The sequence below is a fragment of the Elgaria multicarinata genome, chromosome 20 (genome assembly GCF_023053635.1).
Source record: "Elgaria multicarinata webbii isolate HBS135686 ecotype San Diego chromosome 20, rElgMul1.1.pri, whole genome shotgun sequence".
In the NCBI taxonomy this organism is placed as follows: domain Eukaryota; kingdom Metazoa; phylum Chordata; class Lepidosauria; order Squamata; family Anguidae; genus Elgaria; species Elgaria multicarinata.
In genome coordinates, this window is record NC_086190.1 from 20093670 (window position 1) to 20215115 (window position 121446).

At 60.1% G+C, this 121446-nt stretch overlaps 8 protein-coding genes across 12 annotated transcripts; 3 read left to right on the top strand and 5 right to left on the bottom strand.

The window, feature by feature from the left end:
• Positions 1–2463: 2463 nt before the first annotated feature.
• On the bottom strand, positions 2464–6730 carry CPLANE2 (ciliogenesis and planar polarity effector complex subunit 2). The gene is made up of 6 exons (XM_063145114.1): positions 6668–6730; positions 6089–6220; positions 5333–5485; positions 4513–4637; positions 4174–4310; positions 2464–3248 (listed from the first exon to the last, which is right to left on the bottom strand). The coding sequence occupies exons 2-6, from the start codon at positions 6192–6194 to the stop codon at positions 2981–2983; spliced, it is 789 nt and encodes a 262-aa protein (XP_063001184.1). The 5' UTR covers positions 6195–6220; positions 6668–6730; the 3' UTR covers positions 2464–2980.
• A 3620-nt stretch (positions 6731–10350) lies between these two features.
• Positions 10351–23064, bottom strand: FBXO42 (F-box protein 42). 2 transcript variants are annotated; one of them, XM_063145209.1, is made up of 10 exons: positions 22852–23063; positions 19382–19702; positions 17834–17950; positions 16997–17131; positions 13346–13499; positions 13157–13267; positions 12960–13056; positions 12325–12381; positions 11893–12012; positions 10351–11645 (listed from the first exon to the last, which is right to left on the bottom strand). In XM_063145209.1, the coding sequence occupies exons 2-10, from the start codon at positions 19680–19682 to the stop codon at positions 10512–10514; spliced, it is 2226 nt and encodes a 741-aa protein (XP_063001279.1). In that variant the 5' UTR covers positions 19683–19702; positions 22852–23063; the 3' UTR covers positions 10351–10511. The 2 variants fall into 2 exon arrangements, with proteins under 2 accessions (XP_063001279.1, XP_063001280.1); XM_063145210.1 differs by lacking the exon at positions 16997–17131 and having other exon boundaries at positions 22852–23064.
• A 722-nt stretch (positions 23065–23786) lies between these two features.
• On the top strand, positions 23787–31046 carry SZRD1 (SUZ RNA binding domain containing 1). 2 transcript variants are annotated; one of them, XM_063145160.1, is made up of 4 exons: positions 23787–24002; positions 26963–27012; positions 27541–27792; positions 28377–31046. In XM_063145160.1, the coding sequence occupies exons 1-4, from the start codon at positions 23952–23954 to the stop codon at positions 28477–28479; spliced, it is 456 nt and encodes a 151-aa protein (XP_063001230.1). In that variant the 5' UTR covers positions 23787–23951; the 3' UTR covers positions 28480–31046. The 2 variants fall into 2 exon arrangements, with proteins under 2 accessions (XP_063001230.1, XP_063001229.1); XM_063145159.1 differs by having other exon boundaries at positions 23793–24002; positions 27538–27792.
• A 911-nt stretch (positions 31047–31957) lies between these two features.
• NECAP2 (NECAP endocytosis associated 2) lies at positions 31958–40063 on the top strand. 2 transcript variants are annotated; one of them, XR_010026356.1, is made up of 9 exons: positions 31958–32395; positions 34164–34264; positions 34788–34892; positions 35465–35546; positions 36227–36335; positions 37104–37272; positions 37625–37712; positions 37983–39277; positions 40046–40063. XR_010026356.1 is itself a non-coding variant. In XM_063145350.1 (8 exons), exons 1-8 carry the CDS (start codon positions 32301–32303, stop codon positions 38029–38031), a joined length of 798 nt encoding a protein of 265 aa, XP_063001420.1. In that variant the 5' UTR covers positions 31958–32300; the 3' UTR covers positions 38032–39377. The 2 variants fall into 2 exon arrangements, 1 of the variants encoding a protein (XP_063001420.1); XM_063145350.1 differs by lacking the exon at positions 40046–40063 and having other exon boundaries at positions 37983–39377.
• Positions 40064–41549: 1486 nt separating this feature from the next.
• CROCC (ciliary rootlet coiled-coil, rootletin) lies at positions 41550–77461 on the top strand. The gene is made up of 40 exons (XM_063145349.1): positions 41550–41620; positions 43688–43829; positions 45277–45428; positions 46357–46468; positions 49098–49201; positions 50301–50381; positions 51238–51429; positions 52386–52469; positions 53749–53846; positions 56544–56709; positions 57034–57140; positions 57765–57992; positions 58113–58209; positions 58355–58459; positions 58588–58821; positions 59306–59505; positions 59997–60179; positions 60688–60832; positions 61782–61928; positions 62334–62564; positions 63076–63269; positions 64649–64776; positions 65460–65629; positions 65781–65960; positions 66918–67052; positions 67658–67801; positions 68056–68294; positions 68721–68880; positions 69460–69627; positions 70250–70637; positions 70781–70974; positions 71089–71209; positions 71717–71880; positions 72937–73152; positions 73353–73577; positions 73716–73865; positions 74364–74564; positions 74777–74908; positions 76235–76414; positions 76527–77461. Exons 1-40 carry the CDS (start codon positions 41573–41575, stop codon positions 76611–76613), a joined length of 6432 nt encoding a protein of 2143 aa, XP_063001419.1. The 5' UTR covers positions 41550–41572; the 3' UTR covers positions 76614–77461.
• Positions 77462–78196: 735 nt separating this feature from the next.
• On the bottom strand, positions 78197–82290 carry MFAP2 (microfibril associated protein 2). The gene is made up of 8 exons (XM_063145156.1): positions 82223–82290; positions 81521–81595; positions 81245–81277; positions 81064–81156; positions 80472–80510; positions 79445–79532; positions 78809–78882; positions 78197–78442 (listed from the first exon to the last, which is right to left on the bottom strand). Exons 1-8 carry the CDS (start codon positions 82257–82259, stop codon positions 78339–78341), a joined length of 543 nt encoding a protein of 180 aa, XP_063001226.1. The 5' UTR covers positions 82260–82290; the 3' UTR covers positions 78197–78338.
• A 5283-nt stretch (positions 82291–87573) lies between these two features.
• ATP13A2 (ATPase cation transporting 13A2) lies at positions 87574–107398 on the bottom strand. 2 transcript variants are annotated; one of them, XM_063145429.1, is made up of 29 exons: positions 107262–107398; positions 105538–105611; positions 104575–104742; positions 103695–103753; positions 103215–103317; positions 102568–102647; positions 102165–102242; positions 101609–101678; positions 100966–101100; positions 100552–100618; positions 99895–100026; positions 99473–99640; positions 98573–98683; positions 97801–97847; positions 97129–97317; positions 96837–97043; positions 95981–96097; positions 95530–95686; positions 95144–95264; positions 94906–95030; positions 94147–94301; positions 93564–93674; positions 92608–92687; positions 91786–91938; positions 90836–90932; positions 89878–90101; positions 89521–89672; positions 88964–89136; positions 87574–88779 (listed from the first exon to the last, which is right to left on the bottom strand). In XM_063145429.1, exons 1-29 carry the CDS (start codon positions 107269–107271, stop codon positions 88609–88611), a joined length of 3534 nt encoding a protein of 1177 aa, XP_063001499.1. In that variant the 5' UTR covers positions 107272–107398; the 3' UTR covers positions 87574–88608. The 2 variants fall into 2 exon arrangements, with proteins under 2 accessions (XP_063001499.1, XP_063001500.1); XM_063145430.1 differs by lacking the exon at positions 98573–98683.
• Positions 107399–109405: 2007 nt separating this feature from the next.
• On the bottom strand, positions 109406–113936 carry SDHB (succinate dehydrogenase complex iron sulfur subunit B). Its single transcript, XM_063145426.1, has 8 exons — positions 113805–113936; positions 112778–112917; positions 112472–112557; positions 111552–111688; positions 110900–111016; positions 110499–110600; positions 109947–110069; positions 109406–109652 (listed from the first exon to the last, which is right to left on the bottom strand). Exons 1-8 carry the CDS (start codon positions 113904–113906, stop codon positions 109575–109577), a joined length of 885 nt encoding a protein of 294 aa, XP_063001496.1. The 5' UTR covers positions 113907–113936; the 3' UTR covers positions 109406–109574.
• Positions 113937–121446: the final 7510 nt, after the last annotated feature.

Genomic DNA, 121446 nt, shown 5'->3' on the forward strand with positions numbered 1-121446 from the left:
TTACACAAAGGAAGCAAAAATGTTCACGGGGTGGGGAACAGCGATCACCCTCACCAGGGGTGTGAATTTGGCAGACAGGAAGGGCAAGCAAGGGCACTTTGGTGGGGCTCAGATAGGCGAGGGGGCTTCCATACAATGCTATGGAGTCAGCAACCGCTTCGTTCATGGAGTTATCTGTGGGGGCCCAGCAGTGCTCCCAGCTTCCCTTTTGTCTTTATTCTTACTTCGGAAAATCCCTGAAGGAGTAAAAGTCCAACGTTTCATTGCTGGTTTCTGGTGCTGTAAGCAAGCGGTGATCTTGGAATTGTTGTAGATCACAAGCTGAATATGAGCCAACAGTGCGATATGGCTGCAAGAAAGGCAAATGCTATTTTGGGCTGCATTAATAGAAGTATAGCTTCCAAATCACGTGAGGTACTGGTTCCTCTCTATTCGGCCCTGGTTAGGCCTCATCTAGAGTATTGCGTCCAGTTCTGGGCTCCACAATTCAAGAGGGACGCAGACAAGCTGGAGCGTGTTCAGAAGAGGGCAACGAGGATGATCAGAGGTCTAGAAACAAAGCCCTATGAAGAGAGACTGAAAGAACTGGGCATGTTTAGCCTGGAGAAGAGAAGATTGAGGGGAGACATGATAGCACTCTTCAAATACTTAAAAGGTTGTCACACAGAGGAGGGCCAGGATCTCTTCTCGATTCTCCCAGAGTGCAGGACACGGAATAACGGGCTCAAGTTAAAGGAAGCCAGATTCCGGCTGGACATCAGGAAAAACGTCCTGACTGTTAGAGCAGTGCGACAGTGGAATCAGCTACCTAGGGAGGTTGTGGGCTCTCCCACACTAGAGGCATTCAAGAGGCAGCTGGACAACCATCTGTCAGGGATGCTTTAGGGTGGATTCCTGCATTGAGCAGGGGGTTGGACTCGATGGCCTTGTAGGCCCCTTCCAACTCTGCTATTCTATGATTCTATGATCCCCTGCGCTGTCACCATTTTATTTTTTTGGTCTCTAAGAAAGGTGTGTGTGGGGGTTTCTATAAAGAGGAGTTTGCTCTTCATTTCCCATGAACCCTCCTACACTTTGGAAGCACCTCTTGCCCTTAGCTCAGGGCTCCTTCACCCCCTGCCCGCCAGACTGCAGGGGAGTGGGCCTGGGCTCCTGTCCCGGGCATGGCCCACACGAGGCGGAGCGGAGCTCTCCGGAGCCTCACAGCAGACTCTGGTCCCAGAAGCCTCCTTCCTTCCGGCATCCTCACGTCTGCGCAAAGAAGGCCCCCCTCCCCCCCCCCCCCGGCTCATGAAATATTAACCCTGGCTCTGGGCACGAGCGGCAGAGAAAGGCGCGCGATCGAAGGCAGCAAAGCCGGGATCCCTTCCAGGTCCATTTGGGGTGCATCAGAGCTGCAGAGATCCCAAGGAACCCCATGGGAGATGCCAGAGGCAATGGCTGGAATAGAGCCATGGGCTGGGATACGGGCCAGCAGCGCAGTTGGGATGCCCGTGGGCCAAGGAAGAGACCCCCCCCACCAAGCTGGAATGCCTCAACCCTGAGGGTGGGGGTCCAATTGCTCTGCCCCCTCCACAAGAACATGCGTGTGGAAGGGGACACGCCTGTTATGGCAGTCAGACCTTTGCAGCAGGAAAGGCAGGTGAGCCCAGCACAACTGCAATTGCCCTGCAGCTCCCTTGGAGAGGGAGGGGACTTCGTACAAGGGAGGCCGAAGGCCACAGATGCCCCTGCAATTCGGGGGCGATGGGCAGCTACAGTTCCCCCCACTGCGTAAAAGGGGAACAAGAGTGACCCACTAGCAGGACTGTTGTGGAGGCAAAGCAAACCCAGAGGGCCAAACCATTGCAAGGGGTGGGGGACACATTCAGAGCAGAGAGGGATGCAGCCACCCCATTATGCCTGCAAGGGCCGGCCGGCCCCTAACGACCGGCCCCTTCAGGCTCTCCTTGCAAACGCAGCAGCAAGTCCATGGAGGGAGGGCAGATATTCATGGGGTGCGGCTTTTTGAGCAGCCTGTCCTGCCCCTTCCACTCGCTCGGAGCCTGGGGTCACACTCTGGATCCAAATTCAGACTGAGAGGAACCAGCCTGCAAATGTCCCACATGTGACGTGCTGAAGGGAGGACAGCGAGCGGTGGCAGTGCAGAAGCGACTCGGGGAAGCGTCCCGTGACAAAGTGTCCCACGGCAGGCACAGCAGCTGCCGCCCGGCCTACGCCTGCTTAGGGCCATCTGCCGCCTGCGGTCCGGGAGGGACCATGGGAGCGGAAAAGCCTGAGCTCCAGCCGGACGGCGTCTTCCCCTCTCCCGAGCGTTTCCTTACGTTTCAGGCCTTGGAGCAGGAAGGGAGCCCTGGCCTAGGAGCAACGTGAAGGCGAGGGTTGCTGGAAGCAGAAGGGGCCTTGCCGTGCCATTACTGATGGGGCCTGTGTGCATCGACGCAAGCGACGCCTCAGCTCGAAGTTCAAGGCCTTTATTAAAGCGGCTGGTGTGGGACACAGAGGCGCACGGGACACGTACGGAGACAACGCGAGGGTGGTACAAACCACCCTCTTGCGGTGGGCACGATCCGCCCACACGTCCTCCAGGCAGGGCGTCATCCTCGCTTGGGCGCACTTTTAACTTGTGGCCAGAGGGTGCTTTTCTCACACCCTCTGTCAAACCAAGCTCCAATTCTAATCCACACAACAGCAAGAATTCTAGACAAGGCAACCCCAGATCAATTCATGCAAATGCAAGGGACGTGGTGGGTTTCGTGGGCGTGAGGCGAGGCTCTCCCCTTCCACTCAAACGGCCCCTCAACCTCAACCCAGTTTGGCCCTCGCTGGGCTTTTGACCATGGCAACACTGGCTTCGGCCTAGCGGCCTCTGTGCACAAGCATCATGGCGAAAGCTTCGATTTCAAGGCCTCCGGTGCCAGCCAAGGGCTCCTCCGAAAACAGGACACTGCTGGGGTGTGGGCATGCGTGTGCCATCCTTTCAGCAGGGGGCCGGCTCTTCCGGGGGCCCAGCAATCCCCGGCGGAGGGACGAGCCCGGCCACCACCTGATCCTGCCGCCAGAGATGCTCTGCCAGCCCGTTCAGGAGGTGGGCGATGTCGGACAGTCCAGCACGGCCATCCAGGCTCTGTCCATCGCTCATCCGTGGCGCATTGACACTCTTCGCCCGCAGAACGGGCAAGCTCCAGGCGTGGCGGAAAGCCGCCACGTCGTGCTCCGTCACATCTGTGTGGGCAAACTGGTCAAACCTGGAGGGGACTGGTCAAGGAGCCTGGAGGCAAAGAGGAGCCCAGCCCGTCCCTTTCCCCCTCTGGCGCCTTCTTCCAGAGCCGCTGCCCACTGCTGCCCCGAGGGCCAAATGACCCTGTGCCCACCATTGCTGGACGGGCAGCCGAGTTACGCCCATTGCTGGACACTACAGGCTACTCCATCTGTTGCAGCTCTAAGGTGCCACAAAATTCTTTATTGGCGTTGCTTATTATTGTAAATAAAAACATGGGTGGGGGAGTAGTAAATTAAAACGAAAGCCTTCTTTTGCCATAGATCAGGGCCAAAGTACACATGACAAACATGTTTATTTTTTTAAGCCTGTTTAAACCGGCCATTTCTAATTTGAAGAAATAGCAGCCAGAGAGCCCCAATCCAGCTCTTGTTCCTCATGCAGAATAATCAAAGCAGTTCAGGATGATCGCTGAGGGGAGTGGGGGACAAGATCCCCCCCCCCCAAAGAGCACATTCAAAAATAACCACAAGGCACCCATGTTTTTGCCACTTTCAAAAGTCTAAAAAGCATCCCAAAAGTGCTTTGCCTGCTTTCAAACGGGCTTTTATTACTTCTTTTCTGGTGGAATTTGTTTACGTGGAACCTCTGATAAATATGTTATTACTCTGCTGTGCCTGGTCAGTTTTTTAGGATGCTCTTGTTATTTTGACTGCTGCTTGTTGTGTTTTTAAGTTCATTGCAAATTATATTTTTGTCTGTAAGCTTCACCGAGTTCCATTTTATCATGGAAAGGCAAGGGTGAAACTAGTGAAACAAAGAAATTAATAGATCCAAGGGCCACTGGGCATGTGCAGAATATAATCTCCTCCTGATGGGAAGCACCTTAAAAAACCTGTTTTGTGAGTTCTGGTGGGAAGAGCATTCACACACGCAGGAGGCCAAAAGGATACTTGGTGCCAATCACCATTCTGACGGCGTTCTTGGCTCCGTCCGTGACGCGAGAGATTAGATTCGGCAGGCCCTCGAAGGACGCGCGGTCCGTGAAGGAGAACAGGAGGAGGAAGCCATCCACTTTCTCCGTGCAGGCCTGCAGGGAGGACGAATGAGAAGGATCCCTGAACGGAAAGCCGCCTCGCTTTGAAATGGAAAATCGTTCCAGAGCGCCCGGCTGGCCTGTCCGCTGCTCCCCACCGGATGCTGCTCTGAACACTGGAAGACTCCAGGCCCAGCCCTCTGCAGGCTGCCCCCCGCCCCCCCCCCCCCCCCGGGGCCCTCCGCACTGCGCTGACCGGCAGAATGTGATCAAACTTCTTGAGGACGGCTTCTCCGCAGTCCCAGAAGGAGAACTTGAAGAAGAGGGCCCTGCCACTCTCTCGAAGCCTCGCTGGCCAATACACAGTTGTCGTCTGGATCCCTAGAACAGAATGCTTTCGGCTAGAACGGAATCACGGGCACCTTGGCTTCCAGCATCAGAAACGTTATGCCTGCAGTCCTCATGATTCCAGAGATAGACTGGCCATCGTGAAGTTCAACAGGGAGCGGTTGATGCATTGGTCTCAACAGGCATGAGACCCAACGGAGATAAAATGCCAATCCCCCTCATGCGACTTAAACTAGTGCAAGACAACGCAACTTCCAAGACATGGCAGGACTGCCTTACTTTACTGATTATAGGTCAGCTGCTCCAGGAGCCGTTTTGGCCAGAGAGCAGGAGAAAAGGGCTTTAAATAAAGGGATAAACTTCCTGAATTTCACAGAACGCTTCATCAGGCAACATGTCTGTTGAAGAGTGCAGTGAAACCCCAAAGTTTGCATGTCACCGCCCAATTAAATATATCACTTTACCACATGTATTTCAGAATTCAGGGAAGATTTCTTTGGCCTCCTTGCCAATCTGCTGCCCCTCTTCCACTCTAGTCACTCACTCACACACCCTCAATCCCATCCTACTGCCACAAGACCCTTTCCGAAAGGAAATGACACATTGTCCTGTCCAAGGTCAACAGGCAGGCAGTGCCCCCCCCCCGCCCCGCAGACACACATTCCCTTTGAAAGGGGTTGCAGAGGTCTTCAGAGGCAGCGGCACACGCACACACATGTGGGAGTCACCTGTTGTCTCGTGATGCACCCACGGCACCTCCAGTCCCGCCAGCTTGGCCACCAGGGCCGTCTTCCCCACGCCGCTCTTCCCCGACACGAAGATCTTGTAGCTCACCACGTCGGCTGCCGCTTGCGGGGGCAGCACCGGCCTCTCAACCAGCCCTGCCAAGGACCCACAAGCCCCGCGAGTGAGCGGCCGGCTACCCTCCGGACACAGCAGCCTGCACCATCGGGGCTTGGCTCAAAAGCGTCACGGGAAAACCCAGCTTCCGTGCCAGGGCTCAGCTCACAAAATATGTGAAATGATATAAGAAGGATGTGCCTCTGAGCACATGCAAAGGGCCTTTCTCCTTGTTAATACCGGCTCAACACATGTAGAAAACCCACTGAGAACCCAGAGTTCTCTCCTTTTCGGAATTAATGGGGCAATTCCCACCCTTCTGGATTCTCAGCTCTTTCATTCAGTTTTTACTCTAAATGTTTGTTTCCTATGATAGTAAGCAGCCTTGAGCGCCATATTCTTGGTGGGATGGCAAGAACACGAATAGATAAACGTCTGGGCTAGTTCGTTCACGCCTGGGCCGAACAACTACTTGGAGTGCTTCCCCTCCCCCGGAGTCAGTGCACCGGGAGTCCTGCTGGGCAGACCCAGCACCCGGCTGGGTGGTGGGCCAGCCAGCGGGGGAGTCCCAGGCCTCTTCAGCCCACACCTCTGCCCCCTCCTTTAATGTGGGGCTGGGAGCGGTCTCGGTCTCTCTCTCTCACCGAAGGATTTGCGCTTGTTCCGCCGCAGGAGAGTGGCGAAGTGCTCCTTGCCCTCCTGGGTCTTGTGCCAGTCCGAGACGACCACGGTTCCGGGGGCCACGATCATGGCTGCGTGCCTTGCTGCTGCTGCTGCTACAAAGGGAGGCAAAGCATGTGAGGAGTGTCTGGAGGCTGGAGGGGGAGAGGCTGAAGGGACCAGAAGCCCACCCCGCCTCGCCTCGCCTCGCCACCCCACCCCACCCCGGGCAAAAGGGAGAGAAGGGCAGCACTAGAGAAGGCCACGCCGGCGGGGCTGAGCAAAGGGGCCCAGGAATGAGGCTCCTTGTAAATGGGACAAGTAAAAAGAAACGGGACGAGGCGCCAGTTTGTTCCCAGTCAGCGGAGAAGGCGGCCGAGAGAAGCTCAATGTGCTTGTGGGGGACCCGATCTTCCCAGGCGGTAGAGACGCTGGGGATCGCATGGGAGAGCACTCTGCACATGCTCAGAGGCGCCCTCTCCGGGAAGGGGGGGAGGGTGGCGGTGCCTGCGCTTCCAGATCCCTCCCTCCCGCTAGCCATCTGCCCCGTAACTCCTTCGGACCTTGCAACTCCGCGAGGCCCCGACTCAAGCGGCAGGTCGACTCCCAGCTGGCGCCGCCCGGGCAAACACTTCCGCCCTGCTTGCGTCTGGCGTCAGTACGTAAGCGCACCCTCTGGTTGGTGCCTGCCTGCCTGCCTGCCTGCGCCCACCAACCCTTCCCCACAGAGCTATGAATGGGACGAGGGGCGCGTCCCTCTCGACTATCTGTTTAGGTCTCGCGCTTCCGCCAGGGGGCGGCATAGAGATCGATGGGGCGGGGCTGCCGTGGGGCCCCTCTGGAGGTCTCCCCCCCCCCCATTCCTGGGGGAAGGAGGACCTGGCAGGTGCCAGAAGTTCTTCAGCTGGAGGCTGCAGTCTGGGACTACCCCGCAAGGCTGTTGTTGGGGGGACCTCATTGCCCCAGCAGGGCCATGGCGCTGAAGAACATGCACAGAATGCCTTTCCTTCATGGCAGGAAGCAGCATTTTCTGTTAAAAAGAAAGGTACTCGATGTGAGGGCAGCTTGCCACTGAGCATGTGCAGAGTGTGAACATGGTGCGTGCCCTGGCATGACCAGAGGGCTTAGGCCCAGAGCTTTCCCCAGCGGAGGCCAAGGCCCCCTCCTGGGGCTACGTGGGATGAAGGGGACCAGGTTTTGGGAAGCTGCTGTCCCCAGCCTAGGCCGGCAGCTCTAGGCCGGCAGCTCCATCCTACGCCCGGTGCCAGAGGCCAATTTCGCACCCATCACTCTGTCGAATGCGATAACATTGACGATGCTTTGGAGCAGGTGCAACATGTGTTAGATTGTAGGGCCTTGGGGGCAGGGACCTGCCTTCTCACGCTTTGTAAAGGGCCCTGCACAGCTATGAGGGGCGCCTCATAGCTACGGAAGGGCAGAGGTCTGCCCTGCCTTGCCCTGCGCCTGTGACGAGTCGAAGCGGCCTCCAGGCGAACCTGTAGAAAGGAAAGTTTGTCAACCGGAAGACAACTGGGGTTCCAGACCCACCCCAAAGACCAATGCAGGCTCTCGTCATCTATTTATTTTTCCACTAATAAAAGGAGGCTGCGGAATTGGCCTGGCCTGGCCATCCTTTTATGTACGCACACACAGAGACGCGCACACCAGAACAGCAAACAGATCCATTTTGCATTTCTTTTTATTTGTTAAATTGCTAAAAATTCATCAGGTAGTGGGATTAACATTAACAACCCAAAAAGGGGGGTGGGGAGAGAAGGAAATTCACACAGACCTCTTTTCATGTTTTTGTTTTTAAATATCAAGGACACTCACTTTTCCATTCCTATACTTGGATGAGTCTAAAATGATGGGTGGGCTGGGATCCATCTTGGACACACCTGAGTCATGTTTTTGGGGAGGGGGGGAGACACCTCACTCACAGCGCCGGCACACACAGGGCTTGTGCGTCATGATATGGATCCGGCTTAGCGCATGGGGGGGGGGAAGTGAGCTGGGTGTTTCTGCAAGAAGAGAAACATGGCTCCGTGGGGCTGAGGAGGAGCAGGAGGGGTCTGTGAGGGGGAGAGGGGTGTCAAATGTGCAACCGACACAGACCATGCCTTCTGCAAACACAAATGGATGGGCAGAGGGGAGGGGGTGGACATCTGTCTGTCTCCCGCCTCCCTCCACCCATCCTGCAGGTAGAGAGATCACAAATGAAGTCATGGCAGCGCAAAAAACAGCTAGCATGCGCAGAAGTCACAAACACTGAACAGAAGGGGCTTTACTTTGCTGGCGTGTTGCTGGGAAGGACATCCTGTGAACCTGCTCGTGGGGTGGGCGGCCTTGGACTCCAAGCTACACTCTGTATGACCGTCCACCGTGCACATATCGGGTGCATGGGGGTGGGCTGCATGGACGCAGGCCCTGCGTCCATGCAGGGTTGGACTCGCCAGAAACGGCCGCTCTACTCCTTACTTCCAGGACATTAAAACATAAATAAAAAAGTTTCCTCTCTGGAACATTCCCCCATGGAAGGGGGAGAGGCATTTCAGGAAGGAAGAGGGCTCGCTGCATGGATAGGGGGAAATGATGCCAGTCTGTTTTGGGATTGCAGGGGAAGGAAGAGCCAAATGCCTGGAAGGCATTCTCGGATTATTGCAGGGACTTCTTGGGAAGCCTCAAAATGCTGCTGGAATTGGTGGCAGCAATTCAGAAAGCTCCATGTATGTCCAACACCGAGGAAGGTTTTGGCAGGAGCTCCTGAGGTTGGGGTGGGACAGCCCCCCTTTTTGCTAAGAGACAATAAGGCTTGGCAGGATTTGAACAGACTGCTGCAGTGGGAAAAACAGGCCTCAGGGAGGCAGTTTCAGAGTCTGTGGGAGCCCTGGAGATGCCGGGGCCGCTGCATGCAGAACAGAGGCTCCAGAACTGAACTTGGGGTCTGCAGCACGCTTGGCGTGAAGAATGGGTGTAAAGGCGCAGGAGAAGCCACTTCTGGGTGTCACAGGCCACTGGGTGTGCCTAGAGGCCATTCTCATGCAGGGCTCAGGGAGGGAGCCAGACAGCTGATTTGCAAAGGGCTCCCCTTCACACACAACAGCAGCAACCCAGCCAGACTCTCAAGGAAGTCGGCAACCGGCCGCACACAAGTCCCCTTCTTCCTCCTGCTCTTCAGTAGCCTGTAGGGTTTTTGTCCCTCCCCCCCATCTTTTCTCGGGTTGCCTAAAGTGGCTGCTAGCAGCCCTGCGGGGCTCCGGGACCCTGGTATAAGGGGCTGCCAAGAACTCTGCCCCACAAGCTCTAAGGCCTGTGCCCATCCAGTCCCTGCTGCCAAACCCTTGCACGCAGAGGTGGCAGGTGACTGAGGGGTGGGGACATGCACAGGAGACCTGTGGTGACAGTCGTTCCCCCCCCCCCCAGAAGAGATCAATGAGACAATGGGGGGGAGGCAGGGGCTGGGGGAGCCAACGCAGCTGTTAGGTGCGGCATCAGGGCAGCGGAGCTGCGCAGTTCCCAACAGCCAGGCCTTTGCTTATAAGACAACCCTTGAGAACCAATTCTGAAGCAAAGGCATTTTCAGAGCATAATGAGCACAGGAGAAAAACGAGGCCCTGAGGAATGGGGTGCATGTGCGGAGCCTCGAACCCTTAGGGAATTCACCCAAGACTGGCTTGCTAAGCAACTGCCCCTCCTCCCCCCAGCCACCCTGTTTGGAGGACCAGCCCTGGCCCCAAGGAGTCCCGGGGCACCAAAGGAGGCGTTCCCTGTGGCAGATGTTTTCGTGGGCCAGAGTCCACTTTGCCAGGGCCGACCTGGGTCTGGCACACAAGAGCATCTGCACAGGACGAGTCCCATCCTGAAGGCACCACAAGAGCTGCAGATGGATTCACAGAGCCCCTCCAGCACCACCGTGGAATTTGTCACTAGGAAAGGTCCCTGTCGCTGGTGGGGCAGGACGATGGCACCCCCCCCACCTCCTTGAACGGGGGAATGGAAGAGGGCAATGCACCCCAATGAGGGCGGTTGTGCGCCCCCGGCAACCTTCCGCTTGCTGGCGATCGATGCCACAGACAGCCCTCCACAGACCACCAAGGAGGTGGGCATGAGGCCGTTCAGCAGCCGGCGCTGCCGCCGCCGCCGCCGGTCTCGTGGGTCAGCTCCCCCTCTGGAAAGGGAGCTGGAGCTCCAAGGGCTGCGGTCATGCAGGGAACGGGAGGGAGGGAGGGAGGGAGGGACGCAGCAGTGGCGTTTGTTTAGATCTTTTTATTGGTGGGTGGGTGGAACCCCAAATTCACAGCCTGCTTGACAGAGCGCTACGGAAGGGTCTGGAGGGTTTGAGGGGAGCTCAGAGGCTGGCGGGGCAGGGGGGCAGGAAGGGGGTGGGGGCTGCTGCCGTCGCCTGGATTATCTCTTGGCTCGCACAAAGTACAAGGCATTTGTTTTGGGGTAGTACTTGACGTTTTGCTTCTTGTCCATCAGGCCGCCGAAAATGATCACCTCGCCCCGGCCTTGTACCACGGTGTGCAGGCTGGTCTCGGGCGGCCCCACCACGGCCCCGCTGCTGAAGAGCTTCCACTGCACCCGCCCGCGCTCCTTGAGGCCCTTCACGTCCAGCACGTACATCTGCATGGGCTTGCAGTTCAGGCTCTGGTACAAGGGCTTGCCCACGTTCAGCGACTGGGGCGGGTGGTGGCCCAGCCGCCGGGCGATGGGCGGTAAGGCGTGCCCATCCCCTTGGGCGGAGCCGGGCCGAGGGGCGCCAGGGGGCGCCACAGCGGCCTCACTGGCGGCGGCGGCGGCTCCACTCTGGCCGCCCGGGGAGCCTGGCGAGGAGCCCAAGGGGGGGCTGAGCGCCGCGTGGGGCGCCTTGGAGGAGAGGGCTTTCACCGCCTCCAGGCTGCGCCGCAGGGCTCCGGGGGAGACGGCCCCTGCCAGGGAGCTGGTCACGCGGGGCGGGCTGTGGGCGCCGTTCGTCTGCTCCGGAGGGTTCCTGGGGCCGACCGTCCTGCCCTCCGCCCCCTCCGGCTGGCAAAGGGGGGGCGGGGGCTTGGGCTCCCAGGTAAGGTCCACAGGTGCCAGCCGCAGGTCCTTCTGCTCGGGAAGGGAGCCCCGCCGCGGGGCCAGAGAGAGGCCGGTCTTTAGGTCGCAGCCTTCGGTGGCGGAGGAAGGCGTGCTGGGAGAGAAGGCCTGGAGCGGACTGTCCAGGGAGGTTCCGCCCGGGGCCGGGGCGCCTGGAGAGAAGCCCCCGCTGCCGCCGTTCAGCACCGGAGAAGTGTCCTCGTGGGCCGGGGAGAGGCTGCCCTCCCGGGAGCCGCAAGGCGTCTGGCGCTGGGCCCGGGGCCGGAGGGTGCCCCAGCGGCCGTTGACGCAGGGCGCTTCGTCCGCGCTCCGGACCGGGGAGTGGGAGCGGTATTCCCGCGTCTCGGGCACCAGGGCGGGCGGCGTGGCACTGATGGGTGACGGGCGAGAGTTCAAGCTGGGGCTGAGGGGCGCCCGCCCGCTGGGGGCTTGGCTGAAGACCACCACGCACTGGCCCACCTGCAGGCGGAGAGAGAGACACACCGTCACCGCTGCGGCACCGCCTGGGCCGGGAAGCAGAGCTCCAGGGCCGCCACGAAGGGCCGGAGGCTGTGTGAGGAGACGGCACCTCCCCCCGCCCCCCAGCTATAAGGCTCGGCCCTCAGGGGACCAGCGCTAGCCTCATGCTTGTGCAACCCAAAGCCCCCCCCCCCCCCCCCGGCACAAGCAAGGTTTCCATGCTGGAAGTTTTGCCACAGCCCCTCACCCTGCAGGCCGGATGGCACCAGAGCTCGGGGGCTCCCTGGTCTTCGTTCTCCACCTTCAGGGGTTGCCACGTCCAGGGGGGCTCGGAATTCATGTGCAGCAGCCAGGCGTCCTTGAAGAGCTGCAAGGGGCACGGGGAGTCAGAGGGCCCATGGTGAGCGGCTGACGGGGGGGTGGGGGGGCGCGAAGGGCAGGAAACCCCCCCACGGTGGGAGGCTAGCGCATCTTTTGCCACTCTAGCTCACTGTACTTCATGGTTTCATTCTTGGGAGAGAAACCAGTGGGCTAGAGCGCCCCTGACTCAGGGCAGGAGGGGAAAGGACTTCTCCCCATGGTGATGGCAGGCCCCACATGGACTAGAGCCTTGAAAGGGAAGCAGGACCTTAGAGGGAGGAGAGGGGGCTTTGCAGTAGCCCCTGCTCTGCTGACTCACCGCGTTCGGCCCCCCGCAGCCCCCGAGGATCAGAATGGTCTCGTCGTCTATGACAATCTGGAGGGCAAGGAGAGAAACAGGCAATGTAGCAGGAGGAGCCCAGAGCCTGGCCAGCGTCTGCAGCCACGCAGGTCCAGGGCCACGTCCTCTGCCACCAGAAGGGCACGAGGAAGCACCCAGGCTCAGCTCCCAGTGCCTCCAGCTAGAAGCAGTGGGAAGACGGGCCAGAGCAGACGAGCCAAGGCCCGGAGTCTGCGAAAGGGGCTGCGTTGAACCCCCAAGCGCCCGGCTCCCTTGGATCCCCCGGCTCCATGCGGACTCCGAGGCCACGGAGGGGGGATGGGCGGCCCCCTCGGCAAACTGCTCCGCCCCCCAGGCCCCTTGAGCGATCCAAGGCCCTTCCTGTCTGTCTGTCTGTCTGTGCACACGCTTTTGCGGAAGGCCACGGGGGCTCAGTCCTGGACAGGAGAGCCAACGGAGCCCCGTCTCGGCATCTGGCCGCTTCTGCTCATCAGAGGCGGCCCCCGGGGCCCCCTGTGAGCCCAGCCGGGGCTTTAGCAAGGAGCCGGAGGGATCTCTCAGGGGGAAACAGCAGCGGCAGCACCCCTCTGGGTCTTGGCGGAGGAGGGGGGTACCTGTGACTGGCCCCCTCGTGGATGAGGGCTGGGACCAGAGATGCTTGGCTTGGACCAGGCCCAGTGCTCCAGATCCAGCACCCAGACGTCGTTGCTCCTGCAAGGAAGAAGCAGCAGCACACAAAGAGCCTCAGAAGGGGAGGGAGGAGAAGGCCCGCGCGTGCGCCCGTGCGTGTGCGAGCAGAGAGCAGACTTACATTTGCCGAGAGCCAAGGGAGCCCCCAAAGACAATCATCTTGTCCCGGATCACGCAGGAGGAGTGGCCGGCCATGGGAGGGGGGCCGTGGGTCGTCACCACACAGTTCCACCTGAGGGAGGGAGGAGAGGGTGGGTCGAGGCCGGAGGGAGGCTGGCGGCCCGGGCCGAAGCGCAGCCGGCGCTCTTACCAGTTTTTGGAGGGCGAGTAAGTGTGGATCTCGTCAAAGAACCGCTCCGGCTGGTGCAGGGGATATGGGCTGGGCCGCGTCCAGCCCCCGAACAGCACGAGCAAGTCCTTGTAGACGACCAGCGTGGCTCCTGCCTTTGGCGAAGGGTAAGAGCCTGCAGGGGTGGGGAGAGAGCGGCCAAAGGGAGGTTAGAAAGCCAGGCTCTGGCCGCGTGGGGACTGCAGCAGCCCCCCCCCCACCTCACTGGCTTCCTGGCTTGCCATAACCAGGGTTTTTCCTGGTCGGGCAACCACAGTCCAACTGGAGCTGGGCTCTCCCCGTTTGGAGGCGGGCAAGGGTTGCTTCCAGCAGAGGCAGGCACCGCAGCTGAGCCTCTGAGCATGTGAGAGAGGCAGGAGCGGCCGAGGGAGCCTTGGCCCTCTCTCCTGGTACACGGCTGGGAAGAACCTGGGGTCCCAGTGCCTGAGAAGGCCCAGCGCTCGCTCACGAGCGTTCATAAACCACTGCTGACATCTGCAGATTTCAAAGTGTTGTACACGCAGCTACCAGCCCACGCCTCCTTCTCAAGGCATTCAGCACCACGGAGCTCCGACCTTTGGCTCGCCAGCAGCCGAGAGGAGGAAACACACAAGCCCCCACCGTGGTGGAGCGAGGTGGTGGTGGGAAGACTATTTCAGCCCCCTCCACCCCCCAACCTGCAGCAAGGGAGCAAAGGCAGCGGTGCCCAGAGCGCGGGAGGGGAGGTGTGGCAGAGCGCCTCGGGCAATTGAGCTACAGACCCTTTCGCAGGACCCCTCCGGGCCAGGCTGACACGACCTGGAGGATCCCAGGGCAAAACTGGCCCTTGGCTGCTCTGCATCCCAGGCTCACAGGCCGGGCAAAAATAGGTAGCTAAAGTTAGAGCCCCGGAGGCAGCTCCAAAGCCCCCCCTCCAGCGATATGGAGCCGGGCAGTCCCAGGAGGGGCTCACGGAATTCCACAGGAAGCCAAAGAGGCGCAGCGGCCTGGGATGGAAATAGCCCGCTGGGCAGAGATGCCTCTGTCAAGGGCCGGAGGAGAGTATGTGTATGTAAGGGGCAGGCAGAACGTCTGGCAGCGGGGGGAGGGGCAGGAAGAGTGTCCGGGGGCCAAGACTGCCTGTGGAACGGGGGCTCTGCCCTGCCTGAAACAGCATCCCCTCCCCTGGGACACGCCAGCCCCTCTCCACGGCCACTGCCGTCCCTTCCGGCAACGTGGAGCCCTGCGAGCACGAGCCCTGTGGCCGCCTCTGTCTTTTCGCCCCCTGACGGGTGTGTGTGACGGGCTCCTCTTCTTGGGCCCCCAGAAGGAAGAGCCCTTGCCTTGCTTGTGTGTGCAAGAAGCGTGGCAGCGCCCCCTCGGAGGGCCGTGGACCCAACCCCCATTTTCCCCTGGTGCGCGTGTGTGTGTGTGTGTGTGCATGGTGTGGGGAGGATGGGCTGCAAGCTCCTCAGACAAATTAATTATTGCTTTTATTCAGCAGCGAGGCAGCCGTTTAAAGGGGAAGCATGAAAAAGCCCATAATTTCCTGTCGGGCTGACTGACAGGTGTTTTGGAATCCGGGAGAAGCACCTGCAGGCGCCTGGCAATTAGGGTGACACAGGCGGAGGGCGACTTCCCCTTCCTGACCCCAAATCGACTCCCTTGTCGGTGCAGAGGAGGAGAGACGGCAGCTCGGTTGCGCCCGGAAACTGACGCGCCGCCCTCTGTCCACGGCACTGTGGGAGCGTTGCCACTCAAACACAGTGACTGGGTGGGAGGAACATGCCTCCGCCCCCCCGGGCATTTGCTGTGCTTGGCGTGCCAATGCCTGGGGTGGGGGGGACTGCAGGCCAGCTCCCCACAAGTCAGGGCCAACGAAGCGACAGCCGTCGCAGGGACCGGACTGCCGCCCGCTTCAGCCTGGCTTTGGACATGCAACCGTTCTGGCACATGCTGCTCTGCAGAAGAGCTCTGCCGAACTCAAAAGCTTGCCTCAACACACTGTACAAGAGCCGTGCCCAGCCGAGCGCTCTCCAGGTGAAGCGGACTCCTAGCTGGCGCCCAACCCACCTGGAGGCGCCAGGCTGGGGATGGTGGCTGTACGAGGCGAGGTCTACTGGAAGCACCTTCCTGCGCAACCCTCCCAGGTCTCTCTGGGCACAACGCTGCGGCCGCAGCCGCTCTCTCCGGGGAAGGGTCACCGCAAAACACGTTCCGCTGTATTTTTGGGCGCGGATCCAGCGGTGGCTGCTTCAGCTGCCCCATCGACTTGCAAGGGAACGCCGGGGAACCCACGGAGGCCATGCGCTGGCCGGATCGCGCTCCCTACCCGGAGGTTGCAGCTGCAGCCAGACCTGGAGCAGGTGCTTCCAACAGCTGGCAGGACTATTTCCCCTGGGACAACAGAACCTCTCCCCGCCCCCTCTGGACTTGCTCTCCTAAAAACAGGCACCCGGCAGAGGGTGAGTCGGCCGGGCCGTGGAAGAGACGGGCGTCAACTGCGGGGGCCGAAGAACAGCACTGGCAGCTTCTTGAGTAGCACAGAAAAAGAGAAGGATCCCAAGCAGCGTTTGCAAAACGCACGCGGAGAGGAGGTCGTGGCACACGCTGGTGGGCAGAGGCAGGGAGAAGGGGGCCTCTGATGGCCCCCACTCAGGGCGAGGGGGCGCCACTTCATCGCCCCAAAGCCTGGGCCCGTAGGACAGAGGCTTCCCGCGAGCTTTCTTTTCTGCAGCAACGTTGAAAAGGACCGGACCCGGGATTTGAATGACAAAAGCCATTCATGGTTTCTCCCAAAGGGCCCAGCCCGGCTGTGGGGATCGAGTCCCGCCCGCTCCTCGGTTCTAGAGGCGAACCTGGCGATGGCGAGAGCGGACCCGGTTCCCCCACTCCGCTCTCTGGCCGCTGGGGGGACCCGCAGAGACACGTCCTGGCGGCTCCTTCAAATACCTGAACTGGGAACACCCAAAATGACAGGGAGCGCTGGGCCCTGGGACGTGGCTGGCCCTGCAGCAAAAGCAGGCGGGCGGGCGCTGCCGACCTCAAGGGGTTGGCCCCATACCACCGCCCCACAGAGCCGTGCGCTGCTGCTGCTGCTGCTGCTCCTCCTGCTCTGTGGGGAAGGCAAGAGCTGCCTCACCCACAGGAAGCTATTGGGGCGCCTGCACCCCACCAGCCCCTGCGCAAGGCGTTTCTCGGAGGGAGAAGAGGCTCGCAGGGGAAGCAGGAGACCGAGAGAGATGGCAGAGAGGAGCCAGGCGGGAGCTGCTCTAAGCCTACATTGTCTCCCACAGCAGCACCCACGGTCACATACACACATCTGCGTTCAAAAAAGATCAGTATACATAATCGGACAGCACACAAAATGCAAAACTAGGTGTAAGATAGAAAGCATTGAGCGGGATCGCTTTGCGCCCCACACCCAGCCTGTGCTCCGTGACCCCACCCTGTCTTGCTAAAGAGCGGGGGTGTGTGCGGGGGGGGGTCTCCGAGGCCAGAGCAGGCCAAGCGCCCCCTCGCCCAGCGGACTCGGCACGCAGAAGCCCCAGGCGCCAGTCAGGGCGGCCCCCTGCCCCGGGCCACGATCTCCCCCCCTCCCTCCGCCCCAGCTCTGCCTCGCCCAAGCACAGGTTCGCCGCGCCCCCCCCTCACCTGAAGCCAAGGGCCGGATCCACTCCTTGCTGTTCAGGTCGAGCCTCCAGAGGTCGTTGAAAGCTGCGTTGCAACTGCTCTGCGTGCAGCCCCCAAAGACGTACATGGACTGGTTGGAGTCGTAGTAACACGCGCCTGGAGAGGAGCAAGTAAGAGGCGAACACAGGCTCAGCGCCTCGGCGGCAGCCCGGTCTCCAATGAGAACCAGAGACCACCCCGAGAGGAACCAGGACTGCACCCCCCTCCACCCAAAGCCACACACACCCGGCCCGTGAAGACCCACAGAAATGGCAGAGCCCCCCACCCCGCTGGCAAGGCACGACTTGCCTACAGTTTGCTATTCTTCCATGGTGGACTACCACTGAACAGGGAGGATCTACACAGCCACCAGGGCTACGAGCCATCGACAGTCCCCTCCTCTGTACCTGTTTGCTGACAGCCTGCAGGGAGCTGCTGAAGTCCCTTTTACCCCAGGGAGCCAACGGCAGCGAGAAAACTTCCCCCGGAGGCGGACCGCGTTGCTTTACTTGGCATTTCCCAGCCGCCCTCCCGGCCTAAAGCTGGTGCCACTTCCTCCTCCTTTGAAGACGATGTGGTTTTATAGGCCCAATGGTCCAGGTGGGGAATTCTACCCGCTCCGGCTCTCATGCAAGCCACCCAGGGGACTGAAGCAGGCGCTTTGCAAGACGAGAAGCCTCCACGCTTCACGGCGCCCTTGCCATTGACGGACAGGCGGGCCGAGGGGAGCTCCCAGCACCTCCAGCTCTAGCCTCCTGGGAAGACGAGCACCGGGCCCTCCTCCCCCAGACGCAGAGCCAACTCCCACCAGGTACTTACTGTGCGAAAAGCGCTGGGTGATGGGGGTGCCTGGGTAGGGATACGTGCGGCTCTCCCACTGAACGTTCCCTTCTTGGACGGCCTTGATGAAGCCGTGGTAGCACTGGTGAGCCACGCCTGGGGGCGGAGGGGGAGCAGACGGCATTATGGGAGGAGGAAACCGGCCCGGGGGAACAGAGCTGTGCTAGGCTGCGGCGGCAGCGGGGGGGACTCCAACCCAGCGTTGCCCAGGGAGCTGGGGGAACTTTCCAGGCGCCACCCACTGCCCACCTTCGCCTGTTTCTTTCAGGAGAGAGCAGCGCAACCAAGCGAGCAAAACCCAGGGCCCTGCGATTGGAAGCGGAGAGCAGCCGCTGGCAGCTCCAGGGAGGCGTCTGCCCTTGGGCGAGCCTCTTCTGCACCCAGGGGGCGTCGTAGGATGGCCCAAAGCACGGCCCCGGGCAGGAAGCGTCCGTGGTGGGGCTGAGGCCAGGGCAGCGGGAGAACAAGGAAGCGGAGGGCGGTGAACCCAGCCTACCCCGCCCCACATCCGGCCACGCGAGGCCCTCCCCCTGCCAGTCGAAGGGTGGCCAAAGGCCAACAGCGAAGCATGTGTGGCAGCCACGAGGACCGTGGTAGGCGCCGGGGCCTGGGGGCCCCCTCCCCATGCATATTGGCCGGTGTGTGTGATGGCAAAGGTCTTGGAGAGCTGAGAAGGGGCAAAGTCCCTGGGATGGGGGTGGAGCAGCTGGACGACACTGGGTGAGATGCGGCAGGAGGCATCAGCAGAAGCACGGCCTACACTGAGCAGCAAAGTGCTGGGAATCAGGTGAGGGGATCTTAAGTTGTATTTTAGGAATGCTTTGAGGCCCTGAGCATTGAAAAGCAGGAGAAACAAGCTTCCTGGGAGTCCGGAGTCCTAGTTTCTCAGGGGTAAATCCATTCTCTCTCTCTCTCTCTCTCACACACACACACACTCACCCCTCCTCATGCAGGAGGTCTCCTTACTGGTAGCCCTCTCAAGGCAGCCCCCACCCTTCAGCCAGAACACTACTTGGCTAGGGGAGACGTTAGATTTCGGGGCCTGAAAAGCACCCGGTGGTTTCTGCTCTTTTCATTACCGAACCACAATTAACAAGTTGAACAACACAACTGGCTTTGTAGTCCAGGGGACGTGAAAGAGAGGGAAAACATCTGGTCCGAAGGAACGCCACCTCCTGCCCCAGAGGCCAAGGCGACGCCCGTGAAGCCAGGCGGTCTCTGTCCGTCCATCCCCAATTTGGCACAGGGGAGGGTGGGGTGTGTGTGATGCCCACGGCAGGCCCCTCCCTTCTCACCACCCTCATCCTGACCAAACAAGGTTCGGCTTCTGGCATTTCTCCAGGCAAAAGCAAATCTCTCTCTCTCCACCTCCTTATGGGCTACAAACGCAAGAGACTCTCGGGACAGCGACTTCTGCCACAGGAAACACCGCGGCTTCCCAGAACAAGGAATGCCCAAGGCCGGTGTGTCCCCGTGTCCCACCCCCCACCCCCAGCACTGGCTTCCTAGCAGCAGGAAGCCCCATACCTTTGATGAGTCGATACCACTGCTTGCAGACGAGGGCAGCCGTCTTGTGCTCCTGATATGGCGAGAGGAAGGACAGGATGTACTCCAGCACCTCCTCCGGCAGCTCCTGCATGGAACGCTGGTGCTCGGCTGCCCCTGCTGCTGCTGATGCTGCCGCTTCCTCCTCCTCCTCCTCTCCCTCCTCCATGTGGGGCCTGGCTCGCGGCCTCTCGTCCTGCTCCATGGTGCCCCCTTCTGCCACGGCGTCCTCGGGGTCCACGGCCATGAAGCTGTCATCGTCGCTGTCAGAGCAGTTCGCCATGGCAGTTCGCCACTTCACCACTGCAGGAGGGAGAGCGGGGGTGGGGGGAAGGGGTTGTGGGTCAGGCCATTCCTGCAGGGAGCACCAGAGACGGCCCAGGGCCCAGCCCTTCGCCTGCCCACTCCTGTCACTCGGCCTCCCCAAGAGAGGTGTGGGACAAGGGGAGAGGAGACACGCCTCCCCACCCCAGGACTTTGCTCGGAAGGGACACCCCACACACACACCTGGGGCCCTTCCGAGAGACTGCGCAGTAACAGCAGCTCCATTGACACCCCTCCTCCAGTGTGCACATCCGGGTGAAGCCGCCTTCCGTTGGAGGAAGGAAGTTCCCCCTAAGGCTGCCTTGGCTTTGACCTCCAGCCCCACGACCTTTAGGGGCGTCTGGCCTGCAATGGGGCAACGGAGACGCTCCCAGCGGCCCCAACAGAATACCGGCAGCCTCCGTCCCTCCCCCAGAGAGCGCCGGATGGACCCCTTTCCTGATGCAGCCGGCTCAGAAGGACAGGGGGAGCCCAGTGGCAGCAGCCCCCACAGCAAGCAGAGACTTCTTTTATATTGCAGTCCTGCACCACCAAGAGCAGATGCTCTCCGTGCCTGAGTCCTGAACGATGGGGAAAGTGAGGTGGGTGGGTGGGGGACTAAACTGGAAATTACAAAGTGGCCATTTGGGCTTACTGGCCAAAATCTCCCGGCCTGGAGCCTCCCCTAACCTTTGAGACCAGGTGCTTCCAGGACTGTCCTTTGGGGGGGGGGCTGGAGGGAGGGGGGTCACAGTCATGGAAGCCAGCTGCCCCCCTTCCCCTAGTCCCATGGGGAAGGCAGTATGCCCCAGGTGCCAGGAAGACAGTGAGGACCAGAAGATGTGGCCAATGACAGGTAGGGCAGGGAGCCCCACAGTGGCCCACCCCAAACCCTAGCGGCAACCCATGCTCAAAAAGGGGTCAGGGTGTTGGTGGGTGGGGGGCGCCAGGGAGCACGACGTCAGGCCAGGCAGGCCAAGGGGCCACTCTGTCCTATGCACCACTGGGGTGCGGGGTCCTTGATAGAAGCTTCTTGTAGGGCTGCGCAGGACCCTTGGCCCAAGTGGTGCTGAGGAGGAGGAGGGGCCAGTTTAGGAGCACCTCCGCGCTCCGCCTCCCCAGGCAGCCCCCTCTTCCTCCAGACAAACGAGGCCCCCCCCGGGGGCGGAGCCTGGTGCTTGCTAATCGCACCCTCTGCCTTTGCTCCAAGTGACTTCTAACATTAACCTTAGTAATCCACCCAGAGAGCTTCAGCTATGGGGCAGTATATAAATGTAAATAAAAAGGGGACCCCCAACTTCCCCCAGATTCTGCTCATTTCCACCTGCTTCTGGAACGGCTTCAAAGGCCGCAGCGGATGCCTGGATCACACAAAGGCAGAAGGAGGCCCTCCAAGCACGGTTTTAAAGTGGGGGGGGGGGAAGGCAGAGAAAAATTCATGGGGGAGGGGAGAGGAGGAGACGTCCACCCGTGGCCATTGATCCCAAAGTAGCTCAGTGGAAACTTTATACTCAGAAACAGCCCAGTTCCGGAGGTGGGAAGGAGGAGGCCACCGAAGAGCAGCGCTCGCCCCTCCTGCCGTGGCCCCCGTCCGTGGCCTTCCCGGAGGCCCCCGTGGGAAGTGGGATGCCTTGCTAGATGGGCCTGGGCCTGATCCGGCACAGCTCCTCCGATGCCCACAAATGCATGGCACACCCACAGGACAGGGGAAAGGGGCAGCCGGATCAAGAGGCAACGGTGGCAGCGCTGGGACCTAAACCTCAGGATGCAACTTCAGGATTTCCAAGTTGGAACAAGCAGCTTCCGTTCCCAAACTAAGGAGGGTCGGTCGGTTTGCAATTGTTCTTTCATTTAAGAAAACCCACTGAGAAGATCCTCCCAGCCAAGTAACAACTGAACCCACAAAGGCCCCACTAAATCAACGGCCGCTCCGAAGACGCCACTCCCGAAAAGGCAAAGTCACCGGCTCACACGGGGAGAAGTTTGCGCCTAGCAAACGGGGAGGCTCAGGTGGGGGGTGCAGTCCGGACAGACACAGCCGCTGGCAAGAAAGAGCGCACCGGGCGCAGGCGGTTGTGCCACATCGCATCAGCGCAAAGAGACCCACGGAGGCAAAACAAGGGTTCCTGGCGCCACTGAGGTTAGCGGGCTGGGAGATTTGGCAGGGGAGGAGGAGGAGGAGAGTCCGCGTCCCCTTTGCCAAGGGAGGCTCAGTGGCATCGGATCAGGAAACACCAACTCTCCCAAGCGGTGGGAGGGACCCCGCCAAACAACCCCTGGGGTGGGGTGGGGGGGAAGAAGGATAAGCGGGGGGGGGGATCTCCCCCTTCCACGCCCCCCTCCATTGCTTTAGGGAGACCAACTCCTTTGCTCCTCCTCCTCCTCCTCGCCAACTGCGCAGCCAGCTCAGCCCCCCCCCCCGTCTCCCCTCCTTGGGGTGAAGCTCCCAGGAACTTCTCCCAAGGGTGGGGGGGGCACGGCTATGTCCTGCCCCCAAAGTACAGCCTGACCCAAGGGAGCCATCGCCAGACTCCCGGTCACAGGACAGGATTCCACCCCATGACAGAGCAAAGGAACCACAGACCCCAAAGGCCAGAGCTCCTTCCCCCCACCCCCAGGCCGGCCGCCCCTCCCTCTTCCTTCTGGGGAGAAGAGAGCCGGGCTCAGGACTTAGTCCAGCCCCCATTCTCAAGTCCACCCCCCCCCCCGAGGCAGGAGAAGCCCAGCAGCCACGACAGTGAAAGCGACACCCTCCTCCCCGCCCCCCCCCCGCGAAACAAGCACTTAACCATCCCCTGGGATGGCTGGGGGGGAGGGGAAGGTTTCACCCCTGAGACCCCCACCCTCCCCCCACGGCCAGGCAGCTCCCCCTCCCCCTTGGGGAGTAAAAGAGCCCCCTCTTCCTCTTCCCCTCCCAGCCCCCCACCCACCTGGGGGTGCTGGGGCTCCCGTCTTCAGGTGTGGGGCGGATGAGACGCCCCCCGCCCTATTCCCTCCCCCGCGCCAAAGGCCTGCGGGACGGGGCTGCCCTCCCTCTGCCCCAAGCAGCCGCGCAGGTGGCCACCAGCCCTTCCTCATTCCGCCCCCCCCCCCCAGTGCCCAGGTGCGGGGAAGGGTCCGTCCGTCCCTCCCCTCCTCCTCCTCCTCACCTGGGCTCTCTTCCTCCTCCCCCTCCCCGCCGCCGCCGCCGCCGCCGCTTCCTCCTCAGAGACCTTCCTGCCGCCTGGGCGGGCGCCCAGAGGAGCCCAAGCCGCCTCCGCGCGGAGCCTGAGCCCTCCCGGCCACCGTCCCGGCCGCCATCTTGCCGCCGCCGCTGCTCCCACCGTCCCGGCCGGGAGGAGCAGGAAGGGGGGGTGTTGAACAGGGGAGAGAAGGGAGCGTCGCGAACGCGCAGGCGCGGGCACCGTCACGTGACCACGGGAGGAGCTGGCCGCGGAGGAGACAGGTCGGCAGGGTCACGTGGGTAGGCGTAACGGCGCCGGCGCGACCGCCATCTTGGGAAGGGCGGCGGCACGCCTCGGTAAGGGTGGCGCACGCGGGCGCCATCTTGGGAAGGGATTGTGACGCCATGTTGCGGCGCGGGAGCGCTCGGCTTGGCCAGACCTGCGCCTGCGGAGCCGCCCCTCATGGCTCACGACCCCGGAAGTGGCGCTCCAGGGGCTCAGGCCCAGGACAGCGTCCCCAACAGCGGGCGGCAGCCGCAGGAGGCGCCAGTGGTGGTGATTGCTGTGCCCCGCTTTCCCCCGGCAGAACACCGGGAGCTGCTTCCTGCCCGGCACCTTGACCGCTTGGGGGGCTCGTGGAGGGCTTCTCACCACGCCTCTTCCACCCCATAGTAGTATCCCGAAATACGCATGCGCCAAAACCCAGCCACAAGAACGAGAGTAAGACCCGCGCATGTGCTTTAGCCACGCGCGCCGGTGCCGAAAGAGAGCCGTACTCAGGCGGAGCCGAGATGGGAGGAGAGACGGGGGAGCACGCATGCGCGTTAGCGGCCCGTGCCTTCCGCCTTGGAAGAGTCTCGGCGCTCGCGCATGCGCAGGAGAAGACCTCGGCTTCGGTCGAAGGAGCCGGAGCCGCCAGGAACGCGCATGTGCCGAGAGAAGCCCGGGAAGGCGCATCGCCTCGGGCGCGCATGCGCGCGTTGAAGCGAGCAACAGCGGCGCTTGGCAGCCGCCGCCGCCGCCGCCAGAATTGGGAGCGCCGCGCGCATGCGCGGTAAGCGGGCTGGCGGCGGAGGGGCATTACAATGGAAGAGGAGGAGGTCGCCGAGAGCTGGGAGGAGGCGGCCGACAGCGGGGTGAGCCCGGGGGGCGGCCGTCTCGCGGGGCGCGGGCGGGCGGCGCGGGCCCTCATGGCTGGCGGTGAGGCGCCGCGGGCTCCGCCCGGGCGGCTAGGCCTCTTAAAGGGGCCGCCGCCCCATTCCCCACTCCCCCTCCCTCCCCGGCCACGTGCTCCCCGGGGCAGGGCCCCCGTCCTCCCCACTCCCCTTTGGGCGGTGGGGCAGGCGAGGAAGCCCACCCGCCCCCTGGGCAGGGAAGGCCGGCCAGGCGGGGGCGCCCTCCCGACTGCAGCCCCCATCATCCCCAGCCCGCGGGGCCCCTGGACCCACCCGAGGCGGAGGAAGGCGGGACGGCCCGGCCCCGCTCCGCCCTTGGCCGGGCTGGGGATGATGGGAGCTGCGCGCGCCTGCTAGGGAGGGAGGAAGGGAGCCGCCCGCGGGTCCCAGAGGCGCCCCAGGGGGCTTCGACTGCAACCCCCACCATCCCCAGCTGGCGCGGCCAGGGGCCAGGGGCTCCGGGTCTGCCGTCCACAGCCGGCCGTGAGTGGGAGCTGCGTCCTGCCGGGCGGCTCCGCCAGCCCTTGAACGTGACCTTATTCCCGCCAGCAGCGGCAGGCGGCCTCCAGGTCCCATCATCCCTGGCCAGGAGGGCGCCTGGCGTGGGTCTCTGAGCGGGGGCCTCGGGCCCGCAGAAGGGCCTGGCTGGATTGCCCCCCCCCCCAGCCACCCCCAGCCAGGCCAGCGCTCCTTGCGGGAATGCAGGCGCTGCCTGCCGGGGCTCGAGGCCGGAGTGGGCGGGGGGGCAGCCTCCTCTGTGCCGGTTCTAGGATGCGCTTGGCCCCATGAGAGAGGGGGGCTGGCAGGCGGGTGTGTGTGTCCGTGCCCCCCCTTGTGTGGGGCTCCAGGTGGGTCCCATCCCAGGGCTGCTTGGATGCGGCGCCCGTCTGGGGTCAGGAGGTGGCCACGGGGACGCTCCGGGGGCCCTGGGCCGGGCTACGTGCTTGTTCGCTCCTCAGTAGCCCAGAAGGGAAGGAACGGGCCCAAGGCAGTTCTGGTTGCCTGGAGGTGATCCGTTCTTGGCCGCAAGCAGGCAGGCGGTTCTGAAGCAGCGTGGCCCTCATCCGAGGCCTTTCGCGGGAGCAGGAGCAGGAGGGCATCTTGTGGCACCTGGGCATCTTGTGGCACCTAGGCCTCAAGAGTGGCCCGCGAGAGAGGAGGACGGGACAGCGAAAGAGACTCATGAGCCAAGAGCAGCAGGCTCACCCGCTCCTGTGGCCCAACCCCAGGCCTATGGGCCTCCCAGGGAAGCCCTGCCGGGGACTCAACTGAAGCGGCGGCCGGCTGGCCCTGGAGCTGGTGGCCAGGGAACTCCTGCTCCCTCGGCGCTTTTGGGGGGCCCCAAACAGTGCGGCTGCGGGGAGCACAACGAGCGAGAAGCGCCTGAGCTGCTCCAGAAAACCCCCCTTGCGCCTCGGAAGCGATGCCCCCCCCCGCCTCCGCACCAGCTCTTTGTCTTTTCCTCGTCTGCCCCTGACTGGGTCTTCATGGGTGTTGTGGGGGTTTTCCACACCTGCCCAGCAGCAGCCCCACGGCCCCCGCAGAAGTGGCCTCGGTAGCATTTGGCCACCCCGTTCCCATTCTGTGGGGCTCCGTGTGCTGGCTTGGGCCCTGCTGTTCATCCGCCCAGGTGAGGGGGTGTGCAAGGCAGGAGGGCGGGCTTCCCAGCGTCCAGCAATGGTGGTCAAGCAACCCCAGACAAGGGCTTTGCCTGGGGGTGAGGAGGAGGCGCCTGCCCATGGGTGCTGGCCGTGATGGCTGCGTTGGAGCCTCCAGGCTCAGGCGCAGTCTGCCACTGAATTGCAGTGACTGGGGGTGGCCCCCCTGTCCTGCTCCCGGGCTTCCCGCAGGCGCCTCGTACAGGGCCGTTGGCCTGGCCCAGCTGCTCTGCCGGAAGGGGGGTGGAGGAGGGGACCGGGTGCCTTGTGGAGGGAGAGGCCGGGGCCCAAAGGCCAAGGCCGGCCGCCCAGGCTCCTGAGCCCGCTGCGGCGGCTTTTGCCATAGGAGAAGCGCTCGCTTAACAGCTCCTCCGGGGAGGTGCAGCTGCCTTTGCTCGTAGTCCAAAGTCTGGAGGCCCGAGTTAATGTTTGGATGCTTGTGGGTGCCTGCCTCGTGGCTTGTTTCCAAAGGGCTTTTCGTTTTTGGCGGTGGGTGGACCCGTGGCTTGGACTGTCGGAAGCGGCCTTGGGCCAGTTGGAGCAGTTGCCCGTTTTGCCCGTTCTCAGGGGCAGCCACGGCTCCCTCCAGGCCTCTGCGGGCCTTTGCGCGTGGGGCCCCTCACCTCGGCTTCCTTTCCAGATGGAAAGGGAAACGGCTCGCTCTCGGTGTCTTTGGCTCGTGGCATGCGCCACACCGAGGATTGGCCTTTGCGTGGCAAGGGGCTAGCCCTCTTTGCCAGGACGTGGCCGGGGGCTCCGGGCGGCCTGCCATTGCCCCCACAAGCTCCACTGGAGACATGCGGTTGCCGGCCGCCTGCTCGCCCATGCGTTCCCCTGACATCCCCGCCTCTGCTTTGGACCCCTCCGAGGAGTCCTGCCCTCCGCTCCTCTGGGCTGCCTGCTGTCAATCACTGCCTAATTTTAACCTGCTTTCGGCACAGCCGGGTGACGGCGCCTGCAGAAATAGTCTCAAGCAGCTCTGATGTCGGGGAAGAGCCTCTGACCCTGTTTTGCCTTAAGGGCCGGAGCAGCTTCGTCGCTGGGCTGGGCTTGGAGGTGCCGCCAGAGTCCCTCTTTCCTGGAAAAGGTGGGGGGCAGCTCCAGCGCGTCTCTGGGCAGCCGGGAGGATTGTCCCGCGAGGGGCCTTGCGTAGGCGGCCCCTCGGCTGGCACTCACCATGGTGCGGCTATCCGAGAGCAGGTGTTGGGAAAGCGGCTTTTAAACGCCATCGGTGGAATTTGACCCCATGTTGTTGTCTTTCAGGAAATCGATAGGCGGCTGGAAAAGAAACTGAAAATCACTCAGAAGGAGAGGTGAGTTGAGATTCCCCCACCCCCGGCAGCCTCCCTCGGCTTGTCTCTTTCTGGCACGGGAACGGCCGCGACGTCCAAGATCGCTGGGGCAGTGGTGGCGAGAAGGCCCTGCCGCTGGGGCGCGGCGCCATCCTTCCGCAAGACGTCCTGGGGTGTTTCTGCCAGCATCCGCTTCTGCCCACTTGACCTGCCTCCTGGCGGGAGGGGGCCCTTGGACACGAGCATGGCGCTGGTCCGTGGGAAAGCCGGGCTCCTCGCCCTCTGGACAGTAACAGGCTCAGTCCTTGCTTTGGCCTCATAGGTGGGGGAATGGTCAAGCCAGGAGGGGGACCAGAATGACTGTTGAACCTGGCCTGATCCAGCCACCTGCCCGCCCCTCCCTGCTGGGGCTGAGGGCCCTTGCCTCGGATCCTCAGGCACGCCTTGCAGCGGTGGGAGGGGGTGTCGGCCGTGCAGGCCTCACTGGTTCCCGGCTACCTGGGTGCCTCGAGGGAGCCGGGAGCCACTTCCTCCTCCCTTGAACAGCAGGAAATCAAAGTCCCCCCCGAAAGTGCCGATCGTGATTCAGGACGACAGCCTTCCCTCGGGCCCCCCGCCGCAGATCCGGATCTTGAAGCGGCCCACGAGCAACGGGGTGCTCAGCAACCCCCACGCGGCCAGCCGGCCTGCCTTCCCCGTGAAGTCTCTGGCCCAGCGGGAGGCCGAGTACGCAGAAGCCCGGAAGCGGATCCTGGGCAGCGCCAGCCCTGAAGAGGAGCCCGACAGGCCCACCCTCGACAGGTGAGAGAGGCCCCCCGCCCACCCCCAGCTGGTCTCCCCGCTGGGGCTCAGCCCCGTGGAGGGGCCTGGTCTGGGCCCTTCCTGGGTCTTTGGGCTGGCCCTCAGCGGGTCCCCCTGGGCCTGGGTCTGCCTGGAGGCAGCTGCCTGTCCCCGGCTGCCCCCAGAGAGATGGCTCCGGCACCGTGTGGGCGGCCCTGGCTGCCGGCCACCGAGGGCTCCATGCGAGAACGGCAGAAGCTGCCCGATGTTGAGCCAGGGGCTCCTGGGCCCATCTAGCCTGGGATGGTGGGCACCGGGGCTTCAGGCAGGAGTGTTCCTGGCCCTCTCCGGATTGCCCTGGGCCCTTCCGACTGCCACGCAGGGGCTCCACCACCGAGCTACAGCCCCGGCCGCATGCGGGTCCAGTGTATGGTGGCTTCGAAGCCCCAGCTGGTGCTGTACTGGCCCCACTGCGCTCCGCCTCCCTCCTTCCTGTCCCAGGGGGTCGCCTGCGGCCTTCTCACCATCCTGCCTGATGATGCTGCCGCCACCCTGCTTGCTGACGGACGGCTGGCCTTGTGCTTTCTCTGTCTCTCCCCTGGTAGGCCCACGAGGATCTCCCAGTCGGAAGAGGGCCGGCCGGCCAGCAACGTGATCCGGCAGCCGCTGGGCCCGGATGGCTCACAGGGTTTCAAGCAGCGCAGATAGGCATGGCTGCTGGCGTGGACACCGGGTGCTTCCCGCCCCAGCCGGGGCTGTGCGGCGGCGGCGGACCGACGGGCCCAAGCGAGGGGGGCGACTCGGGTGACTTGCACTGTGACCTCCTTTGCTCTGCCGCCTCCTGCGCCCGTGCGCCCCAAGCACTGTGACGCCCCCCGCTTCTCCCCCTGGGATAGGCGCTCCAAGGAGGGCCTCCCGTGGCCACCGTGGCGGGTGGGGGGCGGCGGGGGGAGCACCCCGCCTGCCCAAGCCAGCACCAGCAGCAATAATCCCTTCTCCCAATGGGCTCACGTGGCCTGGAAGCACTGGCTGGGCTGCCGCTTCCTGACCTCTGCATGTTTGTCCGTGTGGCTTCCGGAGCAACGAGCGAGCCGGGGGGGCGGGGGGGCTCAGGTGCGTGCACACGTTTGTCTGTTTGCTTTGGGGAGAACAGAATCGGGTGGCGTCAAAGCCACGCGCATGGGAAGAAGGGGGCGTTGGCAGTTTAACGTGTTCATCTGGGAAGCGAGAGTTGGTAGTCTTGGGAAAGCAGAGGAAGGACTCTGGATGGGCTGCTGCAAATGGGGCGATCCGGGTGCCTCTTGCGGTTCGCTGCTGCTACTTCTGAGCAGATGGGAAGGGGGGGGGGCAAGGCTGAAGCCTCCAATCCCTCAGGCTCCTGACTTTCTTTGAAAAGTGCCAGCCACCGCCCCTCCCAATGCTGCTACCGCCTGTGTGTCCTGAGCTTTGGCTAGTCCTCCGGGTTGGGCCGGAAGGGATCGAAATGCGCCTCTCGTCTTCGGCCGAAGGGAATGTCGGCCAGCGCCTGGCTGGCTGGCTGGTGCTGCTTCCGGGCCGAGGGGGGCAGCTCGGGACAGCTTTCTTTTGTACCATGCTGATGCCCTCTGGTGAGGCCAGGAGGAGGGAGGGAGGGAAGGAGGGAGGGCCGCCAGGGGCCAGGCGATGCTTGTGCTGGCCATGGTGGGCAAGCGCTTGGTGAGCCCTGGGTGGCCAGGGTCTCAGCCTGCCGCTCCCAGTGCGCTTTGGGTTCTGCCGCTGGTAGAAGTGATGCTAATAGGCCAAGAAGCGGGGCAGGAGCCACGTCCAGAAATGCGTGAGAGCAGGTGCGAATTTCCCTCTCCTGAGAGGTGGGAGGGTGTGGGGCAGCCTCGAGGGCTTGCGATCGTCTAGCGGGGTGCGGAAGGGGCCCTAAGGTGGCCCATGGCGAGGCTTCGGTTGCCTACCCCAGGCGGAAGCTGTCGGATTTTCCGCCAGCGGCTGCGAGGAGGCTCCCAGTTCTGCGGTGCCGAGGGTCCTGAGGCCGACTGGCTGGGCCTGCCCCGTCCTCTCTAGCAGCCATATTTCCGGTGGGGGGGCTGTAGGCCTCCCCCCAGCACCACCTTCAAGTGACCGTGGGCTAGCTTGCTTCACTGTGTTTCCAGAGTCTGCCTTTTTGTTCTACTGTCTGGTTTTGGAGGACATAAGAGGTGTGGGACAAGACACTGCACCCAGTGTCAGGCACACCGAAATGTGTCTCTCGTGGCCTGGGACGGTAGTGGAACCTTTGCCTATTTGGAGGGCGGGGGGGGGGGGCTCTTTGTACGTCAACCCAAGACATGTACAAAAATATTGCAAAATAACTGGTCAAAAGAGTAATAATAATAAAACTACCTGTGTACAAAAAGTGAAACGTGACGGGCTGTGGCTGTGTTGAATTTGCCCCCCCCCTTTCCTCCCTCCACTTCCCACATCTTCTCCTTCGCTTCCTGAAATGAATTCCTCTAGGGCCACAGACGTTGCTTTTCCCTGTCTCTCAACTGATGCCGCCTGGATCTCTTCCTCCTCCTCAGAGCTGCAGTGTATTTTGAGTTGACCCAGCTGGACTCCTTTTCTGCAAGACCTTCTTGTGGGATGACTTTTGTGCCATGCCTCTGGTTCTTACAGGATATGGCAAGAGGTAGTGGTGGGGAGACGTGGGTGGGAGGGAAACAGTACCCCCCCCCGCCGTGGGAAGAAAGTGGGGTAGGGAAAATATGAGCAATAACTGCAAGTCCCCACCCCCGCACGCCTTTCCTTAATTCTGATTTAGATTGGGTGGCTGGAAAGCAGCTCCTTGTCAGCCTCTCCTTTCCTCCACTTAGTATCCCATATCCTGCACCCCAGGAGCTGCCTTAACTCCCGGCTTGTCGCTCCTAACAGAGGTGTCCAGCCACCCCCATCCCCGGGCAACTTCCCCAATATGAGGGAGGTGGTTCAGCTGATCACTGCAGTGCCCCCCACCCCTCTGCTAGCTTAGCCATAGTCCTGTGGGGATGTTGCCAGCCGCCTACCTGCAGGCAGGGAAGTGGCAGAGCCTTTTTCACAGTCTGCCATTGGAGGCTTCTGCTGTGGACAACAGGTCCGTTCTGAGATCTGTGCTGAAATAAGTGGGAGGCCTCCTTGGGTGCGTGCAAGCAAGTGTGTGTGTGTATTTCCACAAGGCAAGCAAAGAGGCTGCGCCAACCCACAAACGTCTGGCGTATGCGCATAAACATTTTATAAATTGTATTTTAAATAAATGTGTTTACCTTTTAAAACATCTGGGCTCATTCTTCCTCTTTGTGGGGTTTTGCAATTATGTGAGCGCACCCATTGTGACCTCCGTGGGCATGGCGAGGGGTGTGAGGTCATGCCACCTACAAGGAGCTCACCATGGGCCTGGCTGGGCTAGGCTGTGCCTCTGGGGATGGACCTTTAAGGCAGGGCACTGCAGTGCCCATTCGTCTGCTGGCTAGGGCTGATGGGGGGGGGGGGGAGACGAATGCTGAGCGGCTACTCGGGATCCTCCGCAGACCCAGCTGGGCTGCTCCTGTGGCGTCTCAGCCTCCATGAGTGGAGACACTCAGCCGGAGGCTGCAGGATGCGGGAGGGTTGTGCCCTTCCCAGAGCCATTGAGCGGTGGCTCTGGAGCAGGGGTAGGAGACATGTTGTCATCCCCCCAAACAAAAAAAAATGGGATGGCAATTCTCATTATCCCTGGCCATTGGGTATGCTAGAGCTGGGGCTTATGGGAGTTTGGCAGGTGTCAAGAAAAACTAAATTCAGCTCCGCGTCACTTACGAATACCATAAAGCTCTTTGCTGGTTGTTTCTGACTTTTATTCTGCTTTTGCTGCAAAGGTCCCCAGCAGCGTTGTCCGCCAGCGCCCTCGCAGCCCGATCTTCGCAGTCTTGAGGACTAGAAACTTGCTTTCCTACTCCGAAGGGGGCGGGGGACCAGTTGAACTCCGCTCCCGAGAGCCGCGTCTGTTCCTCTCACCGCCCGCCAGGAGGAGCCGCTTCGAGAGGAAGCGTCGTTCTAGGCCCTTGCCTCGCTCTATGACCCTGAGTTCCGGGGTTCTCGCTTGCTTCCGCTTCCGCTTCCGTCCTGGGAGGGCTGGGATTGCCCTGAAGGAACGCGGAAGTTTCCCATCCACGGTAGGCAGTGCGTCCCTCTGCTTTCCTTTTCTCTTCGCTCTCCGCTCTAGCCTGAGCGGGAGGGGAGGCGGTGCTTTTGTAAGTACGACACTTCCGGTTGAAAATTGGTAGGTAGCAGATGGCGGAGACGTTTTTCGACCTGGGCTGGAGGCGCTTTTGCTCAAGGAGAAGGGGCGGGCTCCGCTTCGTGTTTCGCCTTCTGCCCCCGTGCCTCCCTCTACACGGCGGCCCCCAACGCGGATGCCCAAAGCCCCTCTTCCTTAACTCTTTGGACTTCAGGCGGAAGCAGGAACAGTCGGGAAGGGCGGCCGGCGCGCACGCGCAGCCGCGCAAGGCAGCTGGAGACCCGTATTTCCGGGTTCTCCGGTTGCCAAGATGGCGGAGAGCGAGGCGTACGAGTCGGTGCTGTGCGTGAAGCCGGAGGTCCACGTCTACCGCGTGCCGCCGCGCGCCTCCAACCGGGGCTACAGGTGAGGCGCCAGGGCGGGGGCTGCGCCGCTGAGCATGTGCAGAGAGCCGCTGCCCACCTGACGCGCGTCGCAGGCTTCGTGAGATGGGCAGCGGCGCAGCGGGCGGGGGCGTCGTCGCTGCCTGAAGCCGCGGGTGCGAGAGAGCCAGAGCAGAGCAGAGCATGCGGGTCCCAGGGCGCAAGGCCCGCTTCCCGCCACGCGACCCCCTTCCGGCCGAGGGCGAGCAGCTCAGGGCAGGCGGGAAGCGGGGCACAGCCCTCTGCAAGCGCGCGGATTCCTATCGAGGCACGAGGCGGACACGATGCTGCAGAAGTGCCGCCGCTGGGCGTGGGGCGGGAGGCGGCGGCGGGAGGCGGCGGCGGAGGCCCTTCAAGCGGGCGGGGGCGGGGGCGAGGGGCCAGTTCGGCCCCAAAGGACGTTCTGGCTCTGCTGCTGCTCTTCGAGTTTTAGCCGGGTTGAGCCACAGGCGGCCCTGCAGGTGTTTTGGCCCACAGCTCCCAGCAGCCCTCGCCAGCACAGCTTCCGGTCAGGCATGGAGAGAGATGCAGGCCGACACGTTTGGATTAAGGCGACTCCTTGCGCGGCTTCATCCAGGTGTATGGGAGGGAGGGAGGCAGGGAGCCAGCCATGACCTCGAGCATGGCTCCCACGGGCCTCCCTCCGCGGTGCAGCCTGGCCAGTTCCTCCTTGCGCTGCCCTGCAGCCTTCCGGTAGGGACACACCGGCGGCTCCTCGCATGCGCAGCGTTACCCAGGCACTCAGGGGAGGAGGGTGAGGCTACAGCAGGCAGTGGTTTCAGAAACAAGATAAAGCTGGAGGGGAGGACAGCAAAGAAAGGGGGATGGACAGCAGGCGGACCAAATAGCCAGCCCCTTGAGAAGGAACGATGGGGAGGGGGGAGATGAGAGATGAAGAAGCTGCTGTTGTTGTTGTGCCCCCTCCTCTTTCTCAGGAGGACTGGCACGCGTGGAAGTGAGTTGTTAAGGTGGCCGGGCGGTGAAGGTCTCCCACCTCTCGAAGGAACTAGAAACAGAGGGAAGCGGTTGTGGAGGATGCTAAACTGGGATTAGAGAGGAAGGGGAAGGAAGCTGTTATAAGAGGAGGTGCACGTGGGGGTGGAAGAAGCTAGCCCTTGGCACAGAGAATCCATACGTGTGAAAGCAGAAGGGGAGGACAAATGGTAGATGAGTAAAAGTTCTTTGAAAGACAAGGGGAAGGAGGAAAACACATAAGGTAAAAAGGCTTTCCCACTCTGCATCAGCAAATTCGGCCTAAAATGGGGAGGTTGAATCATGACACCTCCAGAACCTCTGTCTGATCTTAGTACGAGGAAAGCCGCAAGGAAATTGCTGGGGCAAAGAACTAAATTGCAAGCCAAACGCCCCCTCCATCTGCTACTGTTTTCTGACTGGCTCTGCCACCCCCACCCACCCCGTGCTGCCACTTTGTGGTCGGTGGGCCTCAGTAACTTTCAGTTCTCTCACGTCTGCCCTTTGGATAGAAAGTTTGAGAAATCAGAAAAGAGAAAGTTTGGGAAAAGATGAGCTTTGAAGAAAAGGAAAATGGAGGGTGAATGTCCTATGTAAGAGGCAGCCCAGGAGAAAGCGGGGCGGGGGTGTGTGTGTGCCTGGTTTCTGCAGCTGTACTGGCAACGTCCGTTTCTGTCTTAATGTGTTGGTCACATGGCAGATGCACTGCAGAAGAGGAGCCTGCTGGGCTTGGGGCCTTTTCACCCTTGACCGGCCGCGTCTTCTCTTCCCCCTGCTAGGGCTGCAGAATGGCAGCTGGACCAGCCGGCCTGGAGTGGCCGGATGCGCATCACGGCCAAAGGGAACGTGGCTTACATCAAGCTGGAGGACAAGAATTCAGGTAAAGAGCAGGTGGGGGGGGGAGGCAAACTCCGGAGCAGTTTGAAGAAAGCCCCTTGCTGAAGGCCCCCAAGAATTCACCGGTGGAAGGAGGCGAGGTGTCTGCGTTTAGTTTAGGAGGCCCAGCCAATTCGAAAAGCCCCCAGAGACGCCCGCTATGGAGGCAGAACGGCAGTCCATAGCGGCCGTGGTTGGAGTCCTGAGAGACCCAGTGCTACACAGACACCCCTCCCACTTCCTTGTGCAACTTATTTTTGAACTTGCTACGTCTTGGAGGTATCAGTGAAAGTTGATACTTGAACCCCTGAAGCAAGACAAAGCTGCAGTTGTGTAGCTAGGAAAATACATTACTGTATCTAATGTGTAGCCGTTTTCCCAAAATTTTCAAATTAAACCCAAACGTGTACCTGTTTGTGGATGTGGCGTATGCAGGGAGCTGACACCCTTGGAGTAGGAAAAGCAGCAGAGCAGGCCGTGCTCTGGCACTGCAAGTCAGTTCCTGACCCTTGCTTTCCCCCCTCCAGGAGAACTCTTTGCCCAGGCACCCGTGGACCAGTTTCCCAGCATTGCTGTGGAGGGCGTGACAGACTCCAGCCGCTACTTTGTCATTCGGATCGAGGACGGGAACGGTATGGGGGCGGGGTTGGGATCTTGTCCTCTCGGGCAGGGGACAGCAGCCTCCTTCCTGCTCAGGCTGGAATGGTTCTGAGCGGGGCCCCTTCCAAGCCAGGACTTTAGGGTAGCCCAAAGAAGTCCTCCTCAGAAGGGATCTCGTCAAGCTCACGAGGCTGGTGGTGGGCCCTTCCCTCCCTGCCTGTGTGGGACGAAGGCCCTGCCACTGTGGCCTTGCGGCAGGGGCCTTTGGCCTGTGACCCTCCCAGGGCTCCTCTCCCTCAGCAGGTCCGGCTGGCTTTCTCGGCTCCCTCTGTGCTCCCTCCCCCCAGCGCTGCTGCTACTTGGCCAGCTTGTGCTAGCACTGTTGGCAAGCAGGCTGACGATCCGGGAGTCTTGCTCCCATAGTGCCTGCTGTGGCAGCGGGGCCTCCGGTTATCCTGCCCCCCCTCCCCGGCCAGCTCTCCCCTTCTCCCACCACTTCGCTCTGCCCAGCCCCGGGGACACTCCTTGCCGCTCACCTGGCGTGCCGTAACGAGCGGCCAGCCACTCGCTGTGTGAAGCTGACTGGGCCGGGCTTCTCTTGCAGGGCGCCGGGCGTTCATTGGCGTCGGCTTTGTGGACCGAGGCGACGCCTTTGACTTCAATGTGGCGCTGCAGGACCACTTCAAGTGAGTGCCCCCCCTCCTCCATGGCCCTTCTGCATCTGGCACAGTCCCCGGCTGGAGTTCTCTGGGCTTTTTCCTCCGGGCATCACAGTCTCAGAAGGGCAAAGGGGTCAAACAGCAGCAGCAGCAGCAGCAGCAGCTTCTCATGCCCAGGAGAACTGCAGCTCCTCTTTCTGTTCTGCGGCTTCTTTGAAATGCTGCTTTGGGACAAAAAGCAACCCGTCGAAAGGGGTAGTGTCAGTCTGCGTGCAAAGTGAAGACTCGGCCCTTGGGGAGCAGCTGTAGCAGCAGCCCTGACAGTGGGGGGCACCCCCTCTGCAGCCGTGGTCTCTGCCTTTCAGGGCTCCTGTCCTGGCTGCAATAGAGCGAGCTCTGCGGAAACCCCTCACCTTGAGGCAAGACGAGCCGCAGCACCCGTTTCACGGAGACGGTCGGCAGCAGGCCCAGGTTTCCTGCCCGTCGGCCTCCGGTGGGCTGCGTGGGGAGGGGCCTCTTTGCTAGAGCGAGCCAGCAGGGCCGTCCCCCGCCCTCCTCACATTCCCTGCGGCCAGGCTAGAGCAAGAGGTCTGGCCTTTGCCGTCTTGGAGTTGTCCTGGGACAGAAGTTCCTGCGTTTCGGGCTCTTGGGTGTTCCCTGGAAGGCGGAAGGCTCCTGCTCCTCTGCTTACTTCTCCTCTTTGGCAGGTGGGTCAAGCAGCAGAGTGAGCTGGCCAAGCAGGCCCAGAACCCAGACCAGGGCCCCAAACTGGACTTGGGCTTCAAGGAGGGGCAAACCATCAAGCTCAACATCGCGGTGAGACTTCTCTGGGCTTGTGGGGCAGTGGCTGCTGGAAAGGGGGTTGCAAAGCGAGCGGTGCCAGGTGACCCGAGAAGACAAGCCCCCAGCTGCTGGGGAGACCAGCCGGGGTCACTAGCCCTATAGGGCCTGGAGGAATGTTCCGTCCTGACCACAGATGACGACGATGGGTCAGATCGTGAGCAAAGTGCCCACCCCGAAGTCTCCCCGAGCCCCTTTCCTGGAGATGTGGACCTCCCTCGCCCTGTCTCCCGTGGCGTAGCTGCCTCTCTGGAACTGACGGAGGCCGGGCTTTGTGTTAGCCGGCCACCTGTTTTTCTCTTTTCTGTGGCCCAGGTGACAAGGCTTTAAAAAAACACCACAGCGCTATGAAAATAGTGGGAGGGAGGGAACTTTCCTGCACTGCTTTTTATCAGTGTGGTGTTTGTGCCTAAATGTCTGTGAGGAGAAGAAAAGAGCCAAACACAATTGCTGAAAGCTCCCGGAGGGGTGTTTTTTGTCAGCTCAGGAAATCCCCTGAAAACTGCGCTTTGTGGCTGCTTTCTCGCTGGAGAAGGCTGTGGCAGCTGTGCTGCTGGAAGGGAGGGGAGGGGAGGAGGGAGGGAGGGCTGGTCCCGTCCTGCAGGCTGGTCTCCCCCCTCACTCAGCGAAGCACCTGAAGTCTTTTTCCGCATGGGGAGAGCGCGACTCCTTTGCCCAGAGAATATCGTTCAGGCCTCCGGCTGCTTTGCCACGGGACTTGAATGCTTTTCGGTCTCCCCATAGAACGTGAAGAAGAAGGACGGCTCCTCTGGGAGCAGGCTGCGAGCAGCAAGCTCAGGGGGGCCCAGCCTCATCCCGCCCCCTCCAGGAGGCAAGGCGTCCTTCGGCCCTCTGCCCGGGGAGCAGCTTCTGTCGTGCCCTGCAGAGTCCGTGGCAAATCTCGGCCAAGCAGGTCTGTGGCTCCCGCCGGCCCAGATCAGGCTGGCAAAGGGGAGGGGATGTGGCCGCCCCTCTGGCTCCTTGGCCCTGGGAGTGTCAGGCTGACGGAGCTGCCTGGCAGGTCTCGCTTGGGGACCTTTTCCAGGCATGCCCGGAGCTCTTGGGGCGCCTCTCTGGCTGGCCTGCATCCGCAGTGTGAACCGAGCGTGCCCCAGGGCCTGCCTGCAGTGCTGGAGGCAACGGCTCCTTCTGCTACCAGCCTCCAGAAGCAGACTTGGTGGGTGGGTGGGGGTCACTGGGAAAACACCTCCAAGTGGCAAAAGCCGATCTGTCTCTTCCTTCCCCCACTGCCCATGTGTCAGCAGATGCCTCCGGATCATGGCCGCCTCAGCCCCCAAGCTCCACCACAGAAGCTGCTGCTGACATCTGGGGAGACTTCACTAAAGCTTCTGGGTGAGGAGACACCCCCCCCCTTTCTTGGGTGATGGCTAGAGGAGACTCCACCCCCCCACCCCTGCATCTTTAGGGGATAGGACAGTGCCACAGATACGTCCACGCTGCTGCATCCGGACTTTTGCAGGCATCTGGCATTGCGGTCTGGCCCCCCTGCCCTGCGCCATTAGCTGCGCCGTATTCCTGCCTTTTTTGCTCTGCTTCCGCGTTTGTGGTTGCAAAGTCCCCTGCAGCAGCTGAATGGCGGTGTTTGCCTTTCCCCTCTCGCAGGTCTGTCTCTGGCCAGAGTCAGCAGAGCTCCGGCTGGGTCCAGTTCTAAGCCGGCGGGGGCCTCTCGTGCTTCTCTTGCCGGATGGCCAAGGAGGGATCCTCTGCCGTTTTCGTTGTGGACCAAAGAAGCCTGGGTCAAGGAAGGCGCTCTCGGCATGCTTTGAGAGATCCCTGCTCAGGACACGTTCACTTTGGGCATGTGGGGGAAGGGAAGTGGGGGGGGGCTACGCAAGTCTTCCCTCCCCCCTCCAAAGAAGTGTACGCTTGGGGGGATTCCATACACTGCCCAGAAGAGGGGGCTTCTTTCTGCACTCAAATTGGAGCTGGTGACATTGGATGCCTGGAGGGGGGAGAGCAGCGGCCACCAGCCTTGGTTGCAGAGATGACCCTGGCAAAGCTGTTGCATCTCAAAGGAAGGTTCTCGCCTTCCGTCTGGACTGCTGCCCCCCTCCCCCCACCTCTCCCCTCCCTGTCCCGTGGAAGAGAAGGGGCAGAATTCCTGTTGCAGGAGAGGGGTTGTGGTAGATTTCCTGCGTGTGTGTGGTGTGTGATCTCTGGAATGCACTGTACAGCCAGGGTGTGTGTGTGCGTGCGCGGGAGAGACACAGCTCAGAGGAGTGTCATGGGATAGCTGATGATCCCGATGAGTGGGATCCATCTGGACCCAAGCAGCTGCAGCTGCAGCCCCTGGCAGGAACAGATTGGGGGGGGGGGGCTCTTTCCGTGACCAATGGCACGCGCGCACACACACCACTCTCCTCGGCTGGGTTATGGCTGCGAATGTAAACCAGGCTTAAACCTGTGGGGCATTCCTTCCTGAAGTGCCACGTGCGGAATGTCTTCCTGCTGGGAGCGAGAGCAGCTGGGCCTTCGACGGTCAGGCAGTAGAGCTGGCTGCCGAGAGCCCTCGTGGGCTGCCTGGGCGGTGGCTGCCTTCCACCTCGTCCCCCCAGGATGGCTGCCTTGTGCTGCTCGGTGTTGTGAAGTGCCTCTTCCTCCCTCTCTCCCTCCTCCTCCCACAGAGCAGTCAGTAGCCGGATCTCTCAGGCAGACGTCTCTTGGGTGTGAAACTCCTCCCATTCCTTATGTTGTGTCATTAAACAAACAATAATCCTATTTTTGAAGAGAATCCTGGGTTTTTCTCTTCATTTTGCAGGAATTTGGCCTGTGGCGCTTCAGATGTCGTGAAGGACAAAAGCGTCTTCTGGGCCTCATTGAGGAACTGGACTTGAACTCTCTTTTGAAATACAGCTCTTAGACGGAGCACCCACCCACCCTTAACTATTTATGCCTAGGTAAAGGCCTTAAAACAAAGTGTTTTACTATTATGCAACTTTGTGACGTTTTTGCCTTTTGTATTTTTGAGGTGGTTTATGAGTAAAATATATACTTGTATCTATCTGGAACCCGTTATTTTGATTTAGGGAGAGACAGAAGCAGAAATGCACAGGTGTGAGAGAACAAAAAGCCCCAGGGGGACGTTGATAGTAAAACGAGGGGCGGGAACGGCCCGTGTACGGCTGCCAGTGGGTCGCCCTTCGTTCCAGGCTCCAAGTCCTTCGCAGAGAGGAGCTTGGCTTCAGAGCTGCATTTACGTTTCATGCTAAAAAGAAAAAGTGGGGGGGGGGTGAAGGCGTAGAAGCTAAGGCCTCTGTGTCTGCCAGCGGGAGCCCTGCGCTTGCCCAGAGGCTCACTTCAAACATTCCATGGCTGCGTTTTGGCACTTGTGACTAAACCTGGGTTCCTTTTTGAGCCAGAATGCTGCGGGCTGGCAGAAGTGGTGTCCCTCAACCCCATAATCCTGAAATACCGTCCCCGTAGGGCAGAGCACTGGGTGACGGTTTTCCTCTAAGGGGGCCTGTCTACTCAGATGTCAAATCTCATAGCAGACTTTAAAGTTGGACGTGTAAGAGCCCTGCTGGGCCTGACATCTAGCCCAGCCTCCTGCTTCCAAGAGACTGGCCCAGCGGGAGGCCAGAGCACGCGCCTTCTTCCATTTGCTTCGCTGTCTTCTGAATATCGGGATGGTTGTTTTTAATCCTAATGTCCCGCCTCATCCCCAGCGCTCAGAGGGAGATTACAGAAACCTCCCGTGACCCTAGAGGCTCCCGGCCGGCCTCACAGCCCTCAGCCCAACATGCACATCTAGCCTGGAGCCCTTCCAAGCTTTCCAAGATCCAGGGTGCGTGGGAGATGCTACAGGATCTAGGAGCAGAAGCCGGCAGCCGGTTCCTTTCCCAGCAGGGCCCAGGGGGCCTCAAGCGCCACCCTTCCAGGAAGCCGGCTTGTTTCCCGGGCGCCCTGCAGGCAGCGCTAATAACCCCGGGCAGATTAAGGAGCTTATGGTGCCACTGCGTAGACGTCACCCTGCAGGTGGAGTCAAGGCCTCTCGCAAGCCTTGGTGTGGGTTGCAGGAGCAGCAAGTGCCGGAGGCATGAATGCTTCTGGCAAAGGGAAGGCCCGGCCTCCGCCAGGTGCCCAGCGCTATAGTAATGCAGCAGCAGCGGCGGTGTGAGAAGCTGAAGCCAACGGACGGCCCAGCTGGTCTGCAGCAGCCTCTGAGCGAGCGCTGGACTGGTGAGTTCACCTGGAAGGTGGGGAGCGTGCCAGGAGTAACCGAGTCCGTTCAAGGCTTAATCCCATCCAGGAGGGGCATATGGCGCTCAGCCCTGCCTGAAGCCCCTGGCTTGGCTTGGCCGGTTCCCCTGCCCTCCCATTATCATACTGTGCAGCTGTGTCTTTCCTTACTGGGGGGAAGGAAATGAACTCTGCATGTGCTCTTAGGCACACTTTTTATAGGGCTGGGTGTGGAGACTGGAAATCAGGTCCTGGAGTGAAGAGCCTTTTCTGCTTTCGCCAGGGAGTTCTTGTTGGCCCTGGGCTCTTGCACCCAGGTTGCATCCGACCACCACCACTCCAGTGTCCTGCTCCCAAGAGACCCCGTCCCGGGCCTCACCTCTTGCTGCTCCGGTCCCACTCTTGGGAATCAGAAATCCTTGCCGTCTTACCAGCTTGCTTCTAACCCCGCCTGTTCGGGGTTGTAGACAAGGCAGAAACTCAACAGGTACGTCGCTTCTGGGCTCGGGAGGTGTCAGCTGTGGCATTTGCGAGGCTCTCCCTGCAAAGTGTGTCTCCCCACACCCCGGAATGGATTCAATGTGTGTGTGTGGGGGGGGGGAGAGACTGGGTTCTAAGCCCCCCGGGGTGCGGGTGGGGCAAGATGAGGCGCTGCATCCGCGCCCGCCTCGGCGAGAGCGCTACTGTTGAGACCCTCCGCGCCCTCCCTCTGGCTCCTCCCCGCGGGTGGCCGAGGCCGGGCGTCTTCTAGGACCCCGGAGCGCCGGGAAGGGGCGGCTCCCGACCGACGCCTGTAGCCCCTCCCCTCGGCGGCATCCGCTCTCCGAGCCCGGGCCCGCCTCCTTGGGGCGGCCGGGAGGGGAGGGAGGTGTCTCCCGGCGCCCTCCGCGCAGAGCCAGCCCGGGCGCAGCTCCGTGGAGGCAGCCCCGGTCCCTACCCGCTGGAGGCAGGCGCCTAGCCCAGGCTGAAGCAGGGCCCCGGAGGGGTGGGCGCTGTCGCGGGACCCCCGCCCCATGAGCACCCCAGAGGCTACAGAGCCCGAGCTGGAGGCTGTGATTCAGGTCAGTCGCGGGGCGGCGGTGCAATGCGAAAGTTTAGCGGGACGCGGGCGCCTGCCCTGGTGCCTCGGCGGCGGCTCCGGGACCAGTCCGCCAAATGCGCGCCCGCCCGGCCGCCCCCGCTTGGCCAGCCGAGGCGAGAGCGACTTCTTCCCCTTCCTCGTTGTTCTGTCCTGTGGAGACCCCCGGGAAAACTCCCCGCCCCCGGGGCCACGTCCGGGAGGGGGAGGAAGCCAGGCAGGCAGGCCCCGCTGGAGTTCAAAGCATCGCTCCTCCAACTGGGGCCCCCTCGCAACGCCCCCCCCCCCCGCTGCAGGTTTTCTGACTCCCCCCCCCCCCCAAAAGCTGAAGAAGCCGGAGCTGAGGGAACCGGGGATCCCCAGAGGGGGTCAAGGAGTCAGCCGCGTTCCCTGGCCCTGTGGCAGAGGATCCCGGGGTGCAACAGCAGCCAACACATACACGTCGACCCCTTCCAGGGGGCAGCGGGTGCCATAGCCGAACGAACGGTGCACGGTGGGCTCCTTTGCTCGTTCTCTCCAGGCCCTTGTACCGTCCAGGAAATTCTTCCTTGGCTCAAAAGAGCCAGCTGGCCGGGAGTTTGTGCTCTCGCTTCTTCCCTTGGCTGGATTGCAGGGCAACGTGGACGGACCCACAGCAGTGGATAGGCAGGCATGTCTGGTGGAAAGAGGGGGTCAGGCCAGATGACCCTATGGTGCCCCTGTGAGATGTTTAGAAGCATTTTGGTGTGGAAGCAAGGGGGCTGAGAGCACCCTCCCTCGAGCCACCTTTTGATCCATGGCACAGAAGTGAGGCCAGGCTCCGTGTCTCATTGTGCAGGTGACCTTTAAAACCTTCTATGGGATCACATTGGCACAAGCGGGCGCCTGATTGGATTGCTGGGCATTAGGGCACTATATCTGTGTCTCCCTTTATATAGAAGCCACCGAGCATCCCTGGGGCCAAGGCACAGGTGGGGCTGGTTCACGGTCCGATCCGGGAAGGGAAAGACATCCCCCCGCCCCCCCCGCCCCCCGCTCAAAGGGACGGTAGACGGAGCTGCTCAGATTGAAGGGTCGTTCCCTGCATAGGGAACGGTGGTCCAGAACCTCCTTTACCTCTGAGCACGCCTGAAGCGGGGACTCTGCAAGGAGCTCAGGCTTTCAAGTTAGAGGCTGAGTTGACCTGGAGGCCCCTGATTTGAGACAGAGGGAGGGGCTTTTCACCTCCACTGCAAGGCAGGTGGAGCGGGCTTGTGTGTATGTGTGTGTGTGTGTGTGTGTGCGTGTATGTGTGTGTGCGCGCGCTTCCTGGAGCTGCCCCTTTTAGAGGAAGAACCCTGACTGGCACGGCGATCACATTTCGTCCTTTGTGAGTGAGTTCTGGTTATGTGTGGACGCCCCACTGATCTCCTTACATGGGGCTAGAAAAGACTTCTTCTCCTCTAGGGTCTCTGGGTTCTCCTCCCCCCCCCCCCGCCCCCCAGCATGGGGCTGGCTCCGTCATTTGACTTGCCTGAGCTCTTTTCTCTGTGCGGCCTCAGTTGGATGGACTGGTTTTGGGGGGAGCTGGTGCATGGGTCGCCCTGCACCACCCTTCCCCAGCCGGATGCCCTCCAGAAGATTTGGGCCTCTACTCCCATCAGGCCCAGCAGTCAGGAATGCTGGGAGTTGTAGTCCCAAACATCTGGAGGCCTCAGCTTCGGGAAGGCTTGTTCCCTCCCCACCCCTAGCAGCTCCCTGAGGGAGTTTGCTCTTATTCCCATTTTATCGATGGGGGCTCTGAGGCAGAGAGCGACTTTTGCCCAAACTCCTGGGTGCAGCTTGGAGGCTTCTCTCCTGGGCCCAAGGGCTGACCGTGCCAGGGGGCCTTTGGGGGCAAGCAGGTATCATTCCGTGACGCCCATGAGGCCTTCTCTCCCAGCCTCCACATTGCAGTGGGTCAACTGACATGGGGCTCCTTTAGGAACCCACCATCCGTCCCGTCCCCAGAGGAGGCTGCGTCCCAGGTGTAACGCTTCGGTGCGCTCAGGTCTGGCTTCTGCCACTTAGGTGCCACTTTCTTATCTGGCAGAAATTGGAGAGCAGTGTCCTGGTCTCAGCTGAAGGAAAAAGCCTCTCCGTCAGGGGTGCCTCTGAAGACTCGCCACCTACCCGCCTGCCGGCCCGGATCCGAGAGATCGTGACCAAGAACCTTTCGGAAAGCGATTGCCAAGGTACGTCTTGGAAACACCGGTCTTTTGGGCCTCTGCTTGAACCGAGAGAACCACAGGTTGGAAGGAAGTGCGCTCCTGCCACTCCTGCTCCTTGTTTCCTGGTTGCTGCTTGCGACCTAGATCCTGCGGGGACACATGCCCTTATTTCTCCTTGCTTGGCTGAAAGAAGGCTGAGCTCCGGTCCAGCTGGCGACCTGGCAGGATGGCTCTTTTGCTCCTCCGACTCCCGGGAGGAGACAGGTGGGGAAGACCGAAGGAGCTCTTGGTGCTTCCGGTCTGCTTCTGAGCTTCTGCCACTGAGTTCCAGATGGCACATTCTCCTCCCTCGAGTAGCAGGCTAACCTGCAGGCTCCCCGTGGCTCCGTGGCCAGGCTGTGCCAAGCTGGCCGCAAGGCTCTTCACCAGGCCTGACTCTTGGCACCACTGTGATTCTGTTGCCAAGCAGTCCATGGTGGGCAAAGGGCATTTGCGACAGGCGGCCGAGGGCAGAGAAGCAGAAGGAGAAGGCAGGCGGCAGGGAGCAACCGGCGTGTGGGTGTGGGTGGGTGTTTCTCTCCCTCTGTCTGTCTGAGGCGTGCCGCTGCCTTTTGGGTGTAGTGACTCTGAGGTGCGGTTTGCGGAGCTCTGCAGGGAGCCCCTGAGGCAGCTTGCTGACTCCGTGATGTTATCCGACCCCCTCTGAAAGCTCTCTCAGCCCATGGCCGTTAGGGCAGAGTTCTAGGCCTTCATTCTGTCTTGCGGAGAGGGAGGCTGGACTCAGCCTTAGCAGGCTGAGGTCAGCTTCACCCTGGAACCACGGCCCTTCTTCCTGGGCTGCGCAGCCGTGCAAGAGCAGAGGATGGGCGCAGCCGAAGGTCTTCTGCCTGGGAAGCAAAGGCGCCTCTTCCCCCAGGGAGTGCTTGCCAATGGCTGGTTGCCGGCAGCTTCTTTTCCCCAGCCAGGTGCCCTCAAGACATGGTGGACCACAACGTCCATCATTCCCAGCCAGCACGGGAATGGGGAAGGCTGAGTTAGGAAGTGGCCACAAATGTCCCCTCGCTTCCCTTCAGTGCCCCCCCCCCACGTTTCTTTATTCTCCACAGTTCTGGACCGTGCGTTTCTGCGTGTTTCGGCCATCACGCTGCACAGCGTGCTGCCGTGTGCGCAGACGATCCTGCTAGACTTGAAGGTCCACCGTGTCTGTAGTCAGTGGTGAATAGCCTGGAGAGGGAGTTTTCTTTCTTACTCAAGCCATGATGAGGAATCGGTATCATGAATGGCTTATTTTGGACCAGCTGTATTACAGTGGGCTTGTGGGTTCCCCAGCGTGCCTTGCTCTGTCGGCGCAAGGCATGCTGGGCCCTTGGTTCCTTGGCGTTGCTTGGCGTGTCCCATTGCAGAAGGATTTGGGGGTGGGGGTTCAACTCCCACCCGGTTCAACTCCTGCCTTCCCCTTCTGTCCCCGCAGCAGCCTTCCAGGGCGAGATGTCGTCCTTGCTTTCCCTCCAGGAGGAGAACCGCATCCTACAACAGGAGCTGTCCCGAGTGGAGGACTTGCTGGCTCAGAGCCGCGCAGAGCGCGATGAGCTGGCCATCAAATACAACGCCATCAGCGAGAGGGTAGGCGCTGGACCCCAGCGAGAGGGTGGGGCCGGTTGCTGCTTAGGAAACCAGGGGACATTTATTCAGTACCGCTGGTGGGTGTGCTGGGCACTGTATGGAGGAGCTTGCAGGGTGCGTGAGCAGGCTGCCAGGGCCACGGGCAGCCTTGGGGGTGGATGCCATGATTGGCTTGGGCTACAATGAAATATTGGCTTGCCAAAATGAGTTGCGGAATAACACGAGAAGGAAGAGAGGTGTCTGCCCCCAAGGAGCTTGCAGTCACTGTAATGAGCCCGCGTCTTGGTGCAGGTGGTGCTGGGAGATTCCTGTTGCTTCCTGAACAGTGGGTGGGCGGGCTTCAGTCTGCACCAGCCAGGGGAATGACCTACGCCCAAGTGCAGGTTGGCTCCTGTTCTCTCTGTCCCCCTTCCTTGCGCCTTTCTGACGGCCCTGCTGAAGCCGTGGAGTCCATCTCTCCCCTGCCTGGAGACAGAGCGTTTCCCATTATTGCTGTACCCAGTTTCCCATCATGAATTGCTTATTCATGTTTCCCCCCAGAGTTGTCCCCAATAAGTTTGCCTGGCGGGATGCGTCTCTACGCTAGTTGCAGCAGTTTCTCCTCCACATCCGAAGCCTTAGGCCTGTCTGGACTTGCCCGTCTGGATGAATGGGACCAGGGCTTGCTGGGACGCGCCTTCTGGCCGGGAAGTCTGGGCTCGCGCTGGTCCTTGGGATGGATTCAAAAGGAGGCAGCACGTTGCCCTGCAGGATGTCAGGCGAATTGTGGCCAGGGTTTGTCTCATCCGCTCAAGGCAGGGCCATCGCTCCATGCAAGAAATCATAGGAGATTCATGGCTAGGATTTTAAGCATGGTGTTTATCAGTTGCAATCTGCATATGAGCGAAGCGATAGCGGCTTGGAGAAAAACAGCCTTCTCTGTGTTTAGATAGTGCAGGCGTGTTGTAGCAGGCGCTGCCCCAGGAGGTGTGCATGCGCCTCTGAGGGAGGGAGAAGGTGGACGGCCTTTTCTAAGACGGTATCCATGATCCGTGGCTTTTGTAAGTACCAGTATTCCAAAACTCATTTTAAAGCCTGCTGCCCAGTTAATCAGAGGTGCCCTTTTCAATCCATTAATCATTGCAGCTCCAGTGGTCCTAGCGACAATCCTGCAAGGCAGGACAGTGGGGTTACTTTCACATTGCTCTTTGGGTGGCTGGGATCAGTGGGTCCATCTGTGGTACAGCTGAGGTTTGGACCTCCTGGCTGGTGGTTCTGTCTTGTCACCTCAGAAGGCCCTGATGCTTGAGTGCCCAATCTGGTGTAGCGGGTAGAGTATCGGCCTGGGACTGGGGAGAGCCAGGTTCTGGGTGACGTTGGGCCAGCCGGTGACTCTCAGCCCTAACTGGCCTCGCAGGGTTGTGGTGAGCATAAAAGGGAGAGGAGGAGGAGGAGGAGGACGTAAGCCACCTTCGGTTCCTTGCAAGAGGAAAAAAGGTGGGCTGTAGTTGTAATAAGACTAGGACTTTGAATCATAGAATTGTGGAGTAGGAAGGGACCACAAGGATCATCTAGACCAACCCTCTGCAACGTGAGGAAGACCAATTAAACAATCCATGAGAGGTGGCAGTCTGGCCTCTTCTTAAAAACCTCCAGAAATGGAGAACTCACAACCTCCGTAGGTAAACTGTTCCACAGACCTTACCATCGGGAAGTTTTTCCTTATATTTAAACCAAAATTTAACCAGGGCTTGAGAGCTCTTTTCTGGATAGTTTGTAGCTCCCAGTGAGGTACCAGGGCTCAGGAGAGGGGGAGGGGGAGGAGAGAGTTGGCCTGCGAAGACATTGTGCAAAATGCTCCTTAAAGAATGCTCTGCATGTCCCTGGGGGAAGGGGGAGCATGGGGTCTCCTCTCCTTGCAAAGCCCCATGGGGGGGGGGGGTCAAGCTCATGTGCTATGGTGGCCATGGTGACCGGCAGGAGAATTTAAATAGGCTGCAGGTTGCCATGGCAGCTGTTGCCTGGGGAGAGGGTAAACTTTGCTCACACCATTCCCCGTCCTGGCCCAATTTTGAGTGTGTACATGTGGTTTTTAAAAAATGTCAGTCCTTTTTTTCAGAGGCTTGAATATTTGAAAAGTGGGAGCAGCAGAGATGACTCGAGGCCAGGGCAGGGCAGGGAGGTTTCACGCCTCTTCTCCATTTTTAAATTGCCCTGAGCTTGGAAATCTCTCTGATTTTAAAAAGCAAACACGTTCAGTGGGTTTTCTTGCCAGATTAGAAGTGTGTTGCGGCCTCTCCGGGCCTCTCTCAGAGTCACCCCCGTCCAGCAAGTCAGGTCCAGCCAGAGCGGCCTTAATGCTCGGGGGGGAGACGGGGGGTGTGTCTCTTGGTCTGCCTTGCCCAGGCTTGCCCCCGAGCTCTCCGGGATTTCTGCCAGGAGGGGAGGGGCGTCTTCCCCCTCGCCTGCTACCTGACCCCTTGGCCTCTCTCAGGATCGCCTCCTCCGACCGTCCCTCTCCCCAAGGTCTCTGGCAGGGAGAGGCTCCCAAACGCCCCCTTGAACTGCAGATGCGGTGGGGGATTGAACCCGGGCCCTTCTGCCGCTGGGTGGTCTCTTCTCCCACCTCACCCCCCGCCACTGAAATTTCTCTTCCTTCCCAGCCTAGACGGCTGCTGGCTTCTGCCAGCTCAGGCTGTTTGTTCGCCTTTCCCCCTCCCGTCCCCTCCAGTTGAATGCATGTCTACCTCAAAAGGAAGAGGGGGGTTGATTTAAAAGGCAGGGAGGCAGGGAGCAAACCCCTTTCTCTGGCTCTTTTGAAGAAGGATTCTTGGTATGAAAGGGAGGGAGGGAAGGGGGAGAAGAATCAGCGCTCCATCACGAGGCGCTGGCTGGGCCTATGGCTGGGCACGGAGAGCAGCAGCAGGTGGATTAGGGTCCCTCCTGCTGCCACTGCTGGGCGTCCCTCCCTTTCTCCCTCCCTCCCTCCCTCCCGGGCTCCCTCCGCTGAGAAAGGGCTTTTTGCTCTCTGGGGCTCTGAGCAGACAATGGGCCCAGCCCTTGCTCTCCGCCTCTTCCCGTGGCAGTGGTAGTGGCAGCTGCCGGTCCAAGCCTCCTCCTCCTCCTCTGCGTTCTTCCAGGCAGGGAGGGGAGCCGGGGAGGCCCATGTCTGGCCAGGCTGCCCCCGAGAAGGAGCCCCCGGGGGTTGCCCCCTCTGAGCCCCCTGCAGAACAGCCGCCTGTGGGGCTCTATGTCCGGAAGCGAGTGGAGCGGGCAAGTGGCGCCGGCTGGCATGCGCGGGGGGGAGGGTGGCGCGGCTGGCGCAGCGGGGGGGAGGCCCTGCGCTTTGCTGAGAGCCTGGGGTGGGGAAGGGTGCTGATGATCCCACTGCGCCCCTTTTGCCCCGTGGGGCTCCAGTCGTGGGCCGGCTCTGGCAGCCCAAATGTGCAGCTGAGCCTCTGGGCTGTGCCGCGGCGGCTTTTGTGCCTTTCATTGTTTGCCAGTTGCAATGTTCTTGCTGGCCAGGGATGCCGCGAGTGGTGTTGGGGCTGTGGGGTTAAGTCCTCTGGGGAGTGGCTCCTCCTCCCCCTCCTCCCCCCAGCATAAGACAGAGGAGGCTGCAGATGGGGTGCACAGAATCGTGCCTGTTTTACGCTGACGTCTTCTCCCCCTTCGCCTTCTCGCCTCGAGGGGAGACGCGACACCCCGTTGGCCTCCGGTCTCTGCCACGCTTTGCTGCACAGCTGGAGGAGAGTTTGCGCCTGAAGGGGCCCGACCCGGTGACCAACGCAGATGTGGGTATTCGCTGCTCCCTCTGCCCCCCCCCCCCCCCCAGTCATAGTGGCGCTCTGCTTCCCGAAGGGGGTTCAGTCCACAGGGCCATTTTGCGCTTCTGGCCAACGGTGTTTTCGCTCCCTTGTGGGCCGAGACCCTTCTCCGACCGGCCCAGTTCTGCTCAGCCATCAGGTGGGGTGTGTGTGAGGAAGGAAAGCGATTGCCTGGAGACCCCCTTCAGAGACCCCCCGCCAGGCTTAGTGTTGGCTCCTAGTTCCCGGCCCCTGAATGCTGGGTGTAATCCTCAGGAAGAGAGGGTCTCTGAGCCCATGCAGAATGCCACCTCTTCACAGAGTCTTTCTGTGCATCTGCATTTCGGGCATGGAGGCCAGAGGGCGAGGGGGGCAGGCGTGAGCTCTTGCCCCTCATTCTCTTTGGGGATGGGACCCAGCATGGAGAAAGCTTCTGTTCACGTTAAAGACCCTCAGCCTGCAGTGGTGTTCACCGGCTAGTTCAACCCGATATCGAAGCTCCAGCTCCCTCCTCCTCCTCCTCCTCCTCGCCATCTTGCGTGCCCACCTCCTGACTGCCAGTGGCCTTCCTTCTGACCCTCCTCCTGCTCCTTGGGCCCTGCGTGTGGCCCTTTCCCCTCTTTGGCTCTGGCGCCTTCAGGCCTCCATGGATCCTTTTCTCCAGTTCTTTCTGACCCTCCGTCTCCCTCGGCGCTGGCCTCTTGGCCCTCCAGCCTTCCCTGCCTGCTTGCCTTACCCATCCCCACCTCTCCTTTGAGCCTGCTAGAGTTAGTAAAAATTCTTGTGTTTTGGCACCTTCACTCTGAGCAGTTAAAATGTTTGTGGACATTCCGTGACGTCGGAGCAGCACAACCAGTGGCTGCGGGACCTGGCAGTATGCTACTTGGTGTGTGTGTGTGTGTAAGCAAAACGGTGTCATTATTCTGAAGCTTGGAGGGCATCACTTTGGGCATTGCTGGGTAAAGGCAGGGCCCCATTTCCCTCCTGGAGAGCATGCCATGGGCATACTTGGCCAGCCTAGCGCTCCTAGCCCATTTGACTGCTGCCCACTTGCGCACTAACCTTGCGGTGTCTTTTGATGTGGAAGCTGGAGCAGGCCATCCGCTGGAGCGCCACAGGGCTGGGTGCCTGGCCAAGGGAGGCAGAGCTGAGGAGGAAGAACCAGATGGTAAGATGCTGCTGCTACTGCTGTTGCCTGGATGGGCTGCTTCAGGATGCCGGGGGGGGGGGGGGCGTTGAGCAAACGCGGGGGCTTTCCGCTTGGGGCACTGTCTCTAGAGCCTATACACACACAGTGGCCTCAGAGGCTAGGGAGCTGGTGTGAGTGTGTCCGTGTCTGTGTGTCCGTGTCCCCTTCGTCTCTTCCCCCTTTGCTGAGAGCAAAAGGGGCCATTCAGAGAGCAGCCTCACTGCAGGGCGAGTTTCCATCAGGCAAAGCTTGTGCGGGCAAGCCCTGGAGGCTTCTGGTGCCCTGTGCAGCTCCGTCAGGCAGGGCTCGTGGCAAAGAGGGGGGTTTGGTGGAGCCCCACGGGACCCAGCAGACGCCTCTGGCCTGCTGCCTGGGGTGGGGGAGGCTCTCGTTTCACGCTGTCCCACACCTTCCTGATTCTCATTTCTGAGTCTCCCCGGCACCCTCTTCATTCTTGCCAGTCTAGGCTAGATTTCCAGCTCTCTGCCCAAGGGGCCACTGAGGGACTTCTGTGCTGCTGCGTGCAATGCCCAGCATACCTTTGGTGCTGAATAAATCATTTGACGGGCGGCGTGGGGGCTCTGGTCATGGGTGTCTTTCTGTACAGCAGTTTTCCCAACAAGAGGGGTGCAAGAGCTCTCCAGGCTAGCAGAGGGGGACAAGTTAGCTTTGGAGGTGGGAACTTGGAGTTGAGTGTGAGGCTGTGAGAGAAGGCTCTGCGCCCAGGGATGGCTGCGGCCGCGACAGCAACAGCAGCGGTGTATTTTGGATTCTCTCTTCTTCCTGCAAAGGGTCTTGATCCTCTTCCGGTTCCCTTTGCCCTCCTCCTCCTCAGCTGGAGCAGGCCCTGCGCCTGGAGACAGGGGAGCGGGAGCGGGAGTCGCTGGAGAACAAGAGCCTGGCCCAGCAGAACATCGATCTGCGCCGGCGGCTGGATGAGGAGCAAGCGGCCTACAAGCGCAAGCTCCAGGCCTACCAGGAGGGGCAGCAGCGGCAGGCCCAGCTGGTGCAGAAGCTGCAGGCCAAGGTGAGCCCCCTGCCCTGCCCTGCCCTGCCCTCTCCCGGAGACCAGGACAGGAGTCGGCATAGGGCGGAATCCATACTTTGGTTTAGTTACAGCAGGTGAAGGAAACTAAGGGGCCGTTGTGCCACAGCTTTCATGGGCTAGTAAAAGCTCCTGTGGGCCAGTAACTTCTTTGCGAGGATGCTTTTCTAGCCCTTTTAAATTAATTGGCCAAGTGCTTTGCCACCTCTGCCCTTGCAGCAGCCTGCGGTTTGCTCCCATTTTACGGATGGGCGGACTGAAGGGGTTGCCCTGAGTCCACGTGGCAGAGTTGGGAACTACCATATTTCTTCAATTCTAAGATGCACTTTCCCCCCCATATAAACACCTTTAAAAACGGGGTGCGTCTTACAATCGCAGGCGTGTCTTAGGGTTTTTTTTCTGTTGGTACTGAAATTAGTGTGCATCTTACAATCGATGGCGTCTTACAATCGAAGGTAGGTTCCCTCAAAACCCAGGTCTGTCTTTACTGGACCATGCTGGCTTGTGCGTGGGACGCCAGTTTTGTCGTTGATGACTCTTGTGGTTCCAGGCAGAGAGATCTGGGACCGGGAGGAGCTTGGGATCTCCGGCCACCATTGTCAGGGTCCCTTTTGGAGGGGGCGGAGAGACCCAAGGCCCTTTAAGCCAGCTTGGAAGCAGGTCCTTGGGCTGCTTTAACCCTCCAATGAATGCCGTCAGATTTGAGGGAAACAAAAGCAGGGTGCCTCCGTATGCCCAAGTGATCTACCTTGGAATGGGGCAGGTGCTATGGGCAGCACCCCTGCCCCCGCCCCCGCCCCCAGTGTTGCAGCAGGAGGACTCCGGAGTGCGTGATCCTCTCTGGCCACCAGGCCCCGCCCTGCTGGGCTGACGAGCGCTGGAACGAGCCGCGCTTCAGCCTTGGCCCGTCTTCCCCTTCCCTCCTTGTTTCCTTGCAGGTTCTCCAGTACAAAAAGAAGTGTGGTGACCAAGAGCAGCAGCTGCTGGAGAAATCGACGGAGCTGGAGCAGCAGCGCCTAGTGGTGAGCCCCTTCTCTTGACCTGGCTTAAGGGTGAGGGCGCGCATGTGTCTCTAGGCTGTGCCGGCCGCCCTTCTGCGGAGGCTGTGGGGAGGTGGCAGCCCTCCGTCCTTCTCCCGTGAGGAACCCTTCCATGGTCTCCTGTGTTTTCTCTGCCTTTGAGCTGATTAATTCTCAAGCGACGGCTGCAGGGCGTTGTCCCTTTCTTAGAATCCCTACATCCTGGGATGCGTGTGATGACCTCAAATGCCTAAGAAATAGGGAATGTTTTTATTTATTTGTTTAAGACATTTGTATCCTGCTCTACATTGTACAGATATTTTTATTGATTGATTGGTCTTATTTAAATGAATAGAATAGCAGAGAGGAAACAGAATGGGGCAGAATCTTAGGCCTTTGGTGCGTCCCGAGGGCTTCTCGTGCCTTTGGGGTCCGGGGCAGGTGTGTGTGTCAGCACCTCAGTTTCAGGAGCCCCCGGGTCCTCTGGCATCTATTTCGTGTTTCTCAAACTGTCACCCCCATGTGTCAGAAGAGGGGTGATTGTGGGAGCTCAGTACCTGCGGGGGAGGCCCTCTGCATGTGCCTGGAATCCCTCTGCACGTGTTTTGAGGGCTGGGGACAGTGGGTACTGAATCTCCAGGGGCAGGGAGCATCCCGCCTCCTATTTGTTATGGTTGGACAAACGCTGCTCCCGAATTTAACACGATGCGTTCCCATGTTCGCTGCTCCGGAAGCGATTTTAGATAGGGAGTGGTATATCAATACCGTAAATAAAGGAAGCTGCGCCCAGGGCGGCCCTCCTTGATTGATTTGATTGATTTATTACATTTATATACCACCCCATAGCCGAAGCTGTCTGGGTGGTTTACAAAAGTTAAAAACAGTGAACATTAAAAAGTATGCAAAATTTAAAACCATCAAAAACATAAACCGTATCAAAACAACAGTATCCATTTAAAAACAACAGTTCTGGGGTCCGTTAAAAAACAAACAAACTTAGTGTTGTTAAATGCCTGGGAAAAGAGAAAAGTCTTGACCTGGCGCCGAAAAGATAACGATGTTGGCGCCAGGCAAGCCTCATCGGGGAGATCATTCCATAATTGGGGGGCCACCACTGAAAAGGCCCTCTCCCTGGTCGCCATCCTCCGAGCTTCCCTCGGAGTAGGCACTCGGAGGAGGACCTTAGACGTGGAGTGCAGTGTACGGGTAGGTTCATGTCCTTGGGTGCGCCCCAGCGTGTTCTCTCAGCCCCGGCTGCTTCTGCTCTCCACCTCTGCCTTAGAGCCGCCTGGACCTCACAGAGTCACGCCTGCGCCATGACGAGGAGCACAGCAACGACCTGGAGAACGCCCTGATCCGCCTGGAGGAGGAGCAGCAGAGGCGAGTCCGGGGCGAAACGCGCGAGCTCTGTTCCTGCACTGCCCAGAGAGCTTTAGCTGTTGGGCAGTAGGAACATGTAAATAAATAAAATGAATGAATGAACGAATTAGTTAAGTTGAGGAAGACGGATCCAGGAAAATCCAGGTGAGAAAAGGAGTTCAGGGGGGTGGAATCACCCTCAAAAGAATAATCAAAAATAAAAAACAAAAAGATTTGAAAATAATATAGTGGTTTCAACCTTAATGAGGGGATAGTCCAAAATTTAAACAAAGCAAAATAGAGGGCCGGGGAAGAAGCTTTGAAAATGGAATAGTGACATTTCAGCCTCGTTAAAGAATAGACTAAAAGTTAAAAACTTCCTGATTGTTAGAGCAGTGCGACAATGGAACCAGTTACCTAGGGAGGTGGTGGGCTCTCCCACACTGGAGGCCTTCAAGAGGCAGCTGGACAGCCCTCTGTCAGGGATGCTTTAGGGTGGATTCCTGCATTGAGCAGGGGGTTGGACTCGATGGCCTTGAAGACCCCTTCCAACTCTTTGATTCTATGAAAGTGGAGCCCCAGAGGCGGGGGGGAGGCGAGAGGCCTCACTCCCCCCCCCCCCCCAGGCCCAGTCCTCTCCTCAGTCCGGTCCCCTCAGCAAGTGACAAGGGGGGATCCTCTCACCCCAATGTGATCCCCTGTACTGCGACGTGATCCAGCTTTACCTCAGTGTGGTGAAGTGGTTCCCTGTGTGCCGGCGAGGCCCCCTCCCCCACCCCCTCAGTTTCCCTCAGAAGCGGCCATATTGGCCTTCCGAGGAGAGTGGTCTGGCCGGGGCCTTTTGCCCTCGGAAACCGGGAAGAGGCAGAGCTATGGGCTGAGGAAACGGGAGGGTTCCGGGGCGCTTCTTCCTCCACGCAACATGGCTGAGAGATTTAGGGCACCGTTTTATGCATGTCGAGGCAGAAACTTGAAGCCCTACGGACCCCCTCAGCCAGCAGGGATGGTGCCCTTTCCCCTCCCTTCAAAAAGGGGCCGTTTCCTGGGAGCCATCGTGGCCGAGGGAGGAAAGAGGCTGAGGGGACTTTCGTTTCCCGCCCTTTTTCTCTCTGCCCCCCCCCAAGCCTCCCTCCGAGCTGAGGGGACTTTAGTTTCCCGCCCTTTTTCTCTCGCCCCCCCCCCAAGCCTCCCTCCGAGCTGAGGGGACTTTCGTTTCCCGCCCTTTTTCTCCCGCCCCCCTCTGGAGCTGCAAGGAAGGCCGGAGGAGCCATTTCTGTCCTGTTGGTGGCCGCCTCTCCCTCCCTTCGCCTCCAAGAGAGGCTGCTAGGAGCTGTGTGTGTCTCTCTCTCTGCGTGGCTACTTGCGACATGGGTGAAGAAGTGAACCAGACTTGCCTCATGAGTTCAGGGGTTCCCCTGCTTAGCAGGTGGTGCTGTGGGCGGCCCCTGGACAGGCCCCCATGGAACACTGCTGCCTGGGCCTGGATGGATATATTCATCCTGCCTTTCCACCAAACAAACGGTGCTCAGCAGTAATAAAACCAAGATTAAAATAAACGTGGTGAAAGGTTGCCTTTGGCCTAAGGGGCTACCAAAACAGGAGCCTCAGCGGCAGAACCTAGTTCTCCCTTGGGGCGCAGCAGCGGAGGCTTCTGCCTGGCGTGGTAGAGGACAGGATTGGGCCCTCTGCATTTTCCTGCCCCCCCCACGGCAGACCATAAATATAGGGCTTGTGATATAGGGAGTGGGGGGGTGGTGGTTTTGTCCATACGCCTTTCTTTGGCAGGTACTCCTTTTGGGGAGACTTTGAAGATGTTATAATTTATTTTATTCATTTGTTTCCTGCCAAGAAAAATGGCGCACCTATAATTAAAAAAGCCCCTCCTTCCTCCGTGCCCTAATATGACAGCCCCTTTTGCTGGTGCCTGACGTCCCTTTAAAGGCAGAGATTATAGGGACTTCACAGTTTTCCTAACAGGGTGGCAAGATCCTCTCAGTACGGAGCAGGGTTTGAAAGTTTCACTGAGCCGGAGAACTTTTCTCCACAGACAGTTGGGTAACTTTAAGGCAAGCAAGAAGGTTGTTGCCGAACACTTGCTGGGGTTTGATATGGGTCACTCTTCTTCCGCAGTGAAGGCTTTTCTGTCCTCTGGTTTATGGTCCACATTCTCTGAAGAATCCTCCTAGGTCTCCCTGGGTCTCGGAGTAACGACGGGGCCTCCCTGACACACGCACAGATCCTCTTCAACTGTACCCTGAGCTACAGGGCAGGAAGGGACGGGCCCTGGTGGATCCAAGTCAGCCCCAGGCTGGTGCTCTCCAGGTGGTTGGACTTCAATTCCCATCACCCCAGCCAGGACATAAACGCTGGGAATCATAGTCCAAAACATCTGGAGGGCCCCAGCTTGGGGATCAAGGGGTGGGCAGAAGGTAGACCTTCGGGTGTTTTGGAGTTCATTTCCCAGAAGCCTCTGTCAGCATAGGGCCAATGGTTGGGTGTGCTGGGAGCTGGAGTCCAAAAGCCCTGGAGGTGGACTCCCAGTCCTCCTTTCCCAGAACCACCGTGGTTCTCTTCCTTTCCTGGGTCGGTGCCCGCGCCCCCCCACACCCACCCACGCAGCAGATCTCCACAGTGCAGCACCTGGCACCTAACCCTTCCTTTTATCTGCTGGCCAAACACTGATGTCACTTGACTGACCCTGCCTCCCTTTGGACTCAGGAGCGCCAGCCTCGCTCAGGTCAATGCCATGCTGAGGGAGCAGCTGGACCAAGCAAACACAGCCAACCAGGCCCTCAGCGAGGACATCCGGAAGCTGACCACAGACTGGACAAAAGCCCGAGACGAGCTGGAGCAGCGGGAGGTGGAATGGAGGCGAGAAGAGGAGGTCTGAGGCCCAGGCGGTGGTTTTTGGGAGAGTGGGAAGGGGTGTGCGTGTGTCTTAAGAGAGAGAGGGGGTTTGTCTTTGTTTGTCCCTCCATTACCTGTGATGAAATAGGTTGGGCAGGTTTTTGAAATAATGCAAGGAACCAGCCACACCTGTTTGACCAGCAGTGACTGTGACGCGCATGGGCACCTGAAGCCACTGCCTCCCTCTTTCAAGGCACCTTTGACTTGGCTGAAAACCCAGTTGTCTGTCGCCAGACTATAGAAGCCACCTCTTAGTCTGGGCAGACGTCGGTAGGTGCCGTTCTCCCGCTTCTCTCCCCAGTCCTTCAACACCTACTTCAGCAACGAGCACAGCCGGCTGCTCACCCTCTGGAGGCAAGTGGTCGGCTTCCGGAGGCACTTCAGCGAAATGAAGACCATGACGGAGAGGTCAGTGCTCGGCTGGGACCCCCCACCCCACCCACCCTGGAGCTGGCCCTTTGCACCTCTCCCCTCTCCCAGGGTGTGGAGATGCGTGGCCGCGCTCTGCGTTGTGCGTATCTGCTGGGTACTCATAGGATTCTGTACATTGCGCCAATCAAGCGTGCATATAAGTGCATGTTTTTGTGGGGTGTGTGTGTTTCCCTTTCTGCTCATCCTAAGCAGCGGAAGGTCCCAAGGGCCAGCTCTGCGCACACCCACAAGCCACTTGGGACCACGTTGGCTCAGCCATTGCCCGCTCACACTCACGCCTCTCTTTGCAGCCCCTGGAGGCTTGAGCTGGCTGTGTTGGTGTATTCCTGTGTACGGCATAGCTGAGGATTTGCTCAGTTTGCCTCCAGCCCAGAACGCTGGACTCCTCTTGTCGCCTGGAAGGGCAGAATGTGCATGGTTAGGAACGGCCCCGCAGGATTCATGAGCTTGGAGCAAGCCTGACACAGCAGTGACTTGTGTGTCTGCATGGTGGGGTCTGATGTGGACAGGGGAAGGGGGGGTGGCTGTGCAAACAGTGCGGTTCATATGCAAACAGGTCACTTCCGCCCCTCAATCTCTCTCTTCCCCCACCCCCGGCAGGGATCTTTCTGAACTGAACAATGAGCTCTCCCGGTCGAGCCGCACCGTGCACGCTGCCTGCCTGAACCTGAGCAGCAACCTGCGGCTGTCTGAGAGCAGCGCGAGCGCGGCCCTGGAGAAACAGGCGCTGCTGACTGCCCAGCTGGAGGAGCAGCTGAAGGACAAGGTCCGGGACATGATCCAGCTGCAGGTCCGGTGCGACGTGGAGAAGGCGGAGCTGAGCAACAGGTGCGGAGGGAGGGGGAGCTTGTGGCTCTGGCTTCAGCAGGCAAGGCTGGGGCCGATACGGCCAGGGACTGGCTCCCTCGAAGGCCGCGGTTCCAGGGCCCCGTCTCCCTCTCCCTCCAGGGTCAGCGAGGTCACATCCGGCTTGGAGCGCGTGAAAGGCCAGAACTCGGAGAAGGGCAAGACCATTGAGATGCTGACCCAGAAGCTGGAGAGCTTGGTGAGGAGGGGCAGCGAGGCCGGGTCTTGGGGCCCCCAGGAGAGAGCACGGAATGTGCAGGTTCGGCACAGCGTCAATTGGGGCACCGCCGCTGCCACTCTGGCCAGACTCCCGGGCGCGGCTGATCCCGTGGGTCTGATTCCAGGAAGCGTCCCGCGTCCAGGAGCAGGCGGTGGCGGAGGCGGAGGAGATCGAGGCCTTGCGGACGGAGACGGAGTTGCTGCAGCAGACGTTGCGGGACCTCGCTCAGGTACGGAGCGGCCGGCGGAGGAGAGCCGGGCTCCGTGCACCGTCACGTGGCCACGGGCCCCTGGGGAGCAGAGTGGCCCTTCCCCGAGGTCCCACCATGGGCTCCCCTCTTGCCTTGCCCGGCTGCAGGCCGTGATCTCGGACGCAGACAGCGCCATCCACCTCCCGGCCGCTGACCGCACGGCGGACGCCTCGCACAGCGACACCACGGGAGGCTTCAGCCTGCGAGGCTTGTCCTCCAGCCTTCGGACCCCCTCCCCGCTGCGACGGGCCTCCCCCCGGCGCAGCCTCTCCCCGGTCTTCTCAGACTCCACGCTGGCGGTCGTGCAGTCGGCCCTGCAGAAGCGGCAGCTGCAGCTGCAGGTGAGGATGGCGGGGTGGGGGTGGGCAGCCGCAGAAGGGAGTTGATCCTGAAGCCACAGTTCCTCTCCTTATGCCTCGTGCTTAGTCAGGGGGCTGTTCAGGGTTAGGGCATTTCCTTATTCCCGGTGGTGGGAACCTGCCTTCAGCCCCTCCCCTCTGGCTCTGAAGTGCCCCGACCCTTCCACACGTCCCTTCACAGCCATGGGGGCTGGAAACTTGTTTTCGAAAAGTTAAAGACAGCGAGGCAGCCAAGACTCTCAGGCGGCTGCTCCCCTGCTCTTCCACAGCAGTGCGGCTTCTTCCACGCAGTCCCGGGGCCCCCGGACCCTCAGGGCTGTTCATGCTCTGTGTCGCCCGGAGGCTCCCCTTCTTGGCCTGAATAAATGCCCTGCGCCTGCCGCTTCTTGGTGATTGATCCTGGCGGGGGAGGCTTCCCGTTCTCCTGTCCCAGAACAGGGTGTCGTTGTCTGTTCCCTGTGACCAGGACCTCCGGGGGAAGCACGAAGCCGCCCAGGACCTGGTGTCGTCCCTAAAGAGGCAGCTGGTGGAGAGCGACAACGAGCGGCACTCCCTCGAGCAGAAGGTCCTGCAGCTGAAGGATGAGGCGGACAGCCTGGTGCAGGCCAAGGAGGATGCGGCGCGGGACGCCGGGCGGTTCCGGTCCTCTGCGGAGCTGCTGGGCAGGTGAGCCAGCTGGGCTCCCCTCCACCAGGAGCAGGAGCAGCAGCAGCAGCGAGGGCCCCTCCTCTGCAAGGCCCCCAGAGGGTCTTCCCCAGGCTGTGCTGCTGCAAGGGAGCAGTCGTCTTGGGAAACCACGCAAAGCTCCTCCTCCTCCTCCTGCGAGCAGAGTGGGAGGGGGGCTGCCCCAGCCACTCCCTATGAAGCCCCCAACGCTTCGGCTCCTTCCCAGCAGCCTCCACAGAGGGCATGTATGTGCGTGTGTGCATCCGCGCCTCGGAGGGCCATCCCTCCCCTTGCAGGAAGGCATGTGCATCTCTGCGTGAGTTGCTGCTCCGTGCGGTTCTTGCCTATTCGAAGGGGCACTCTAGGCAGGGGATCCTGGGGGACCATTCCTGGATCTTCCCCCGGGAGCATCTCTGGGCAGTGTTGGCCAGTATCACGGAAATGCCCAGGCTCTTCTCGGCAGCCCCCCTTTCTCTTTCCTCCCGCGCCAGTGAGAGGGCTGCCCTGGAGAAGGCCCTGCAGGCCTCGCAGCAGAAGGCGGAAGAGCTGCGCCAGGAGAACGAGAAGCTGCAGCTGGCCAAGAGCCACCTCCAGCGCCAGCGGGACGGCCTTGAGGAGGAGAAAGAGGACGTCCTGAAGGACCAGGAGCGCTCGCGGAAGGAGGCTGAGCGGGGGTAGGGGAGGGGCTGGCTGGCTGGCTGGGGAGGCCGCGGGGCAAGGGGGGCGGGGAGGTCTCCCGTTCAGGGCCCTGGTTCATGCATCCCCCGGTTACGGGGCCAGGAAGCGCCCTGGGGTTGCGCAGAGGCGTTGCTGGGATGGGGAAGCAGCAGAGGCCCCCTTCTACACATTCAGAAGCCGGCCCGCGGCGTTTGCTGTTCCCTTCCGAGCTCTACTGGAGGGAGAGAGTGTCTGTTTTGAAAAGGAGCTGGGGTCTCTCTCTCTCTCTCTCTCTCTCCCCCTCCCTGGTGACACCCTTGGGTGAGTTTTCCTGCGCCTGAGGAAGGAAGTGGTGCTCTTGAAAGCGAAAGGTGTCTTGACTCCATGCCGGTCCTGGGCATGTTGTCCTAGTGAGCCAAGGGGGCTCTGCTGGATCCCAGACTCGCCGCCTTTGGCTCTCCTCAAGCGATGCTGAGGCAGCCCCGTGACACGGCGACCCTCCCCGTTCCCTGTTCTGTCTCTCAGTCAGAAGCAGCTGGAGCAGCTGGAAGCCAAGAAGTCCGGCCTCAGGAAGGAGCTGGTGCTGGTGAGGGAGGCCTTGAGCAGAGCCGTCCTGGAGAAGGAGGTGTTGGAGAACGAGAAGGCTGAGCTGGCCGAAGCCCTGGCCAAGGCAAGGAGGCGCCTGCCGGAGAGACACACCGCTCCGGCTCTCTCCCCCACCCCCCACCCCCGGAGCAGGCATCAGCAGCTGGGGGTCCTCCAGATGTTCTGCCCTACTGCTCTCTCTCTGCCTCGCCACTGCCATTGCTGGCTAGGACTGAAACCTCTGCAGCCGCCCCCCCCCCCCCCCCCGGTGCCAGGGCATACCAGGCAGGAGCTCCTTGTGGCCCTTCACAGCCACAGCTCAGGACGCCCACTACCTTCAGGGATCCTGGCTCTGCCCTTACACCTAAGAGCGTGACAGGGAGCGCAGGCTCCACCGGGCCAAGCACGCCCTGCCAAGGCCCGGGTTGACAGGAGGTCTGCCCGGGGGCCACCCTCTGTCCACCCCTTGGCTTAGGAGGCTCTGGACTGGCCGCAGCGTCTCCTCTCTGTGCCTTTGAGCCTTAGAAAAGAAAAGGAAGGAAAGGAAGAATAGATGCAAATCTCCGCTTGGAGTACCAGAGCTGAAGGTCTGTCTGGGCTTGTTCAGACGACACGCTGGGCCATGGTTAGGCCACCGGCCCTTTTGTGGCAAATGGTTAGTCAGCGTGTTTAAACCGTGGTTACGGAGCCGCCGTGGTTGCGAATGGTTCACCTGACACACTAAGCCATCACGTTTAACCCAAAATGCTTGGCCACTGGGGCTTCGCGTGTCGTCTGAACTGGGTCTCTCGTGTTCTGTTCTGCTCCCAAAACGGCTCACAGCAGAAATTAGAGCAGGAAGGCCTGTTCACAGACTGGTTCATCAGTCGCAACTCCAGTCCCTCACCCGAGCAGACGTTCCATTTCTTCATATGCTGCGGCTGTTTTAATCGTACAGCTGCTCCTTTTCTCGGAGGAGAGGCCGTCCTGTGCCTGAGGCCAGGCCCCTGATGCGCGCGTCCCCTCTCACGCCTGCTCTTTGCCTCCCTGTCCAGGCGGAGGTGAGCCGGGCTGAGCGGGAGCTGGCCCTGAACCGGCTGAAGGCGGAGGAGGCTTCGCTGCACGACTCCCTCTCCAAGATGAGTGCCCTCAACGAGGGGCTGGCGCAGGACAAAACGGAGCTCAACAGGGCCATCATTCAGGTGAGGCCCAGTGGCTGCAGGGGGGGGGGGCATGGGCGCAGGCCTGACTCTCTGGAGGAATCCTTCCTTGGAAAGAGGTTCCTGTGTGGGAGCTGGAACCTCAGGAGGCAGGGGAGGCTTCCCAAGACGCGGGGGGGGGGCAGGTGGGGAGGGCTTGCATGGGCCCGATTTGCGTCGGGGGCGGGAGGGCAGCAGGCCAAGTGCCACTTAGTATAGAATTAGCTTGGTCCAGAGTCTCTTTTGGAGGGGAGGCCTTGCTTTTTTTTAAAGCAGAGTTACACGCAGTGCCATGCGTGAGCCCAGGGTAGTGAAATGGCTTCCTAGGGAAGGTCCCGGTGGGGGATTTCCACTGTGACCCCCTGCGCTCACCGGCCGCCCTGTCCCTTCCCACCCTCTGGGCCACAGCTGGAAGAGGAGAAGGCGGCCCTCTTGGGGAAGAAGCAGGAGGTGGAGCAGGAGAAGGCCACCATCCGGGAGGAGCTGGTGCGCTTGGAGCAAGAGAAGCTGGACCTGGACACGGAGCGCCACGGTCTGGGCCACTCCCTGCAGGCCATGGAGCAGAGCCGGGAAGCGCTGGAGCGGGAGCTGCGGGCGCTGCAGAAGGAGAAGGGGCAGCTCCGAGAGCAGCTGGGCCAGGTGAGCCTGGGGGTGGGGGTGGGTCTCCCCTCCCGCAGTGGGTGGGTGGGTGGGTCTCTTCTGCCCTTGCTGCTGGCCGTTGGGTTTCTCATACCACCCACCCACCCTCTCGAGCTAGGCCCGCTGCTCTGCAAGCCCATCCAAAGCTGGCCTTGCTAGGCCCCTGACAAGGCCTTGGCTCCTCTGAACCGGAACTGCAGGGAGCTCACGATCGAGGCCTCGCAAGCCATCCAGGAGCTCCTGGGGGCTCAGCGTGGGTCACCATGGAGCTCAGATCTGAGCCTGCCGAACAGAGCGGGGGGCCTGCTTTCTCTCTGATCTGGATGTCCGGCGCGCCCTGGCCTTGATCCCTGGCCTGGTGCTGGCTGCGAGGGAGCGGGCCCTTTCCCCTTTTGTGACGGGGCGGAGGGTTGGCCTCCAGAGCACTCAGGGGCCAATGGGAGGGAGGGAGGGAGGGAGGGGGCGGAGAGAGACCCCGGCAGGCCTTGCATTCATCGGTGTCCCTCCTTAGCTCTCCCGCCAGAGGAACGCCGGCAGCGAGGAACTGGCGCAGGTGCGTCAGGAGCTGGAGCGTCACAGCGGGGCTTTGCTCCGGGTGGCCAAGGAGAAGGAGGCGCTGATGAAGGAGAAGGCCAGCTTGGTGGTGCAGCTGGCCGCCTCGGAGCGGGAGAATCGGGGGCTGGCGGAGGAGATGGCCGGCCTCAGGTGGGTCTGGGCCACAGAGAGCTCCCCGTGGACTTGGGGAGGGGCTTGTGGGGAGGCACGTGGACTCGTCCGGCTGGTCTGCCTGGCCAGTTAATCCTGGAGGTGGCCAGGGAAGCCGTCGAGATGGCAACCAAGGCACGGCACCGGCAGTGGCAGCCTTTGTCAACAGACACACCTCGTTGGGGGCGTGGCGTGGCTGGGCTGAGCTCTCGGCCCGGCTGAGGAGCCCGCAGAGCCACCTCTGCGCGAGCAAAGGTTTGTATCCTGCTCTGCTCCTGTCCGTTCTCCGCTGCTGCTGCTGCTGCTTTCCACACACCCTCCCTCCCCTCTAGCAGTGGGAGGGCAGGCTGATGGGTCCCGCCCCCAGGGCTTTCATTCCAGAAGGAGGGGTGCAAAGAAACCCTTCTCAGGCCAAAGGGGTGAATTTTGCATGCAGAGTCGGCACACGCCCACGGTGGGATGTGGGATTGCTGCCACCAGCTGCTGAGTGCAGCAAAGCAGATTTTCGGCGGGCTGAGAGGAGGGAGGACTTCCCAGCTCTGGAGGTTCTCTGGTGGTCGCCCAGGGAGGCTGCGGAAATGCCCTTCCGCGACGGCAGCTGGAGTCCTCGTCAGGGGGCCCCAGAGGGTGCCTGGAGTTAGAAAGGCTTTTTATGTTTTAACGTATGTGGGTATTCTGGAGAAGCGCAATAAGGGTGAGAACACTCAGCCACAAAGGTTCACTTAGAGATGTAAAATAGACGCAATATTTACATCTCTAAGTGAATCTTTGCGGTTGAGCGTTCTCACCCTTAGTGTGCTTATTCTGGAGAAGGTCAGCCGGATTTCGGCTGGGTGTGGGGTTGTATGAATGCTTCTTGGGGTAATGGCTAAGTATTTGAGCTTTCTCTCACCTTCTTTCCTCACTCCTCCTTTTCCACATTCCCTCTCCCCACCCCTTTACTCTCCCCTTTCCCGTTTTAAAAGGGGCTGTTTTGCGACCAAGGCCTTACATGGTAGTTTTAGTGATTGCAATAAAGTTGCTTTGGTCCCTAAATGTGTGTCTGTGGTTTATTCCCATGAACATCTGGCTTGACCCGGTCGTGGACAAGGCAGGGAGGTGGGTTACTTGGGAATGGAGGACGTTTGGTCCAGGAGCCTACCTTGCAGGGTTGTCAGGTGGCCCGTGACTTCCTTTACAGTCAGGGGGGCATCCGTTGGGGCAGCCCTGCCATCCTTGGGGGATGTTCAGCAGAAGCGCTGACCCCTGAGGCCTGCGCTGGGGGGCGCAGAACGGTTTTAGCCTTTATAATAATGCCAGAAGTCTGCCGCCTTCCCCTGCAATTCAGGCACAAGGCACAGAACAGCAGACAAATAATACCATGCAACCTCTCTGCCCAGGTCTGAGAAAGACGCCTTGGAAACGACCCTCTTTGAGATCCAGCAACATCTGGCCCAGCTGGAGTCCCGGAAGGAGCAGCTGGAAGCCGATAGCCAGGGCTGGCTTATGGCCAAAGAAACCTTGCAAGGTACTTTGTGTGTGTGTGTCTCCCTTTGGGTCCTCCAGGTGGCCTTCTCCTCCTCCTCCTCCTCCTCCTCCTGCTGACCGTAGTTGACGTGGTTCCTGGCCCAGCAGGTAAAGTCCATGGAGTGCTTGGTGCTCCTTGCACAGCTGTGGTGGTCTGTCTCTTTGTGTGCCTATTGTGGCCCCAGCTCCGGCTCCTTCTGACCAGGCAGCTTCAGGTGCTGAGCGCTACCTTCTCCCCCCTGTCATTCTGCCCTTGTCCAGTGAGAGAACAGCTGAAGCGGCTCGGATGCTTCTAGTTCTAGGCAGCCACCCTGGCCCTGGAGGAGGCTTAGCTGGCTGCCTTGGGCCAGGCAGGGGGGCTGAGCAGACCATGGTGGCAGTGAGGAAGCGACCGTGGCCCTTCCCCCCACCCTCTGCTTGTCCTTCCTAGGCACATGGAACCCCTTCCCCCGCCCTTCAGAACATGCCAGGTCCTTCGCAGCGCGTGGCAGCAGTGCTCCTGAAGGGCTGGGTCTTCTCCCGAAAGGCTGGGTGGGGCCCAGCAGCCTGCCCGATCCCCTCCATGTGGCTCCAGGGGTTCACTCCCTTGGGCGGGGAGAGCCAGGCCCCTTAGCTCGTGCTCTCCCTTGACCTCTCCCACCTGACCCCCTGACCTTCATCCACCTGCCTGTCCTTCTGCTGCAGTGGAGCTCGTGGGCGTCCGCAAGCAGATGGAAGCTGAGGCGAGCCGGCTGGAGAGGGACAAGGAGCTGCTGGCCCAGAAGCTCTCCCAGGCAGAGCAGGAGGCCCAGGCCGCCCTGAGGAACGCCCGGGCAGCTCATGAGGAGGACCTGGACCGGCTCCAGCGGGAGAAAGTACGTGCCGGGGGCCCAGACCGCTCTGGGTCCCTGGTGATGTTCTGCACTGGGGGTGGGGGGGTGGGGTTTCACCTGCCAACCAAGCCTTCCTGGAGGACTTGCTCCTGGCTGGGTCCTGGATGCCTCTGAGCCCTTTGGTTGCCCTCAGGAGACGCTGCGCCTGGAGCTGGACGCGGAGCGTGAGGAGCTGCTGCACCGGCTGCTGCAGGAGCGGGAGGAGCTGCTGGCCCAACACGAGGCGGAGAAGGAGGAGCTGGGCGAGGAGGTGGCGGCCCTCCAGCAGGAGCGGGACGAGCGCCTCCTGCTGGCCGAGAACGAGAAGCAGCAGGTGGGGGTGGGGAGGGGGAGAGGGCCTGGGGGGCCGGAAGAAGGGGCAAGGCCCCCAGGGAAGTCGGGGAGCCGAGGGGAGCATGTCTTTGGTGGCACAGCTCCATTCCAGTTCCTGTTGGGGCACAGTCCTTGCGGAGCACTTGCAAAAGCGGATCTGCCTGGGCTCTCCCCGGGTCCCCCCACATAATGTACGGCTGAAGGGCAATGGGAAGGCGGGAGCACATGCTTTCTCAGAGCACCCCAGAAGGAAGGCCGAGCGAGGCCTGTGCCAGAGACCGAAATGGACTGCTGCTCCTCTCCCATCTGCTTGGGTAGCTGAGCAGTAGGAGATTCAAGGCAGAGGAAAGGAAGTCCTTCTTCGCTATGGAAGTGCCTGCTGCAAGATGGAGCACTGGGCGGCCCCTCGAAGGACTTTGGAAGGGATGAGACACTTCCATGGGGCAGAAGGCGGTGGCTGCGGTGGCCGAGAGGAGAGGCGGTCCGCCAGGGAGCAGGAGTTGCTCTGCACTGCTCATGCCCTGCTTGTGGGTAGCTGCTTGGCCACGGCATGGGAGCAGGAGGTCGGGCTCCGGAGGCCCTTGGCCTGATCCAGCTCCAGGGCTCTTGCTGTCCAGGGCTGATCCTGGCCCTTTGTCTGGTGTTCAGGGCAGGCAGCTGTGAGCACCAGGGGCAGTGGGCCAGCTGGCTCAGCGGCTGGCCGGCCGGGGTTGTGGAGGGGGACTGGCAAGGCCAAGGAGCCAAAGGGTGGCTGGGAGGTGGGGGGAGCTCCCTCGGACCACGTTCCCTCACTCCACTGCCGCCTGCGACCTCCCAGGCCAGGAGCAGGCTGCGCTGCTGGGTGACTTGCCTGCGGCTCTCTCCTCTGACCAGCTGGTGGCGCAGGGAGCCGATCCGCCTTAGAGCCCTGTTAGTGGCAAGGCTGCATCTGGAGACCTCGCTCCCTCTTCCTCCGCAGGCGCTGTCCCTCAAGGAGTCGGAGAAGGCGGTCCTCCTGGAGAAGCTCTCGGGCGCCCAGCAGAGCCTGGCGAATGCCACCATGGAGGCGGAGAGGCAGAAGCGCGAGGCCCAGAGCCGCCAGGAGCAAGAGCGAGTAGGGGCCGGCCAGGCGTTGGGTGGGGCGAAGACCTGGGAGGAGGAGCAGAGCAGCCTGGGGGCTTGGGCGGGGGGGGGGGCTAAGAGGAGCCAGAGCTGGCAACCGGGAGTAGTAAGCTGGGGCAGATGGTAGTGGTTGGCAGGCATTCCTCTCTTCCTTCTGCGCTGGGGCAGGGAGTGTTCTGGGGCAGCCAAGGAGGCGGTATTGGCCCTGCACACGCTGCCCTCCCTCCCTCCCTCCCACCCACCCATCCGGGCCAGCACCTGGCTCCTCTTCTGGCGTGTGGGTTTCCTACAGGCAGCTGGCTGGCTGCTGTGTGAGCTGAATGCGGGACAAGACAGACTCTTGGTCAGGGCTCCTCTTCTCCGGTGAAGGCCGCTTCTCTGCCTGGCGCCTGCCCGGCATGCCAGCCCCCTGCCCCACCCCACCCTCGGTGACCAATCCTGTCCTGGCCCCATGGTGCTTCTGCCTTTCCTCTCTTCCGCTACTCCTCCATTTCCCAAGTTCTTCTCCGACCGAGCCGGAGCTTGGTGGGGCTGGGAGTTTTTCCTGGGGATCTGGTCCATGTCATGGAGAGCTTGGGCTTCCCTGCCTTCCCACAGGGCACTGCCAACGCCTTGAATTCTGAGCTACGGAGCCTGCGGGCCCAGTTTGAGGAAGCCATCGCAGGCCACGAGCGGGAGGCGAAGGCGCTCCACGACCAGGCCAGGGACCTGACGAAGCAGCGGGAGTCCGCCCTCCACGAGGTGAACGGAGCACGGTGGGGGTGGGTGGGTGAAGGCTTGGGGGGGTGGCAATGGGAGGTGGAACGAAGGCATGGGGAGGAGGTCCTGAGAGGGCAGGGCACACAGGCCGCCCTGCACGCCCCAGCCGACCTCTGGGCTGCTGGCCTCTGCCGGAAGTCCCTGCGAGGTCTTCTTCTATGAGGCGGCCACCGTTGGGGCTGAGCCCCTGCAGGCAGCTAACTCCGGCCACTTGCCTTGCGCTCCTTTCCGCCCAGGTGGAGGAGCTGAAGACCCAGCTGCGCATGGTGGAGGACGCACGGGACCTGATCCGCCGGGACCTGACGGAGGCGCACCGTAAGGTGCGAGAGGCCCAGGAGGCTCACGAAACCCAGCGCAAGGAGGCTGTGGACCTGCGGAGGGGGCTGAGCGATGAGGGCAAGGAGAAGGAGGCGCTGCAGAGGTCCAATGCGGAGCTGCGTCTCGCCGTGAAGCGCGCTGAGGCCGACCGAGTCAGGTGAGGGACGAGGCTGCCTGGGAGGAGGAGATGGGGTGGGGCGCTCCGGAGGGGAGCCCCTTTGCAAGTCCCTTCTCCCGTGGCAGCTTTTCACTTTGTTGGGAAAACCTCCCTTGGCCGAGAGAAGGGGCTGTCTGCCTTTTCCCTGCCTCAATTTCTGTCCCCCCACCCCATGCCACGTCCAAGTGAGAAGGAGTGGCCCCATCGGGCTGTGAGCAGAGCCCTCCTCCGTGTTCCCTGGTTTGGCCCTGCCCCACCCCTGGCACTTCCCCCATGCCGGACACGAGGAAAGCAGGCGCTCGTCCTTCAATATGCGTGGCCGCAGCGTGGCTCTCTGAGCGGAGCTGCAGTGTGAGTCTCCTCTGGGGCCCGGGTGAGTCCGTTGGTCCGGGTGCAAGATAGCGTGCCTTCCCTGCTCCTCTCCAGCTTGAAGCGTGCCAGTGAGGAGAAGAACCAGAAGATTTCCATCCTGGAGGAGGCCTGGGCAGTGGCCGGCAAGGAGGCCGCAGACGTGCGCAGCAGCCTCCAAGAGGTGGAGCGGTCACGGCTGGAGGCCCGCCGGGAACTGCAGGAGCTGCGGCGACAGGTCTGGGGGGACGGAGCGGCGGGGAGAGAAAGCCGGCCGGGCAGCACCGGCACCACGCAGCACCCTTCCTGTTCCTGCTGGTGCCTGCCTGGGGCAGGAGCCCCCACCCCCCGCCAGTGGGGCTAAAGGCAGACCTTTTGGGTCGAGTCAGTTTCCCCAGCGTGCTGATGTCTGGGGCCTGCAGTATCCTTGGCCATCCGCTGAGGGGCTTTTTTGCCCTCCCCCTGCCAGCATGGCTGTGCCCTCAGGCATCCCTTCCCTTCCCTGCATTCCCTGCTGCTGCTGCTGCTGCTCTCTTCCTCCTCCTCTTCCCAGTCAGTCGTGTGTGTCCCCCCCCCCACCACTCTTTGGCCTGCCACCGTCTTCCTTTCATTTCTTGGTGGGTTGGAGAGGGACAATAGCTTTTAAGAAAGCTGTGTGCCTGTTTCGGAAGCTTCTCCCACAGCCTGCTCTGGCTAAACAGCCCCGTTCCAACCCCCCTATTGACCTCCAAACAGCATTCCTTCAGCAGGTGCTCTCTTTGTCTCTCTCTCTCCAGTGGCTCAGCTGAAACGTCTCGCTTCACTTTCCCGTCCACAGGTCAAGATGCTGGATAGCGAGAACACCAAGAAGAGCAAGGAGGTGGCTGAGCTCCAGGCCCGGGTCGCTCTGGACGAGCAGCGGGAGGAGGAGAGCCGGCGGGAGTCCTTTGGGCTCAAGCAGAAGATAGTGGAGAGCGAGGCCAGCCGGGAGTCGGCCAGGAAGGAGGTGAAGGCTGAGCCACTCCCAGGAACACTCCAGATTCAGTCCCGGGCAGATGGGGCTGCTTTCTGGAGTGGGGCTCCCCGGCACCCCTGCCCTGACTCCTTCCTTCCACCCCTTCCCCGGCCGCACAGGTCCAAAGGCCTTGGCCTGCACGGAGCGGGGTCTGCTTTGAGACCTTGGCTGTGCTCTCGGTCCAAGCCGGACTTCTCATCCGGAGAGCCCTCACCCTGCTGGCCCCAGAGGGAGTCTGCCCATGGAGGCGCCCCTGGGCCCGAAGTGCCGAGGAGGGCTGCCTGTCCTGGCTTTGCTCTCGGGGGAAGTGAATCCACTCCATCTCTGTGTCGCCTGCCGTTGCATCGTGTGCAGCTGGGCAGGGAGCAGCCCGGCCGTGCCTGCCCCCTTCCGGTGGAGAGGCCATTATTTGCCCACAACCTGGACGGGCGGCTGGGGCTACTTTGAAAGGGGGGCGTTGCTGCTGCTGCTGCTGCCCTTTAAAAGAGGCCTCGCCCCTCCAGTTCTAGTCCAGAGAAAAGGCCCCTCTCGGATCCCTGCCGGGCCCTTGGGCAGGGCTGCTGTGGAGCCTGAGGCTCTGCCTTTCAGCCCCGGCCCTCTTCCTCGCCTGCAGCTCCACAACCTGCACCGGAAACTCTCGGAGCTGGAGGGCGACTTCCGCCTGCGGGAGAAGGAGCTGCTGGGCAGCTTGGAGGAGGCCCGCGGCAACGAGAAGAAGCTGACGGACAACGCCCGCAACCTGGAGATCAAGCTGGAGAAGGCGCAGGCCGAGGCGGCGGAGCTGGGCCTGCGCCTGAGCGCAGCCGAGGGGCGTGTCCATGGCCTGGAGGCAGAGCTGGCCCGCGTGGAGGGCCTGAAGCGCGACGTGGAGCTCAAGCTGGGCAGCCTACACTCGGCCCTGCGGCGCACCATGGGCATCGGCCGCGGGGGCCGCCCCCCCAGCCCGGCCTTCAGGGCCCGTGGAGCCAGCTCCCCCAAGAGGCTCTTCTCCCCTCCGAAAGGTACCGGCAGAGGACCCGCCATGTCCTGGCCTGTGGGGGCCGGCTGGCCGGTCTCTGTGGCAATGGCCCCGGAGCACCCCTCCCATCCTTCCTTCTTCCCTCCCTGTGTGTGACCCGCCCTTTCCTTCCTGCGTTCCCTGCAGGTGGCTTTGCCCCCGAGGGGCGTGGCAGCCCCACGCCACAGGCTGGAGGCAGCCCGGGCTCCCGCCCTCCCTCGCCGGAGCGCACCCTCTCCCCCAGCCGGAGCGAGCAGCTGGTCGCCGACATCGACCCGGAGGTGGTCCGGGCTGCGCTCCGGGACTTCCTGCAAGAACTGCGGGAGGCGCAGCGAGAGCGGGTATGCTGGCACAGGGGCGGCTGGGCGGCTGGGCGGAGCCCCTCTGCCGGAGTCCCCAGTAACCCCATGGCGTGCTGACAGTCATAGTGCCGCTCTTCCTCCCGTGGGATCCAGGATGAATCCCATTCCCAGTTGGGTGCCCTGAACCGGCAGCTGGCTGAGATGGAGGCTGAGCGGGACGTGGCCGGCGCCCGGGTGCAGCAGCTGCAGAAGCAGGTGGCCGAAGGCGACGAAGGTGGGTGAGCCGCCGGAGGACCCTGGGGCTGCCTGCCGCCCCTCCCCCTGGGCTCCTTGGGCTTTGGGGCTGCAGTTCCCAACTCCCAGGGCTCAGCGCCACTTCCCGCCAGGCTCCCCTTCTCGCTGGGGCACTTTCTCGAGGCTGATGGCTCCAAAGCCCCATGGGAGTGTCGTACGCAAAGTGCGGGATGCTTCCAGAAGAGAAGTGCAGACACACACGTGCGCACACACGCACACACACACCCTACTCAAAACTGTGCCACTGGGCCCGCTAGGACCTGACACCTGCTGGCAGGATGGTGCCCCATGGCGTTGGGAGGCCTCTTTCAGCTCTGTCCCCTGGAGGAGGGCTCCCCTGAGAAATTGGGGGCAATGCGCTGGCGCTTTCCCTGCCTGCCTGCCCGCCCGCCCGCCCGCCCGCCTGCCCCACAGCCGGTCGGGTCCACCTGTGGCCACCGCTGTCCCAGACTCCTGCTGCTGACGCCTGACACGTTCCCTTCTGCAGGGCGGCGCAGTGTGGATGGGAAGCTGAGTGGCGCCCAGACGGCCCTGATGCTGCAAGAGGAGACCCTGCGCCGGAACGATCGGGAGCGCAAGGCCCTGGTGGACAAACTGGTGACGCTGGAGCGCAACCTCCAGGCGGCTGACAGCGAGCGGAGGGCTGCGCAAGTGAGTAGCACGCAGGGGGCGGGAGAGGGGAGCGGCCCAGGGCCCACGGACGGTCTGGGAGGGAAGAGGGGGCCCTGTCTGGCTTTCGCCCGGCCCATTCCTGGGAACTCAGGGAAGGTTTACAGCGTTTCTAACAAGGGACATTTTTCAAGATCCCCGAAGCGCTCTTCCCTGAGATGCGATCTTTGTCCAAAGGGGTGCGTGTGTGTGCGCGCGGCTCCTGCTCCCCTGCAGCCCTGGCCTTGCCTTGGTAGCAAGAGGGAGAGCCCCCACCCCACCCCGGACTGCTGTCAACCCAGGGATGTGTTTGCTGGCCGCCCTCCTTCCGCATGAGTGTTTATGTTTGCCAGGCTGGGAGCTACTCCATCTTCCCAAATTGAGGAACAAAGCTGGGCGGCTGCCCGGAGGGCTGGCAGTGGGAGGGGTTCAGGTTTGGGGCCCAGCTCAGGCCTGGCCCATTAGCCGGTTTCCCTCAGAGCTTGGCACCGCTTCCTTTGGTGGCTCTGGAGCAGGAGGGAGAGGTGGCGGCGGTGGCAGCATTCCTCCCTGGGGGGGAGAGGGAGGGCTGTGGAGAGGAGACGCGCCCAGCAGGACGAGCACACGGAGTGTGTGGCAAGCGGTCTCGTTCCAGCAGTGCTGTGGGAGAGAAGGGATGCGCTCAGCAAATGTTGTGGGGATGGCCAGGTTTTTGTAAAATGTTATTGTGTGTTATTTGAGCTACTTGTTGAGGCCACAGAAGGTGTTTCCTTCTTCTGAAAGTTGAGGCCACTGGAGGGTCCCTCTAGGGCAATTAGCACAAATGAAGCCCATCTGGGCCCCTCCCATAGCTGTAGAGGTTGCTAGATGGACCCACAATTGGGTTGCAAGGAGGAGGGGCAGGTAGCCAAACGGCCAGATCTGAAGCCCCTCCTGTTTAAGGGCCATCTCGCCCGGCCCAAACAGGTGCTTTGGGCCAGCCCCGTCAGGTCCGAGGTGGGCTGTCTTTCTTGGCCGGTTGACGCCCAGGGTGGGCTGGCAGAGCCCCGGTCACCCTGCCCGCTCGCCTTGCTTCCCCAGGAGAAGCTCAGCAAGATGAAGGCCAACGAGAGCAAGCTGCAGACGGACAAGCGTCGCCTGAAGGACGTGCTGGACGCCTCCGAGAGCCGCAGCACCAAGCTGGAGCTCCTCAGGCGGTCGCTGGAGGGGGAGCTGCAGCGGGCCCAGCTGGGGCTGAGCGACCGCGAGGCAGAGATCCAGGGGCTGCACGACCGGATCGACCTCCTGCAGAGACAGGTACGGCCCTGGCGGCTCCCTTGGGGCCACGGGGGCTCTGGGCGGCTCCCCCTGGACGGAGCGGAGGAACAGCTGGGCTCCTGGAGGCCCGCAGCTGTCCTGGAACAGACGTCTTCTCCCTCCCCCACCCCTGCCAACACACACCCGCCAGCGGCACTACCCCAGCAGCCGCAGTTTCACTCCGGCCCTCCTTTGCCCAGGTGACGGAGAGCGAGATGAAGGCCAGCGCCCTGCAGCTGTCGTTGGACCGCCTCAGCCTCTCGCTGGCCAAGGCGGCGGAGGCTGAGAGCTCCCTGAAGGAGAAGGTGCAGGGGCTGGCCACCTCCCTGTCGGAGAGCCACAGCAACGCCGCCTCGGCCCAGGACAAGGTGCTGCAGCTGCAGAAGGCGCTGACGGCCAGCGAGCACGACCGGAGGGTCCTGCAGGTGTGCGAGGGAGGGGGAGGGGAGTGGAGGGGAGGGCCGGAGCACCTTCCCGCCTGGGCCCTGCAGCGGCGGAGGAGCAGAACGACCCGGGAGGAGGCCCCGCTGCACTGACCTCCGTCCACCTTGGCGCCATTTCAGGAGCGGCTGGATGCGGCCCGCCAGACGGTTTCGGAGGCCAAGAAGCAGAATGGGGCGCTTTCGGAGCGCCTCCAGGCCCTGAAGGGGGAGCAGGCCGAGCTGGAGCTCCAGAGGGACGAGCTGGAGGGGCTTGTGAGGCAGCAGGAGGAAGTGAGTAGGCGGATCCCTCCTCCGGCATGGGGCAGGCGAGAGGAGCCGGGGCTGAGCCTGAACGGCTGGGCCGAGGCGAGGGGGATGGGCAGGGCAAGCCCTCAGTGGGGCTCGCTAAACGTAGGAACAGGGAATGCTGGGCCCTGCGCTACAAATGACACTGAAGAAGAAGAGACCCACAGGCAGAGCTTAGGGCAGCTTTGCCAGTCGTGGCAAGCGGCTCTCAAGCGATTCTCCCGTCCCTTGACCCTCTGATGCCACCCCTGAGATCCCAGCAGGCATTGACCGGCTCCAGCCTGAATTGGCCTAGGGACTAGAAACTTTGCCGGTCGGGCTGCTGGGGTGTTCTGTGCCCAGGGCCAGGGCCTGAGCTCTAGGCAGGCACTCTAGAGGTCAGTGGCCACCTGGAGCAGCTGGGCTGGGAGAGCCCGGTGGCCCAGCGAGAGCTCCTCATGGCCCTCTGGCGCTTGTCTGTGCTTCTCTCCCTGCGCTCGGCAGCTGCTGCGCCAGCACCAGGAGGGCGAGGCGGTGGCCCTGCGGAGCCTGCAGAAGGTGCAGGACGACCGGCGCCTCCTCCAGGAGCGGCTCAGCAGCCTGCAGCGGGCCCTGGCCCAGCTGGAGAGCGAGAAGCGGGAGGCCGAGCGCTCCTCCCTGCGCCTGGAGAAGGACAGGAGCGCCCTCAGGAAGACCCTGGACAAGGTGAGTGGGAGGCCGCGGAGGAGTCTCTCCGGAGGCCCTGCACCAGGCGAGGGGGGTGGCAGCGAGGGCCTTCTTAGGGGGGGCAGCAGCCTGCATCTGGAACCGCTGGCCTGGAGAGGTGTGCCTGGTGCCCCCTGGTGGCCTTTTCCTCGGCGTGGGTGTGGGTGTGTGCCTTCCTCGGGACCCAGTGGCGCCTCTCCTTGGCTTGGCAGGTGGAGCGCGAGAAGCTGAAAACCCACGAGGACTCCGTGTGGCTGTCAGCGGAAAAGGGCCGCCTGGACCGGTCCCTCACTGGTGTGGAGCAGGAGCTGACGGACGCTCAGCAGCAGATCCGGCTCCTTGAGGTAGTAATCTCCACACACCCCTTGGGTGTGTTTTTCCTGGACCCCCCCTTCCCCCCAGCCCTTTCCCCCTGGAGCCTCGGTCCACATTCCAGCTAGTGCTTGGGAAGGTTCTCCACCGTGGTGTGCAGGGAGGTGGCCGGGGGAGCGTGGCCTGCAAACAAGCGCCGTTTGAAAGGACTCTTGGGACCCTTTCCGGGGTTCTCTCAGGGAAGTTTCTCGGCCCTGACAGGCTGCCCAGGAAGTCGGCCGCCTTCCTTCTGCTGGCCGTCCCTGCGGCTTTTGGCCACCCAGGGGCCAGCAACCAACCAACCAACCCACAAGCCCTCCACCCCCTTGTGTAAACAAGGAAAATAAGGATTCTCAAGATGGCCAATTTTGCAGGTGCAGTTTTCCTAGCTCTTGTGTCTTTTCCCTGCTGTTGGATCCTTTGCACCTTGTTGGGCTCCTGAAGTTGCAATCCTAGGTTCATTTACTCGGGTATAAGGCTGCATTGACCTTTACCTGGATCACTGGGGGCTGGGCTGCTTCCTCTTCTGCAGTAGCAGCACTCTTAATGCGGCCAGAAGCATCTCTCCCGTGGAGGGCGTTTTTGAGGCGGCTTCTTAAGTGGCATTGCTTGTTTTAAGGGGCCTAGGGCACCCCAGTAGCAAGGCTGAACGGGCAGGGGGTGAATGTTAAAAGCCAGAAAGGCCAAAATCCGCCCTTCCCTGGCAAATGGTGATGCCTCAATGCCCCCGTCCCGAGAGCCACGTAGGGTTAGCCCTCCCTCCGCTTTCGCTCTGACCCTTCTCGCTCCGCTTGGCTGTTGCTCACTGCCTTCTCTCTCCCTCGACTGTGCTGCCTTCCCCGGGAGGAGAAGCCGAGCACCACCAGGAGGTCCTTAGTGCGCTCCTGGGTCAGTGCGGCCCTGGGAGAAGGAGCCGGAGGGGCCAGAGCGGACGTGGCAGGCGGGGCGAGGGCCGTGTGTGTTTAGGTGGGGAGGAGCGCATCAGCTCCGTGAAGTAGCCGGACGGTTGTGTCAGAGAAGCGCAGGTGACGCTCCCAGCACAGCTGCACGACGAAGCCCATGGAAATTCAGCCCGTTGGCTTGTCTCTGCTCTTTCTGCAACGTGCATTCTGGTTCTGTTAGTTCTGGGGAACGGTCTGCCTAGCCCTGCGGTCTGCTTTTGGTGGTGCTAAGTAAAAGCAGACGCTGTTGGCCTGTTGAATGTCTATTGGCGAGTGGGTGGAGTCAGCCAGCGAGGGCAAGGAGGGGCCGGAAGGGTTAAGCTCCCTGGCTCTCCAGCCGCCTTGCCTTTGCCTTGCCCTCACTCTCTCCTTGCCCAGGCCCAGGTGGCAGAGCTGGAGCGGGCCCAGGCCCAGAAGCTGGCCGAGAGCTCCACCAGGCACCGGCAGGACCTGCAGCTGGAGGTCGAGCGCCTGCGGAGCTCCCAGATCCAGGCGGAGCGCACCTTGGATGCCCGGGAACGGGCCCACCGGCAACGGGTCAAAGGCCTGGAGGAGCAGGTGAGCCCGTGTCCCCCTCTGGCAGCCAAGCTGGGGTGTCTGCACCCCCCGAGCCCCTGCCCCCACCCCGGCCTGCCCCCTGTCACAAAGGGCTCCCCCCTCTTTCTCACAGATCTCCACACTGAAGGAGCAGCTGCAGCAAGAGGCCCGGAAGGGCCAGCCTCACTTCCCGGCCTCCTCCATCCTTTCAGGAAACTAGGCCCACGGCTGCAGCCACAGAGGACACCCCCACCCCCCTCTGCCTCGCAAGGCGGATGCCCGCCAGCCCCTAGGTCCAGGATGCCAAGCCAAGGCGGGGTGGAGAACGAAGGTCTCCCGTTCCAAGAGGCCGTCTGGCCATCTAGGGTTTACACCTCCAAGCCAAGCCTGAGAGTCGCGGTGTAAAATACCCCAAGCAGGTGGGGAGAAGGAACGTTGCCAATTTAGAGGGAATCTTCATCTTTCAGCATTTTTGTTGTTGTTGTTGGTTTACTGGACAATCGAAATCAACACAGGCACCATCCTCTCCTTGGGATGCCAAATGATAATATATTCCCATTGGAAAGGAAGGCTGCGGTTGTACAGCCTCCTCCCTTCGGGTTGCCGTCACGGACGGGAGCATTTCTGAGAACAGTTCACTCACTCAGGCCTTGGCGTTTCCTGCTGGGACCCATCTCTAGGGCCACGGGGAGATGGAGCTCAGGTTAATGCTTTGCATCTTGGAGGAGAGAGGGGGGAACGGTCCCCACCGTTCCTGCTGGGGGGTGAGGGCCGTGGCTGTGGCGGGCTTGTGGGTCCAGGCGGAGAGTGGGCTGGCCGCCCCTCGTCCCCATTTCCTTCCTCGCACTGTGCTCTTGTTAAATGTGACCAAGTTTTTTTTAACCAAAATGCAGACGCTAATTGTGTATAGATATTTTTATCTTTTTTGGTTCTTTATGTAACAATTAATCAAGGAAAGTAGAAAACTATTTTTATATCTATGGTACTGTGGTTCTGGATAAATTTGGACTTTGCGCCAATCTCGTCTCCCGGACAGGGGATAAAACTTGGAATAAAAGCCTCTTCTAAGAGCCGTTTGCTTTTCTCACCTCTTCCACACACCCACGTTTGCCTTGGCCTGTCCTGTCCTGGGTGGGGGGCACTGGCCCAGAAGCCTGACCTGTTCTGGGTGGGGGGCACTGGCCCAGAAGCCTGTCCTGTCCTGGGTGGGGGGCACTGGCCCAGAAGCAGCTGTTCCGTCGGAAACACTTTGCTATGGCACATGTTGACACACCTTTGGTTTATTAATTTTTGTAATGTTTTGTAGAAAAGAAAAAAAGGAGTTAATTCATACAAAAAGTAGCCCTGGAACATCTGAGAGGTAAAACTGACAGGAGCAGCACAGCAGTTGGTTTGCTGGTGGAGTCCACAACGCAAACGCGTGAGTGAGTGGAGAGGCTGCAGGCCTCTGGCCTGTTCTGGATCTCACCAGCCCTGCCCAGGCTGCGATCCACGAAGCTGAGAGCAAGCTGGGCTTGAGCAGCCAACCCAGGTATAACGGGGGAAGGGGGCTGCCCTCAGCTTGGTGGGTCACCACGGAGCTGCAGCCCAGGCACGGCCCGTGCAAGCAAGCTTGTTCAAGAGGGCAAAGGGTTTGCTCGACTGCTTCCCCTCCAGCAATGTTTCCCCCCCCCAAAAGGAGCCAAGTAATACAAGTTATTACACATAATACACACACACACACACAAGACTATGAATGTGCACGAGGAGGCGGACTCTTTCAGCCCTCTGTGCCCAAGTGCCGGTGTGGCCGGGGGGAGAGGCGGCAGTGGTGGAGGAGCCCATCAGGCCCGGTTGCTTGCGTTCCTCCCGTGGCCGTTGACAGAACCGCAGCTGGCGCCGCCATGGTGCCCACAGTGCGGAGCGGGCCCCCTCACGCTGCAGCATCCGCCGCCACCGCCCCTGCTTAGCAGCCGCCGCAGCTTCGCACGCAGGTGCTTGCCAGGGACTGGCAAAGGCCGCTGCTGGCCATGACGCCACACTTGGAGAACTTGTCGCGACAGAGGTCAGCTGTGGAGGAGGGTGGGAAGGGGGGCGCCCATGAGGCACGTGGGCCAGGCAAGCAGCAGCCCAGGCTGGGGTTCCCCAGGCCAGCCCTCCTTTTCACTGCCTCCACAAAGCCCCCTGGCCTCTCGGGTCCTGAGGCAGCCTGCCTTTGCCCTGTGGACCTTCTGCTGGGCTCTTGTGGCTCCTGGCCATCGATGGAGCACGTGAGCTCCTTTTTAAGGCACTGCCCCTCCCCGCCCCCTTGTGACAGCGGACTGCAGAATTAAGTTCATTAACTGCCGTCCGGCGTGTGCTCAGTGGTCTGGCCCCACGTGGGGACGGGTGTGTGGAAGATGGGGGGGAGCAGTAGTTGCCCGACTGCTTGCTCACCTCTCAGGAGTTCTTCATGGGCGCACACCGTACGGACACAGATCTCCTTATTGATCACGTAAACCCGGCGGAGGCTAGGAACAAGCGGGGGGGGGGGGAGGAAAGCCCACATCCCATCACTGTGATGTGGCAACCCTGGGAGGCTCCAGAGGTGTAAGGGGCCCTTTGCCTACGGACAGCCCCCGGCCCCCTCAGCCGGCCTTTTCAGAGGCACAAGGAGCCGGGAGAGGAACCGAAAGCCTGGCGGCCGCTCCACATGCATTCTCCTTGGCAACGGTTCCAGGTATGAGTTCTTGCCACACACACGGTTGGCAAGAGCCAAAAGAAGTCCTACCTGGAGTAGACCCACTGAACTGAATGGGGTTTAAGATAGTCATGACTTATGCCCCGTTCATGTCAATGGGTCTAGGTGAAGTTGGACCTATTTTGGATTCCTCCCCCCCCCCCCCCCGGCCCGATTTCTGCCTGGCTCCGAGCAGTCAGCCAGAGGGGAGAAGTTGCCAAGATGGACGGTTGCTCTGCTGCTTTCAGACCTCTCAAACCATCCTGTGCGCGTGGCGAAGGGCGGCCCAGCCCCCCCCCCCATGACGCCACCAGGACAGAGACGGAGCAGGGCCCCTGGTGGCGGCCGCTTACCTGTAGAAGCAGATCTCGTTCAAGCACTGCTTGCAAGGTCTGTGGACCGAGTAGAGCCTTGTGCAGGGATACTGCTCCTCTTGGCAATCTGAGGGGAGGGAGCACAGAGGCGCAGGGTGAAGCAGCTGCAAACGGCCTCTGTGCTTTTCGTACCGCCTTTGATGGCCCTTCCCTCCTTTCCCCTTGGGCTAAATCCCTGCCCTGTGGTTCCGTGGGCTCAAAATCTAACTGAGGTGCAGAGATACACGGCCGGCGCTCAGCACTAGTGGAAAACATAGGGGTCAGTAGGCGGCATTACTCGAAGCCAAAGCATAAGATCACAGCTGCCAGCCCCAGGAACCGCTTTCTAGGGTTTACCATATTTCTTCGATGGTAAGACGCCATCGATTGTAAGACGCACACTAATTTCAGTACCACCAACAGAAAAAAACAAACCCCTAAGACACACCCGCGATTCTAAGACGCACCCCATTTTTAGAGATGTTTATATGGGGTAAAAAGTGCATCTTAGAATTGAAGAAATACTTAGAATTGAAGAAAAGAGAAATTCTCTTCTCAGGCAGCCGTCTATCTAGCCCAGGGGGCAGGCTAAGCCCTTCCCAGAGCTGTTGGGACTACAGTTCCCATGACCCCCGACTATTGGCCAAGCCAGGAGTCCAGCATCGCCAAGCAGACTGCAGTCCTTACCTCAGATCCCTCAAAACCCTCTAAAGAGGCAAAAGGAAAGCAAGCATATAAGAGAGAACTAGAAGCAAGGCACAAGACTGAAAACCGTCCCCAGCCCCAAAAGTCAAGGCTTCCGAGGCCCCGGGGGCTCCCCCCTCCCTCCCCCTCCTCTCCCCTCCCTCCCCTGGGTGACTTCCACCCGCAGGGCTGAGGGGGCAGAAGGCGGCCTCTGTTGCAGCCCAGGCAGGGGCACAATCCCCTCCACCCGCTTTGCGCATGAAGCAACTGACAGACACGCGCCAGTAGGTCCGCTCAGGAGTCCCGCATTTCATAGCGCCTAGTAGCCCACGTCGTCTCTTACCGAGCGGCCCTGGTTCGGTGGGCTCTGTCTCCGGAATATCTGGGGACGGGGTGGACAAAAGGGGAGTTAGTGACATTGGTCATGGGGGGAGGGTGTCGGGGAGAGTCGGAAGAGGCCAACCCCCTGCTTGATGCAGGAATCCATGTTCAAGCATAGATTGTTTGCGGTGTGTGTGTTTGGGGTGTCTTTCGGTCTGTAAGTTTGGGATATGTTTCCCTACTCCCATTGAATATTCCTGATGCAACGCCACAGCCCTGTCCTTCCTTCACATGAGGACCCCCCTCCCTTTCTCCTCCAGGAACAGTGAGGCGGGCAAATGCTCCTGCGCGGCCATTTAGGGCTGGGCTGGCTTGCAGGCGGCACCTTGGGAGCAGCGTCCCTTCCCTCAGCCCAGAGCGCAGAGGATCACGCTCTCTTGGCGGTTGAACCGTATCACCGCCGCTGTCCCGGCCTCGACGTGGACCAAGGCCGGCTCATTGCAAGGACCCGGGGCAGAGGGTCACCCGAGTCTTCTGCTGCCCCCCTCTGCTACTCCAGCACAATTGGCTCCCCGCTCCTGAAAATGTACCTTCCCAAAGTCCGCCGGGCTTACCTGGGGTTGGGGCAGGGATGACTTCGTGCTGGTTCTGCTGCTGGGATTGGTACTGGTACTGGTACTGCTCTTCCGGGGTCTGGGGGGAGATGTCTGCAGCAGAGAAGAGGACGCTCAGGGTCGGCCAGCCCCACCTGCCACAACCTCCCCAAAGGTGTGCAAAAGGAGGGGGAGGACTCACCGTTCCCGGCATAATCGTAATAATCTGGACTTTCTGAAAAGCAAGAGGGAAAAGGTTCCGCTTAATGCCGCTGAGGCTGGAGCAGCAAGGGCCGTGTTTGGGATGGGGGACCAGCGCAGTGCTGGCGGCTGGGTCAGGCCCAGCCTTTGGGGACTCTGGAGAGGCGGGGCCAGCTTTCAGGCCCTCCCCTTCTGGGAAGGCCTGGTTGGCGCCCTGTTTTATTCCTTCAAACGGCATCTGGGAAGGAGACGAAGAAGCCAGGCCATCAGGGCTCACCTATTTCGTAAGGGAGGTACGGCGTGTCGTGGTAGGCCGGGTCCTCGAGGTCATACTGGCCTTGAGCCAGGAGCGCTGCTGGTTAGAGAGAGGGAAGAGCTCAGCTGGACAGCCATCTGTCAGGTATGCTTTAAGGTAGATTCTGGCAATGAGCAGAGGGTTGGACTTGATGGCCTCAGAGGCCCCTTCGAACTCTACTAGTCTATGAGAGTCCAAGGAGGCCGGCTGGCTGGCTGACTCCTAAATGTCAGCCAGCAGCACATCTGTGCAGGCTGCCGGTGCTGCTCCTGCCCTTCTGCAGCTGCGTGGCCAGCGCCGGCACCTCCCACCCCACCCCGGAATTTGGAAACCAGCAGTGCCTGCGTAGAGAGCCTCATCGTGGCAACAACCCTGGGTGAGCAGGTAGGTTGAGAACATGGGGAAGGAACTGGGGTTCCCGCCTTCCAAACCCACTGCTCCTCTTTGCGCTTGCACATGCCTAGAGTTGCTCCCTTCTTGCTCATTATTTCACTTTTCAGGGCAGAGCCTTGCATTCCAGCAGGCTCTGGGTTGGGCCCTGGGCTCAGATTAGGGCACCGGGCAACGTTACTGACACGAAGGTCCCAGAGAGCTCCGTGCAGACATCCCCAAGCGGCATCCCTTTGAAGTCCATAGCGCAGCAAAGTGGCTGCCAGCCTGGGCCTGCCGGAGCTTCCCACTCACCTGGCAGGCAGAGGAGGAGGAGACGCAGAGCCCTCATGCTGGGATGGATGGGAGCCGTGCTGCTGCTGCTGCTGCTGGGCGCTCGGGGGAGCTGCAGAAAGGTAGGCGGGCTGGAAGTGAAACACAGGGAGGGAGGGAGGCCGTTGGCTGAGCACCGGGCAAGAGCCGCAGGGCCTTTCTGAGTGATCCTACTTACTCCCTTCTCTCAATATGGGATATTGCCCTTGATTTATATTTGATACAGTTTTTCATTTTCGAATTCCAGGCAATTGTCTCTTTTGTATCAATGTTATTGTTGCCAGCTGCTTGGGGCAGCTCTGCAGGGGAAGGCAGCAGGTGATAAATCTCAGAAGTAAATGCCAACGAGGCACGACCCCCGTCCCTCCTCCCGTCGTGGGGCGTAAGTGATCTCCCGCCCACAGGACCTCTTTAGCTGCGGCAGACTCGGGCTCATTCAGGCAATGTCAAAGCTCTTAGAAATGGGATGTTAGGAGGACACGTGCACACACGCACCCCCACCCTGAACTTTTTAACATGGCGTGAAGGAGTGAAAGCAGACACAGAAACATGCACCCAGAAGAATCCCCCAACGGACCATTGCTATGCAGGGTTCTGTTTTACATGAAGGAGTGGAGCCCCCCCCCCCCCCCGGGCAGAAAACCCTCAGCAGGGTCTGCGACAGAAATACCTTCTTCGGGGAGAGCAGCTCCCGGCTCCCTCCCCACACAGCGCCCCCCGCTGGGACTTGCAAGCGGGATGCCCCGCTCCCCCCTCCCCTCCCGCTCTCTCCCCCCTTGTGCAGGCTTTGCAAAGCTCCTGTTGATTCTGTCCCCACCTGCAGAACTAACAAAGCTTTCTAAGCCAAGCCCCCCCTGCCCCCAGGGGTTGGGATTTAGGCATGCAGGAGCCGACTGTGGGGATACGCTCCCAGTATCTATAGGTGGGGGAGGGGACCCAGCCCAATGCTGTTTGTGACATTGGCTTTGCACTGGCCGTATCCGGCCACTGAGGAAATGGGACCCTCTCCCATCGAGCTAGCAAGAGATTGCTCTTTTGTCAGGAGCTGCTGTGTGTTTTCTGAATGCAAGTCAGGTTCACGGAGCACTGGCTAAGGACCTTGCTGCCAACATCAGGATGCAACCCTGGAATTCAGAAAGCAACGGGGCTTCTAAGCGCACAGCGAGTGCCTTTCCCTCCAAGCTCTAATCTTGGGTCATTGTTCAGCTGCACAGAACCGGAGGGCGAATTCCAAGAGCTGAGCTCCAAGGTCTTGCCTGCAGACTCACAAGGAGGCCGGCATTGACCGTGGGGCCCCAAGAACCGGCAGGCAGGTGTGGGTGTGTGTCACGGTCAGACTGCTTTTCTAGCATCGCGGGGATCTGCAAGATGACATCCTCGTAAATGCAACATTGTCCCTCCTTCCGTCTGTCTTTCCGTGCCCCTGCCATCCCCTGTTCGGCAGTGGGGACGGCGGGCACAGGGGGCCTCTCCAGGAGGCCCTTTCTGGCCTGTCGAAGGGGACACGGGTGTGGAGGGCACCTGAGGCTCCCAAAGGCCACGGCCAGCCATCGGAGCCCATTGCTGTGGAAGAATGTTCTCTGGGGATCCACCCTGGCCGCCTTCCAGTGCCCCCTGTGGAGCACGTCTTCGCCTTCTCACTGCTGTGATTTCTCCACGCATGAATAGGTGTCGTCATCCATCCAACACGGCTGGAGCACAGGTCTGGGTCTGGGGCCGGGGAGAGGGAGGGATGGAAGGGGGAAAACCCTCCCTCCCTCCCTCCCTCCCTCCCTCCGTCCCCTGCCTGGGCCTGGCTGCCTACTGATGCCAGAGCCAAGCTAGCTGCCAAAGCTCCTCCCCGCGGAGATGAAAACAGATGCTCCAGGGGGCTCGCGGCAAAGAGGTCTGGATCGGACCCTGACGTGTACTTGAGGAAAGTTTCCTGGAACGCTTTCCCCCACCTCTGCAGAAGTCATTTAGGGCTCGTGCTGAACGAACGCCCTGGTGAGCTGGCAGGATCCGTCCCACTGTGGGCTTCTGAACTGAAGGACAAGCGCACAGCAGCCCCCCCTAACCATTGAGGAAGCGGTGCTGAGGCCCCCGCCCCCCAAAAACTCTGGGCCTCGTGGCGAGGGGAGAAGGGCAGCCTACGTGTGCTCAGAGGCAGCCCCGTAGATGGCTGCTTCACATGTCCCTCTGCCACTCCCTCCCGAATGGCCTCGCCGTGGCTCCAGAAGAGACCCACAAAAGCCAGGGGGCTCCTGGAATGCAGGTGAGCCTGGGGGAGCCCCTGGGCCCGTCAGGAGCGTGTGCTGTGTTTTATGTATGATACAGAATGAACAAAGCAGCCTCAACGGGACTCCTGGCCATGTGCAGATGAATCACCCCAGCCACTTTTGGGCTTGGGCGCCAAGGGTCAGACTGCCAAGTGGGCATGACCCCAGCACCTCTTTCCTGCAGAAATCAACCCAAGCTCAACCATTGTGTGCGTGGAAATTAAACATGCTGCGAGATCTCGAGACTGATGAAGCGGATTCTAAGTCCACAAAAGGTTATGCCTGAAGAAATGGGTGTGTCTTCAAGGTGCCATAAGACTTAGGACGTTTAAAACCATCGGACTTCACATGGGTCTGGATGCCCAGATGAGTTGGCTCTGCTTCCACTGTGGAGAGAGAAAAGCCCTCTGTCCATGGGCAGAGACGTGATCAGGGTGCATCAGAGGCACTTAAAAAAGGTGCTGGGTTGAGCCCTCCCCACCTCTCCCTCGCTCTGTGATGGATTTTGAGATGCCAAGCCGGTGAGGGAGGAAAAGCCCTGGGTGCCCCAAACGCAGGAGGTTAACACTTTAGAGAAACCAGATGTTTTTGCTAGACACATCTGGGAACAATCAGTGTGCTCCCACAAAGACAAGAATGCCCCAGCAGCCTCCAAAACCCCACCCCCACCATCAGCCCCCTCCTCCAGCTTCAGCCAGCAGCCAAGAGAGAGCTGAGAACAAAAGGGAGCCCCCCACCCCACCCCCCTCCATAAACCCAGCCAGAAGCCACAAGGATTTGCGGTCTCGCCCAAAGGTAGAACTCACAGGCCTTGACTGGCAGTCTCCTCCCTGCCCTGCTCCCCCGGCCACAAGGCAGACTTGCACTTCCCAAGGAAAGCAACCCAACGCCCCCAAAGCCAACATTCCAGACCTCAGGAAGCGGACTGGGGCTCTCTGCATCTGCGAGCTGACTTTGCAACAAAAAGAACCCAGGAACCCGAGCCTGAAGCCCTGCCACTTCTCCTGCCTTTCGGGGCACTGTGCTCCCAGTGGGGAGAGCAGCTGGGGCTGGTGTGTCTCCAGGACCTCTCTGCCTGGCGCTCAAAGAGCCGGGGCTCTCGGACTAGCCCCATTCATCCCCCACCCTCTCTCTTCCCTGCCAGGGGCTTTAGTTTTGGGGGCCACGATCCCTGTTGTGCAGAGGCCAAGTGGACTCTGCCGGCCTGCTCGACCCTCTCGCCTGCAGGTGAAGCTCTGGAGCACCAAAGAGAAGCATCCAAGCACCCCCTCCCCTAATGGCACGCCAGCCCCCTCCTCACCGGCTTGGAGGTGTCGCTGCTGCTCTCGCCCTGGCCGGCGCCTGGATCTCTTCTGTCTGCTTTCAAAAGAGGCGAAAAGGAGTCTGGCTTCCAACACAGCTTCTCTTCTGGGTCCTAAAGGCAGCGCTGCTCAGACCCCTCCTCAGCGCCAGGACGCTGCATGCTGGCTTTCCTGGAGCAAAAATGCAGGCAGGGAATCCTGTTTTACAACTGACAAAAGGCGGCCTTTGAGAGGGTGGGCAAGGCATGGACCGCCAGCCCTACCCGTTGCTTTCCCTGGATGGTTCTGCCCGAGTCACTCATGTGGGTGGACCTCTCGGTCAGAGGAGCGACGGCAGAGGCAGCAGTGCTTGCAGAGACACTCCAGGAAGCCTCCGCTGACTGTGGTGTGGGGGAAATGCAGTGCGCCACTTCCATGAGCAGGACAGTGCAGAGCCTCAAATGCGCTCAAGTGGAGCATCACAGATGCAACCAGAATCCCATTCAGGGCAGCTAATCCAGAGCTGTGAAGCATGCAGAGAAGCATCAGGCAACCTCCTCTCTGTGCAGAGGTGGGCCTTATTCAAGCCACGTTACCTCTCTGGCACACACTTGGGACTGATTGGAGGGCTTTTGTGGTTGCCAATTTCAGAGAATGCACCTGAAAAAAAGCAAATGACTCCTCCCCCGCCCCCACCACCTCCGCAGGTGCTCTGGTACAGGCCGAGGGGTGACAAGGAGGTTCACAGGAAGTCACCTTAGTGGGGCTTCATAGCAGTCAGGGACGTGGACTTGGCACATGCTCAGAGGCACTTCTAGGTTCTCATATCCCAGAGCTTCACCCTGAGAATTAAACAGGTTCTGGGGCTGAGCAGAATGCCTTAGCTGTGTGGAGAACCTCTATCTCCGGGGGAAGGAGGCATGGCTATGCTGGGACCCTTAGAAGGGAAGGCTGGGATTTAGTTAACATCATTAAGCCAGCTGTCCCATTGGAAAGATCCTGGGTGGGAGACTTCCCTAAGTGAGCAATGCAGAATTACCGGCTGGGATTGCCTTCCACAACAGGCGGAGGAGGAAAGGTCTGCTCAGAAGCGGCTCCTGGCCACGAGGGCTGCCTGTGTGCGTCAGATGACAGGGACAAGGATGGCGCTCCGTGACCTTTACCGGCTTTTCCTGGTGGCACACAGAGCCGGCCCGCTTTGCTCCCTCTCAAGTACGGGACAAGCTGGATTAGCTCGGCCCCCTTTTAGTCTGCTGCAGCACGGCTCTTTTCTCCTCCTTCCAAATTAGAGCAAACCATAATAGCAGGTCCTGTCATTCCTCCTTGGGAAGACCTGGAAGGCCACCCACAAACTCTGGCTGTTACAAAGGCGGTGATATGGACTGGAACTGGCCTGTCCCTTTCAGGACGCAGCTTGACTTGCTGGCTCTTACCTGTAAAGCTTGGCACACAACCTACGGGACCACCGCTTCCTGCATGGAAACTGCCCACCGCCCTTAAAAACTCCACACCAAGGTCCTCCATGGAGGTTCTCTGGCCTTCGGAAGCAGGGAAACGGTCTCCCCCGAGGAAGTCCCACCTGGCGCCACTCCGCTGCCTTTCTTTCTGTGACATCTTTTTGAGGCTTTGAATCTAGAGCTGTGTCCCCCCCCCCCCAGCTTTGTACTGGACATTGTATTGCGCAATAAATACTGTAGGTGTTTTTACGCTTTCTGTTTTTTAAAGCGTGGATTTAATTGCAAGCTGCTCTGAGAATTCTGTGGACTAACCAAATCTGTTAAAAATGGGAACAAAATCAAGAAAATATCATTTGTTTATTATGAGACACGTTCATAAACCATGCTGTAGTGGCCTAGACCATCAGCTCTTGCTTTCCACACACGCATCGTTTCATAGAACCTTTCTTTGGGGTGCGGCTGTGGGAAGGAGACCCCCCCCAAAAAAAAACACCCCCTGGACCAGACCAGACCTTTGAGGCTGATGAGGACTCTTTGGAGAGCAAGAAATTGTAGCAAACAGGAATGGAGGCGGAAAGACAGTGATGAAATTCAAGTTTAAAAAATGTCCTTTCTAGGGATTGTGCTGAGCCCATCCTTGTGGGGCCATTGAAGATCCGACAGAACCAAAGCAACCACTGTTTGAACAGAGCAGCTGTCACAGAGGCAGGCTTCCTCCACCGGCTGCTTCCCTGACAGGAGACCTGGCCCCGCGTGTCTGGGAGGAGAGCTGAAGTGGCCTTGTGGGAGAAGCTGCAGGAGCCAAAACTCATCTCTCCAACTGTGAGAAGAGGCGCAGGGGGCTCAGTCCTGCATTGAACCTGGCAACGTGATACACAAGCCACGTGGCCGTCTGGAGGGCAAAAGCCCCCCTCCCCTCCCACTTCTCTCTGTTGCACCTGGGCAAGATGCCGCCTGTCTCCTTGCCACGGCACCAGATGAAGTCATGGCCCAGGGCATCAGCAGAGGAAGCCGTCCAAGAGGGGCCCAAACCAGCCAGATGGTTCCACAGAAAGCCCTGCTTGGTGCCGGGAACAGAGTGGATGCCCTCGGCATTCTTTCTAGAAACTGGAAAACCTTCCAGAGGGGACTCGGGAGGCTGACGTTTTTTGCTGAGCCGGGCGAGCGACTCTTGGGCTTCGGGAGGGGCAGCTACGCTCCATCAGGAGGAGGGGGATGGGGGCCAGGTGCGCACACGGTCGTTTTCAGGGTCTATTGCCAAGCAGATGGAGGAGGCAGGACAAGGAGATTTGCTACAGGTAGGAGCATCAAGGGCAGGCGCAGCCGCCCCCGGTGTCCATGCAGAAGGGCAGCCGGGGCGGAGGGGTCCAGCGTCATCTGGCGGCGAGGGAGATTTTGCCGGTGGCGAAGAGAGGCTCGTGGAGCTGAGGCCACGGGGACTGCTGCTCCCTCAGCTCTCTCTCCAGCCGCTTGTAGCGCTTCTTGGACGACTTCTTACGGCGCAGCGTCCGCATGCAGTTGAGCAGGCCGTGCTCCAGGCCGGTCTGAAATGGAGAATGGGAAGGGGAGCGAGAGGGCCTCTGGCATCGCCGCCTCCTCTTCCTGCCTTTGGGAGCATTTGGAGCCCCACCCAGATGCTCCCAGGCAGGAGAGGGGCAGCCCCACCTCTGCTGTTCGCAGAGGCTGAAACCCTTGGTACGTGGAGCCTGTGCTTAACTGAACCCATACCTCCAGCACGAATGCCATGAAGAAGTGGATGGTGGCTATTCCAAGGAGGCTGGCCTTGAAGTCCAAGTCATCAATGCCCTTCAGCTTCAACAGCCTTCTCATGAAGCTCAGCGGGTAAAGGGTTAACCAGATCATGAGTCCGAAAAGGATGATTAAGGCAACCAAGAAGATGACTGCAGGGAAAGAGAGAGAGAAAGCTTACGCGAGTTTAGACACACAAACCGTGCTCCAATAGAAGTAGGCTAGAAATGGCTGGTACAACTGGACCAAATCAGCAATGCTCTGGCAATGTCACAGGCTCTTCACAAAAATTCTGGCTGCTCAGGCTGAAAGTGCCAGCTGCAGAATGTGCACAAACAGTGCAGCTTCTGTAAGAGGAAGTCAAAGGTCAGGGCAAAACCTGACCTGGGGGAAGAGGGAGGTCCCTAGGTGAAGGGTGCTGGGGAGACACCAGGCACGCTTTACAATACGGTTGAACAGCAGGAGACGTTTTGGTGGCCTAGCAGTGGGTGTCAGAAACCTGCTGCAGCAGGGCAAGGGGCGAGGGGCCAGCTCACCGTTTGTGTAGAGGGGCTTTAGAAAGGGATAGCCCTTAGACATGGCCACAGCCAGGCTGAGATACTGGAAGCCTGAGATGCAGAACACAACGGTGTTTTCGTAATTTGGGATGTTCTGAGGGGCCGTCACAGTGCTGTTCAACGGGATGTACCTGAGAGGGAGGCAGGAGGAGGCTGAGGCTGGCTCCCAAAGGCCGGCACAGGCCTGACGGTAAAAATCAAGCAGAGTCTCTTGGACCAGCAAGACAGGAAGGGGGTTAGTGGAGGCAGCAGCCTCAGGCGCAAGCCGGAAGAGGTTGCTGATAGCACCCCCACCCCACCCCGGGTCTTTGTTCCGGCAGGAGCCGCACCGCTCACCATTGCTGAGAGATGGTGATGAAGTAGCTGACAACCTGGACAGCAATGAGGAGAGCCGTCTGCAGCAGGAGGCTGCCCAGGACGGCAGTGCTGAGAAGGGCTCCTTGTGGGCGCGCCAGGCCCAGATCCGGGGCCGGCGCTGTCTTGCCCATCAAGGCAGCCACCGTGGTCGTAATGACCAGGTCGAAGAAGAAGAACTGTGAGTCGCTCAGGTTGGTGTTGAGCTGCGCCGGTGGAGCAGGGGAGAGAAGGAGGTGGAGAAGGGAGGGTGTGACTTGGGGGCTCCCAGGCGAGGCGTTCACTGCCCATCGCCCTGCCTCCTTTACGGAATTCCCTGGGGTCCAGGCATCGCCATCTTCCGCTCATGACCCTCCCGGGTTTTCCCACTGCTTCGTCCATCTCGTTTCTTTCCGTCAAGGGAATGGAGACGGAATTGCTGCTGGGACTCAAGCCCCCCTGCCCCTTGGCCTTCTTAAAATACACGAAGCCCCGCACGGTCCCTCTGAAGGAGCACCCAGAGGACCCTGGGAGTGAACCACAGGAGAGGCCAGCGGCACAGGGTGAGGGAGGGAGGCTGTGACTCTCCTGAATCCGCCTGGAACCCGCGGAGCACCCTGGATGGCAGCTGGGGTGCTCTGCACTGCCTCAGGCGATGCTTCGTTCTCCCGCGCAATGCTGTGCCACCGAGCGATGCAGCGGCCACGAGGCCAGGGAGGGCCAGAGGACTGCCTAAGGTTTTCGGCCACTAAGGAGAGCGCCGGCAGCACAGCCATGGAGATCAGCGGGAGGCCTGTTGGGGCACAAGTTCCCAAGATGCAACAGAGCAACTCGGAGAACGCCCGGGCTGCCCTGCGACAGCCTCTAGTCCTCCCCGGCTGCATGGAACCCTGAGAGCCAATGGGCTGAGGAAAGGAGGACCCCCCCACCCTCCCCCAGAGCTAGGAGAGGCAGCTCTTACCGTGTAGAGCAGGAGCACGGAGACAAACTGCACCAGGCTGTAGAGGGCCATGTATTTGAAGATGCTGAAGGAAGTGACCAGAGAACATCTCCCCTCCCTGAAGGCCAAAGAGCGTCAGGAAGGAGAACAACAACACATCAGCTGTTTGGGGGAAGTGGAAGTGCTGAGCTCTCTTGTAAACCGCCCAAAGAACTTCAACTATTGGGCAGTATAGAAATGCAATCAAATCAGTCAATAAATAATTTTTTAAATTGTTGGGGGGGGGGAAGTGTGCATGCATGCAGATAGAATAGAATGAAGCTTTATTGAATAAGTCTTCCCACCATTACAAAAATCACAAATCACATCATCGTTAAAAACAGACAGGCATTAATTAACATTTACGTTTTAAAATTATAAAACGTTTGGACTTAACGTTAAGAGCATGCATGCAGTGAATTACTGCCCCCCCCCCCTCCCAGCACTTGGAGCCTTTACAATAGGGAGGCTCCAGAAACAACCAGGATGAAAGACAAACACCATTTCCATAGCCGACTAGGCTGGTATGAGCACCATCGTTTCGCACAACAGTCAGCGTTCCAATCCACACAGGAACTGGCCCCCCTCACTTCCTGCATGTGCTTCTTGGGCAATGGGCGCTTCTCACCCAACCCTTGAGCCCAGTGCAGAAGGACCAGGCTGGGGCCCTATTCGTGCCTGGCTGGTCTAGCGCAGGGCTGGGGCCCCTGATGCCCCGGGGTTGCGTGAGAAGCTTTGCGCCACCACCCAGCTGGCAGAGGCTGCCCACGCTGGACTCCGGCCCCACCCACGGCTGGCACGCCAGAGCCCCAAGACCTTTTGACTCCACAGGGAGCCGTTTTCCCTCGGAAGCAGCGACGAGGGGAAAGCAAAGGCGGTTCCCAGCCCCCCTTGGGGAAGGGTGCGGGAAGCGGGGCCTTCTCCAGACCCACCGTATGACGGCCGGGACACACTCGATGTTGGCGATGCGGGACGTGAAGGGAGACGCCACGGAGGCCTCCGCTTCGGAGAGCGAGATCCCCACGTCGGCCGCTTTCAGAGCCCCACAGTCGTTGGCGCCGTCGCCACACATCAGCACGCAGTAGCTGCAAGTGACACAAGACGGTTTCTCCACACCGAGAGAAGAGGAATCGTGACCTGCCCCCCCTTCCTCTCACACCCCTCGAGGGAAAGAGCTGGTCGCCAGAGCCAGCCTGAAGGCTGGTGAATGTGCCGCAGGGGTCCTGCCTGACATCAGACCTCTCCCTCCGCCCCCAGGTATCACACTCGACTGCCCTTCCCTCTCGCCGACCGGCCAAAGCAGAGAGGAGAAGAGGCCGGAGCGTAGAAGCCAGCCAGCCAGCCAGCCAGACGAAGGGCTGGAGTTCAGCAGCAGAAGCCCCCAGGCTCAATCCCTGGCAGCCTGTCCAGGTAGGGTTGGAAAAACAAACCCTGGGGAGTTGCTGCTGCCAGTCCGTGTCAGCAACACCGGGCAAGATGGACCCAGGGCAGCTTCCCCTCTTCCCCTAAGAGGGTAGGCCTGATGTCCCCCCACCCCGCCCAGTCTTGCTGGTGAAAATTGGAGGCTCTCCTCTGGACTAGGCAGCTCCCCGTGCCTCTGGTCCCGCAAAGCAGAGAGGCGCCTTCCTTCCTTCCCAGGTTCCTGGAGCAAATTCCTCCCAGCCCCTCGACCCTCCCCTCCTTGCTCTCACACAGCCTTGCCGGGGGCCCCCTCTGTCCCCCAAACACCCCACTCCCCAACACCATACACTTACTTCAGGTCTTGCAAGTTCCGAACCAAGAGAGTTTTCTGGTCAGGTAACATCCGGGCAAAAATTGTCGCCCGGACCAGAATCTGCAGAAGACAGAGAAGATGCCGTGCGTCATGGTGGTTCTGAGAGCTGGAAATGACTAAAGTGGGCCCTGCGCCACGTGGAGCCAGCATTTAACGCAGCGGTGCTACGAAGTGTGGCTTCTGGGTGGACCGCCAGCCTCCCCACCCCTGGAAACATCGTGGTGAACCTCCTGGGCTTTCCCTTCCTAGTGCTAGCAAGGGAAGCCCGTGTGTGTTTAGAGAGACGAGGGCAGCCTGCTCCCTAGAGGGGCTCAGGTTAGGGTCAGAGCTCAGCAGCAGAAGATGCACCATCCCTGCAGGTGGCCCCAGCTCCAGCCCCCCCATCTCTGGGCTGGGGGCTGGGAAAGACCTTCCCCAGCCTGAAATCCCTGTGAGCCATGTGAGGGAGGGGGGGCTCAGGCTTGAAGCTGCTCTTCTTCCTGGGTCGCAGGGCACATCCGAACTCTGAAGAAGCACCACATGCAGGTCCTCAGCCTGGGGTACAGCAGGAGCCCAGGGCACTCAGAACGGGGCGGGGTGGTGGTGGTGGTGGTGGTGGTGGTGGTGGTGGTGGTGTTTCTCCCACCCAGACGTGGTACCTCCAGTGGTTCTCCAGGGTCTCAAGAAGAGACAAGCCGGTCCCCTCCTGCGAGGGCCTTTCCCCTAGAAACGGAACCTGGGACCTTGGGCTGGCCAAGTGGAGGGGGCTCTACCACACTCACTCGCTGCTGCCCCCTCCGCCAGGAAAAGGCAGGCTGGCCTCAGGATCTTGACGAGCACAAGGAAAACCCACGAGCAGAGGAGCAGCGCATGCCGGAGCAGGGCCCACAGGGCTGGAGAAAGAGGAAGGGAAGCGGAGACCGGGATGGCCGGCTGGCGGGCGGCATTCAGGCTTACCTTGGGCAGGAGGTCCGGAAAGTGCTCGCACACCGCCGCAAAGGATTTCCCGTGCATGGCCAAGTGGCAAGGGTGCTGCTCCAAGAAGTATCTCTCCCGCTGGTAGGAGCCCTGGAAAACCCCAATTGGGCGGGCGGAGCAGGGGGCTGGTCTCATTGCCCCTGTCGCCCCCTGGCCAACGGCCCGGACAGTTTTCTACTCCTCCCGTTCCCCCCACTTCCAGATGGGACCAGACCGGGGCGGGGGGGAGGGGACAGCTTTCTCCGGGGTGGGGGGAATCAGTGGCCGGAGAGGGATGGGCAGATCTCTCTCGACAAAGGCAGAACTTTTGTGCTTTTAACATGTTGGTTGTTTTATTATGGTTTTAATTTTTGTGAACCACCCAGAGAGCTTCGGCTATTGGGCGGTATAAAAATGTAATAAATAAATAATAAAATAAATAAACAAACTTGCTGAGGTCCCCACCGGAGGGGGACCCTTCTCTCAGCTGGTGCCACCCCCACCCCAGAGTGCAGCCCACAGAAGAGCCACTGAGGACGAGGGCCGCCCCAGCCACGGGTACTTGGCCGGGAGGAGCACTCACCTCGGGGGGCTCAGGGGAGTCTTCGGAAGGGACGAATTTGAGGCTGGCTGGCTGGCCGTGGCCGGGAGGGGCCGCGTGCACAAAGACCACCAGCTCCTTCGCCTCCACCATCCGGCAGCTCTTGGCCACGTTCACGGCCGTGAGCATGTTGTCCCCTGACGCGGAAAGGGAGGGAACAAAGGTTGATGCGACAGCAAATGAGACGCGCACTTTGGCGGGTCAGCAGAGAGGGGGCAGCTGGAGACCCTGATCCGTGTCCCCACGACCCATCTGCAAAGCCCAACTTGGGCAGCCTTATTTATAAACACATATTTGAAACCTGCTCAAAACCCAACGATCTGGGAAGTCATGATGGCCTAATGAAGGAAATCATGCCTCAAGGCATGTGCGGACTGCCTTTCTGTTGACACTGACCAAGTGCAGCTTGGGTTGATACACTTGGAATTCGGGGCTAGAGGGGGGGGCATGGCTTTCAGGGCCCCTCTTTCTAGAACAGAAACACAGGGAGCTGCCTGCCCCAGCCCCAAATCTGCCCCCACCCCGCCGGCTCTACTTTGAATTCTGCAGACCGTGGCCTGACCAGAGGCAGCGTCAGCTGTTCAGCTGTGCCTTGTGCAAGACACAGCTATGCCTGGGCTCCAGTGACAAAGAGCCCATTTCCTGCCCCCCAGAAGTGAGAAGAGACCCCACGGATGGCCTCTCCTGCCAACCCTGCCTCGCAGATGGAGACGGAAGGCCCCCCCCTTCACCTCTGGCTACCTGTGACCATGAGAGTCCGGATCTCGGCATTGCGCAGTAAGTGGATCACGGGGGCGGTTTCGGGCTTGAGGACGTTCTTCATTACCAGGAGCCCTAGGAAGACCATCCCACTCTCCACAGAGTCCCTGCCGGTCAAGAGGAAGCCTGGATTAGACCCGAATGCGGGCGCAGCCCAGGGCCCTGGCAGGCGGCCGGGGCAGAGAGGGGCAAACGAGGAGCCGCCCCCCATCCCAGGCACCTGGCCACGTCCTGGGCGTCTTCAAATGTCCGGATGGCCGCCATGGGCTTGTAAGCCAGGCCCAGGACCCGGAAGCCGTCGCTGGTGAAACGGTGCAGCGCTTGGGAGAAATCTGCAGGCACTGCGAAGCCAAGAGAGAGAAAGGCGGCTGTTCAGCCAGAGCAGTGGCAGGACGCAGCAGCTGGGGGGTGGAGGAAGCAGCAGCTCTGATGGCAGGGCTGCTTTCCCAGGGAGGGGCCTTCTTGGATCCTTCCCACATCAGAACAGGGCCAATCCCCCCAGTACTCATGTGAGTGGAGCCCCTGGCACCTGAGGCTTCTGGGTATTCCCCTCCCCCACCTCCCTTTGACTCTGGCCCACACAGAACAAGGCAGGCAGCACTCGACCTGATTCGTTCTCGCAGAGGCTGGCCACCATCTCCGGGGCGCCCTTCACGTAGACCTCCGTAGGGCTGTCGCCCGGGGGCTTCACCAGAACGCTCATCCTCTGCAGGGCTGAGGAGAACGGGAAGCGGCGAAGGATGGCCAGGGGGGCCGTGTGCTTCTGAGGAGGTAACGGAAAGGCATAACCCAGATGGGTCTCTGGAATGCAGCTGGTGGGGTGGGGGTGGGGAGACTGACTCCTTCTAGGGTGCAAGCTCGTCCTCAGGCGTTGATCCGGCAACAGGCCTCAGGAGAGGTGGGGGCCTCTTCTGGAGGTCAGGCTCCTCCCAGGCAGCTTTGCACCTTCAGCGTACCAGGGGACGGGCGAGCTGTTTGCGCCCATGCTGGCTTCAGGGTGCATCTTCTGCTCACACGCAAGACCCACTTCCCTTGTGCCAAAGGCCCGTGGTCTCACCGTGCCATGAGGTTGCTCCCCCAGCAGCGGAGGATTCATCACAACCAGGGCTCTGGTCCCAAAAAGCTGAGCCACCTGTGCCGCCTTTGCCCCTGGTCCTTCCGCCTCCTCCTGTGTCTGGAAGGAAGGAAGAAACTCAGGCCCCCTGCAGCTGCACCTCCCTCTGTAGTTCAGGCTCCTTCCTCCCCACGACCCGGGGTTCTGATTCCTCCTCAGGAGGAGAAGCTGCTGATACAGACCTCTCGGGCCCAGAAGAGGGTGTGGCCGTAGAAGCTGCGTCACCATCCTCAGACTCCGAGCACTCTGGTTCTAAAGCCACTGCCACCCCCACCCCACCCCCGTGGGCTCCACGCGAAAGGCCCTTTTACGCAGCTTCCAGGAAGCCAGGGTCCTACTGAAAGCTGTCCGGGGTGCTGCTCCTTGCTTCCTTTCTTTCTCTGACCTTGGCTGACCTCGCTTCTGGACTTTCTCCTGGGCTGACCATCCAGGAACGTGACCCTTGCTATGCCAGACCTGAGTGGCCCTTTGTCTGCTGATCGTAGCCCTGAGGACCTAGGTTTTCCTGCCCTAGGGGGCAGCCTTCTGCTCAGACCACGGGGACTCCCCACAAGGTCTCCTGGGCCAGAGGCCATCTGGGTTCCAGCCTTGCAAAAGAACCACTGGAAGTGCCCGGGACTAGAGGTGGGTCGTGGCTGCCCTCCGTCTCTGCCAGGTGAATGGCAACTTTTCTGTTTTCTCCCCAGTAACTCGTTCTGCTCCCACAAAGTGGCTCAAACAGAGATGCAACTGTGGGAAAAGGGAGTCTGTTTTCTCAACAAACAACACCCAGAAGGGCTCCTCTCCATCTTGTTCTCACCCATCCGGTGGATTCCAGCATCTTGAGGTCGACCGGATCTCCGACCAGCTGGTCGTTGAGCAGAGTGAGGGCGTGGCAGCTGGCCAGGCAGGAGAGCAGCGGCCCCTCGGGCAGGCAGCGCAGCTCTTGGACGAGGGGCAGGAAACGGCTCTCCTCTTGGGGGGCGACCCCCCAAATGTCCAGCCCGTCCTCTGTGAGCGTCCCTGTCTGGGGGAAGGGACAGGCCCCATGAAAAACATGGTCTAAGTGGCAGGCTGGCATGCGCCCCCCCCCCCACCTCACGGGGCCTCACCTTGTCGAAGCAGACCAGGCGGACCTTGCCACAGAGGTTGATGCGTGGAGGGCTGATGCAGAAGACCCCGTGCCGCTTCAGGCGGTTCTGGGCATAGATGGTGCCCACCGTCATGGCTGCCGGCAGTGCCGGGGGCACAACCACCGTCACCACGTCCAGGGCGCGGATGACGATCTGCCCAACAGCAACCTGTCCGTGGAAAGTGGGGTGGTAAGCGAGCCGAGCACGGGGGTTCATCAGCCAGCCAAGGAGGCGACTTGAAACAGGTCTGGGCAGGAGCTCCAGAAGGGCTCCGAAACCCCAGCTTCCGCTCACGGATGAGGAGTCATCACGTGCCCCGAGGGCAAAGCTGAGAGCTTCTTCCGCTGCTGCCTGCCAAGGGATGCCGCTTGGCTCTGCGGAGGGAGGGGAGGCGGGCAGAAGGAAGAGCAGAGTCTGCCATGTGTGTATAGACAGGCGGACTGAGGGCCAAGGAGGGAGGAGGGTCTCTTCGGAAAGGGGGCCACACTGCTTCGCAGCAACCCATCCCGGCCTCGACTGCTCTCCAAGACCCAAACCTGCACCACAGTGCTGGTCTTAACATTGTGGCCCTAAACGATTTGGGAATGGGGCACTTGGCTGGGAAGAGAGAGAGGGTGGGGTGCCCCACGGGCCCTGGGGAACGGCACTCACCCGCTTTCTATACAAGATGTAGATGCTGTAGGTGGTACCAAGGGCAGCTGCAGTGGGGAGAGAGGGAAAGGGAAGGGTCCTGATCCCGCAGAAAGAGAGCGCCAGGAACTGGAAGGTTGTTGCTCTACAGACCAGAGGCCTGCAGAATCAACATCAGGGGAAGACGCCCCACCCCCACTGCCCCACCTCACGGGGCCTCTGATTGGAGGCTTGACCCAGGGTGGGAAGGTGAGCACGGGATGAAGGAGAGGAGGGCGTGGCCCGAGCTCACGCCGCGGACCCTGAGGTACGGAGAGAAAGGGCACGGGCAGTTCCCGAGCCCAGTGGTGGTGCTGAGGGCCAAGGAGAAGGATGGTGCGGTGCCCTCCTCTCCCACGCAGGGATTCCATGCAGACCACCATAGCAGCAGCTGCTCCGCTGTGGCTGCTGGGCATAGAGAGGAGAGGAAGGGGGCTCTTGGCTCGATCCCCTCTGCAGGCTTCGGCAGGCCGTTTTTTTACTCCCCGAAGACCTTGCCCCCTCCTTTGTAGGGGAGTAAGTTGAGGCATTGTCTCAGGGGCAGAAAGCCACCTCGGGAGCCAGCCCTGACTCCGAAGGGTGACGGCAGAGGCAGGCGTGCTCCAGGCTGAGGGGAGGCAGCCCTCTTTCCCCACCCCCAATTCCTGTCCATCGCCAGCTCCCAAACTGGAGCTCCCACTAGAGACCTCCCGCTCTCCCCATGGCCAACGGCAGAAGCAGTTCCTGCCGTTGAGCTCCTGCTTCAGTCACTTACCCAGGCCTGCGAGGACGGCCACAAACTTTGCAGCATCCTTGTAAAACCTGAAGTTCACCGGCTTGGGGTACAGGATGGAGCTGATGAGGTCCCCTTTGGCTGTGCAGAAGCCTGGGGGTGGGGAAAGCCAGAGAGGAGGGCCGTGACGCCAGGCCTCCAAGGTGGACGGGGTGCTCAGCACACCACAGGCCCCGAGGGAGAAGCCGGTCCCCGCAAAGGGGCAGGCCAAGGCTGCACCCCTCAGGAAAGGGTCAGAGGAGGACGCGTGTCTCACCAGCCCCATGTGGGGATGAGTCCCAGCCTGAATGCTGGTCCCACGAGCAAGTTGAGCCGGCCAGTCCCGAGCTGGGTTGACTCTCTTCCTCGTGAGAACGGCAGTTGCAGGAGGGTGGGTGGAGGAGCCACTACAGGGATCGGGGGAAAGCAGGTCGGGATCTACTGGTAGATCTCTGGGTGACCTGCAGTTGATCAAGAAGAGTTTCGCACTCCCTACAATGTGAACAACAGCGTATAACCCAGTGCCTTTCCCCCGCTCTCTGCAATGGCGTCATGCTAATCACACAGCAGCCTCTGCGTTCAGGGCTGTGTTGGGGGGGGCACGGTTGTGCACCTGCTGAGCCCCACCCCGAATTACCCCTCCATCCACCATTGTGACTTCCTTGTTCATCAGCCTCTCACTCTGGTGGTGAGATGGAGGAGGAGCACGAGAAGCCACGGAGTTCCAGCGAAAACGGGGCAAGGCGATCCACCCATCCCACGTGCCCCAGGAGAAACGGTTCCTCAGCCGCGTCACACTTGAGCCCCCGGGGCTGCTGCCCGGACACTCTCAGGCAGGACCTCAGCACCACCAACCAAGCTATGGCCGCTGGACAGAGGGTGTCCCTGCCCCACGCAGCTCACCTGTGCGTGTCACCACTGCAAGGACCTCAGCGCCCACGTAGCATCGGGCCTGGATGACCTGCGTGCCACAGAAGAGTGTGTGCCGCTTGTGCGCCTCGGGGGAGTAGAGGGTGCCGGCAGCCTGGGGGTCCCTGGGCAAGGGGGTCTTCATCACGGGGGTGCTCTCCCCTAGAGGGCAAAGAGGTCGGTTGAGAACGGATGCGTTGCATTCACTTTATCTCTGAGCTGAGGCTCTTTGGGGTGGTTCAGAAAACAGGATAAAACCATAACACAGAAGGGCATAATAAAACCTAAACGACACTGAAATAGCTAGAGAAGAAGACCAGCAGCAGCGAAGAGCCACACCAGAGGGGCTCCTCTGGGGCATATCAGAGGCACGGCCAGCTCCAAGGGTCCCCCTGCCTGCCCCTGTCCAGACTCACCGGTCAGCATGCTTTCGTTGACCATGCACTCGCCCGTGAGCAAGACGGCGTCGCAAGGAACCAGCATCCCATCCAGGGGGACCAGAATGCAGTCCCCGGGCACGAGGTCCGTGGAACTCACCACCTCTTCGTCTGCAATCCCCACCCCCCAAAAAGGAAAACAGGTCAGACACCCCACCAACACTGGGAGAACCTCAGTAGCACTTGGTCAAAAGGAAACATTACAACAACAAGGCGGCCAGAAATTGCCCAGCCCGTGAACCCTGAAGACGTTGCAAGAGCTCCACGCAGACACATGCGCCACGTGGTGAGGAACTGGATAAGGGCTTAAAGGGCAGGTGAAGAAGCTGCTGAACCAGCAGGAGGAGGAGGAGGAGGAGGAGAGCTGAACGGCTCTGCAGCGAGAGGGAGGGTCAGCCACAGAGAAGTTCCGTAAACAGTGGCAGTCGTGTAACCCAATGAAAACGGAAGGAGGTGAAGAAACAGTAAAACTGAAAATAGCAAACGAAGCAAAGGCAACGACTCTTTCAACAGAGGGCCAGAGCAAGAAGCAAAGGGAAGTCGGAGTTCCGTTCCCCAGAGGGCACCTGTGGGCCCGCTCCGGGGTGCGTTTGTGTGTGCGTGTCAAAGGGCAACGGCCCGTGGCCGCTCGCTTACCTCCGGGGGCTCTGCGGAGTCTCACGCTGACCGACATCTTCACCATCTTCTGCAGAGTGACGCTTTGCTGTGGGTACCAAAGGTGTCTGTGAAACCCTCCAGAAGGGCCAGGCGAGGTGGAGGAGGGGGTGCCTCCTCGGACGACCCACCCCACTGCCCCCACCAGACAGCGTGAGGCACTGGCGTGGCTGCCCAAAGAGAGCAGGATGAGGCGAGGGGGGAGGCTTTTGTGGCCACAAGACTGTGGCTCTCCCCAGCCGTGGCATTTTCCTTGGGAGGTGTTCAGATCTGCCTTGAGGGGTGGGGGGACGGGACACGTGCGTGTGGCCACATTTTCCCGGCCTCTCATTGCTTTCTTGCTTCCACCCTGCCTGCCCTCCCTCCCCCAGCTCCCAGGCAAAGGTCAGCCCTCACCTTCCTTGTCTCGTAGAGAGAGATCCCGATTGAGACGGTGGAGATGAGCAGGATGCAAGCGGCGTAGTAGTAGTACTCTTCACACATCCATAAGGTGATGCTGAATAGCTGGAAGACGTAGAACGGGTTCAAGACCTGCGGGGGGAGGAAAGGGAAGCACCGTGCCAGTTCAGAGCCACATCAGAGCAACTCTGCCATATCCCCACCCCCCAATCTGCCCATGGGGACGGTCGGCCCCATCCCCACCCTTCCATGGCAGAACACCTGCCTGGCACACGGGAAACCCCTGCTTCAAAGGAGGTGCTGGGACAGCCCTGCTCCCCCCCCCCGCCCCACTCCAGGCCCAGTGCCGCTCAGGGCACAGACGCAATACTGGCTCTGATGGACCGGCTGCCTAGCGGCTGCAGATGCTCCTGGCCGCTTCCTCTACAGGCTCAGGGAGAGTGCTTTCCAACATGACGTAAAGCCCGCAGCCCCCTCAAGCCTTTTGGGAGCTCATCCGGGCAGAATCCAGTAGTCCAGAACCAAAGCTGATCCCACGGTGACGGCTGCCCTGATGGAGCAGGAGAGGGAGAGAGGAAGCCTCCCCCCACCCTCAGCCCTCCCTCGCAGTAGGCTCAGACCCATCTTCAGGGAGGCCCACCTCGTCTTTCAGCAGCCGGAGGTAAGAATGCACCGGGACATCAATCACGTTTGGTCCATAGAACTTCCTCCTATTGAAGGCGGGGCGGGGCGTGTGTGGAGAAAGAGAGAACAAGCACTCAGGCCAATTTTAGGGCAGCGGCCTTGTCAAACAAAGGTCAATGAGTGGGCCAAAGGCTCCCTTTATTCACATTTCTAGCCAGCCCCTACGGTGGGGGGGGGGGGCTCCGAGCGAACCACCACAATACTTAAAAACTCCAGAATCATTAAATGCTGATTTTTAAAACCCAGAGGGTAGAAAATGCCCAGCCAAAAGCCCCTCAAGGCAGCCCTTTTGTTTTAACCAGCTGAGCTTGGACATGGTAACCTCTCGACCCAATGACAGAAGCTGCCACTCTTAAATATCCAAAGTTCTGCAAAGCCACGGCCACACTCAGGGGCCTGTTGTGCAAACATCAAGAGGCCTTTGCTAAAGAACGAGGAGGCGCAGGGCACTCCCTCTGGCTCACCAAGGGCTTCGCTCCGTCTCATTCCGCATGAGCCCCACATGTCCTTACCTGGCAGTCTGTTCCTGGATGCTCAACCCACTGTGGCAGAGGTGGAGATGTGAATATGTCCAGCTTTCATCTAATTTGCTGCAAAATATGTACAAAAAAGGGAGACAGGCTATATGTGACTCCTAACAGATGAAAAAGCTCTGGTTTTTTTTAATTAATCCTGTCCCACCATTGGCTGAAGTGCTCTGATGTCACAGAGAGTTTGTGAACATTCCATCAGCCAAGGAGGAAAAGCCAGTCATGGAGCATTAGATATGCTGCTAGCACAATGATCCCAAACATTCTGTGACCTCTCAGCAGCTCAGCCATTTCTGCAGGGGGGGTTGTGCAAGGAGGCTTCCAAAAGAACAAGCCTGTGCATAAAGCCCAGGGACCTGCTGCCCTCCTTCCGGCTGAGGCCCACCTGGCCTTGCAGTACGCTTGCAGCTTCTCAATCCAAATGTAGCGCAAACCTTCAAAGACGAAGTAGCGGATGCTGTTCGCCTAGAGAGAAGAAATGGGTGAGCTAGGAGGACCCTGCAGCTCACGTGGAAACTAAAGCCAAGTGGGGTGGGGGCACCTGCAGCTCTCAGCCAAACTTCTGGAGGGGGAACTTAACCCTGGCGGGTTGCCCAGGAGGAAATGTGCCCCCCGGCAGAAAACACGAGGGCCCCTGCCTGAAAGAGAACCTAGAAGGAGGGGCTGCACCCAAAGGGCGATGGGCGGAGCAGGCCATGGGGGAGGCACACGTGGCCCGACCGGAGGACGTGCCAGAGCAGAGTCCAGCCAGGCCAGTGGGAGGCCTTGGGCCCGCCCAGCCTACCGTGCAGGGTCCATTGGAGACAAGGGCAGACGTCCCACAGATCGACCCCCTTGGCTGAGGCATCGAGGACATTTAAAGGATGAACGCAGAGGGGGGCATGGGGCGGCCACAGGGAGGCTTGCGGTTGGCAGTGGCCGGGTGGCTGGGGCGGCAGTTGCCGAGCGGGGGAAGCGCAGGGGCTTCCAAGGACTCCCCGTGCGGCAAGCAGAGCGGCCGGTTCTGTGGCTCTCGGACCGAGGGGGACCCACCTGCTCCTTCCGGTAGAGCCTCAGCGTGTCCAAGCTGTCGCCCTCGTTCTCCACTACTCCCACAGCTACGCTGGATCTCCCGTCGTCTGCTCCATGCTCGAGGCTAAACGAGAAGGGGGTGGGGCAAAAGGAGAGCACGCATGGCCATGATCCTGACTCTTATTCTGTTGGCCAGTTGCGGCCCCACAAAGCAATGACGTCTGAATACATCCCAAAACTTGTAAAGGAGAGAGCACCTTTGAGCATGGGCAAACTGACTTCCCCTTCCCACCGGCCCACCCCGAAGCTTAGGATGAAGGAGAGGCTGGCACCGCTGGGGTCCGTACGGCCAAGCTGGTCCCCAATCCTTGGCAGGGCGAAATACCGATGGTGGGGGCCCTGCCTTCCTGGGGCAGCCACTCTCTCTGCCCCCCACCCCACAGCCGCCTCCGGACTCCTCAGCATCTTTTGCAGATCAGGGACTGGGAAGGGGACCCTCACCTGCCTTCTTCCACCTGCTCGGTTTGGACCTCGGCTGTGAAGTACTGGCCAAACTGGTCCTGGAAGAGAGCATGAGAGATGGCGGCTTTAGCAACTGAACATGAGTTCAGCTCACACCATCACCACCATGTAAACTGCCCAGAGAGCTTTGGCTATGGGGCGGTATATAAATGCAATAAATAAATCAGACCAAGGGGGTGGGGAGATTTTCGTTCTCTTCACCCGCCGGTCAAAGCCTCCATTTGGTTTTTTCCTCAAAGGCAGGGGATCGAAACCCAGAACCCGAAGCCTCCCGGACATGTACAAAATGCTGGGGGGCATCAATGCCTCCCCCAAGCCAAACACAGGTCCCTGGGCATCACGGGTGGGCCCCTGAGGGACATCCCAGCCATTTCGCCATTTCCCAACAGACAAAAGACAACAAATGGATCTAGGGATTCTTCTGCTTTGTGGTGTATTTTATCGTATTTGTTTTATATCCACACCCCATGTATTCAAGTTCCCTGGTCATTTTATTGGGCAGCAGGGTCCATGTCCCAGAAATGGCATAAACCACGGCACACTGTCAGGCGAGCGGAGCCCTTCCTGGGTCACGCTCCGCACGGAGCACCTCCAGCGGGGAAGGCCTGGCCAGCCACCTCTCCGCGAGACGTCCCGCTTTATGTTTAAACGTAGCCCTCGAGGGGCTGTGAGAGAGGAAGGGCCGAGGGCTCTTGCCACCCAATGACCTGGGCCCATCTCCATCCCAAGGGGCCACCGGGACTCCCGGCCTTGGCTGAAACGTGGCCGCTTTGGCTGAGGGGCGTCAATGGTGCCCCTGAACGCTGCCCGACCCAGGGCCCACGTCTCACGCCTTCTCCCGCTGCCCAAGTCTGCTTACTCGGATGACCACCCAGTTAGCTTGGCGGAGCGGGCAGGGGCTGCATTTGGCTTGGACTTGGAGGCGCGGCTTCCAGTGAAAGATGATCAGGGGCAGTCCCACGGTCAGCACGGACAAAAAGTGGCAGAGGGCAACCTTCCACACTTTCCGTTGGTAGCCGCTGACTTCCTGGGCAAGGAACAAGAGAAAGTGAGTTGGTGCTGGCCAAGCGTGGCCCCCCAAATCCCTCACGGAGGCACAGAGGCAAGGACCTCCCTCCCAGGACCCCCCTCTTTCATGGCCCCGGATGGGGAAGCATTAGGGCTTCCGTCTGCGCCACGTGAAGCGCATCTTAGCAAACGTAACGAGATGCCAACGGCTCACAAGGAGCGCTTTGACCTGGCACGGGGGCAGGCAACTAAAAGCCCGTGGGCCACATGTGGCTCCTCCGGAGGGATGGAAACGGCCCCCTCCCACTTCTTAGTGCAGCCCTTTAGGAAACTCTGTTGCCACTCAGCATTCCAGCTTCTTTTAACACATTTATTTATTTAAATACATTGAAGCCCTCTTTCTACCCAAGGCAGCAAAGATAATACTACTAGTACTACTACACTATAATAAAATTTAAAAATACAAGGTCATACAGCCCGTGCTAGTTCCCCACCCCCAGAGCTGCAGCAATAAAGCATCCATAAAACAGCAGCATGAGCGTAGATCACATCACTTAAAAGCCCTTTGGAGCAGGTGGCTTTCCAGAGCCTCTTTGAGTGCCGCCATGGAAGAGGCCCGCCGCATGTCCCACGAGGGTCCCACGTGAGGATCCCGCAAGGCCCCTGGAATGAGGCCTCTGGCTGGTCACCCCCATTCTCCAAGGGCCGACCTAGAGGTATCTCTGAGAGACACAGGGCAGCAGAGGCAAGTATGCTCCGCCCTCAACTCCCCCCCCCAACACGGGCACCCCCATCCCACAAACGCTGGGCTTACCATGCAGGACTCAGGGGGGCTCAGCTGGAGGGTCTTGTAGCTGCAGTGCTGGACTTCTATGCGGCTGGCTCTACCTGAGGACAGCAACAGAGCAGGATGGTAACCCCTTGACGCAGGACCTAACCTTTCTCATCCAGGTCAGGAGCAACGAGGCCGAAGGGCTCTGGCTCTGGGGTGCAGAGCAGGCGGGGCAGCACCGTCCAGCGGGCCTCCAGCACCTTCCCTCCTGGTCTCGCCAGTGCAGCAATGTAGCTGCCTGCGCTTGGAGCCGGGTTCGCAAAGTTCATCTCTTGAAGGCATGTTTTGGGCCAGGAGGGGGGGGTGCTTTGGGGTTGGAGACCGAGAGGCACTGGGGGAGGCTGGCTGTGCTCCTTTCCCCTTGGCCTGCCGCCGCTTGTGTGACGGCCGAGGGCCTGGGAGGCTCCTGTTGGTTTGGGACCGTTCTTCCTCTAGGCACATGGACTTGCCAGGGCCTTTCGCTCCCCCACCTCCCACCATCCCTGTCTTTTTTACTTTCTTACTTGTTGCCTGCTGAGGCTCTGCTTCTCTAGGTAGATTGGCCCTGCCACCTTTCCAGATGGAAGACGTGGCTGTGCAGCCTCCAGAGCGACACCTTGGCTACCTGCTCACCGCCAGCCACACCTCTTTCCCAAGCCCAGCTACAGGAAGTGGCAGGCGGCAGGGGGGTGGGGAGCCATGTCTGCCTCTGCCTGCGGTGTCCTGCCTGCCCAGGGCAATCGTGCACCATTTGTGATCAGACGTCACCAGCAAGCTGTGCACCTGCGTCACTCCAAAGGCAGGCAGGCAGGTGGTCTCAATGCCCCACCAAGGAGTCTCCACAGGCAACACCCCACCCCTGGCACCGCCTGCCACCTCAGAGGCTTGGGCCGCCTCAGGGCTACAGACAGCGGAGCCGGTTTGGGCGGGCAGAACGTCCGGTTTACCTGCTGCATCCAACATGTCTCAGGTGACACAAGCAGGGCCGCTCTGTCCTGCAAAGGCGAGGAGGCTCCTCTGGTGCGCTTGTGGGCATCTGACAGATGCCGCTGGTCACGCAGAGCAACCTGCCAGTTCACTCCGTACAGACCAAGTTCCCGGAAGGGAACCAGGCCGCCTGTGACCGTCTGTAAAAGAAGCCTCGATTGTGGATGAGCCGCAGGCAACCAAGAGGACCAGAGCCGCACGACTGCTGCAAATCCGGAGGCACCGAAAGCCCGCTGGGCGTGACTTGCGGGCACACCGTTGAACTTCTGCCCAAAGGCTCCCTTCGCAAAAAGCAAGTTCCTAGCCCTCAAGGCCTGACAGCGTGCAATCCGTGCACGCTGAGATCTCATGATCCAGATTCCTGTGGTTGGGGCTGATGGGCTGCGGTTGCTCTACGCACCACCAGCCTGATGTAGAGGCTCAGCGTATTTTTCTGGCACAAGTTGGAGCTGCTCCTGGGCACATTTCCGGCCCATCCCCGCCGGCGTTTCCCCAGGCAGCAGCTGACTTGACGCCACCTCCTGCCCGTCCTTTCCGCAGCGCCGTTCCCGCCCGTCCTTTCCGCAGCGCCGGGCGAGGGGGGTGAGAACCAGAAGCGCTGCCTGCGGCGCCCCGGTCCGGGACGCGCTTCTCGCGTGCTCCGAGGCGGAGGGGCTCAGCCGCGCGCCAAGACCCCGCGCCCGTCGCCCGCTCGCCCCGCCCCGCCCCGCCCCGCTGGGGACCCCCAGGCTTTGCCTCACCGGAGCTCATGGCCGGCGCTGCTCGCGTCCCCGGCAGGGCGCACCGCACGGACAGACGCGGCTCGCCTTCCTAGCGGCGGCGGCGACTCGCCTCGAGACTGGCAGCCTAAGTCGCCGCCGCCGCGGATCCCAGGCCGGCCAGCAGCTGGTGGAGGAGGGGCCGATGCCAGGCGCGGGGGCTGCTGGGAATCGTAGTTCCCCCCTTCCCAGCTCTCCGGACTCCTGACCCGCCGCCACCGCGCAGGAGGGGCGCTGCTTGCGGGCGGGGCCCCGAGCCACCAGCCGGCTTTGGCGCCCCGTGGGGCTTTAAGATCGGGGGCGCGGGTGAACCTGCGCCGCGGGGCTGGCCTCCCCCCAGGCAGCGTGAGGGGCCCGAGGCGCTGTCCACGGCCGCCCTGCGCTCAGCCCCGCCGGAGCTGCCTGCGCTCAAGGTGTTTTCTTCTTTATTGCATTTATATTCCGCCTTTTTTCCTCCAAGGAACCCAACGCTCAGAACAACCCCACGAGTGTCACCCAGGGGAGCTTCTCTGCCCGTTTTCAAAGCCCCGAGCAGGCCAACACCTGTGGGGAAGCCAGAGGGCCCCCTGGGCTTTCTTCCCACATCAGGGTGGGGTGGGAAGGAGCAAGTGCAGCCGCCCTTTAACCAGGGTTGAGCAACATGAAGGCCAACGTACCTAGAGGACCGCAACACCTATCACTCCCCATCAAGGGCTATTCTGGCTAAGCAGATGGGAGCTGCAAGGCACCACCTCTGGAGGGCCACACGTTGCCTGGCCCTGGCCCTCTCTCTCGGGCAAGGAACCCCCCCCCCCTCTCCCTCACCCTCCACAAGGCTCTACTGGTGGGAAGCGGAGTGAAGGAGCTGCCAGGACCTCTGAAACGCCACCAGGGTTAGGGCTCCTGCCCAACTCCACATTGCCATTGGACCCCAGCGGGCGGGGGGGCTGTCACGCAGCCATCTGCACCACACACCCTCCTTCCCGTTCCCTGCCCTGCTCCCAGCCAGAGCCCAGCAGCACCTGATGGTACCTGAGCTACGGGATGACCAGCCACGAATGAGATCCTGGGGTTGTGGCGGAGAGCTCAGTGGAAGTGTGAACCCAGTGTGCGGCCGCTGTCAAGAGGGCAGACCCCACGCAAAATTAGAAAAGGAATTGAGAATAAAATGGCCACGATCATACTGCCTTTACATAAATTTATGGTGTAACCATGCTTACAGTAGGCTAAAGGGAGACCTGAAAGGGGTGTACAAAATTATGGCTGGTGTGGAGAGGGAGACATTTCTCTCCCTCTCCCATAATACTAGAACCCAACAGGGTCATCCCAGGAAGCTGATTGGTGGGAGATTCAAGACACATCAAAGGAAGGACTTCTTCACACAGTGCAAAACTCTGGAATTCGCTACAAGATTGGTGACGGCAACCAATTTGGATGGCTTTAAAAGGGGGGTTGGATAAATTCCTGGATGAGGTGGCTATCCATGGCTACTAGCCCTAGTATGCCTCTGCACACCAGCTGGTGGGGAACACGGGCAGAAGGATGCTGTTGCAGAGCCGGCTGGCCTTTGTGGGAGCAGAATCATAGAGTAGTAGAGCTGGAAGGGGCCGATACGCCCGTTGAGTCCAACCCCCTGCTCATTGCAGGAATCTGCCTTAAAGTATATCTGACCCTTGGTCTGATCCAGCCTCAGGGCTCTTCCGACGTCCATCGGAGCCCAAGCAAACCACTATTGAACCCTATTTCGCTGCCACCACCCTTGACGGTCGATGCTTTGGATGCATTTGACACATCCAGGTTCTGCCTTAGGATTTGTATGCACAGGACAACGCTGGCTGCCTAGCCAGCCCATCAGAACCTGGAAGTTGCAACAGGCAGACAGAAGCTGTTCTGTCGGCCAAGCGGCTGCTGACCTTATGAGACGTGGCAGGAGGCAGTGCCCGCGCCAGGCAAGCCCCGCGCCCTGATGCCCGCCTGAGCCCCGCCGCCTCTGTCAGCTCTGGCCCCCTTCCCACTCACCAGGGAACGCCTGGTTTGGGCAACGCTCCCCAGCTCTTCACGCCTCCGCCCCTCGCCCCATGCGGAGGGAAAGCTGGGGTGGTGCTTGGGAACCAGCAGAGCGGCAGGCAGAGAGATCTCAGGCCCTCTCGGCTGATGAAGTAGCGCTTTATTAGTCCTTGTGGCTTTCAAGGTTTTTGCCTACAGAGAAAACCACACAAACACGGCCGGGCACGGTAGCCCGCCGACAAACCACAGATAAGAAGCTCCCGGCGAGAGGTGGGGTGTGCGCAAGTGTGAGGCGGGGCCCCAGGGCGTTCAAGCCCTGGCGGCCGTCTCTTTGTAGGTGGCCATCATCTTCTTGATCTCGGCAATCGCTTTCCCGGGGTTCAGCCCCTGCGAGAGGAAGGGAAAATGAGCCACCGAGGGCGCGACGACCACGGCATCACGGCTTCGTCAGAGGGCGACGGAGCACGTGACTCCTGCAGGTGAACAGCCTAGGGCCCGCCGGCAACCTCCTCGCCCGGCTCTGCGGCAGGGGAGCGGACACGGCTCGCCTTCTCGGGAGGGAGGCAAGCAAGCGCGGGGGCCCTTGCCACCCCCCTCCCCCAGCCACCCAGGTTCACTTTGCCAGGCAGGAGCAGGGAGCCACGGCCTCCCGCAGCAAGAAAGCGGGTGGGGAGCACCCACCTTGGGGCAGGTCTTTGTGCAGTTCATGATAGTGTGGCAGCGGTAGAGAGAGAAGGGGTCCTGCAGCTGGGCCAGCCGCTCCTCCGTGTAGTCGTCCCTGGAGTCGATCATCCAGCGATAGGCCTGCCAGACAGGGATGCGTTGGGGGAGGTTCGGCCCTGGGGTGCTGCAGGTGTCCTTCGCAGCAGGGCGTGAAGCTGCTTCTGACTTCAAGAGGGGTCGCCACGTCCCTCTCCACCTTCTGCCCCTCCCTCTCCTCCCCCCCATCTCGGCCTACGTAGCAGAAGCCTCCCACAGCCCCTGCCCCTCCTCTCCTCTCTCCGTTTCTGCGGTTCCTGCCGCCTAGGTGTTCCCTCACCCCAGTCCCCTGCGCAGAAGGCCACCAGCAGTGTCTCTCCCGTCACCCTACGGAGCGTGGCAAGACTGGGCGGAGCCACGGCCTGTCCGTGTGTAGTCGAGGGGGCAGGACACAAGGCCGCTGTGATTTGGCCTTCCCCTCAAAGTTGCACCCACCCCCGCATCTGGGGCGCCTGAGCCCTCCGCTCTCCATACCTGCATGAGCACGGCCGGGCCAAGGTACTTGTCCCCGTTCCACCAGTAGCTGGGGCAGCTGGTGCTGCAGCAGGCACAGAGGATGCACTCGTACAGCCCGTCCTTGGGGGATGGGGTAGGAGAGAAGGAGCCCCATCAGGAAGAGGAATGGGCCAGGCCACTCCTGGCCATTTTCAGCCAGCATTGGGAGACTTAAAAATGGGAGAGAGCCTCCAGCTCATTGGGCTCAGCACACACTGGTTCCCGGGTCCTGACCCTGGAAGCAGTCAAAGGGGGCGGGGGGTGGGGTCACCGTCACGGGATGAAGGTGGTAGAAGGGGAGCTTAGCAGGGGGGACCTGCTTTGGCTGGCACAGCAAGGCGGCCGCCCACACAGGTGGGGCCCAGGGCCCAGTGCATTACCAGCTTCTCCCGGTCTTCGATGGACTGGAGGTATTGCTCTTTGCCTTGGCTGCTCTCATCCTTCTTCCTCAGGTAAGGCTGAATCGCTTTGTACTGGGCATAGAAGTTGCTCAAGTCCTGAAAGGGGCCGGAGAGAGGGGGGAGCAGTCGGTTGACAGAATGGGATGGGTCGGAGCCCTGGCGGTCACGAAGACACATGCATGAAGACGCCGGGGAGGAGGCGGGAGCCACCCGCCACCTCCTGGCTCTGTTGCCACAAGCACGTTTTTGACATATAAACATTTGACATTCGGGTGTGCATGTGTGCTTTCCCCCCATCCTGCGTCCTGGCTGAATCTGCAGACATCACAGCACAGATCCAACCTCTCACCTCCGGGTGGGGGGAGATCATGATCCCAGTGGGATGGGATGAGTGGGCGCAACAGCCCCTCTGCCTCCTGTTCAAACCAAGGCACCGTTGGGCCTGCTCTAGCGGGCTCATGGATTCTGCGCACACACCCCTCCTGTTCTTTTGCTCCAGGGGAACAGCCTCGGCCACCACCGCCACAGCTCTACTCTCATGACACGTGCAGAACGAACTCTGCAAGCGGATCCCCTTGAGCGCACCCCATCGCCCTTTGACCGGTGGGCCGCAGACCACGCGTGAACTTACGGGAACCAGGTCCTTCACCACATACATGTGGGGGAGAGGGTAGATCTTGGAGACCTTGCTGAGGTCGGTGTCGATCCTCGTGGTGCAGGCCAGAGTGTTCCCCCCACCGACGTTCATGGCACAAGAGCCACAGATGCCTGCAGCAGCAGAACACAAGTCAACACCAGAACTGCTGGCGCAAGGGCTGGAGCCCCACTACACCCCAGGGCTGCTCAGCCCCTCCATCCGAGGCCCTGCAGCGGCTGCTTCAGACCTGCGGGCAGGATGGAGCCCTCCCTCCTTCCCACGTCAATAGCTGCCTCCAATCGCACATGTCGCAAAAGCAGCGCTGCTCCTCTTCCGGTGAAACTTCTGACGAAGGAGTAATTTAGAGAGGGGGTGGCAACGCCCCCAACATCCAGTGGTGTGTGTGCGCGTGACTGTTAAGCAGAGCTACTTATAGGGAGGTCACAGATAAACAGCTATTTATAGCCAAATTGGGAGGGGCGGGGGCGGAGAGAACCTCCTTCAAAGAGCACTGAAGATCGCCAAAGTAATTTTAATTCTGAAGTCTCTTAGGGCTATCTTTAAGCATCCGTTTCCTTCCAATGAACTCCATTGTCCAACAATCAATCATTTATTATATGCTTACATTTCTCCCCACAGAATTTGGCCTTTTTCTGTGGTAGTGGTGGTGGTGGTTCTGGGGAGCGAAGGGAGCACGTGGGACAGCGGGAGACTCTCCCTGCACATTACGTCTGCTATGACTGAGCTGTTCATAGCAGGAAGGAAGACGTCAGGCTGAGAGGGAGCTTTCCAGGGGCAACGGCCCCACTGCAGCCCTCTGTGTGTATGTGTGACCGACGTGCTCTGCCTCATCTGCCGCCCACCTGAGGCTGGGGCTCCTCAGAGCCAGAGCGCAAAGGGAGGAGGGAGCTCACCTTCTCTGCAGGACCTGCGGAAGGTCAGTGTGGAGTCCATTTCATTCTTAATCTTGATCAGGGCATCAAGAACCATCGGCCCACATCTACAAAGAGGAATGCCAAATGTTCACAGCGGCCATCATTATCACTCGGCTTGCAGTATCCTCTCATTTGGACTAAAAATTTAAAGATTAGACGAATTAAAGTTTGTTGCAAATACCCTTAACTTTCTGATTATTAGACCAACATGACACACACAGAGCTGGGTAATAGATCCCCTCCTGGGAAGATCCCTCAGCGTCTTCGCCTCCCTCAAGGACTCACTTGTTCAGGTCTATTTCATACGTCTGCATGCGTGGTTTCTCTCCGGGGTTGTCTGGGTTCCACCGATACACCGCAAACTTCTTGATACGTGCCGAGGCCGCTGCGGCAGGTGCCACTGCCGCGTGGGTTCTGCGGCAGACCTGCGACGCGAGAAGATCACGTGAGTTTCTCCCGCAACTGTCTCGGAGGTGCGTCAGGCTTATTGCCCGTGCTTCTCCGAGAAGAGAACGCAGCGTCTGTGTTTGTCCTTCTGTAGTGCTGCGACACCCTCGCAACGGTCCTGTGCGTCTTTTCAATGTTCCCCCCACTTTCTGGACCAGAGAAACCGTGGCAGAGAGCAACGTGTCCACAGATGGGCAACGAGGTGGGACCGGAACCCAGGTGGCGTTTGGACTCCCAAAAGGGGTTGCTGCACCTATTCCTCTCTCTGCCCCTCCGTATTTATTTATTTATTTAAGCATTTTTATCCCACCCTTCAGCCAAAAGAGGCTCTCAGGGCGGCTTACAAAAATACGTCTTGACAGTCCCTGCAGCAGGAGGCTCTCAGCTGGAGCTGGACCCAGGCACGATGGGGAGCCTGGTGGGGGCTCTCTCCCTCCAGCCCTAGAAGAAAGGGGCCTCAAGGGATGGAGGAAGGTCCCGGTTCCAGCCTCTGCCTCCTCGTGTTAGTGGGGGCTTGGGGGGTGGGGAGCTTCCCCCCCCCCCCGAAGGAGGGCGGGACCACGCAGGCCTGGGTCCCAATGCAGCCCCCTGGGGCTCCCCAGCTGCTCCCTCCACCCCTTCCCAGACCACCGATGGTTCTGGCATCTCAGGGTTTGTGCAGTCTTCCCTTTGGCATCCCCTCCTCCGCTTCCCTGGCAGGAAGAACACGGGGCGCCGCTCGGCGGGTCTTCGCCGGAGTCCGAGCGAGATCGCGGGGGCGCCGGACTCACTGGGGACTAGCAGCTTGCGCCAACGGACACTCCCCATCCCCCCCCCCACCCCCGCCGCCTGCCTTTTCTCTCCCCCGCGCGCCCGGGCTTCTCACCTGCAGCAGCCGCAGCAGCGACGGGCCGCTGCCGCCTCCGCGCCTGAAAGAGCCGTTCAGCGCGACCCGCAACATCGCCCCGGTCACCGCGGACGCCGCCATCTTGCGCCCTCTGCCCTACTGATTGGCAGGCAAAGGCAAGGCGCCGCTTCCGGGGAGGGACCCGGGGAGGGACGGGGGGGGGAGGGACCGGCCGCGCGTCTGTCGGGAGCGGCAGGGAGGACTTCCGGGAAGGGAGAGAAGGAAACGCGCGTCTCCCTTACGCTTACATTTTGTGAAGGTCTAGGGAGAACGTCACTTCCGCGGAGAGGGACGGAGGGAGGGCGTGTGGTTGGGCTGGGGTGCGGTCGGGAGTGCGTTGTTGGGTTCGTCGCTCCCTCCGCGCATCTTGGCCAATCGACACGTCCGTGTATGCTAACAGCCGTCCCACTAGAAACCCACCTCCCCCCCATGGTTTCCTATCGGTAGACCGGGCCCTCTCGAATTCGCGGAAGTCGGCAAGGGGAATGATTTGTCCTGGTTTCCCGACGAGGAGTTCCAGGACAGCGGGGAGATTTTTCGATTTGTCCCTGGGGTCACCTTGTTGGCGCTTAGTACGTCCCGGGAAGAACCGCGTGCGGAGATTTCTGGGGACAGGCGTTTCAGGCCTGGCCGCCAAGGTAGCATGCGGAACCAGACAGCGGGCTCAATTGGCTGAGGTTATCCGCGTCGGAGTTCCACGAGGGCGGGCAGATTTGGCCCGTGCCCCTCGCAGAAGCTTCCCTATGGAGGTTGCTGGTATTAGTCAGGGCTGAATCGGCTGAGGTTATCCGAGTCGGAGTTCCACGAGGGCGGGCAGATTTGGCCCGTGCCCCTCGGAGAAGCCTCCCTATGGAGGTTGCTGTCATGAGTCAGCGGGCTGAATCGGCTGAGGTTATCCGAGTCGGAGTTCCACGAGGGCGGGCAGATTTGGCCCGTGCCCCTCGGAGAAGCCTCCCTATGGAGGTTGCTGTCATGAGTCAGCGGGCTGAATCGGCTGAGGTTATCCGAGTCGGAGTTCCACGAGGGCGGGCAGATTTGGCCCGTGCCCCTCGGAGAAGCCTTCCTATGGAGGTTGCTGGCATGAGTCAGCGGGCTGAATCGGCTGAGGTTATCCGAGTAGGAGTTCCACGACGGTGGGCAGATTTGTCCCTGTAATGGAAGTCGGGGTCCACCCGACGTCCCTGCAAGGTAGGCTCGTCACTTCCCAGGCAGCCCCTCCCTAGGGGACGTACTAAAACAAAGGACAATACTTGCCCATAGGGAAACCCTACTTGCCAATAGAGAAAACTGTACTTGCCCATAAGGATTCATTGAAAAGGGCTTTTCCATAGGGAAACATGGGTCAGAATTGTCCATAGAGAAACCCTAGTTGCCCATAGGGATGCATTGTAAAACGCTTGTCCATAGGGATCCATGGGACAGAGTTGTCCATAGAGAAAGCCTAGTTGCCCATAGGGATTCATTGCAAAGCGCTTGCCCATAGAAAACAATAGGACAGAATTGTCCATAGAGAAAGCCTGTTTGCCCATAGGGATCCATGGGACAGAATTGTCCATAGAGAAAGCCTGCTTGCCCATAGGGATTCATTGCAAAGTGGTTGTCCATAGGGATCCATGGGACAGAATTGTCCATAGGGAAAGCCTGTTGGCCCATAGGGATTCATTGCAAAGCGGTTGTCCATAGGGATCCATAGAGAAACCCTAGTTGCCCATAGGGATGTATTGTAAAACGCTTGCCCATAGGGATCTATGGGACAGAATTGTCCATAGAGAAAGCCTGCCCATAGGGATTCATTGCAAAGTGGTTGTCCATAGGGATCCATGGGACAGAATTGTCCATAGGGAAAGTCTGTTGGCTCATAGGGATTCATTGCAAAGCGGTTGTCCATAGGGATCCATGGGACAGAATTGTCCATAGAGAAAGCCTGTTGGCCATAGGGATTCATTGCAAAGCACTTGCCCGGGTTAGGGTTAGGGTTAGGGTTAGGGTTAGGGTTAGGGTTAGGGTTAGGGTTAGGGTTAGGGTTAGGGTTAGGGTTAGGGTTAGGGTTAGGGTTAGGGTTAGGGTTAGGGTTAGGGTTAGGGTTAGGGTTAGGGTTAGGGTTAGGGTTAGGGTTAGGGTTAGGGTTAGGGTTAGGGTTAGGGTTAGGGTTAGGGTTAGGGTTAGGGTTAGGGTTAGGGTTAGGGTTAGGGTTAGGGTTAGGGTTAGGGTTAGGGTTAGGGTTAGGGTTAGGGTTAGGGTTAGGGTTAGGGTTAGGGTTAGGGTTAGGGTTAGGGTTAGGGTTAGGGTTAGGGTTAGGGTTAGGGTTAGGGTTAGGGTTAGGGTTAGGGTTAGGGTTAGGGTTAGGGTTAGGGTTAGGGTTAGGGTTAGGGTTAGGGTTAGGGTTAGGGTTAGGGTTAGGGTTAGGGTTAGGGTTAGGGTTAGGGTTAGGGTTAGGGTTAGGGTTAGGGTTAGGGTTAGGGTTAGGGTTAGGGTTAGGGTTAGGGTTAGGGTTAGGGTTAGGGTTAGGGTTAGGGTTAGGGTTAGGGTTAGGGTTAGGGTTAGGGTTAGGGTTAGGGTTAGGGTTAGGGTTAGGGTTAGGGTTAGGGTTAGGGTTAGGGTTAGGGTTAGGGTTAGGGTTAGGGTTAGGGTTAGGGTTAGGGTTAGGGTTAGGGTTAGGGTTAGGGTTAGGGTTAGGGTTAGGGTTAGGGTTAGGGTTAGGGTTAGGGTTAGGGTTAGGGTTAGGGTTAGGGTTAGGGTTAGGGTTAGGGTTAGGGTTAGGGTTAGGGTTAGGGTTAGGGTTAGGGTTAGGGTTAGGGTTAGGGTTAGGGTTAGGGTTAGGGTTAGGGTTAGGGTTAGGGTTAGGGTTAGGGTTAGGGTTAGGGTTAGGGTTAGGGTTAGGGTTAGGGTTAGGGTTAGGGTTAGGGTTAGGGTTAGGGTTAGGGTTAGGGTTAGGGTTAGGGTTAGGGTTAGGGTTAGGGTTAGGGTTAGGGTTAGGGTTAGGGTTAGGGTTAGGGTTAGGGTTAGGGTTAGGGTTAGGGTTAGGGTTAGGGTTAGGGTTAGGGTTAGGGTTAGGGTTAGGGTTAGGGTTAGGGTTAGGGTTAGGGTTAGGGTTAGGGTTAGGGTTAGGGTTAGGGTTAGGGTTAGGGTTAGGGTTAGGGTTAGGGTTAGGGTTAGGGTTAGGGTTAGGGTTAGGGTTAGGGTTAGGGTTAGGGTTAGGGTTAGGGTTAGGGTTAGGGTTAGGGTTAGGGTTAGGGTTAGGGTTAGGGTTAGGGTTAGGGTTAGGGTTAGGGTTAGGGTTAGGGTTAGGGTTAGGGTTAGGGTTAGGGTTAGGGTTAGGGTTAGGGTTAGGGTTAGGGTTAGGGTTAGGGTTAGGGTTAGGGTTAGGGTTAGGGTTAGGGTTAGGGTTAGGGTTAGGGTTAGGGTTAGGGTTAGGGTTAGGGTTAGGGTTAGGGTTAGGGTTAGGGTTAGGGTTAGGGTTAGGGTTAGGGTTAGGGTTAGGGTTAGGGTTAGGGTTAGGGTTAGGGTTAGGGTTAGGGTTAGGGTTAGGGTTAGGGTTAGGGTTAGGGTTAGGGTTAGGGTTAGGGTTAGGGTTAGGGTTAGGGTTAGGGTTAGGGTTAGGGTTAGGGTTAGGGTTAGGGTTAGGGTTAGGGTTAGGGTTAGGGTTAGGGTTAGGGTTAGGGTTAGGGTTAGGGTTAGGGTTAGGGTTAGGGTTAGGGTTAGGGTTAGGGTTAGGGTTAGGGTTAGGGTTAGGGTTAGGGTTAGGGTTAGGGTTAGGGTTAGGGTTAGGGTTAGGGTTAGGGTTAGGGTTAGGGTTAGGGTTAGGGTTAGGGTTAGGGTTAGGGTTAGGGTTAGGGTTAGGGTTAGGGTTAGGGTTAGGGTTAGGGTTAGGGTTAGGGTTAGGGTTAGGGTTAGGGTTAGGGTTAGGGTTAGGGTTAGGGTTAGGGTTAGGGTTAGGGTTAGGGTTAGGGTTAGGGTTAGGGTTAGGGTTAGGGTTAGGGTTAGGGTTAGGGTTAGGGTTAGGGTTAGGGTTAGGGTTAGGGTTAGGGTTAGGGTTAGGGTTAGGGTTAGGGTTAGGGTTAGGGTTAGGGTTAGGGTTAGGGTTAGGGTTAGGGTTAGGGTTAGGGTTAGGGTTAGGGTTAGGGTTAGGGTTAGGGTTAGGGTTAGGGTTAGGGTTAGGGTTAGGGTTAGGGTTAGGGTTAGGGTTAGGGTTAGGGTTAGGGTTAGGGTTAGGGTTAGGGTTAGGGTTAGGGTTAGGGTTAGGGTTAGGGTTAGGGTTAGGGTTAGGGTTAGGGTTAGGGTTAGGGTTAGGGTTAGGGTTAGGGTTAGGGTTAGGGTTAGGGTTAGGGTTAGGGTTAGGGTTAGGGTTAGGGTTAGGGTTAGGGTTAGGGTTAGGGTTAGGGTTAGGGTTAGGGTTAGGGTTAGGGTTAGGGTTAGGGTTAGGGTTAGGGTTAGGGTTAGGGTTAGGGTTAGGGTTAGGGTTAGGGTTAGGGTTAGGGTTAGGGTTAGGGTTAGGGTTAGGGTTAGGGTTAGGGTTAGGGTTAGGGTTAGGGTTAGGGTTAGGGTTAGGGTTAGGGTTAGGGTTAGGGTTAGGGTTAGGGTTAGGGTTAGGGTTAGGGTTAGGGTTAGGGTTAGGGTTAGGGTTAGGGTTAGGGTTAGGGTTAGGGTTAGGGTTAGGGTTAGGGTTAGGGTTAGGGTTAGGGTTAGGGTTAGGGTTAGGGTTAGGGTTAGGGTTAGGGTTAGGGTTAGGGTTAGGGTTAGGGTTAGGGTTAGGGTTAGGGTTAGGGTTAGGGTTAGGGTTAGGGTTAGGGTTAGGGTTAGGGTTAGGGTTAGGGTTAGGGTTAGGGTTAGGGTTAGGGTTAGGGTTAGGGTTAGGGTTAGGGTTAGGGTTAGGGTTAGGGTTAGGGTTAGGGTTAGGGTTAGGGTTAGGGTTAGGGTTAGGGTTAGGGTTAGGGTTAGGGTTAGGGTTAGGGTTAGGGTTAGGGTTAGGGTTAGGGTTAGGGTTAGGGTTAGGGTTAGGGTTAGGGTTAGGGTTAGGGTTAGGGTTAGGGTTAGGGTTAGGGTTAGGGTTAGGGTTAGGGTTAGGGTTAGGGTTAGGGTTAGGGTTAGGGTTAGGGTTAGGGTTAGGGTTAGGGTTAGGGTTAGGGTTAGGGTTAGGGTTAGGGTTAGGGTTAGGGTTAGGGTTAGGGTTAGGGTTAGGGTTAGGGTTAGGGTTAGGGTTAGGGTTAGGGTTAGGGTTAGGGTTAGGGTTAGGGTTAGGGTTAGGGTTAGGGTTAGGGTTAGGGTTAGGGTTAGGGTTAGGGTTAGGGTTAGGGTTAGGGTTAGGGTTAGGGTTAGGGTTAGGGTTAGGGTTAGGGTTAGGGTTAGGGTTAGGGTTAGGGTTAGGGTTAGGGTTAGGGTTAGGGTTAGGGTTAGGGTTAGGGTTAGGGTTAGGGTTAGGGTTAGGGTTAGGGTTAGGGTTAGGGTTAGGGTTAGGGTTAGGGTTAGGGTTAGGGTTAGGGTTAGGGTTAGGGTTAGGGTTAGGGTTAGGGTTAGGGTTAGGGTTAGGGTTAGGGTTAGGGTTAGGGTTAGGGTTAGGGTTAGGGTTAGGGTTAGGGTTAGGGTTAGGGTTAGGGTTAGGGTTAGGGTTAGGGTTAGGGTTAGGGTTAGGGTTAGGGTTAGGGTTAGGGTTAGGGTTAGGGTTAGGGTTAGGGTTAGGGTTAGGGTTAGGGTTAGGGTTAGGGTTAGGGTTAGGGTTAGGGTTAGGGTTAGGGTTAGGGTTAGGGTTAGGGTTAGGGTTAGGGTTAGGGTTAGGGTTAGGGTTAGGGTTAGGGTTAGGGTTAGGGTTAGGGTTAGGGTTAGGGTTAGGGTTAGGGTTAGGGTTAGGGTTAGGGTTAGGGTTAGGGTTAGGGTTAGGGTTAGGGTTAGGGTTAGGGTTAGGGTTAGGGTTAGGGTTAGGGTTAGGGTTAGGGTTAGGGTTAGGGTTAGGGTTAGGGTTAGGGTTAGGGTTAGGGTTAGGGTTAGGGTTAGGGTTAGGGTTAGGGTTAGGGTTAGGGTTAGGGTTAGGGTTAGGGTTAGGGTTAGGGTTAGGGTTAGGGTTAGGGTTAGGGTTAGGGTTAGGGTTAGGGTTAGGGTTAGGGTTAGGGTTAGGGTTAGGGTTAGGGTTAGGGTTAGGGTTAGGGTTAGGGTTAGGGTTAGGGTTAGGGTTAGGGTTAGGGTTAGGGTTAGGGTTAGGGTTAGGGTTAGGGTTAGGGTTAGGGTTAGGGTTAGGGTTAGGGTTAGGGTTAGGGTTAGGGTTAGGGTTAGGGTTAGGGTTAGGGTTAGGGTTAGGGTTAGGGTTAGGGTTAGGGTTAGGGTTAGGGTTAGGGTTAGGGTTAGGGTTAGGGTTAGGGTTAGGGTTAGGGTTAGGGTTAGGGTTAGGGTTAGGGTTAGGGTTAGGGTTAGGGTTAGGGTTAGGGTTAGGGTTAGGGTTAGGGTTAGGGTTAGGGTTAGGGTTAGGGTTAGGGTTAGGGTTAGGGTTAGGGTTAGGGTTAGGGTTAGGGTTAGGGTTAGGGTTAGGGTTAGGGTTAGGGTTAGGGTTAGGGTTAGGGTTAGGGTTAGGGTTAGGGTTAGGGTTAGGGTTAGGGTTAGGGTTAGGGTTAGGGTTAGGGTTAGGGTTAGGGTTAGGGTTAGGGTTAGGGTTAGGGTTAGGGTTAGGGTTAGGGTTAGGGTTAGGGTTAGGGTTAGGGTTAGGGTTAGGGTTAGGGTTAGGGTTAGGGTTAGGGTTAGGGTTAGGGTTAGGGTTAGGGTTAGGGTTAGGGTTAGGGTTAGGGTTAGGGTTAGGGTTAGGGTTAGGGTTAGGGTTAGGGTTAGGGTTAGGGTTAGGGTTAGGGTTAGGGTTAGGGTTAGGGTTAGGGTTAGGGTTAGGGTTAGGGTTAGGGTTAGGGTTAGGGTTAGGGTTAGGGTTAGGGTTAGGGTTAGGGTTAGGGTTAGGGTTAGGGTTAGGGTTAGGGTTAGGGTTAGGGTTAGGGTTAGGGTTAGGGTTAGGGTTAGGGTTAGGGTTAGGGTTAGGGTTAGGGTTAGGGTTAGGGTTAGGGTTAGGGTTAGGGTTAGGGTTAGGGTTAGGGTTAGGGTTAGGGTTAGGGTTAGGGTTAGGGTTAGGGTTAGGGTTAGGGTTAGGGTTAGGGTTAGGGTTAGGGTTAGGGTTAGGGTTAGGGTTAGGGTTAGGGTTAGGGTTAGGGTTAGGGTTAGGGTTAGGGTTAGGGTTAGGGTTAGGGTTAGGGTTAGGGTTAGGGTTAGGGTTAGGGTTAGGGTTAGGGTTAGGGTTAGGGTTAGGGTTAGGGTTAGGGTTAGGGTTAGGGTTAGGGTTAGGGTTAGGGTTAGGGTTAGGGTTAGGGTTAGGGTTAGGGTTAGGGTTAGGGTTAGGGTTAGGGTTAGGGTTAGGGTTAGGGTTAGGGTTAGGGTTAGGGTTAGGGTTAGGGTTAGGGTTAGGGTTAGGGTTAGGGTTAGGGTTAGGGTTAGGGTTAGGGTTAGGGTTAGGGTTAGGGTTAGGGTTAGGGTTAGGGTTAGGGTTAGGGTTAGGGTTAGGGTTAGGGTTAGGGTTAGGGTTAGGGTTAGGGTTAGGGTTAGGGTTAGGGTTAGGGTTAGGGTTAGGGTTAGGGTTAGGGTTAGGGTTAGGGTTAGG

Coding starts and splice junctions, on each gene's coding strand:
- CPLANE2 (XM_063145114.1), bottom strand. CDS start 6,194: ATGATCGTGGCCCCCGGAACCGTGGTCGTCTCGGACTGGCACAAGACC. Junction 5,486..6,088: donor GAACAAGCGCAAATCCTTCG/GTGAGAGAGAGA, acceptor GGTCCTTGGCAG/GGCTGGTTGAGAGGCCGGTG. Junction 4,311..4,512: donor AGTTTGATCACATTCTGCCG/GTCAGCGCAGTG, acceptor TCCTCCCTGCAG/GCCTGCACGGAGAAAGTGGA.
- FBXO42 (XM_063145209.1), bottom strand. CDS start 19,682: ATGGCGAACTGCTCTGACAGCGACGATGACAGCTTCATGGCCGTGGAC. Junction 17,132..17,833: donor CACCCAGCGCTTTTCGCACA/GTAAGTACCTGG, acceptor GCTCCTCTCCAG/GCGCGTGTTACTACGACTCC. Junction 13,500..16,996: donor GATCCGGCCCTTGGCTTCAG/GTGAGGGGGGGG, acceptor CCACCCCTGCAG/GCTCTTACCCTTCGCCAAAG.
- SZRD1 (XM_063145159.1), top strand. CDS start 23,952: ATGGAAGAGGAGGAGGTCGCCGAGAGCTGGGAGGAGGCGGCCGACAGC. Junction 27,013..27,537: donor AAAATCACTCAGAAGGAGAG/GTGAGTTGAGAT, acceptor TCCCTTGAACAG/CAGGAAATCAAAGTCCCCCC. Junction 27,793..28,376: donor GACAGGCCCACCCTCGACAG/GTGAGAGAGGCC, acceptor CTCCCCTGGTAG/GCCCACGAGGATCTCCCAGT.
- NECAP2 (XM_063145350.1), top strand. CDS start 32,301: ATGGCGGAGAGCGAGGCGTACGAGTCGGTGCTGTGCGTGAAGCCGGAG. Junction 34,265..34,787: donor GCTGGAGGACAAGAATTCAG/GTAAAGAGCAGG, acceptor TCCCCCCTCCAG/GAGAACTCTTTGCCCAGGCA. Junction 35,547..36,226: donor GCGCTGCAGGACCACTTCAA/GTGAGTGCCCCC, acceptor CCTCTTTGGCAG/GTGGGTCAAGCAGCAGAGTG.
- CROCC (XM_063145349.1), top strand. CDS start 41,573: ATGAGCACCCCAGAGGCTACAGAGCCCGAGCTGGAGGCTGTGATTCAG. Junction 65,630..65,780: donor ACCGGCTCCAGCGGGAGAAA/GTACGTGCCGGG, acceptor GGTTGCCCTCAG/GAGACGCTGCGCCTGGAGCT. Junction 74,565..74,776: donor TCAGGAAGACCCTGGACAAG/GTGAGTGGGAGG, acceptor TTGGCTTGGCAG/GTGGAGCGCGAGAAGCTGAA.
- MFAP2 (XM_063145156.1), bottom strand. CDS start 82,259: ATGAGGGCTCTGCGTCTCCTCCTCCTCTGCCTGCCAG. Junction 81,596..82,222: donor CCTCCTCCTCTGCCTGCCAG/GTGAGTGGGAAG, acceptor TCTAACCAGCAG/CGCTCCTGGCTCAAGGCCAG. Junction 80,511..81,063: donor CATCCCTGCCCCAACCCCAG/GTAAGCCCGGCG, acceptor CCCCGTCCCCAG/ATATTCCGGAGACAGAGCCC.
- ATP13A2 (XM_063145429.1), bottom strand. Junction 97,848..98,572: donor GGCCGTCCTCGCAGGCCTGG/GTAAGTGACTGA, acceptor TCCCCACTGCAG/CTGCCCTTGGTACCACCTAC. Junction 94,302..94,905: donor CCGGACTCTCATGGTCACAG/GTAGCCAGAGGT, acceptor TTTCCGCGTCAG/GGGACAACATGCTCACGGCC.
- SDHB (XM_063145426.1), bottom strand. CDS start 113,906: ATGGCGGCGTCCGCGGTGACCGGGGCGATGTTGCGGGTCGCGCTGAAC. Junction 112,918..113,804: donor CGCTGCTGCGGCTGCTGCAG/GTGAGAAGCCCG, acceptor CTCGCGTCGCAG/GTCTGCCGCAGAACCCACGC. Junction 110,601..110,899: donor TCGAAGACCGGGAGAAGCTG/GTAATGCACTGG, acceptor CCATCCCCCAAG/GACGGGCTGTACGAGTGCAT.